General features: G+C 38.4%; 5 protein-coding genes and 4 long non-coding RNA genes across 25 annotated transcripts in view; 4 read left to right on the top strand and 5 right to left on the bottom strand.

Annotated features, from left to right (window-relative positions):
* Positions 1–12237: 12237 nt before the first annotated feature.
* xkr8.2 (XK related 8, tandem duplicate 2) lies at positions 12238–25066 on the top strand. The gene is made up of 3 exons (XM_001922774.8): positions 12238–14437; positions 15874–16067; positions 23975–25066. The coding sequence occupies exons 1-3, from the start codon at positions 14130–14132 to the stop codon at positions 24661–24663; spliced, it is 1191 nt and encodes a 396-aa protein (XP_001922809.3). The 5' UTR covers positions 12238–14129; the 3' UTR covers positions 24664–25066.
* A 5476-nt stretch (positions 25067–30542) lies between these two features.
* On the bottom strand, positions 30543–34637 carry LOC141379106 (uncharacterized). Of its 2 annotated transcripts, XR_012395092.1 has the most exons (4): positions 34491–34624; positions 33700–33756; positions 33197–33229; positions 30543–31352 (listed from the first exon to the last, which is right to left on the bottom strand). It is a non-coding gene; the product is annotated as an uncharacterized lncRNA (long non-coding RNA). The 2 variants fall into 2 exon arrangements; XR_012395093.1 differs by lacking the exon at positions 30543–31352 and having other exon boundaries at positions 32246–33226; positions 34491–34637.
* xkr8.1 (XK related 8, tandem duplicate 1) lies at positions 30723–61019 on the top strand. 3 transcript variants are annotated; one of them, XR_012395085.1, is made up of 4 exons: positions 30896–30987; positions 31185–31317; positions 34418–34605; positions 36079–37207. XR_012395085.1 is itself a non-coding variant. In XM_073931764.1 (4 exons), the coding sequence occupies exons 1-4, from the start codon at positions 31010–31012 to the stop codon at positions 60190–60192; spliced, it is 1167 nt and encodes a 388-aa protein (XP_073787865.1). In that variant the 5' UTR covers positions 30935–31009; the 3' UTR covers positions 60193–61019. The 3 variants fall into 3 exon arrangements, 2 of the variants coding, with proteins under 2 accessions (XP_003200650.2, XP_073787865.1); XM_073931764.1 differs by adding an exon at positions 60107–61019 and having other exon boundaries at positions 30935–31317; positions 36079–36663; XM_003200602.7 differs by having other exon boundaries at positions 30723–31317.
* Positions 61020–61258: 239 nt separating this feature from the next.
* Positions 61259–82138, top strand: xkr8.4 (XK related 8, tandem duplicate 4). Its single transcript, XM_005170099.6, has 3 exons — positions 61259–61633; positions 74495–74682; positions 80527–82138. The coding sequence occupies exons 1-3, from the start codon at positions 61326–61328 to the stop codon at positions 81222–81224; spliced, it is 1194 nt and encodes a 397-aa protein (XP_005170156.1). The 5' UTR covers positions 61259–61325; the 3' UTR covers positions 81225–82138.
* Positions 63691–66570, bottom strand: LOC141379101 (uncharacterized). The gene is made up of 5 exons (XR_012395083.1): positions 66425–66570; positions 65596–65711; positions 65461–65487; positions 65032–65162; positions 63691–64693 (listed from the first exon to the last, which is right to left on the bottom strand). It is a non-coding gene; the product is annotated as an uncharacterized lncRNA (long non-coding RNA).
* A 2184-nt stretch (positions 82139–84322) lies between the features above and the next one.
* LOC110438129 (uncharacterized) lies at positions 84323–96757 on the bottom strand. Its single transcript, XR_002456118.3, has 2 exons — positions 96605–96757; positions 84323–86184 (listed from the first exon to the last, which is right to left on the bottom strand). It is a non-coding gene; the product is annotated as an uncharacterized lncRNA (long non-coding RNA).
* On the top strand, positions 90044–93716 carry LOC137488520 (uncharacterized). 2 transcript variants are annotated; one of them, XR_012395081.1, is made up of 5 exons: positions 90044–90099; positions 91351–91456; positions 91579–91645; positions 93145–93329; positions 93494–93716. It is a non-coding gene; the product is annotated as an uncharacterized lncRNA (long non-coding RNA). The 2 variants fall into 2 exon arrangements; XR_011007589.2 differs by having other exon boundaries at positions 91579–91649; positions 93494–93714.
* Positions 96758–102752: 5995 nt separating the features above from the next.
* Positions 102753–127941, bottom strand: eya3 (EYA transcriptional coactivator and phosphatase 3). Of its 12 annotated transcripts, none has more exons than XM_073931046.1 (19): positions 127856–127941; positions 123172–123295; positions 122253–122302; positions 121654–121760; positions 121159–121242; positions 121014–121083; positions 119603–119807; positions 119329–119460; positions 119049–119128; positions 117670–117850; positions 117131–117300; positions 116933–117016; positions 114293–114382; positions 114156–114214; positions 113186–113346; positions 111811–111925; positions 109950–110071; positions 108555–108655; positions 102753–105459 (listed from the first exon to the last, which is right to left on the bottom strand). In XM_073931046.1, the coding sequence occupies exons 8-19, from the start codon at positions 119453–119455 to the stop codon at positions 105379–105381; spliced, it is 1371 nt and encodes a 456-aa protein (XP_073787147.1). In that variant the 5' UTR covers positions 119456–119460; positions 119603–119807; positions 121014–121083; positions 121159–121242; positions 121654–121760; positions 122253–122302; positions 123172–123295; positions 127856–127941; the 3' UTR covers positions 102753–105378.
* A 2535-nt stretch (positions 127942–130476) lies between these two features.
* si:ch211-195b13.1 overlaps positions 130477–144179 on the bottom strand; it is a 16856-nt gene continuing 3153 nt past the window's right edge. Inside the window, exons 1-12 of one of the 2 annotated variants that reach the window (NM_001077302.2) lie at positions 136671–136878; positions 135924–135999; positions 134817–134924; positions 134641–134698; positions 134474–134557; positions 134258–134389; positions 134047–134159; positions 133821–133944; positions 133400–133495; positions 133145–133300; positions 132968–133057; positions 130477–132189 (exon numbers count right to left, since the gene is read on the bottom strand). In NM_001077302.2, the coding sequence (NP_001070770.2) occupies positions 132025–132189; positions 132968–133057; positions 133145–133300; positions 133400–133495; positions 133821–133944; positions 134047–134159; positions 134258–134389; positions 134474–134557; positions 134641–134698; positions 134817–134924; positions 135924–135999; positions 136671–136740 (1272 nt within the window). In that variant the 5' untranslated portion in view covers positions 136741–136878 and the 3' untranslated portion in view covers positions 130477–132024. Of the gene's footprint in view, positions 132190–132967; positions 133058–133144; positions 133301–133399; positions 133496–133820; positions 133945–134046; positions 134160–134257; positions 134390–134473; positions 134558–134640; positions 134699–134816; positions 134925–135923; positions 136000–136670; positions 136879–144179 lie in introns of those variants that run through there. The other variant, XM_073931182.1, reaches the window with a different exon arrangement.

Genomic DNA, 144179 nt, shown 5'->3' with positions numbered 1-144179 from the left:
GCCACATTACACGAGAAGAAACTATTGAATCTTGTGTCGCGACGCCCATTTGTCGTTTACGATTCCCTGCGACACCCTACGTCAAGAAAATCGTGCCTAAATCTTGTAATCTGACCGGGGCTTTAAACTACATTTATGAAATTTATTTTGTTCATTACAGTATGTTACTAAAGACTTGTAGATATAATAATAATATTATTATACTACTCTAGATAATTTTATAAATAATTATTTAAATATTTCACTAGGGTTACATATACTTTTGTCTAATTTTTAGCATGGTGACACACATCAAGTGAGATTATGTCATACCGTGTATGTGTGTATCTCAATGAGGACATGACAACAGCTGTCAAAGAATTCGAGGTTTGTATACATTGACAGTCTGAATGTTGCCAGTATTTAACTGAAACCTAAAAGTATTAATGTTTTATTCATTTATTATTATTAAATTATCTAATATTTATTTGCTTGTTTATTTTAGGACAGCAACCCTGAAGTAGCAGAAGCAAGAATTTCTGAGATCAGTTTGGGGATTTTTGTGAAGGAAAAAGGAAGGTGCTGGTACTAAGGAATTCTCTTTGGGCTGATCTACGCTCTCAACTTTTGCTATCCTCAAGAAGGGATGCAGCAATTAACCGGTTTCACTATTAACTTTGCTTTAATTTGTCACTGCTGCAACTAAGGCCATACTCACACTAGGCACGAACCGGGCCAAAGCACGCTTGTCCCCTTTCCCGTCTCCCCAATGGCCCGCACTCATGCCACAATCGGGCCTCGGCACGCTTACGTCATCGCTGCTGAGCTGTTCAGTGAGAAGCGCTTTCACTCAGCAGCACAGTAGAGATTTCTCTAGTTATATCGTTTCAGTTGTTTGATATGCAGTGACATGCAGTAAAATATTTCGCCAAACAGTCCTTAGGGATGTGGTGACATGCAGTCAGATATTTCGCCGAACAGATCCGCCACTTTTTGCGCTCATAATCATAAAGCCCTCGTGCTGCAGGAATGAGGAGGTCTGCTGAAGGTGCGCAGCTGTCGTGCAGTGAGGGGTTTGCGTCTTTAATAAACTACGGCAGTTTGCATTCACTGAACAGTAAGAATGATTAATAAATCCATATGAAACAGTCCCTTAAAAGTCATGTCTCGCTTTCAGTTTCGGGCTTTGGTGTGTATTGCACTCACACCTCTTCCAACCGGCCCAGGGCTGGCCAAGTGAGCCGTGCTTGAGCCCGATTCAGCGCACTCACACTTCTCAAACGATCTGGGAAATGGGCCTGGGCACGGTACGGATGGCATAGTGTGAGTAGGCCCTAAACTGTGCACTAGTTTGTCACTGTGAATAATAACCACACACACTACATTATCTATGACTGAGGCTATTAACTAAGGCAAGCTCGTGCAAGTTCATTATTTCCACTGGAGGGATCACAGACTGTAAAATATAGGGAGGGACGCGCACACAATGCAGCACACTCACGCTTTTCAGGGGCACCTCGTTGGGATGACAGGGGGGCTTTTGTAGCTGGAATCTGAGGAAGAAGCAGTACATAAAAAGTACAAAGGTTTGCAAATTCATTTAGAGTTATTATTAATGGCACCGAATCCGCCGATAAGAGCGATCATGTAGTGAATGTTAATCCACCAGCCGAGATCAACCGAGTGATTTTAGAGAGGGCTCTAAAAGACTCGGAGTGGATCAGCTGTTTAATAGCCTGAATCTAGATGCGTTGCATTCACCTCACATTCAGTGCTAAATGTAAAATCTAACACTGTACACATTATCGCCAAAGAAGCACGCCTTTACTAAGTTAAAAAATTTAGGTTTATGAAAATCAGAGCATAACGAGACTGACCAAACCTAAACCAAAACTTTTTATGAGGTGCAGAAGTGAGACTTTTCCTCCTTTCTTTTGTTCATTCTTTCTGTTTATTAAATTCACCAGCATATAAAACAATAGTGCAATATAAACATTTCTTACTGCAATTTTAATTATTTTTTAATTTGGAATTATTGTGCAAATATCAACAAGTCATCACAGCATTAGTTAGATAGTTGTTTCTGTTTTTTGTTAGTCCTAATTGATGTTGTTTTCAAATACAATAAATCTGTTAATATATAAAAAGTTGCAGTAGTGTTTATTAATTTTTGGTGGGTGCTCCTAATTTTTTAAAAGTTGGGATCACTGGCAATTTCAAGCCCTGCATTAGACGAATACTGTTTTATATTATTTATTCTTATTTTCATTTATTTATAGTTCTGTCATTTATTTACAGTGTAAAATTATTTGTTTAAATGTCAAAAACATTCACTTATTTTAAGCACAAAGAAAGAAATTTACTATTGTTTTTTTTTTTTTATATATTATTTTAAGAGTTCACACTTAGATATTGTTTGACAACTGTTAGCAAGTTAGCAGGTTTGGGATGCTGCCCCGGGAGAGAACTCTGAGCTCGGAGATAGTTGAGCCCAGGGCTCCCGCCTGGTCCATAGAGCATGTGAGGGGAGTACGAGATCAGGTGGTTCGCGAGAGCTCCCCCTGTTAAAGGAGGAAAGGGTGGAAGGGGTGGATAGGGGGTTCCCCTTCGGGGGGAACTTCAGCACTATAAGTGGATTTGATGTTCTAAATCCACGTATGGGAGGATTCGTCTGAAAAGAGTATTGTCTGAAAGAGTCTGAAAGAGTATTGAACGGGCCAATAAAAGCAATGAATTGGCAGCGCAAGCTTGCGCAGGTGTGCTGCATCGCCAATTAACTGAGCATATAAGCACACCTGGCGCCAGCAAACGCTATCCTTTTCGCTTCAGAGACTTTTCTGATCGAGTTCATGAGGGTTCCTCCTGCTGATCTACAGCCACTTCGAGCAAACGATTGTCTCCCGGTCCAGAGCGAGTCCACGCAGCGGCAGACGGTCGAGCTGGGTTTCTCCCTTGCCTGGCGTCCCTTTGGGTCCGGTCCTCCAAGAGCGGTGCATATTGCTGCAAAGCATCCTAAAAGAGCAACACAGTCGTGCAGCACGTCCTTTTCAGGATGGCGCTCTGACTGTGCGTTTCTGGTTGCGGGGGTTTCCTGGCTCCGGATGATGGGCACGATCACTGCATTACATGTTTGGGGGTCCAGCATGTTAATGTGGTGCTCGGGGGCGGTTCATGTTGTCACTGCGATGCCATGACCGTTGCGCAGTTGAGATCACGGTTAGCTTTCGTAAGAGAGCGAGCCACCCCAGTCGCCTCCTGCTCTGCAGCGGGCGCTCGGGCAGATCTGAGGGCTCCAGCGAGAGATAATCCGCCGCCTAAGGGCTCGCGGACTTCTCGCTCCTCCAAGTGCTCCATCCAAGCTTCGGGTACTGGGAGTGATCCGTCTAATCAGATGGTAGCTCTCACGCTCGCTGACACCGGAGATCAGATGTCCTCCGCAGCATCGGAGGGTGGGCTTTCATTGTCCGACGATGATCCGGACCCGCTCGCCCCCTCTGGGCAAGCGAGCGCCGTCAAAACGGATCCTGAAGCGGACATGTTGGCCGTGCTTTCTCGGGCTGCTTCGGCCGTCGGGTTGGAGATGGTTCATCCCCCAGCCCCGCTGCCGGACCGACTAGATGGGTGTTACGTAGAGGACCAAAAGACAAAGCCTTTGAAGCCTCTCGTCCCCTTCTTCCCGGAAGTGCACAGTAGGCTCACGCAGTCCTGGAGGGCACCTTTCTCTGCCCGCACTGCGTCCGCCTCCGCCCTCACCACCCTGGATGGTGGAGCTGCCAGGGGATATGAGGCGATCCCGCAGGTGGAGCGCGCCATTGCGGTCAATCTTTGTCCGCGTGGCGCCCCCGCTTTGCGCGGTCCGCCCCGTCTCCCGTCCAAAGCCTGTAGGTTATCTGCCTCCCTCGGAGCTAGAGCTGCTGGCTGCGGGCCAGGCAGCTTCCGCCTTGCACGCGATGGCCACTTACCAGCGCTACCAAGCGCAGGCGCTGGCCGAGCTGCACGAGGGTGGGTCTAACCCAGGCTTGTTACACGAGCTGCGCACGGCGACCGACTATGCTCTCCGGACCACTAAGTCCGCCGCGTGCGCACTGGGGAAGACGATGTCCACACTTGTGGTCCAGGAACGCCACCTCTGGCTAAACCTGGCAGATATGCGCGATGTTGACAAAGTTCGCTTTCTTGACTCGCCCATATCCCAGGCTGGCCTGTTCGGCGACACCGTTGGTGAATTCACCCAGGAGTTCAAGGCAGTGAAGGAGCAGTCGGATGCGATGGGCAATGTCATCTATCGGTGGGGCCGTAAGCCCGCTCCATCCCCTGTTGAGCCATCCACCTCCGCTGCTCCTCGCCGAGGGTGCCCGCCAACGGCCGATGCCCCGCCCCCGATGCCTCGAGCACGCCGAAAGCCGGTAGCCCCTCCTGCCCAGGGCACCGCTAAGTCCGGTAAACGGACCGCGAAGCGTCCCTGAGACAGGCCATCCGGAGAAGAGGAGACTTGCTCTTTTCCCGCTGGAGGGCGGGGCCCATATTCCAACGGTACTTTTCAGTGCCACCAAAGTTTCGAACAAAGAGCATTTTCCCCTTCCCCGGATGTGACAGCTCAAGCCCTGCCAGTCTGGGACGCGCTGCCTCTCAGCTCGCAGGGTCTGCATGCTCCGCCAGCAGCTCTCGGGTGCTGGGGGGACGGTCTCCCTTCTCCCAGCCCCAAAGCTCCCTCTCCGGAGTCAGGGTGTGGAGCCTGAGCGAATCGCTCTCCTCCAGCTCTTCTGTGAGACCCTCGCACTCCCCGGATCAGCACACCCGCTCCGCGCTGCCCCTCCGCGGGTGCGTCAATGATTGCTGCGATGACGTCATTAGCGAGGGCTCTGCCTGCCTGGTTAGCGCGGGCCAGTCCCTCGCGGTGGCTCATACGCACAATCAGACTCGGCTACGAACTACAGTTCTCGAAACGGCCTCCCAAGTTCACGGGCGTGTATTTCACCAGGGTCAACCCTCTGTCCGCCCCTGTCTTGCGAGAGGAGATTGCTGCCCTCCTGGCGAAGGGTGCAATCGAGCCGGTACCTCCAGCCGAGATGGAGAGCGGGTTTTACAGCCCGTACTTCATCGTACCCAAAAAGAGCGGTGGGTCACGGCCAATCCTAGATCTGCGCATTTTGAATCGCTGCCTTCACAAGCTGTCGTTCAGAATGCTTACGCAGAGGCGCATCCTCCGATGCGTTCGTCCTCAGGATTGGTTTGCAGCCATAGACGTGAAGGACGAGTATTTTCATGTCTCCATTCTTCCACGCCACCGTCAGTTTCTGCGGTTTGCGTTCGAAGGTCGAGCATGGCAGTACAAGGTCCTCCCCTTCGGGCTCTCTCTGTCTCTGCGGGTCTTCACCAAACTCGCGGAGGGTGCCCTAGCGCCCCTGTGGCTCGCGGGCATCCGCGTACTCAATTATCTCGACGACTGGCTGATTTTAGCCCACTCTCGGGAGCAATTGACTGCGCACAGAGACGAGGTGCTCCGGCATCTCCGCCTATTGGGGTTGCAGGTCAACTGGGAAAAGAGCAAACTCGCCCTGGTGCAGAGGATCTCTTTTCTCGGAATGGAGCTGGACTCGGTCACCATGGTAGCGCGCCTCTCCGGAGAGCACGCTCGCCTGCTGCTGAACTGTCTGAGGGAGCTCGACAGCAAATTAGTGGTCCCACTGAAATATTTTCAGAGGCTCCTGGGGCATATGGCTTCTGCTGCGGTGGTAACGCCGCTCGGATTGCTCCATATGAGACCACTTCAGCACTGGCTTCAAGATTGAGTTCCAAGACGCGCATGGCATGCGGGCACACACCGAGTCTCTGTTACTGTGCTGTGTCGCCGCACCCTCAGCCCCTGGAATGACCCCTCGTTTCTGCAGGCCGGTGTGCCTCTGGGACAGGCATCCAGTCATGTTGTTGTCTCAACAGATGCTTCCAGCACAGGCTGGGGAGCCGTGTGTCGCGGGCATGCAGCTGCGAGCCTGTGGGTAGGTGCCCAGCTGCATTGGCATATCAATCGCCTAGAGCTGTTGGCAGTGTTCCAGTCATTCCTCTCTCGGCACGGCCCACAGCTGGCCTCGGGGCATACGCAAGTATGCGTTTCCCCCAGTGAGCCTGATCGCGCAGTTACTGTGCAAGGTCAGGGAGGACGAGGAACAGGTTCTGTTAGTTGCGCCCCTCTGGCCCTACCGGACCTGGATATCAGAGCTCTCCCTCCCCGCGACGGCCCTCCCATGGCACATCCCTTTGAGAGAGGACCTACTTTCTCAGGGACAAGGCACCGTCTTGCACCCTCGCCCCGATCTCTGGAACCTCCACGTGTGGTCCATAGACGCGAGGAAGACTTAGGTAACCTGCCGCCCGTGGTGGTCGATACCATCACTCAGGCTAGAGCCCCCTCTACGAGGCGGTGACTGGCGGCACCGTGGGAAAGCATAACCTCATCATCCGGTTCCTCAGAGGCGCTAGGCGAATTAATCCAACTTGCCCCCCTCTCACGCCCTCTTGGGATCTCGCCCTCGTTCTCACGAGCCTGCGATTTGATCCCTTCGAGCCACTCGATACAGTATCCTGAAGACAGCTCTGCTGGTCGCGTTGGCCTCCATTAAGAGGGTCGGGGACCTGGAGGCATTTTAGGTCAGTGACTCGTGCCTGGAATTCGGGCCGGATTTTTCTCACGTTATCCTGAGACCCCGTCCGGGTTATGTGCCCAAAGTTCCTACCACTCCCTTTAGACATCAGGTAGTAACCCTGCAAGCACTGCCCCCGGAGGAGGCAGACCCAGCCCTTTCCTTATTTTGTATAGCTCGCGCTCTGCGCATTTATGTGGACTGTACTCAGTACTTTAGATCTTCTGAGCAGCTCTTTGTCTGTTATAGTGGACGGCAGCAGGGAAGTGCCGTGTCTAAACAACGTTTATCCCACTGGATTGTGGAGGCCATTTCATGTGCTTATTTGAGCAGAGGTCAGTGCCCGGGAGTGCGTGCGCACTCTACTCGGAGCGTTGCATCCTCTTGGGCGTGTGCGCGCGGCGCTTCTTTAACAGACATTTGTAGAGCTGCGGGCTGGGCGACACCCAACACATTTGCAAGGTTTTATAATCTGCGAGTGGAGCCGGTTTCCTCAAGGGTGCTAGGGACCTTTGGTGATTGAGGAAACAACTCGGTGGGTGTTGTAGCACGCTTGCGGTGCCTTTTTTCCCTAACACGGAGAGATGTGCACCCTCCTGTCTGTCAGTAAAGTTCCCCATTCGGTGAGCCCTGCAGATTCCTCCGAGGCCCCCAGCACTGACTCAGCGGAGGAGTCACTCGTTGGCCCACTACGTTAGGTCTGCCCGCTGGTCAGCCCGCGTTTTTGGGTACAGGTGCCTGCTATGGCCGATCCCCGCTGGTGATCTCCATATGCTTTTCCGCCACAGTTAAGTTCCCCCCTCTGGGTGGATCCGTGCTTTCCCTATCCGCTAACCACCTTCTTATGCGCACTCCCCCTTCTCAGTGTTAGTCCATATGTATTCCAGTTGTTTCCCTATTGGGTGCGGATGGTCTCCGCAGCGTCCTCCCTACTGGGATGGCACGCTTCCCAACGTACTGTCGTATATTCCTAGAATTATCTAGACGCTAGCGACTCCCAAAAAAATATACCTATTCCGTAAAGCTTCTTTTGAAGTGGGGATAAGTTAGGGCCAAGGGCACGTTGGAGGACCGCGCCTCTCATGATTTGGGTGCGTCACGCTTGCCTGACTGCCCTCTCATGGTGGGTGTTGGTAAGGTGCAGTCATTATGGCGCTTTCAATGGGCTCCCATACGTGGATTTAGAACATCAAATCCACTTATTGTGCTGAAGTTCCCCCCGAAGGGGAACGTTCAAGGTTACTAAAGTAACACTTCGTTCCCCGAGGAGGGGAACGGAAGCACTATACTCCATCGCCATAATGACTGTCCCTTAGCTGTTAAAAGTCTCTTCAGCTTAAAAAGGATAGCGTTTGCTGGCGCTAGGTGTGCTTATATGCTCAGTTAATTGGCGATGTAGCACACCTGCGCAAGCTTGCGCTGCCAATTCATTGCTTTCATTGGCCCGTTCAATACTCTTTCAGACGAGCGGCTTCTGAACTGAATCCTCACATACGTGGATTTAGAACATCAAATCCACTTATAGTGCTTCCGTTCCCCTCCTCGGGGAATGAAGGGTTACTTTAGTAACCTCGAATGTTTCTTCGGAAAACCGAAGATAAGGGAGTAGTTCTAAGTAGGCTACTTATAGTGAGTTTGGATCAATCTGACTGGCTAGGTAATGTGTGTAGATGAGTGGCCAGCTGCAGTCAATCATATCACGTGCTCCTCTCGAAATTAGTTTGTGAAACTTCACTTTGTGCTGTATTAATTAGTTTTCATCTTATTTTCTAAACTAGCGAGGTTTGAAATTAATGAATGCATAATAATTGTGATAACCGTGAAACCGTGATTATTTCTCAGACTATAATCATACTGTGTATAATCATAGATGGCAGCAAGCTGTCCCTAAAGATTCAAGCACTTAAAATTAAAATTTTTCAGTGAATAGGACATTCACTGTTTGCCCACAGCAGGGGTGTCCAAACTCGGTCTTGGAGGGCCAGCGTCCTGCAGATTTTAGCTCCAACTTGCCTCAACACACCTGCACAGATGTTTTTAGAAAGCCTAGTTAGAGCTTGATTAGCCAGCCCAAGTGTGTCTGATTGGGGTTGGAACTAAACTTTGCAAGACACTGGTCCTCCAGGACTGAGTTTGAGCACCTCTGGCCTACAGGGTTCAAACAACTGGAATGACATTGAAAACTAGACAAGAATGCCCTAAAAGATATATTTCCACCGACTGATGACACTGATGCCAAGGTCTGCACTCTTGCTTTTTTTTCTTTGAAACTTTTAATACGGGATTTACCCACTGTACTTTTGCACCTTGGAGGCCAACGGAATACTTATTTTTCTTATGTGTTGAGACTGTGTTACATGTCCAGATCTTGGCTTCAAAATAGAGGTTTTTCATGTTTTTTATTATTATTCATTGTTTCATGTTCCTCTGAAGTTCTGATTTAGAGAGCTAAAATAGTTCAAGAAATGCTACTTAATCAACCACTCAAAGGTCTTAAAGGGACAGTTTACTCAAAAAATTAAAATATACTCACTATTTACTCCCACTCAATTGGTTCATAACCTTTAGGAGTTTTTTTCTTTTGAACACAAAAGAAGATATTTTGACATTACCTTCAGTTGTAAGAAAAGCAAATACTGTGAAAGTCATCTTATTTTGTGTTTAACAGAAATATGCAGGAATGCAGCATTCCCCTCTGCTGTAAGTAGGAGTGTTGCTGTTTTAGATGTTGAAAAGTGCAAAACTGTTATATGTATTACAAAAGTGATGCAAACTTCAGATGTGAAAAGTATTGAAATGATTGCTTTTAAATTTTATTTGATTAAATTGCATTTTGTGTTTAGATGTTATATCATTATTTTATTGTGATTTCATTGTTAAGGGTCATTGTTAATTGCTTTAACAAACATTTAGTGAGAGAAGGGATCATTTACTTTTGTGTTACAGATCAGTAGAGAGCATTGTTTGTCATGCTATGAGGTAACATGACAGTGCTACTTTGAAAATGTGAAATTATTAATGTTTGATGCTGAATTATGTTTCTTTGTTGATATTGTAGTTATTTGTTAAGCACTGCATTTCAGTAGGTTTTGGTCAGATTTTAAGTCATTGGATGTCAAACTCATGGAGCAATTACACAAAAAATGCAAAAAAATTGATTGTGTTAAGCATTTATTTAATATACCTGAGTACATAAAGGGTGACTAAATAAACGTTTTGTCTAGTCTATTTGAAAGAAAACTGATCACATCAGGTGCGTTTTTAGTCACAATTTCAGGGAAGAAAAAGGGAGCGCGCACGTTTTTTAAACAGTCACACGCATCACAACAGCCTTTGGCGCCCCTGGCCTTCTTCTTGACATCAGCGGACACTGACAGACGCAGGATTATTGTCGGCATGACACAGACCAACAATTTACTCGCATTACTGAGCAAACTCGGAGCACTTCTTATCTACTTTAGCTCTTTGCCACTGGTCCTTTACCACTGTTGTTTTCACATCAGGAAATGTACATATGAACAGAGTGCTCACTGAGAGGCGGGATCACGTTAGCTGTAATGAAGCGATATAGGAGAATCCTTACTTTTATATGGATTACATATAACGAGATGATTTGTTTTCGACTTGAATTGGTTATTGGACAAGTAGACATATCAAGCTTTATATCGATATCATAAATCATCATCTTTGTTGAGTATTTGCTGAGTTTCCTTTCATTTTAGTGACGTGTTTTTCTGACCACAGTCTGCACGCGTCTTCAGACACTTGTAATAACAATGTCTCGTGGGCATGGTCGCATTTAAACTAATGAGATCAGACTGATAAACTAGACATAGCGTTGGTTTCATACTGATTACTTTTTCAAGCAATGTTTGATCACACACACACACGGTTAACGTTAGGCCAATTAATAATCTGTTCAAAGAATGTTTCAAGAGTTCACACTTAGCTGATGATTGATTATAAGCAAGTTTGGCATGCTGTCACGGGAGAGAGCCACGGAAGCACGGGAAGAACATGCAAACTACACACAGAAACGACCACCGGCCTGTTAAGGAACTAGAACCGGTGACGTTCTTGCTGTGAGGCGACAGTGCTAGTCACTGGGCCACCGTGCTGCCCTATGGAGGGAAAGGTGAAAAGGTAGGGGTGGAAGGGGGGATTCTTCAAATTGAAGATGACTAGTGAAAAAACCCTGGCTCTTTATAGTGGGTAAGGAATGGCCTGATTGGTGGATCATGCATGCTAATGCAGAACCAGCCGTGTTCAATCATAATCATGTACTCCTCTCGAAATTAGTTTATAAAATAAACTTCACTTAAAGCGAAGTAACCAGTTCGGTAGCTCTTGAAAACAGCAAGACTGTCTGGTGCATGAGCATAACATTTTGTCTAGTCTATTTGAAAGAGAACTGATCACATCAGTTGCTTTTCCAGGCACAATTTCAGGCAAGAAAAAGGGAGTGCGCACGCGTTTTAAACAGTCACGCGCATCACAACAGCCTTTGGCGCAAGTTATCATCTCTCATTCTGCATTCACAGAAATGATTTAAAGAATAAACTTACAAAGGACACTTAGAAATGTAGCCTTGCAGGCATGTACCTTGTGATAGGGAGGAGCGCAGGAAAAAAGGTAGTATTTCACTGTAACCCCTGGCCTTCTTCTTGACATAAGCGGAGACTGACAGACGCAGGATTATTGTCGGCATGACACAGACCAACATTACTCGCATTAATGATCAAACTCGGAGCACTTCTTATCTACTTTAGCTCTTTGCCACTGGTCCTTTACCACTGTTGTTTTCACATCTGGAAATGTACATATGAACAGTGTGCTGACTGAGAGGCGGGATCACGTTAGCTGTAATGAGGCGATATAGAAGAATCCTTTCTTTTATACGGATTACATATAACGAGATCATTTGTTTTCGACTTCAATTGGTTATTGCACAAGTAGACATATCAAGCTTTATACAGATGTCATAAACCATCATCTATGTTGAGTATTTGCTGAGTTTCCTTTCATTTTAGTGACGTGTTTTTCTGACCACAGTCTGCAGTCTTCAGATGCTTGTAATAACAATGTCTCGTGGGCGTGGTCACATTAAAACTATAACATCAGACTGATAAACTAGACATAGCGTTGGTTTCATACTGATTACTTTATCAAGCAATGTTTGTTTTCAACATGCCTAGCTGCATTTAAAAATAGACACTCAAGCTTTCTAGGAATACATGTTTCGTGTAGGTGTGTTTTGTAGGTGGAGTTTTAGCGCATTTTACTGATGCGCTTCTAAAAGCAGTTCAGAGAGAAAGGAGAGAATACCTACTCTGTTAGTTTTCCTTGTTTTGCAAAAGCACACAAGATTGTTGTTGTGAGTGTACACAACAAAAAGTAGACACCTAACAGATTCGATTGATGTATTGATCTTATCTGTACAATCAAAACTGAAAGTCTAATTTAAGTTTATTTCAGCATATTTTATACCTTCCAATCCATCGCAGCATGAATCAACGTTTGTCCTTTCCTCATCATCCTTCTCATTATTTTTATTAAATTTAATTTTTGAAAATTTAACTTTAAATTGATTTTAACTAATGAATAAGTTAAAACATTGCTTAATATAAGAATGTTTAGTGCATTTGCCTGTCTCTTTAAAACTATTGTCAGGAGCCCCCAAACTAGGTCAGAAGTCACGGAGACCTTCAGTGGAACTGAGGGCTGAGGACTGGGAGCAACTGTTTCTTCTGTTATTTCTATGAGTTAATACTAAAATGGTCTAAAGTGATTTAGCTATTTTTACGGTTAATTCTTTTAAAGTGATTCTACTTTTTTTAAGATAGACTCTGTGTAGTATGGATTTAACTGCCTGAATGTACATAATACCGGTTTATAACCAGTTTTGAGAAAAAAAAAAAAAAAAACGGTTGAGAGTACACAGCCTTGGGGAAGAAACAGATTGTACTCTTAAGTGTGTGTGTTCTATTTGATTGTGGATCCTTTTCACAAGTCTGGAGTCAGCTCTAAATAGTCTAGGGGATGTCTGATGTTTATATGCATAAGATATTGTTCAGAATTGTGAGCACACATCCCACGTAGAATTTTTCCTAGTCTATCTGTGTTTTAACACACTTTATAGGTGTTATAACACATAAACGCCAGCTGACCCAGCCAAGACTCGAACCAGCAACTTTCTTGCTGTGAGGCGAACATGCTACCCACTGTGCCACCGTTGAGCCCATTTTGAAACAATAATTTAAAAAAAAAAATTTTTTTTGCCATAATGACAGTATGGCACTGTGATGGCGCAGTAGGTAGTGCTGTCACCTCACAGCAAGAAGGTCACTGGTTTGAGTCTCGGCTGGGTCAGTTGGCCTTACTGTTTGGAGTTTGCTTTTTCTCGCCATGTTTGCATGGGTGTTCTACGGGTGCTGTGGTTTTCCCCACAAGTCTAAAGACATGCAGTACAAGTGACTTATGCAAGCTAAAATTGTTTGTAGTGTATTTGTGTGAATGAGTGTGTATGGATGTTTCCCAGGGATGGGTCGCAGCTGGAAGGGCATCTGCTATGTGAAATATATGCTGGATAAGTTGGTGGTTCATTCCTCTATATTTTCAAGGAACTAGTATTCAGCTTTATGAGACATTTAAAGACTTAACTACTGGCAAATTATGTTAACTAGGCAAGTTATTGTAATCAGGCAAATCATTGTATAATGATGTTTTTTTCTGTAGATAATCAAAAAATATTGCTCAAGGGGGCTCATAATATTCACATTAAAATAAAAAAGGCCTGTAGTTCTAGTCAAAATAAAACCTTTCTCCAGATGAAAAAATATTATAGCAAATACTATAGAAAAATTCCTTGCACTGTTAAACATCACATGGGAAAAAATCACAGGAGACATTTTTTGACTTCAATAAGTGATATAATTGTAGATTTCGGTATTGTAGGTATTGGGAGTTTTATGCCCTCCATCTATAGGATTTCATGTGGAATTATAATTGCCACAGACACGGAAAAATCAAGACTATTAACAAGCTAAATTTAAACATTTAAAACTGTAAATGCGCAGAAAACAACAAAAAAAGTGCCAGATTTAACACATGAAGTTGATATTGTGCTGAATATTAGCTGTCTGACAAAGTGGCAGAATAGATGTACTTTTTGTAAAGGCTACTCATGTGCAAAATGTCAACTACAGGAATGCAATTTATCATGACATTTTTGTTTGTGTCTAAGAATCACTGCTTATTTTTTGGAACTTCTATAAGGTGATGTCCTCTGAGTATTTGCCTTTAGGTTGGAACACTTGAAATTTCATGCAAGCCTGTTCAAATGTTTAGGTTGCGTCAAACACCACATATCAACATATGGCTTATTCAAAAACAGGGAGGAGTTTAGGCATGGGTCCAAAGGTTACTTTCTGTTTCTGCTCTGTTCAAGTGTATAAAAACGGGAAGCCTGTTTACACTGTCACCATAAGGTTTCTTGCACTGAACTGAATCATGGAGGAGAGCTTCCCTTTTCATTACTCTTTATGGGAATATCTGTTTTCTTGGGTGGGATTGATATTTTTCCTGCTGGATATAGTAATGGACATCTTGACTGTTGTGTCACTTTATCAGCAGGAGAATTATGTGTCTATGGGGCTGATGATCTTTTTTCTACTGGGCTCCTCAGTGCTATTACAGATATTCAGTTGGGTCTGGTACTCTGACTCTCTGCATGAGCTTGAAACTAAGGTGGAGAAATTTGCAAAGAAAAAAAAATTGATCAAACCATTACACTTTCTACAGCTTGGTGTTTACCTCAGGTATGTGACAGATCTGCATTTCAGTTACAACGGTTTTGAAAAAAAGAAGCACACTATATCTTAATTGTAAAAATATATATTCCTGAACAAGAATTCCTGAAATGAATTTCAAAATACTTAAGATCATCTTCAATGGGGTATATGCACAGTAGTGTTTTTCAGCCAACGATAAGCTTATGATGAAAGGTTTATGTGACTATTTTCAAGTTCATAAGGTTCCTTTCACAGCACCAATGTTCTATTGTAATTTAAATGCAATCAATTAAATAGACAATTATTTAGTTGTTCAAGCGTAAAACGCAATGAAAGACATCAGAAGCAGCTGGCTAGCTCCAAAACAATGAAAAAACTGGGGTAAAATAAATATCCATATTTTTAAGACATGGCACAGAAAATGAAATATAATGTGGTGCTTCTTGTCCGGACTGATACTCACTCTAAATCATATCTCAGTCACAAAGTGAAGATCACTGATTTTTAAAGAAATCAGATCTTAAATGTGGTGAATTTGTAATGGCGTGACAGTTCACCAGAAGAGATTGAGCTGAAAATTAAAAGTCTGTGTGCATATAGCCCATTGAATAAGAATAATATGTGTACATCTGAATCTAAAAATAATTTAGAGTCGACTTAAATAATGTCATGTAAATTCTATATTAAAACTCGTAGGTCATGTATTTAAATCTGTTTATTTATTATTTCTCGGGATAGACTTAAAAAGTCTTAAACCTCTTAAGCAAATATTTAGGTATTTAAAAGTGTTAAATCTACAAAAATATTGTGTTGTAGGTCTTAAATCTTTTTTTAAACAGGTCTTATATTTCCATTGTTCATGTATAGCTGCCTAATCTAACCATTAACACAATCATCAACAATCCATCTGAATAAAACTTTTAACTTTTTATTTACAAATAGCATTTAGTTTCTTTTATTATAGTAATATTCGTTTAAATGTTATATATTTATTTATTGCTGAGGATACTGACCTGACCTATATGTATGTTTATTATTAAATTATTATTAAATTTATTAAATTATAATAATTTTTTGAATGGTCAAGTGAAGATCTTTTCCAACTGGAATACAAAAAAAAAAAAAAAAAACCTTTAGCATTTAGCCTTGTATTTAAATTTAATTCATAATGGTCTTAAAAATGTGTAAAAAAAAAAAAAAAAAAAAGTCTTAAATTTAGTGAGATCTACAGAAACCATGTTTTTGTACATTAAAAATATGTTTATGTTACATATAATATAGAATAACAATGCAGATAAAATTATTCAAGTATTTTACACACCCATAATTTCAAAAATACCCTAATAATAGTAACAGTTTGATATTATTAGTTTAAAAAAAAGTCCAGAAAGTAAACTTGTTTTAATGGGTTTAAATGGCATCATTGTTGGCTGTTGTAAAGTGCTCACTACCTTGTTTCACAGGTATACTGGGCTGATGGAGATCTCGACGACGCATTTTATTCGTCAGACTAATACTTTCACCGAGGGTGTAACTGTGTACTTGAGCCATGATCTTCAGATGCTTCGTCTATTTGAGGCGTTTTCTGAAAGTGCTCCGCAGCTAATACTCATGATGACTTTAACTCTACAAAGAGGAGAGTTTGAGATTTTTACAGGTCTGTTTCAAATCCAGATCTTTTTTTCATTAATGTAATATTATATACCACAAATATTTTAATGTCTTTGACAATTCAAACATGAGCTAAAAACACAGAGACAATTGGCTCCACAACCCAGCAGGTGGGAATGCGAGAAAAACTAGCTCTTCTCCTTTCCTTCATTTACATTTTAAGCATCCATGCAACCCCAGTTCACACACCCCCTCTACTGTACTCACACAGAATAGTCATTTTAAAGTGTGAATGTTCTATAATAATCCAAGTGACTTTATCTATCATGTTTGATATCATTTGAAGTGTCTCAGTGTGACTGGTACAATATGGTCCCATTCCCTCAGAAATAGACATAATCAAAACAATAGATATATAACTTCCGGTATCTTTTGAACCACTGTGAAGGGTGTGCCTTTCCTACATTTACATTTAGTCATTTAGTAGACACTTTTATCCAAAGCGACTTACAAATGAGGACAAGGAAGCAATTTACACAAGTACAAGAGCAACAATGAATAAGTGCTGTAGGCAAGTTTCAGGTGTGTAAAGTCTAAGAAGGAAAGCATTAGTAATGTATTATTATTTTTTTTTTGTAGTTAGTTGAGGAGTCAGAGAGGTAGTTGCATATTAGTAAGGAAAGTGGAGAATAAATAGTTGAGTTTTTAGTCGCTTTTTAAAGACAGCGAGTGACTCTGCCATTCTGATGCAGTTAGGGAGTTCATTCCACCAACTGGGCAGATTGAGCGGAGCGCTAGGGAAAGCGTTTTTCTTCCTGCTGGTAGAGAGTTGCAATAGTCCAGTCTGGCAAGAACAAGAGCTTGAACAAGGAGTTGAGCTGCATGTTCAGATAGGAAGGGTCGGATCTTTCTGATGTTGTAGAGTGCGAATCTGCACGATCGAGCAGTTTTAGAGGTGTGGTCAGAGAAGTTTAGTTGGTCATCAATCGTTACTATAGGCAGAAACTCTTCCACTAAATGCAAATGCCTTTTGTTCTTTGACACACCCCTTTCCTCAAGGGGTTTCTTGAATTTACTACTTAAGGGGAAGTTTCTAAATGTTCGGCACAATTCTATAACTAGATCAGCCCATAGTGTGGCGCTCTAATGCTCCATGCTATGTATATTTTGAAGTCAGGTATGCATTTTTTAATCTTTCATTTATCTTTGATCAGATATCAGATTTTTCATTATACCTTTTACAAGATGCTGTTTTATACACATTTCTAACAGGGGGTGGTTTTGTTGTACTGTGCCTTTAAGCCGAGTTCTGCCCGCCTACTGTTTCTACGTGCCTTCCCGTGTGCTTTAATCTCCTCCCTCGCCTGCGTCAGACAACAGACAGACTTAAAAGAAGAAGGTCTCACGTAGCGTTTGTGAGAAATACTACAGTAAGAACTAATCTTTACTAATCAGAATTTGTTGTGAAGTTGCATTGAGTCACACACAATATCGTTACAAAGTTCATGCACACACACACAGAGAGATACACACGCACACCATACCTGACACACACACACACACACACACACAGGCAGACAGACAGACAGAGCGCGCTTAGCACTGTTTTTGTACTCAAATGTGACAGGAAACAGGCTAACCTCCACTGCTGTGTGGATATCTGTTATGCTAATGTACAAAATAAACTTCCACAAACCAGGATTGAAGCGTCTTCTTTTATAATTGTTCTGACACGCGGCTGTGCTGATGACGTAAATCGCTGTAATTAATTACACACGTGCACTGTTTTAAAACAATTTAAACATGTGAAACTTACTCTTAGTCACATTTGATGATGATTGCTGATCCTAGCGAACAGAACAGGGGTCCGTTCTTCGTACCTCGCTTAAATGATCTAAGATTATTTGGCAGATCCTGGATCTTTTAATCTCGATAACTGATCTCTCGCTAATTTGGTTCTTCAAACAAGTTCGCGAATCACATTAGAATGTCTGGATAAACTGATCTGAGATCGCTGTGTGTGTTGTGAAGGACAGATCTATCGATCCTCGAAATCATGATCAGCAATGCAGCGATTGGCTGATGGCACAGCAGCGTAATGACATCATCTGATTAATATTCAATTATCCATGTGAGCAAAATTACATCAAATTAGCAGTAAACGGTTTGTTAAATATGACACGCGATAACCTTCCACATTTTTTGTGAGCTGCAGGCTTTACACTTTCATGTGTCAAGAGTATTCATCATGTATTTCAATGCAAATCAGTGTATTTAGTTTCACATTTAGAAAATATTTCCTTTATTATAGTAGCCGTTTTTTTAATCGGTGTAAAGAATGACTGGATGTTTACAAAAGCATTTTAATATTGGTAAAGTCGTCTGGAACTTTTGTGAAGCATCAAAACACTGGCATATTAACTATCAAAACATGTTAATGACTGCATAAATGTATTATTGCTTTAAAAAAAAGTCACATATTGTGCATTTCTATTATACACAATTTGTACTAAAGCGATCTAAAAAGTTCATATAAATAAGTTTTCTCTTTGCACCACCAGGTGAGTCTTTGTACTTTCATTTCGAGGGTGCAGATTGCATAAGTTTTATTAATATGTATAACTTTATTTATTTTATTAATAACTATAACTTTATATATATAGTTAAAAAATATGTACCATTTTCCCAAGTATATAACTACTACTGTAAGAAAATATCAGAATTCGGAACATACTTTCTGTATTATCTTTGCTTGAACTGAGCCGATCTAATCCTGTTTATTTGAATTGAACCTGTTCCCGATCAGGTTTGACCTAGCAGAACTGTTGCTATGACAACAACTCTCGGATCAGCTTTGAAGAACGAAACGATCCTGAATCGTGTCAAATCGTCAATATCCAAATCCAGCTAACTGAGTAATCCACGTACGAAGAACTGACCCCAGAGCTTTTATTCCCGGTTGCTTTGCGTATGTCTGCCTGGTCTTGTTGACATATACACGTGAGTACCGGAACATGTTAATGAACGCAGCTGTCAATCAATTCGGTGGGCGGGGGGAACGCACTCCTACGTAAAGTTGCGGTCGGTCTGAAAACCTCTCTAATTGGTCCACCGTTTTTATTTTGTTAAATTGAAAAAAAAAAGGACTGGGTGTGTTTATATCACCCCAATATGATGGTCTATATACTATATATACACATATGTTTGTCCCAACCATACTTTCATGCCTTCTTCATTTCAGGGGGCTTTTTCAGTTTATTTATAACAATTTGTTTTTGTAAAATGTTATTATTGTTAGCAGTATTATTTATTATAAAAAACAAGCTTAGATTTGTCCACCTGTCAGGTTTTATTTAGACCATATGGGGCATAGCATGTATATTAGGAAATAACTTTTTTGAACCCACTACGTTATTAATGTTCATTTATTCGTTTGCTGGAAATTAGAACAGAATTCAGAAATAGTTTTGAAACAAATCTTTGCGCTTAACAATCAAATTAATTATTTATAGGCTAATGGATGTCTGTACGTACAAGAAGTTTCCCTATCCACGAGAGTGAAAGCGAAAGTAAACAATGAGGAGGCTCATCTCTCATTCTCGTTGTTTTCTCTTAGATGTTTTCTCTCTAGTGAAGTGTTCAGTTTTTTCCACTCAAAAAGTACGACATGTAAATAACAAATGCGCTATGTTACGACGCAACTGACTCTTAAAGGGAATGGGAGATGGGGCTCTGATTGGTTTATTTTCAAAACACACCTATAACTCATTAAGAAAGTAATTTCAACACTTTTAGACCATGCGCCACGGCGCAAAGCGGATTTTTCCATCCCTATATTAGCAAAAGTGAATTCTGACAAACCCTTAATGCGTTTGTGCCCTTCGCTTTGCACTTTGCGTATGGATCGTCAAAATAGAGCCCTTAATGTTATTATCTCTAGTAGATTACATTAAATCCATAACACCACAAGCCACTGTAGAGGTTAGTAATGGACTAAAACATAGTAGACGGAGCAGCGTGGCACGCTATACGATGTTCTTAGAGCTCAAACTAACACATTGGCATTAATTCAAGTATACTTAGACTGTTAAAGGCCAATAATGGGTTTTCTATTTAGAACAACAAAGTAATGTTGAGACCAATCAAATGTGGGTAGGCCTTCATCTCTAAACTTATAATACTACTTACATCATATGGTGATTACTCAAAGTTACTAATAAATTAAATTGGTTCTATAGTAATGATCAGAGGTGGGTAGAGTATCCAAAATCTGTACTCAAGTAAGAGTACAAGTACTTGCCGAAAATTTTACTCAAGTATAAATAAAAGTAACAATCGTAAAAGTAAGAGTAAGAGTAAAAAATTACCTTATGAAAAAATTACTTAAGTAATTAGTTACTTAGTTACTTTTAATTATATATATACATATATATATATATATATATATATATATATATATATATATATATATATATATATATATATATATATATATATATATATAGGTTGATGCGGTGGCGCAGTAGGTAGTGCTGTCGCCTCACAGCAAGAAGGTTGCTGGTTTGAGCCTCAACTGGGTCAGTTGGCGTGTCCGTGAGTGTGTGTGTGAATGTGTGTTTGGATGTTTCCCAGAGATGGGTTACGGCTGGAAGGGCATCTTCTGGATAAAAACTTGCAGGATAAGTTTGCGGTTCATTCTGCTGTGGCGACCCCGGAATAATAAAGGGACTAGGCTGACAAGAAAATGAATTAATGAATGAATGAATGATTATATACATATACATATATATATATATATATATATATATATATATATATATATATATATATATATATAAACATATAAACACCATTTTATGATTTTATGTTAAAAATAACGTTTAAATGTTATATGTTTAATGATTAACAGCCTGACTGAGTAATATTCATTCATTTTCTTTTATCGGCTTAGTCCCTTGTTAATCCGGGGTCGCCACAGCGGAATGAATCGCCAACTTATCCAGCACATTTTTACGCAGAGGATGCCCTTCCAGTCGCAACCCATGTCTGGGAATATGAATGACTAAAATTTACTGGGATAATCTGTTATTCCATTAAACAGCTACTTGGTTATCTCAAAGCAGACCCGTAGCCAGCCTTTTATAAGGGGTCTTTTTCTCAAAATGTTGAACTTTTTGCAGTTATTCACCTAATTTACAATGTATGAGATTTAAATACTGTATTTTAGTGACATTTTAAGCACTATTTTAGCTGGATTAGCCTGTTAGGTCATCATTATAATGACACATTTAATGTACCAAAATATTTTCTAAAGATTTAGAATAAAGAAAGATAATTAAATACTTATTTTTAAAATACAAATGTATTAGATCAAAAATCATTAGAAAAAATAGGAATCTGTTAAGGTTTTAAATTAAAAACTGTAGCTTTAGCCTACAACCTGGCCAGAACATTTAACTGTCCTCAGTCAGAATTTGACTATTTAAATAATAAAAAAATAAAACATAATAATAATAAAATAGCTTCACATTTTTTTCTAGCCTCTCTTGTAAAAAAGTACATTTGATTTGATTGAAAATTCATGGATAACAAAAATAGCCGAATTAGTTTTCAAATTAATTTTAATATAGCATTTTGCTTGGTCTTAAAGCCTTTTTTAGAGTATTAATTTTACTATTTACGATGACATAGCAGTCAAAATAAGACAAATGAGCACATGTATGGGACAAATTCTGGATCTTTGTCATTGAGGGGTGAGTTTTTCCAACCACCCGAACCCCTCTGGCTATGGGCCTGCATAGTTACCATGAATAAGGTTCAAATTGGAATAATTTTGACACTTACCACCACTTTTTTTCAGCTTGGAGCTGGAATTTATGTATATGCTGTTATGTCAGTTGATGTACAGCATGCATCGCATTGTCAGACTATTCTTGTTGACGGCTTGGAGTGAAAACAGACTGAACTTGAGGCCGGGTGACCTGGTCCGATAAAATCACTACACAGACAGCATGATCGTCCTTCTCGGAACCGCAAATGGCCATGGCGTGGCTGCAATATAACTCGCACGTCTCCCTCGTCAGCCATCATTCAACACACAGGCGCAAAACATATGGATCTTTTTTTATTATCATTTGACAGTAATGGAGGAACGCCGCGAAATGTAACGAAGTAAGAGTACTGATTTTTCTCTAATAATTTACTTGAGTAAAAGTACTCATATTTAAATGTACTCAAAAAGTACACTTTACCCAACAATTTTACTCAAGTGAATGTAACGAAGTAAATGTAACTCGTTACTACCCACCTCTGGTAATGATTATGGTATGATTAAACAGTTTTGCTTTGATTTATTAGATAGCAGATCTATTGTCATGGTCAGGTGAGGGGGAAAAGGAGCGAGGACCTAATTGCAGATAATTAAGGATTTATTATAAAATACAAATAAAACAAAAAAGCAAAAGCAAACTACCCCGAGGGGGAAAACATGAATAAAAGGCAAAAACAAACTTGATCTAGTCCCACCCTCCTTGTTAACCCATTATTAGTTAATTATGTTCATCTGTTTGTGTGTTAATTTAGTCCTCCATATAATCCCCTTATGTCTGTTGTTCTGTGCCAGTTTGTCGTCAATATTTCTGTCTTGTTGTTTCCAGTCCTGCTTTGTCCTGCCAGCCCTGTACAATAAACGGTAGAGCGCATGACACAGAGAGACAACACAAGCCATGTGCTCACATAAAACGAGACTAGAACAGGCAGCCAATGAGAGCTCATTAACTGCATGTCCATGACATCACAAGCACGCGGTACATGTAAACATATATCACGTGCTAAACAACACCAACAGAAGACTGAACGCAAGACACGAGCACAATGAATAAAAGCACTCACCGTGCACTCACACACGCAGCATGCATGTTTCATTCCAGCGTCGACCAAAACCGAAACCAACTGGACTGAGACGCTGGGAATAAAACACCACGCTGCAGACAGACAAAAACACAAACATGAGTACAAGAGCACGCGCGTCCGAGGCAGGCAGAGCCTGCGCGGCCGCATCAAGCGGGAGCGCGCATGCCCTGCGCACACCCACGATGGCGCACGCACACACAGAGACACACCCAATGACAGAAACAGGACAAGACAGGGCCAGTGTCCAGATTCGGCCACCAAAACAAGAATTCACAAGACTAGAGTGGCAGAACCCTGACATCTATGGGGACCACACAAAAAATATTCTAATCTGAAGAAGCAGGGTTCAGCCTTTTTAGAATTATGGTGAGTCACCTCTGTTTAATGACCAAGACTGACATGCTTAAGCTTAAGAGATTGTATACTCGGCCGGTACAAGACCCGGGATGTTATAGGAATCCAAATAAACGAGAATAATATAAAATAATCAATGGAACAGAATATTCAATCATAATCTAAAGTAATATTAAAAGAAACATAATAATCTTATCAATGTTTTATAAGTGATGTCAGATAAAACGAGGATGAATATATTAATAGTCTAAACCACCTCAAACTAAAATTGGAGTCAGATTTGAGTTAAAATTAAAGTAAATCAACATTGTGCACTAGAAAGACCGAACATGCAGAGAACTTCTGTCCACCAGTAGACAATGTCTTTGGACTAACTGGCTGGACCCCACATCCTCAGGTGTTTATCCTCAGATTGAGATTAAAAAAAAATTTAAAGACTGTTGAACACCAGCAGCCATTGACATCTACAGACACCTAAAAATACAATGGATATTCATTCTGTACCTATATGTTCAGCAGAAGAAAGAAAGTCAGATGGGTTTGGATCAGGTAGAGGCTGAGTAAATGATGACAGAAATTAAATCTCTTGTGAATTATCTCTTTAACTGCTTTACTTGTGAATTCAGAAGAATGGCCCACTTGCTTGTGTGATATTGTTAATAACCTGCAATGGTCTTTTCATCTCAGGTTTGAAACTCCTCTCATCAGTGGCCTCAATTGCCAGTACTGTTACCACGTACCACCGCGGCATGCGTGCTTTTCTTGAAGATAAACACAAGATGAGATGGACCTCGACTGCTTTCTACTTCCTGTGGAACTTTCTGCTGATGATTCCCCGTGTGGCCGCTCTGGCGCTCTTCTCCAGTGTATTTCCGTGCTACATCACTGCTCATTTTCTATCTTCGTGGATGGTGCTGGTTTTGGTGGCCTGGAGCCAGAAAACAGATCTAATGAAAAGACATTGGGAATGGCTTTACAGAGCTACTGTTGGACTCATCTGGTACTTCAGCTGGTTTAACGTGTCTGAAGGAAGTATAAAATTAAAGAGTGTCGTTTATTATAGTCTCATGGGTTTGGACACGATTATGCTACTGGGCTTCTGGTGCTGGAAGGTGGTTGAGTATGCAGACTGTTGGAGTATGTTAAATCCTTATATAGTGGTTCCAACACTACTGGGTTTGTATGTGATTGGAATTCTAGTGGAAATAATATACTACAGATGGTTTCATCCTACCTGTGACAAAAACAAAATAGCTGAACCCATTACAGCAATTTCAGACAATGCAGGGTCGCCTGCAATTACAGATGAAGGTCCTTCTCCACCTGTCACTGGAGCTGTCAAGAGAAGCAGGACTTTGGCTGCTAATTTCTTCTAGTTAAACATTTTATTTCCCTTCACACATCTTTCCAACATCACTCATTCTTTTCCCAAATCTATAATAATGTATAACACAGAAAATTCCTTTTTTTTTATAATTTTTTTTTTTTTATTACAAAAAACATTTAGCTAAAAAAGTATTTTAGATCATTTAAACATGATGGTCTCACCTTTGTGTTTTTTAAATACCATGTACTTGTATAAAAAAAGATGAACTATTATGTTGTTTTGCAAAACATTTTGTTATTGTTGTTTAGATATGATATGGTTAGTGTTAGAACAGATTTGGAGAATTATGTGTATTTGCTTCAGCAGTGTAGTTACAGATGTATTCCAGATCTTGAGCCAAGTGTGCCATTGTCAAAACCTTAAACACAATAAACATTTCACATAAAAATTCAGATTATGGACCTCTTGTTGTCCAGCTTTATGATCATGAGTTGTTACTGAAAGTTCACAATTTGAGCTAACACAACTTTGTCAAAAGCATGTTTGTCACATTCAGGGGTAACATTATTCACACTTTTTTTTTCAACACAACTCAAAATATTTTCAAAAGTTGTCATAATAAATGATTCAATGCATAACACCCCAATAAATTGATGCTCATACTTTGAGCTGCCGCTTTGGATTGTAAACTGCAAACCAGCCTTTTAATGCAATTTAATTGTCCTATCATTTTAAAAGTAAAGCGTTAGAACTATTAACAATACTTAACAATAATTGGTTTAGTATCAACTTTTTACAAAATAGTACAAAATTTTTTTTTTTACAAAAATAGTTTAACTAGAATATGGAGGTAACTTTTACCTCACCTCATAATTACACTGCATAAAAGCTTATATTGTGTATTTCTGACTGTTTCTTAGCAATTGCGGAGCTAGAACTTTTTAAATGTCAAAAAAATCAAATTAACAGTAAACGGTTTGTTAAATATGACACGCAATAGTTTGTTGTGAGCTGCAGGCTTTCCACTTTCATGTGTCAAGTGTATTCATCATGTATTTCAATGCAAATCAGTGTATTTAGTTCTACATTTAGAAAAGATTTTCTTAATTATAGTAGCCGTTTTTTTTTCGGTGTAAAAAATAACTGGTTGTTTACAAAAGCATTTTAATATTGGTAAAGGCGTCTGCAACTTTTGTGAAGCATCAAATCACTGGCATATTAACAATGAAAACATGTTTATGACTGCTGTAATGTAATATTGCTTTTAAAAAAGTCACATATTGTGCATTTCTATTACACACAATTTGTACTAAAGCGATCTAAAAAGTTCATATAAATAAGTTTTCTCTTTGCACCACCAGGTGAGTCTTTGTACTTTCATTTCGAGGGTGCAGATTGCATAAGTTTTATTAATATGTATAACTTAATTTATTTCATTAATGACTATAACTTTATATATATATAGTTAAAAAATATGTACCAATTTCCCAAGTGTATATAACTACTACTGTAAGAAAATATCAGAATTCGGAACATACTTTCTGTATTATCTTTGCTTGAACTAAGCCAATCTAATCCTGTTTATATGAATTGAACCTGCTCCCGATCAGGTTTGACCTAGCAGAACTGTTGCCATGACAACAACTCTCGGATCAGCTTTGAAGAACGAAACGATCCTGGATCGTGTCAAATCGTCAATATCCAAACCCAGCTAACTGAGTAATCCACGTACGAAGAACGGATCCCTGGGCTTAACGCAGCTCTTACTGTTTATTTTGAGTACGTCACACTATAATGACGAAAGTGGGCTTGGGTACGGATGCTTAAAACGCAGCGTGAGAGTGGGCCCTTGGAGGAGAGGATGCAATAGTGCATCCGCCTGGTTCAGGGCAACTGTACATAGTGTGAGTACGTCCTGAGTCTCTGAGCTTTTGCATCTGAGTCTTATATGCTGCAACGTACTTTATCCATTTATAACTCTTGGATTTATCTTTGAATAATTGATGTTGTACATTTCTGAATTGGCATTTTATTATTTGATTTGTAATTGGCATGATACACTTACATTTGGAAAATATAGTGTTATGTTTTGATTCATTCTGAATTCTCCTAAAATCTTTTATACCCAGTAGATTAGGTGGAGTCTGCGCTACCATCATTATAGATTGTTAAGGCGCATTTGACTGTATGGAGCACTTTGGCACGGCAGCATAAAGACCTTTTAATCATTAAATCACTAATATTAGCAAGTTGTATGCAAATGACTAAATTAACCTGTTAGCCAGCACTCAATTTTGGGGATTTACATCTACCTAAATTTAAATGCTGTGATGTACAGCAATGATTGCATGTGTGTGTTATTACATGATATGTACGCCATATCTAATAAGCGTTTTCTGTAAAACACGCATTTTGCAAATACATTCTTTTTAAGCTTTTCATTAAAAAACAACTAGCTGCAATGGGTGCTTAGGGAATGTAGCTTTAAACTGATGTAGAGTTTTTCAAGATTACTCTTGTCCTTTTGGGTGTGATCTATTCATAAACATTGACATGTGGAAAAAAACAGTGCCTCAGTGCGACCTCGTCGGGGCGCTGTGGCTACTCTTAGTACGAGTGAGCAAGAGGCAACCAGACTATTATTTGAGTATTAGGCTGCATTTACACTGCAGATCTTGATGGTCAATTCTGATTTTGTGACTGTATCTGTTTTTTTTTTTTGATGACCTGCTTACATCATCTTTTAAAAGTGACTCGTATCCAATTGTCTGCATTTACACAGCAGATGGCAAAGGTGCAATGACCAGGAATAAAAGAGCGGGTGCTGACTAACAGCTGATAATTAAAGAGTGCTCTTCTCTATTCCTGCATGTAGTCTATTCACAGCTTTTGACAAGCTCTTTTACCATAGTTTATGACAGAAAGGTTCTCATTTGTCTATCTTCTTTTGATGTATAGGCTTTTTTAAACCTTCAGGCATCTCAATCTAATGTCCATGGTGTGATTTATGCATGTGATAAATGCACTAGTTTTATATTGGTTAAGTGGCAGACATTGCTCTCTCCCACTCTCGGCATGCTTAAACACCTGTGCTATATCACAATATAAGCTGTCCTTTAGTATGAGATTTAAAGGGCCATGAAACCCCCTCGTTTCAGCAGGGTGTTTTCACACCTCTACTCTGGAAAAAGTCAGAAAAGTGGGCGTGTCCAGCTCTGTTTAGGGGGGAGTGTCGGAGGAACTAAAGTGGGAGGGTGTGGGAGTGTCTATTTGGGCACACGTGAGTTTCAGTCAAAATACTCACACACAGGAGAAAGAGATGGTGTTTAACCTACATGGACATCTGCAGTGGAATTATTTGCCAAATTATTAAATGGTGGACTTTAACTGCAGTTTGGCTCTTTCATTCAGGGAATTCATTCATGCCCCTCGCGACAAACGAGATATTTGATTCGAGGATCTGCTCTAAGCGTGTATTTTTCATGCAATGTTTGATACCGCACGGCGAATGAGAGAAAAAAAAACCTCAGCATTTTCCGGAAACTTAGATGTACACGGCAGGTAGCGTCAGAAAGCCGCGTGTGTTATTCCGGTCACAAAATGCGGTTAAAACCCCTCCACGAGGTTAAAGTTTGGTTGTGGTCCTAACATGTTACGGTGCAATAGTTAACTTAGTTCGATACGAACAAACTGAATAAACAAAGAGCACTAGTCGCTCACTTACCAAATCTGTAGAGACAGGATAATCCACAGCAACTAGAGCCGCGTCTTTATGAAGAGAATACTACAAGCGAATCCGATCTCAGCGTTTGCAGATGAGAACAGCTCTCAGGTAAACAATAATCCTCCTTAGACACGTGAGTTATTGTTGTCGAGCGTCGCGTACACTGTTAATCCACACGTGAGTCTGAGCTCTCACAGAGAGAAAAAGAAAACGAAACTTAACGGCAGCAAACTATAAAAGCAACACTTCACGCTTGTTTTGCCAACACAACGTGGCGTCTATGTCGTGTAAACACAGTAATGAATATTAATGAAGTTGCACAATAGAGCGCGCTGATTGGTTTGAACCAAGCCTTACTCATGCATTAATGCATCACACTGTAAGACGTAATAAGACACACTCTGGCACAGACGCCCAGTCTGCACGCTGGAATACAGGCTATTATGTCATGACCGTGACGCAGCTTCAAAAATTCGTTTCAAACAGGAAGTACGAATTTGCTTGAATTAACGCAAAAACAACCAATTTACACTTTTTAGTGAAATATAGGTGTCTTAATAGTGTTTTTAGCAGTGTGGGACACATATATGACTGTTAACAGCTCAAAAAATGTGTTTTGGTGTTTCGTGACCCTTTAAGGTTTGGGATTCTGCTGAAGTCTGTTCTGAAATGAAAGTGTCAGACGTCATTCAATACGGTTTTTAATGTGGCGCGACTCACATTGACAGGTGAAATCCGATCTATCTGCTTACACTTCAGACACGAGAACACAGATCCGATTCATATCGGATAAATATCCACATATAAACAAGGCCTAAATCTGATTTGAGTAAATCACAATCCATGTGATTTGTTCCTGCTTACACGTACATGGACCATATCCGATCTGTGCCACATGGGAGAAAAAAAAACTGTATTGAATCACTTGAACAGTGCGGTGTAAATGCGGCCTAAGTTAGCCTTGCATCCTCTGATAAACTTCAGAGTGTCAAGAGAATGTCTGTGAGAAGAATGCATCCATGGGACATAGAACATAAGCGGCGTTTGGTCCCTAAAGAATGTATAACTGAAGTGCATGGGATCAGTTGTAAATCAAAACTCTAAATTAAGTCATAAATGACCATGCTGTTAGTTTCGTCACTGGGCTAATAGATGGACTTTTACATTAGCAAGCAGGCCCGGATTGGCTAATTGGGAGGACCGGGAGAATTTCCAGTGGGCCGGTCCGTTTTTTGGCCACGAGGGCCGGTGTCACTAGCTTCAGAATCTGTTGATCTCAGCAGTCACACTTTTTAAATTAATTTATTTATTTACTTGACCACTGTCTTCTTATTCATTATTTTGCCACAGCTCTGCTTTTTTATATATATAACCAGCCTGCAGGTTAATAATGATATAAGTCACCTGTCACTGTACAACCGTTGTGGTCCAGTGGTTAGCACGTTATATTACAACGTCGCCGACCCAGGTTTGGTCTGAGTATGTTATTATTTTCATTTTTATTGTTGAGACATATAACACTATTTGGGTTGTTGAACATTTGAAGTTCTAAAGCAGCTGTTTTCTCAAAAAAAGACGTGATAATGTAATTAGAAACTAAATTGGAAATGACCTTATTTTAATATAGTCAGAGGCTTGAAACTCCAGGGCTGAAAAGGAGTCCCACTCCAGCCCTGTTAGCAAGTATTTTGCTAATATTTAAAATGATAAAGAAAACAGATTTCCAATCACAAAGGCTATTAGCAAAAAAAAAAAAATAATAATAATAATAATAAAAAATAGCAATTTATGCCCTTTACTCTATATATTTTTTAAAATAGTATTAAAATAACATTCATTACAAGTTGATTTCAAAAAAGCACCTAAATAGTTTTGCAATTTGTGATTTTTTTCCCCCAGTTGAATAAAATAAGATTTCCTAAAAATAAGGGAAAAATCTTGTTTTGTCTTATTTTCGTGAACCCAATCTCGTCTCTGGTCTTGTGGAGTAAGCGTCTCGTCACACCCCAATTTCTAGTGTTACAAAAGTAAGAAAGAAATATGAGTGGCAGTTGAGGTAAAATTGCTTGTGATCATGTTCCCTCATGTCTGATGCCAGAGGGGAATGTTATGGTTTAAGTTGACAGTATGGTGACATAATTCAAATAAACAATACTGTAGTTAGTACTGCGGTGTACATGATAAAGTGACGTTTTATGCAAAATCAAACTTTTAAATCTGATTTTATTAATGTAAACTATGTAATTACTACAGTGATTGTCATACAACTAACTGTAAGCTAAATCATTGACAATATTCATTATTCATTGAATTTTACAATGCTTATGCAAAGGCCATTTTACAAAGAGACAGAATAAATGTAAGTTTTATGCTTTTTATGGTTTTGGGGACAATTGCAAACATTGCAGAAATGCCATATACCTGTGGAGTTTTATTTTAAGCTGAGAATAACCACTTGATCCCTTTATAAAATAATATTGAGAGTGATGGATTTTTAAATTAATAAAGATTATAAAATATTTTGTCTTTTTACTGCATGTGAGTTTCGCAATAATGCATTCTGATGACTGATCATTCACAAACTTGGCATGGGAGGAGTTTGTGTGTGTAAAGTTACTTTAAAGGAGTATTACATTGCCATGTTGTAAGGTTTGTGCAACTTTACAGAATCATGGAGAAGAGCTTGCCTTTTCATTACCCTTTACAGGATTACCTGTTTACTTGGATTGGACTGTTTTTCTCTTTGCTTGATATAGCAATGGATATCTGGACAGTTGTGTCACTTTATCGAAGTGAGGCTTATGTGTTTATGGGGCTGATGATCTTCTTTTTACTGGGCTCCTCAGTGTTGTTACAGGTATTCAGTTGGCTCTGGTACTCTGATTCTCTGGATGAGCTTGAAACTGAGGTGGAGAAATTTGCAGAGAGACATGACTTGATCAAACCACTTCACTTTCTGCAGCTTGGGGTCTACCTCAGGTATGTGACAGGTCTGATTTATCGGTTGAATACTTCTGTGATGAAAAAGCGCAGCATATCTTGTAAAAAAACACTACAGAAGCAATATTAGTGTAAACATGTCATATTTGTGATAGAGATAAAGTGAGGAAACAAAAAAGCTGATTTTAGGTTTTAAATAACAACTAAAAACTGCTCAGTGGAGGGAAATATCACCCACTTGGCTGGGCATAACTGGGCAAGACTAGACATGGCTAGATAAGACAAGGCAGGGCAAGAAGCTCCAAACACAAGAGAGAAAAGGCCCCCAAAAACAAGAAGAGTAATAGGATCTGCCAAAAACTGACATGTTCACAACAAAAGATAAAGTCATAAGAGTTCACAGCCTGAGCAAACTAGCAATTGTGGACTGTTAAAGGAGTGTTACAAACATGTACCCAAACCAACTAGACTGAACTCCAAACGGGGAAAACCAAACATCGCACAACAACACAAAGTAAACACACAAAAAACAACAACAACAAATCAAGACAGGTTCAGACTGTAAACAAAACAAAACAAAATCTGTCAAAGAAATGGATAATGTCCTGGCAAAAATTGCCAATACATTTTCTGTTATGAATTAACCTTGTTTGAAAAACGTTCTTGATTAACAGATGGTGTTAAATTATTGATTGGTTGCCTACTTGACCAATAATATTTGGCTCCAGATTTGCACATGCAAGCAGAGATACGCAGTCTCAGGCATGCAGTTCCAGACACATGCACTCAATTGAGCTAGTAACGTTACTGTGAGGTTTAGGGTTAGAGGCGGTTTTAGGTGTATGCTTTAAAAGTATGCACGCAATCTTGTATGATCATGCGAGCTTGCATGTGGACCCGGTCTGCAGTCAGACCCTTTTCTGACAGACTGACAACACATTTAAATTTTTTTTTTATTCTTTTTTTTAATTTGTATTTGATAGACAGTTCAAGTCAAAATGATTAGCCCCCTTTGATTTTTTAATCTTTTTTTTTAATATTTACCAAATGATGTTTAACAGAGCAAGGAAATGTTCTCAATATGCCTGATAATATTTTTTCTTCTGGAGAAAGTCTTGTTTTATTTTGGCTAAAGGCAGGCCAAGCTTTTTAAGGTCAAAATTATTAGCCCTTTTAAGATATATTTTTATATGTTTTTCATTAAACAATAACTTGACTAATTATCTTAACCTGCCTGGTTAACATAATTAACCTAGTTAAGCCTTTAAATGTCACTTTAAATTGTATAATAGTGTCTTGAAAAATATTTAGTAAAATATTATTTACTGCCATCATGGCAAAGATAAAATAAATCAGTTATTAGAAATGAGTTATTAAGACTATTATGTTTAGAAATGTGTTGAGAAAATCTTCTCTTTGTTAAACAGAAATTGGGAAAAATAAATAAATAAACAGGGGGGGCTAATAATTCAGGGGGGCTAATAATCCCGACTACTGTATATGAAGAAAATGTACTGATAATTTTCTGTCATTAATTTATCTATTTTTTAACTCATTGTTTTGCACAATAATGCGATAACATGGATGCAATTGAAATAGGGAGCATCAGGACATCAACATGATGTCATATTGATGTTGTACCCCAACGTAGTGGGAACATTGGATTTTGTTTGGAAATGAAAATTAGGCTGACTTCAATGTCCAATGTCCAACCTAAAATCAACCAAATATCAACATCTAATCATGTTACAGCTTAACGTTGTGTGAACGTTACCACTATGCCATCTATCAGATGTTGGATTTTGGTCACTTTCCAACACAATCTTAAATCAAACAATTATCAACGTAAATTGATGTTGTAATTGAACGCTGGCTAGACATTGAATTGTGCCACCTGATGTCATTATCTCAATCTTACCTAAAATTAACGTCTTATGATGTTAAGTGCCTGCTGGGAGAAGAGAAAGTCAGTGTCATTAGGACAGCTAAAAGAGCAAAGGGGAACCATTATGGCACACAAAAAAGGCCCTTCAGTACATTTATTTATTTATTTATTTTTACAGGGGTAATGCATAATCCTGTCGCACTACTGCACTTGGCTTTGGTTTTATTGTACAAAAAAAAAAAATTAAATGGGTATCTGAAATATTTTATTGCATATTTCTAAAAATAAAGATGATTTTGTGTTCAAAAAATGTTTTATTTAAATTTTTTGTTAATAAATTGGTTTTAAAAAATTTTCTTATTACATGTTTTAATTATTTTATTAAAAACCGTCATACAGTATCTACAATTTGGCAGAGGTTAATATTTTAGAAATTATAAGATGTGTTGAAAAAATGCATTGAGTGTGGTAACTAGTGACATTTAGAGGTTTTTTCTTTCTTGATGGGGAAGTTAATGGTATAAAAGATACTTCACCCAGACTCTGACATAATTTACTACACGTCATTTCAAAGTTGCAAGTCTTGTTTTTCTCTGAAACACAAGTGAAGATGTTTTAATAAAACTTTGGAGACATTTGTCTCTATGCACATAAGACATTTACAATCCAAAATGTCAATAAAGAAACTGAAAACATAATCCAATAAAGACAGACAAACAGAAATGTTGTATTAATCCCCAGAGGGAAATTAAGTTCATTATTGCAGCTCTATTAAAACATTTTTAAAATTCCTGTGATGCTCTGTAGAGCCCCTAGGTAAAATAAATTTCTGACTGAATGTACTCTTGTATTTACCAGGACCTTGTAAAGTGAGTAAAATGTGTGGCCACAAGCTAAGACAACTTCCTTCTTTCAAACACTACAGTCAGAGAATCCAATTCAACCCCCACAACCGAAACAGCCTTTCGAAAATGTTTGTTCATTCTATCGTCATCAGCTGCCTTTAATCTGCCTCCCCAACAAACATTATCAAAAAAATGGTGACCATCGACTCTGATAAAACATAAGCTCAGTCAGTTTAGTCTTACAACTAAAATCCTTAACCTCTTAGCAATTATGTTAAACCATTGTATATTTTAATTTTGTTTTTAAAGCAAACTTGCAATAAATGTGAATGAGAACTAGTGAATAAGAACTTGTGTGAACATGTTGAATTAAATGTTGCTAAAGTAAACTTGAGTGTTTTCCCCACAGATATGCTGGAGTGATTGAAATTTCCACAAAACGTTTTCTTCACCAGAAAGATATTTTCAAAGAGAGTGCGTACCTGAACCTTGACTTTAAGATGCTACGCCTATTTGAGACATTTGCTGAAAGGACTCCACAACTCATACTCATGATGTCTTTAATTCTACAAAGAGGAAAGCTTCAGCTTTTTACAGGTCTGTCTCAAACCCACACAATTGTTTCTTTCACATCACATTTCCTTTAGGTTTCTGAAAATGTGCATTGAGTCACATCCTCTTTTACACACCCTCTGACTTAAAAACACATTCAAATGTGCATGGCAGCAGAAACTATTTGCAGAGCCCCTGCCCAGGCCCATACTCACAGCAGCTGTTAGATGCAGGATAAGTGAGGATCTAGATCTAGAGGGTGGAGATATAGCCTCCAATCCTCCTTGCATTAATACTAATAATGCCAATGTTCATAAAGTAATTTGGGATTTAAAAGAAACAATCATTTTAAAACAAATAATTTTTTTTTGGCTGATGAAACTGTCAAATGCTATAGAAACAGTAGCACAGTCACCCTTGTGTTAAAACTTATAACAGAGTGTCTATTTACAACTAGTGTAAATAGCTCAGCTTGTTGGCAGAAGATTTTTAAATTAATGCTAACCACGATCACTCTGACCAAGGTTAAAGAAGGGATGAATATTTGAAATGTGCATGCTCGGAATCATGGGAGACATTAGCATATGGAGTAAAGAATCAGATTTATGAGAGGTATGCATTCCCCTAAGTTGGAGAAGGGTCTGAGATTGCATCACTGAGTGATGCAATCTCAGCTTGCATCATAAAGGCTGCATCCAGATACTATTGCTCAGTTTTGCAAATGTATAGGTAAATATGTTTCTAACTTTACTGCATTTTTATTATAATTACGTTTAAGTATGTTTCAATAGCTGTAGATGTTACAAGTGCTGGATGCATGGTGACTTTATTTCACTTTTTTGTGCATTCTTTGAACCCAGATTTAATGAGTATGTTTTTTCCAACTATTTGAGAGTCTTCTAGAATGGCGCATGATAGGTTTTGTATGTTAATAATTCAGCGTGATTCATTGCAAAATACTGTTATGCAATGCATTAAAAAAAAAAAAAAAAACTGTTACTACATAACCCTCGTTCCCAGAGGAAGGAACAGAAATGCTACTGTAGATGAAATCAGATGACAAGTAGCCTCCTGCCACCTAAAACACACTTACAACTGCTTACGGCCTTACTCCAGCCAAACCATTATGCCCACTTTATGGGATATGTCACATATTTTGCTCACAGTCTATGTATAGTTAGCCAAAATGGTTTCCAAACAAAGTTTTCGCATTTGCTGGTTCTATCAGCTTTTAATTAAATAATGTGTATTTACGACAGTATTCATGATACTTATAGCAGCCAATTGCATTTATCTTCCACATGCCATGAACAAAAAAATCACACAGTGTTGGTTTAAGTATAGTTTTGAAATACTGTCCATCCCCGGCACCATGTGTAGGCAGTGCCTAATGAGTCATTGAATAATTCACCCAAACCATTTACATGTTATGATTAAATGCATCACTCACTTTTTCAAAAGAACTGCATTCTTGCTTATGTAATCTTGTTTACTAACTATGCTGTTTCATCATTTCAGGTTTAAAATTTCTCACATCAGCTGCTTCAATTGCCAGTTCTCTTGCCATGTACCACAACGGCATTCGGATTTGTTTTGATGTAAAATGCTGGACCGCCACTGCTGTCTATTTGCTGTGGAACTTTCTGCTGATCTTTCCCCGTGTGGCCGCTCTGGCACTCTTCTGCAGTGTATTCCCGTGCCACATCGTTGCTCATTTTCTATCTTTGTGGATGGTGCTGGTGTTTGTGGCCTGGAGACAGAAAACAGATTTCATGGAAAGCAGCGGCTGGCAATGGCTTTTCAAAGCTACAGTTGGACTCATCTGGTATTTCAGCTGGTTTAATATCTCAAAAAGTAATACAAAGTTAAAGCATGCCATTTATTGTAGCTTCTTGCTGTTAGACATGATGATGCTTCTGGGCTTCTGGAGTTGGAAGGTGACCGAGTATGCAGGCTGCTGGACCTCTTTAAACCCTGCTGTAGTTATCCCAACACTACTAGGATTGTATATCATTGGAAATCTAGTGATGATGATGAACTACAAATGGTTTTATACTAGCTACAAACAGAAAACAGATGAACTCAGTAAAAAAATCAAAGAAGGTACATTTAAAAAAGCAATGCCATTAGGTTATAGCATTGAGACAGAAACTGTAGATGAAGTTCCTGGAGTTCTCCTTCGAAGTAAAATCATGGCAGCAGATTTCTGCTTTTAGTTCTTAATTCAATTGTACAAACCCTTCCCTATATCCAGTTTTGTTACTGTAAAATTTATAAACTGTTATAGACAATATACCTATTTTCATAATGGATTACTATCTTAGGAATAAAGCTGCAAAACCTGTCAGAGGGGAAGCATCTTTTTAAAAGGTACACTTTTATACCTTACAGGTGCACATTAGTATATAAAAGGTACAATGTGGTACTTTTAATGTACAATTTTATACATTTAGGGTACTATGAGGTACCCTTTTCTAAAGTCACAGGTTTGTACCTTTATTTCTGTGAGTGTTTGTGAGAATTGTTTACAAGACAAACACTATTTAGATGGCTGTGAAGGAGTGGTATCCTGATCAATGGCAATTTTTATATATTGTCTGCCTGTATCCTTTCTGTGATTTGATAATAATAAAGTTTTGAATCAATGGTTTTGCTGAATGTCTGTGTTTCTCTATAGATTGCATGACTCAATGCTACAGATCATACCTTCTCTTTAAATAGCCTTATGGATGACTTGTGTCTGACTGCATGCTATAACAACCCACTGTACATTATGATGGACAGATAAATTTCACTATACAATGAAATGACCATGAAATATTGGCAAATATCCTTAAATGTAAATAAAACTGTTTAAAATGTTGCATCTGCGCCAGGCTTTTCTTCGGCCTTCAGACATTTTTCAGGCAGAGGCTTACTGCTGATGACAGTACTGTTTAATACCGGCTAAACCAGGCTTTAAATTTGGTGAAATACAGGGAAAAAAAACAGCCTGGCATGATGAAGATAAGAAGGTAGTGTTGGAAAAGGTTAAAAATAGTATCTCTTCAGAGTGATACAGTTTTAACCCATTTAAGTCTACCAGCAACTATAGTTGCCGAAGTTCATATTTGCCATTTTCCTTTAAGTAAAGGAGTTGAAACAACACAATTCTTAATTTTTTAGGACAATTTCTATGTGCGATCCGCTTAAATTAGTAAAAACTTTTACGTTAAATTAACTGATTTGTGTTTGGACAACATGAAGCAATTGTGAGGAGCCCAGCATTTTTTTTAAATATGTCTTGTTGAAATATGCATGGGTGTCCCTGGAAAAGAAGGAAGCATAGTGTGCTCAAAATCTCTATGTACAGTTTAGCGTTAATGGTGCCATCACAAAAACGCAATTTACCATTGTCAAGAGCACTGACACAATCCCATAACAAGGTATCACAGACCTTGGCATTTAGACTTGCTGCTGGTAAAAGTCTGTATGTGTGACCCACGTGGTAATATCGCTTATACTGTCGATCAATGACGATTTTTGATGCAGTGCTGCCTGATGATCAGGAATCACAGTTGTTCAACTTAAGCTTGCACCTATGTTCTTTACGCACTGAAACTCCTCCAGATTCCTTGAATCGTTTAATTATGTTATGCACATATAAAGGTGAAATATCCAAATGTTTTCTAATTCTATCTTTCTTTGAGAAATGTAAGAAACTGCTGATCCTCAGCCCATATTTAAAATGATCTTTTCTGGATGCTTTTTGTACCAAATCATAATTACAATCACCTGAAATCCTGTTTCAAATCACATTATTATTTAACCAATTTACCTGATTACAGTCCTGAATTGCTCCTGTATCAATGTTTTTGGAATGAGTTACAAGAACCAAAAAATTAAAATAAAATAAATAAATAAAAACTAATAATTAAAAAAAAAAAAAAAAACAATAAAAATCAGGAGGAACATATTAAATAAGGTTTGTTTTATTTGTTTGTTGTATATCTGCAATAAAATACAAGGCAGAGTAAATTTAGAAAGCACTACTTATTTATTTGCGTTTTCCATACTGTCCCCTTTTTATCTGACTGAGAGTTGTACAATTTTCTAGGAAAAAAAAAAATTAAACACCTGGGGACAATGAATGCAAAACATGTTCATATAAGAATATTAACAAGGCTACATGCATGAAACCATTGAGAAAAAAAAATTGGGCACAAATGGGTTAACAAAGAGAAGATATTTAGTTTCACAATATTTAAAATATATGTATTTCAAAACACTTACACAAACACACTGTAACGTTCGCAAAGAGTGACAAAGTGAAATAGAGTATCATTTTCTCTATGCATTTTTGGTCTTTTGTAAGTATTTGTGAGAATTTAGACAATGAGTACTTTTGATTTAGAAACATTTGTTGCTAATCCGACATTGGAAGTTTTTGAGTGATGTAAGAAAGACGATTTGTTGCAGATAGGTGAACACTATCGCATTCCTGTTGTGAGGCAATCTCTAAAGCGCCTTATGAAAGACAAGGTTTTAAGCACTTGATTGAACACTAAATTTTTATTTTACCTGATGCGGATGGCGATAAGGCTGGTGCAGAGGCTGAAGAACACAGTCCTGATAATTTAGTGGATGCGGAGGAGACGGGTGAGTATGCCGAGGTGGAGACCGAGGCAAAGACAGGCTTGCCTCCCTTCCATTCTTTTTCCCCGACTTCAGTTGAGTCTGGGGGTGATGCGAGGCTAAAGGTCCGCCTGGCTCGCATGCAGATTGAAGCTCAAGAGCGAGCTGAGACGCGCCATGCCGAGATGAAGTTGCACCTGGATATCCGTAAATTGGAAATCGAGTTAGACTTGATGAAGGTTGGTTCTGGCCGATCTGTGCCGTTAAATCCTGTAAGTCCTGCTGCTAATGATAATTTTTTGAGTGATGTTTCGTCCAGTGCTTTTGATATTAGTAAGCATATTGCTTTAGTGTCTCACTTCAGAGAATCCGAAGAGGATTCCTATTTTGCTGTTTTTGAGCGTGTGGCTGCCGCACTTCATTGGCCTAAAGAAGTTTGGTGTCTTTTGCTACAGTGTAAATTAGTCGGAAAGGCCCAGGAAGTTTGTTTTGCCTTAACTTTGGAGGAGAGTTTGAAATATGATTCAGTTAAGAGCGATGTTCTCCGCGCATATGAGTTGGTGCCTGAAGCGTATCAACAACGTTTTAGAAACCAAAAGAAAAATGCACAGCAAACATTCGTAGAATTTGCCCGTGACAAGGGAGTTCTTTTTGATAAATGGTTGGCTGCTAACAATGTGAGAGATTTTAATGCGCTGCAAGAATTGATGCTTTAGGAGAATTTTAAAAATTGCCTGCCTGAGAGAATTGTCACATATCTTAATAAACAGAAAGTCATGACTTTGTCACAAGCCGCAACTCTTTCGGATGAGTATGTGTTAACGCACAAGAGCGTGTTTTCTGTACCCCGACCTGACAAGACATTGAGTTCATTCACGGCTCAAAATTCTGCAGGTCCAAAAAGTAGTTCACCAACGAATAAAGAGATTAGAGAGTGTTATTACTGCCACAAAATCGGACATTTAATTTCCGAATGTTTAGTGCTTAATCGAAAAAATCAGCAAGGACAAATGAAACCAGCAGCTTTTGTGAAAACTTTGTCTGGACTTGACTTAAGTGAAAATAAAATTGACGCTGGCTTTAAGGCATTTTTAATGAAGGGACTGATTTCTGTAAACGGAAATACTGAAGAGCTGAAATAAATTAAAATCTTGAGGGACACAGGCGCACTTGACTCGTTTTTAATTTCTGATGCACTTCCTTTATCTGATCAGACTTACTGTGGATCTAACATTCTAGTTCAGGGAATTGAGATGGGTGTTTTAACGGTACCTTTGCATCGAAATCACCTGTAGTGTGATTTGATTGGTTTGATTGGTTTTGTCAAAGTTGGTGTGAGTCCTTCCTTTCCTGTCCAAGGTGTTGCATTTATTCTCTGAAATGACTTGGCCGGGGATAAAGTTTCATCTTTGCCTGAAGTGAGATGCGCCCGAATGTGATCTTTTATCCGAACCTATTTCGCACGAACAAATTAAAAATGCACAACGAGAGGATGAGTCCTTAACAAAATGTTTTTCTGCAGCTGACAAAGAATTTAAAGAAACGAAAAACAACTTGAGTGAATACGTGATTGAGAACGGATTTTTGTTGCGTAAATGGCGTCCTAGCAGAGATGTAGAGAATGAATGGGAGGTTGTTTGTCAGATTTTTCTACCAACAATTTATCGAGAACAAGTGCTAAATCTGGCCCACGATCACCCTTTATCTGATCATTTAGGTGTGACAAAAACTTACAAGCGCATTCTTAAACATTTCTTCTGGCCTGGCTTAAAGAAGGATGTTGTTTCTCACTGTCGCACTTGTCATGTTTGTCAGGTCACTGACAAATCAAAAGATTCCACCAGCACCACTTGTTCCGATCCCTATTGTTGGCGAACCATTTGAGCACGTCATTTTGGATTGTATTGGTCCCCTTCCAAAGACGTAAGCAGGTAATCCGTTTTTATTAACAATTATGTGCTCTGCAACCCGCTTTCCAGAGGCCATTCCGCTTAGGAAAGTCACTGCACCTGTTGTGATCAAAGCAATGATAAATTTTTTTTCTACTTTTGGGTTACCAAAAATCGTACAAACAGATCAAGGTACGAATTTTCTGTCAAAAGTGTTCAGGCAAGTTTTAACTTCATTAGGCATTAAGCACCGAACATGAAGCGTGTATCATCCTGAGAGTCAGGGAGCCATCAAACGTTTTCATTAAACATTAAAATCCATGTTGAGAAAATATTGCATGAGCTCAGAAAAAGACTAGGATGAAGGAATACCATTAATGCTGTTTGCAATTCGTGAATCAACTCAGGAGTCATTAGGTTTTTTTCCGGCAGATTTAACATTCGGCCACGTCTTTCGCTGGCCTCTTAAAGTGCTGAAAGATGGGATGTTAAATGAAAAATCAAAAGGAGTAAATATTTTTATTTTGTTAGCCGTTTTAGAGAACGTTTGCACAATGTATGCTTTCTTGCACGTGAGTTACTGTCCGTAGCTCAGGAGGACATGAAAGGATGGTATGACAGGAAAGCTGTTGTCCGTGACATTAAACCTGGTGATGAAGTTTTAGTACTGCTACCGGTACCTGGTTCAGCATTGTCTGCTTGTTTTTCTGGCCCCTATAAGGTGTCAAAAAAACTGAGTGAAACTGACTTTGTGATAAATACACCTGATCGAAAAAGAAAATTTTGCACCAGTCACATTAACATGCTCAAGTTTTATTACCCTAGGAAAGTGTCTGATAATTTCGAAAAGGAACAACTTGCTGCTGTTTCCTCTGAACCCTTAGTTGCGGCTGTCACGTTTCGTAATGACTTGACGATGTGTGGTAGACTTTTGAATTCGGAGATTCTTGATAATTTGCCAGATTATTTTAATACTTTGTCAGAAACACAGAGACGTGATATGATCAAACTGTTGCAAGAATATCTGATGCTGTTTAGTGATGTGCTGACTCAAACTAACGTGCTACAGCATGATATTCAAGTGACATGCGATCATCCTATTAAGCAACATGCTTATAGAATAAATAATGTAAAACGTTCTGTGATGAAAGACGAAGTTGATTATCTGTTAAAAAATAATCTAGCAGAGTTTAGTCACAGTCCATGGAGCTCTCCATGTCTTCTTGTGCTAAAAGCTGACGGTACATTCCGTTTTTGCATGGATTATTGTAAGGTAAATTCTGTAACAGTGCCAGATAGTTATCCATTGCCCGCTTTTTAGGAATAGCGGGTTATTACAGGAGTTTCTGTCATAATTTCTCGACTGTTGTTTGTCCCTTGACTAGCTTGTTAAGTCCTAAAGCTGATTTTGTATGGTCTGATGCATGCCAACAGGCTTTTGAGAATATTAAGTTGTTGCTTACTTGTCCGCCTGTTCTTGCCGCACCTGACTTCTCACGTCCATTTAAAATAGAAGTTGATGCTAGTTCTTTGGGTGCTGGCGCTGTGCTTGTCCAAGAGGATGATGTTGGCTTTGATCACCCAATCTGTTACTTTTCACGTAAGTTTAATAGACACCACGTAATTATTCCACCATTGAGAAGGAAGCTTTGGCTTTGATTTTAGCGTTGCAGTTCTTTGAGGTTTACGTGGGTTCATCAGTTTTGCCTGTTAAAGTATACACTGACCACAATCCTCTAGTGTTTCTGTCCAGAATGTACAATCACAATCAACGCCTTATGCGTTGGTCGTTGATTGTACAAAATTTTAACTTAAACATAAAGCATAAAAAAGGATCTGAAAATGTCATTGCTGACACTTTATCTAGGGCTTAATGTTGCTTTATGTTTAGTCTTAAGAGGGTGAGTGTATTGTTCCCTTGCAGAACGTATTTTGTATAAGTGTGTACGTTTGTTTGTATTTGGTTGTGTCGTTTCATGCATGTGTTACAGGTACGAACTGCATTGGAGGATCCGCATTTCATGCTGATGACGTTGGCCGCTGGGTTTGTGCCACCAATCGCTGGTTGGCGTAGAGTTTAAAAGCCGAGCCCAAACTGCAATGGCGATCTCTCTCTCTCTCTCTTTCCTTCTCGCCACTTCTCGCTCTTATTCTTTCTGTGGGTCTCTGTGAGGACAGTCTCTCTGTCATGAATCAAGACAAGGAGGATCCAAATGCGATTGTTTTAATGAACAGAGGACACACGAAAGTTCAAACAAAAGAGAGCCACTGACCACAACGATGACATCAAACAGACAGCGGATGATACTGGGAGACAACAGTCAGGAACAAGGACAAACAAGGACAACAACGGACTGATAACCAGCACATACCACAGGAGGAGTTTTATAGCCAGCCAAATGAGGTTCAGCTGGAGGATGATAAGTCAGCTGATGACATCAGCTGATCCTAGCACGCTGTCAACACAAAAGGTAAACAAACACACACCCTCACACATGACAACACACAAGGCATGATACATAACATACAGGAGGAACACACAGATCCATAAACCGTGACAGTACCCTCTCTCCTAAGAGCGCCTCTTGGCGCTCCCAGAAGAGTTTACCTGGCGATTGTAATCATCGATGAGAGAATGATCCAATATGTCCCTTGCAGGAACCCAACTCCTCTCCTCTGGACCGTAACCCTCCCAGTCCACCAAGTACTGGAATCCTCGTCCCCTCCGTCTCGAGTCCAGAATGCGCTTAACCGAATAAACCGTCTCCCCTTCTACGAGACGCGGCGGGGGGGGGAACCGGAGTGGGCGGATTAATGGCCGTATGAAAAACGGGCTTCAATTTAGAGACATGAAAAACGGGATGAATTCTCCTGTACGCTGGAGGAAGTTTGAGGCGGACTGCCACCGGACTAATGATCTTGGTGACAGAAAACGGGCCAATGAATTAAGGTGCAAGTTTGTTACATACGGTGCGGAGAGGAATATTTTTAGATGAAAGCCACACTTTTTGACCGACAACGTAAACGGGAGGCTTAGACCGGTGGCGATCGGCTTTAGCCTTGGTGCGCAAACCTACTTGAAGGAGGGTCTGTCTGGCCCTATTCCAAGTACGTCGACACCTCTGGACAAAGGCGTGGGCAGAGGGAACCGCGACTTCGGATTCCAGACTGGGAAAAGCAGGTGGCTGGTACCCTAAACTACACTCAAATGGAGAGAGGCCCGTGGCAGACACTGGTAATGAGTTATGTGCGTACTCAACCCATGAGAGCTGCTGGCTCCAGGAGGATGGATTCTGAGAGACTAAACATCGTAACATGCGTTCAAGATCTTGGTTGGCTCTCTCCGTTTGACCGTTACTCTGAGGATGGAAACCAGAAGAAAGACTAACAGTCGCCCCCATTAAATGACAAAACTCTCTCCAAAATTTAGAGATGAACTGAGGCCCCCTGTCAGAAACCACATCCGTTGGGAGGCCATGAATACGAAAGACATGGTCAATGACAGCAGCCGCTGTCTCTCTGGCTGATGGTAATTTGGGCAGAGGAATAAAGTGAGTGGCTTTCGAAAACCGGTCCACTACGGTCAAAATCACCGTATTCCCGTTGGAGGGGGGAAGACCCGTAACGAAATCTAGCGCAATATGGGACCAGGGTCTCGATGGCACTGACAGCGGCTGAAGAAGTCCAGCGAGGGGGCGATTGGAAGTCTTAGAAACAGCACAAACTGAGCAAGCCAACACAAAATTCCTTATGTCACGAGCCATAACTGGCCACCAGAATCGTTGTTTGATTAGATACAAGGTACGACTCACCCCTGGATGACAGGCCAACTTGGAAGAGTGACCCCAATGGATGACGTCAGACCGTAATTCCTCTGGCACAAATAAACGACTCGGTGGGCATCCAGGCGGAGGCGTTACCCCTTCTAAGGCCATGCGGACCCTCGACTCGATCTCCCAGGTGACAGCAGAGATAAAAAGTCTGCGTGGCACGATGGTCTCAGGAGATGATGCGCGCTCAGAGTGATCAAAAATTCGAGAAAGTGCATCAGGTTTAACATTCTTGGAACCTGGTCGGTACGAGATGGAAAAATCGAAACGTCCGAAAAATAAAGCCCACCGCGCCTGCCTAGAGTTCAATCTTTTGGCGGATTGGATGTACTCCAGATTTTTATGATCGGTCCAAACGATAAAGGGAACCCCCGAACCCTCTAGCCAATGACGCCACTCTTCCAATGCAAGCTTGACGGCCAACAGCTCTCGATTACCAATATCATAATTTTGTTCAGCATTGTTGAGACAATGAGAAAAACACGCGCAGGGATGCATCTTGCCGTCCGAGGAAGAGCGCTGGGACAGGATAGCACCGACCCCCACCTCTGATGCGTCAACCTCCACCACGAACTGCCGTGATGGATCAGGGGCAATAAGAATAGGTGCTGAAACAAAGCAGCTTTTCAGACGATCAAACGCAACTTGCGCTGCATTGGACCACCTGAACGGAGTCTTGAGGGAGGTTAAGGCAGTCAGAGGTGCGGCGAGCTGGCTGAAGTTGCGAATGAAACGCCGGTAAAAATTGGCAAAACCAAGAAACCTCTGCAGGGCCTTGCGGGAATCTGGGGTTGGCCAATCTACCACAACCTGAACTTTCTCTGGATCCATGCGCATCCCCTCGACTGACACGATATGTCCCAGAAAAGGAACAGACTGTGCATGAAAAACGCATTTCTCCGCCTTGACATAAAGCCCATTCTCTAGCAGCCTCTGAAGCACTCGCCTGACGTGTTGAACGTGTTCCTGGAGAGAATGAGAAAATATCAGTATGTCATCCAGGTAAACATAAATAAACTGATCTAGCATATCTCTCAACACGTCATTCACGAGTGCTTGGAAGACTGCAGGGGCGTTGGACAGACCGAAAGGAAGAACACAATATTCAAAGTGCCCCCTGGGGGTATTAAAGGCAGTCTTCCATTCATCGCCTTCTCGAATGCGGACCAAATGGTAAGCGTTGCGGAGGTCTAATTTCGTGAAAAAGGATGCCCCCTGCAGACGTTCGAAGGCAGAAGACATCAGCGGCAAAGGATATGTATTCTTTACCGTGATAGCGTTCAGCCCTCTGTAGGTCTATACAAGGACGGAGGGAGCCATCTTTCTTTTTCACGAAAAAAACCCCCGCCCCTGCTGGTGATGAAGAAGGGCGGATGATCTTGGCTGCTAGAGAATCAGAAATATATTTCTCCATGGCCTCCCTCTCTGGAACAGAGAGCGAATAAAGTTTGCCTTTAGGCGGAGACGTACCTGGCAATAACTCTATAGCACAGTCATAGGGACGATGTGGAGGCAGAGAAGCAGCTCGAGACTTACTGAACACTCTCTTCAGGTCGAGGTACTCCTTGGGCACGTTTGACAGATCCATGTGTTCTTCCTGAAAAACAGAACGAGACACAGAAGAACAGGCAGACAACAAACACGTAGCATGACAGCTCTCACTCCAAGATATTACAGATTCCTGTTTCCAGTTAATATGTGGATTGTGTATTACCAGCCAAGGATGCCCAAGGACTACTGGAGTGACAGGAGCTTCTGTTAAAAAAAAAAGAATAATTTCAGAGTGGTTACCAGAGGTGATCAGTCTTATTGGACCAGTTGAATGAGTAATGGACGGAAGAGAAGAACCATTAAGAGCATGAACAGATATAGGTTGGGAGAGAGAAATCACAGGAAGTCTGAGTTTTTTTACTAAAGCAGAGTCAATAAAATTTCCCTCCGCCCCAGAGTCAATAATTGCTTGAGTACTAAAATTGCCAGATGACCACTCCAACATAACATTCAAAAGAGTAGCTGCAAGGGAAGATTTGTTCAAAGATACTCCACCCGTCAGTAAACTCTTTTCTACTGACGGGCTCTGGCTTTTACCCTGAATCGCGATGTGATCAACACCACCGCTGTGAAACACCAGGTCCTCGCTGCGGCGTCTGCGCTTTTCCTCCAGCGACAGCCTAGAGCGGCCCATCTGCATGCCTTCGGGATCCGCGAGGGGCATGGCCTCCTGCCCCGGAACTACCGTGACAGCCGGAAAAGGTGATCTCACCAGAGTGTGCGTGCGTCGCGTGTTTCTCTCCCTGAGCTGAAGACGAGAATCCACACGAATGGCCAGATCAATGAGTCCGTCGAGGGTCTTAGGAAGATCCAGGGTGAATATTTTATCCTTTATCTGGTCTGCCAGCCCATGGAGAAAGACGTCCCACTGCGCCTGCGCGTTCCATTCGCTCTCGGCCGCCAGGGTGCGGAACTCAATGGAGTAGTCAGCGACACTCCGTTGCCCCTGCTGCAACTCTGTTAGCGCCCGTGCCGCCTCTCTGCCCGCCAAACCTCGATCGAATACCTTTTTAAGCTCTGTCGAAAAGGTGTCAAATGAAGAGCAGCATGGGAGTTTCCTCTCCCACACAGCAGTTCCCCACTGCGCCGCTCTCCCGGTGAGAAGCGTGATGACAAACGCCACTTTCGATTCCTCCGTGGAAAACGAGGAAGGCTGCAGGGAAAAGTACAATGAGCACTTCGCTAAAAAGGCTCGACAAAACTCAGGCTCTCCGGAGTAGAACGCTGGAGGTGGAAGGCGAGGCTCGGAAAATCCAGCTGTTCGCTCAGGAACCGGCATAGATGGACTAAGGTTAGCTGCAACAGGCTGCTGAAGACCGACAGCATGAAGACGTTGCAACCGTGTTGTGAGATCAGAGATCTGAGTGACCAGCGCCTGGACAGCGCGACTGATGGTGACCATCTGATCATCATGTCTGTTCATGCGTGTGGTAGCGTGTGCAACAACTTCAGCCAGGCCGGAGATACTCGCTGGATCCATGTTTGATCAGTCCGTTCTGTCACGAATCAAGACAAGGAGGATCCAAATGCGAGTGTTTTAATGAACAGAGGACACACGAAAGTTCAAACAAAAGAGAGCCACTGACCACAACGATGACATCAAACAGACAGCGGATGATACTGGGAGACAACAGTCAGGAACAAGGACAAACAAGGACAACAACGGACTGATAACCAGCACATACCACAGGAGGAATTTTATAGCCAGCCAAATGAGGTTCAGCTGGAGGATGATAAGTCAGCTGATGACATCAGCTGATCCTAGCACGCTGTCAACACAAAAGGTAAACAAACACACACCCTCACACATGACAACACACAAGGCATGATACATAACATACAGGAGGAACACACAGATCCATAAACCGTGACACTCTCTTGCGAGGGCTAGTCTGAGAGAATGTGTTTTTTGTTTGTTTAATGCTCTTGTCTAAAGTTTGCGATTTAATAATGCAATATATTTGCCTGTAAACTTGTCCAGTTAACTGACATGTTTGAGTGATGCCTTGGAGAGGTGTAGGAGTGAGTAAGTTGCGCAATATACATATACAACACTCAGATGCATATTTTGTATTATTTCACTAGGTTCAGGAGAATGTGCTGTTTTCTGTATGTTTTGTTTTTAGTTAGAGTTTTAGTTTTAGTTTGTTTTTAGTTAAGACGTTTGGTACGTTGAAGATTTTTCTTTTCATGCTTTTCTTTTCATATTTAGTTTAGTTTGGTGAAAACAGTTACTGAGTTTTGTTATATTAATTTCTTTGATTTAAGCACATTCAACTGCTTCCTCTCCCCCCAGGTAATTCATTATTTAACCATTGTAAATAGTTTTCTTTCACTGTATAATATATTTTCACTGGTTTCATTGGATGTATGGGCAATAAATAATTGCAGTGATATTTGGTTTTCAGTTTCTTTCTTTCTCCATCCGCTTGTCACACACATTAAACTATTGTATGTTATGTCATCTACTCCTAGTTTAATATTAACATCTAAAAGGACGTAACACACACACACACACACACACACACACACACACACACACACACACACAACGTGAGAGGAGATTACTTTCTGTTTCAACTCTTTAACATCACGGTTAAAAAGGAGTATCATGTTCATGCTGTAAGGTTTATCAAACTGGACAGAATCATGGAGGAGAGCTCCACTTTTCATTACTCTTTGTGGGATTACCTGTTTTCTCTGGTGGGATTGTTTCTTTTTTCTGTTGGATATAGTAATGGACATCCGAACTGTTGTGTCACTTTATCAGGAGGAAGCTTAGGTAACGCTTTCTTTTACAACCCGCAAAGTACCGCGTAAGTACAGTGAAATTACAGTGTACTTTTCTGTACGTACTGTGTAAGTATAATGAACGTATGTGTAGGTATAAGGGAACAAACCGTAATGCTTGGTTAAAAAGGGGGTAACAACCAGATGTTCATCACGAAAATTGCCGCGTAAGTACAGTGAAATAACGGTGTACTTTTCTGTACGTATAGTGTAAGTATAAATAACGTTTACGTAGGTATAAGGGAACAAACTGTAATGCTTGGGTAATAAGGGGGTAACAACCAGATATTCAGCATGAAAAGTACCGCGTAAGTACAGTGAAATAACGTTGTACTTATCTTTAAATTGCAGAAGAACAAACCATAATGTTTGCGTAATAGGGGAGTAACAGCAAGATATTCATCATGCAAAGAAGTATATTAAGTTTACGATGCACTTTTCTTCAAGTATTGTATACATATAAAGAATTATGCAAGGATGGTAACAACCTATTGCTATCTGCAAATGTACTGTACATGTGTAACCCAGGTTACTGTAGTCCTTATCAAGCCCGTTAACCAAATAAATAAATAAGAACAATAACTGGAGTACATGTAAAATAATTTTATTTGTATTTTGTAAGTCACAATGTTATCAAAAAGAAAAAAAGAAACATTATATAATCGTAGAATGCAGATAAAATTAAATGCATCTATTTAACTGCGAGTGAAAAAAATACTAGCTCCGCCTCCCGGAATGACGTCATCTGCGCGCGTTGAGTTGAGAGAGAGAGAGGCAGAGTCACAGCGTGAGAGAGGAGTGAAACGAGAGAAACGTGAACAGCTGAAGCGAGCTCGCGGCCCGCGTCGTGTATAGCTGTAAAATTTGAGAAATTAGAAGTAAAACAAGCAGTTGAAACTTGATTTAGGTGCTGTAATATACTACTGTCCGTACTCAAACCCCCAATCGCGTTTGGACCAAGGACAGGAATCGTCTGAAGCACAGATCTGATTAGGCTGTTTTTTTTTTTTTGGTTCATAAGTGATTTTTTCTTCAACTATAACTACTATATTTCTTGGTGAGTGAATTTTATATTATTGTATTTCACTAAAAGTGATTGTTATAAGTCATTTATGGTGTAAATGGTTCATAAATATAGTCTGAATGTATGTTAAATGGTTAAAATGCACATTAATGTGAATCTAAGTGTGGATTAAGAGCAAAATCTGCTGTTTAAATGTTTTTGGGAAGTGTATTAGTGTTACAAACGGACATCTGCAGTTGTCCATGTGCTCTTTTAGCATGTGCAAATGGCTCACATGTGTTTTGCTAACCGTGTGCTTAAACTAGCATGCTAACAAAATGTGAGTGCATCTATTAAGATGTTTTTTCAGTTTAATAGCTATATACAAATACGAAATTGCAATTGTAGTGAAGATAATGGGGTTTAATATGAGAGTTGATACTTTATTGTACATTTATCCTATTTTATTTAAATTGGTTAAGTTTATGTGAGAACTGATTGTATGCACTGATTTATATTCTTTGTTGAAAGGTGAATGGAAATTAATGGTGCCTTTCCACCTTGTCTTTTCAAAGTTGGGTTTTTTTTTGTGTGTCCTTTTCCTCTGTTTTTGTTTTTCCATCTTCTCTGTTCGTGATCCTGACACCTGGCATTTGGAGTGTGGAGTTCTAGAAGTCCAAAGTATTCTTGTTTCTGCCATCTTGGAGGACATTCGCTGTTGGTGGAAACTGGCGAGCCGCCCGGTTTTATGGAACCAATATTTCGTGTTGCCCAATTCATCTGATTGGTAGGAAATTCCATCGTCTATCGGACACAGGAACGACTGGAAGCCAGAGTCATATTTAGTTCTATTTTTCTGGAACTGAGCTACTAATCAGTGTTAAAACAAAACACTGCAACGGGTGCATTATAAACAATTGAGTTTATTGAACTGAACTTGAACATTTCGCAACCAAAGAGGTGATCAATCATATTTGTTTGATGGACTAGTGAATCATTTTGCCGAATCACTTTGGTATCTGACAAGAAATTCTTTTCTGGGTTCAATTTTCTAGCCGTTTTTTTCCTAATTGAAGTGTTTCAATTATTACTATGGTCTTACTTACCTGAGGAGTGCTGAAGTTGTATATATTTACCTTTTACATTTTGTTTTTGTGAAGAAAACACTTGACATAGTGTGAAAAGCCTTTATTTTATTTATTACTTTATATTTGGGGAAATATACATTTCAAAGTCCAAATTTGAGAATAATTAGTTTGTTATTTGATTTAATTTATTTCATTTCTCACTAATATTTACAATATAAATCATATATATTTTGATACAAAAATTCCTGTCTTGTGTCATCATTTCCCTTGTCTTGCTGCAAAGTTGGCTCCAGAGCGAACTTAAACTTCTGATAACTTGGTCCAAAGTTGATAGTATAATATTGTAATCTCCTTGGTTTCTATATATTGCGGGTTACAGTAAAGTTGGCGAGCCAGCCAGGAGTCTAATTATTGCAGCAAGGGTGTCAAACGACAAGAAAAAGGGAATTGTATCAGTAGCAAACCGTTTTAAAAATTTGAGCTGTCATAATGGATGTCGTAAGACGAGAAAATATAACTGTAGCGAACTCTCTCATAGTAAGCGGTCTAACGTTAACTGAGTTAGATAATGAGCTGGAAGCATATTTGCTGAGATACGGCTCTATCCGTCGCAACGTGATAATTGATGACCCAGCATCAGACTTTCACAAGCTGCTAATTGTGGAGTTTAATGAAAACTCTGCGTTTCAAACTTTGCATCCCCATTTGCCCCTGACTTTGGGAAGTCTTTCTGATCCAAGCATTACCTTTCGGGTACGCGCTTTAGCCACTGTGTGTGACCCACCTGTCGTTAGCACTGCCACTGAAGGGTACCTTGAGCAATTGAAGGCCATAGCCAAAGAGAGTGGAAGGCATTTCCAAACCGTGTTGCAGGAGGAGTTAGAGAAACTTAAAGAAACTCATTCAGAAGACCAAACTCTAGCAGAATCTCAAAAGATAGAGGTTGCTGACACACAGTCTAGAGATAACACTCTGATTTCTGAGTCACCTAGTGTAGCAGAGATAGACCCCCAAGATTCCGAATCCAAAAACCCAACCAAGAATAGAATCATTTATGTGTCCCCGCCTTCACCCGAAACTACCGCTGATGATAACCTTACAACAGTTTTTCCTTCCTCTTCGACAAACATAATGGGCGATGCCCAGGTTCAAAGAATGGTAGTTGAGCATGTAGTAAAAACGAGTGATGCCATGATGTCTCAGCAGACATCCATTCGTCTTAGGGTCTTTTCAGGGAAGAGTCCCCGCCCCCCTAACGAACCTGATTATGACACCTGGCGTGCCAGTGTTGACTATTTGCTTAATGACCCATCTATTTCAGACCTGCATAGAACACGTAAAATCCTGGACAGTCTCTTACCTCCAGCTGCAGATGTAGTTAAACATGTGCGTCCCCCAGCCCTTCCTGCTGTCTATCTTGAGTTGCTGGAGTCCGTTTATGGTTCTGTTGAAGATGGAGACGAACTGTTAGCAAAACTAATGGGTACTTTTCAGAATCAAAATGAAAAATCATCCGACTATCTCCATCGCCTTCAAGTCCTGTTAAGCGCAGTAATCAGGCGAGGTGGTATAAAAGAGAGTGAACGTGACCGTTATCTTTTAAAACAGTTCTGTAGAGGGTGCTGGGATAGCCGCCTCATTGTTGATCTTCAGCTTGAGAAAAAAGAGGGCCAGTTACTTACCTTCGCTGAATTAACCATACTAATTCGAACTCAGGAAGACAAAAATGCTTCTAAGGAGGAGCGTATGAGGAAACACTTTGGGATGACAAAGCCAGCAAATGTTTACCCAAAGACACGAGCTATCTCAAACCAAGTGTCAGCTTGTGCATGCGACGTGTCTAGCACTTATAGTTCCGAAGCAGGATCTTTAAAGAAACAAGTCGCAGAAATTCAAGCTCAAGTTGCCACTTTAAAACAGTCTCCTGATAAAAAGAGTATTAAAAGTCAATCAGAAAGGGCTGAGTTAATTGCTTTAAAGAGGACTGTTGAAGACCTTTGCGTTCAGGTGGCTGCTGTAAAAGCATCTGTTGCTGAGGGACTAAAAGGGAACAATCCAGAGCAATCAGAAATTGCCAGATTGCAGCGACAGGTAGCAGAGCTACAAGCACAAGGTATTGTACAAAAAGCATATCAAGCTCCTCATATGCAGAGATCCACTGGAACTGAAATTGGCAGAGCTCTCAAGAAAGAGCCTTTAAGAACTAACAGACCTAGGCCAGGGTACTGTTTTCGATGCGGAGATGATGGGCATTTGGCAGTCAACTGTGAAAACCCTGCAAATCCTCCAAAAGTTGAGGAAAAGCGGCTCAAGCTGAGAGAGCAGCAGCATCAGTGGGATATCCTACATGGAAGACCCGCCCAGTTTTTAAACTAGGTGAGGTCTCTATAGCGGGGCATATGGAGGCCAAACTTTATAAAAGCCGCCCTGGATGTTATAAACAGATACCCGAGCTCAGTCAAACCACTGTGTCTTTCAAACATTTACCCAAAGGTCTGGTAGGAACCAAATGTACAGCCCAAGTCACCATTGGGGGGATGGAGGTAAACTGCCTTTTAGACACGGGGTCGCAGGTCACCACAATACCCCATTCATTTTACAAAGCACATTTATCTGATTTCCCTTTGGAGCCCTTGAAAAATCTACTGGAGGTAGAAGGAGCTAGTGGACAGGCTGTGCCATATTTAGGGTACATCGAACTTACCTTGAAATTCCCCAAAGAATTCATCGGGGCGGAGGTTGAGGTTCCTACATTAGCTTTAGTTGTTCCAGATTTAACCAGTTTTTCCCAAATTTTAGTTGGAACAAACTCGTTAGATGTGCTTTATGGTAAATGTGCTCAAGATTGTGCAGCTGATGTCAAGTCTAGTTTTCCTGGCTATCAAGCTGTGCTTAAAGTGTTGGAAGCTAGATGGAGGCAGGCCAGCAGTGAAACCCTTGGTTATGTAAAATTCAAGGGAAACTCCCCTGAGATAGTACCTGCAGGAGGAAGGGTGGTGTTAGAGGGTCAAGCCCATTTTAATGGTCCCCACACAGAAAAACTGGTAACACTCGAACCATCCTCCGTTCCTTTGCCCAATGGTCTTCTTATTGCTAGTTGCTTGCACACATCACCGAATAAACGTCTTTCCAAGCTGTCAGTTCTGTTAAGAAACACCACGCAAACTGACATAGCAGTTCCTCCTAAAGTCATGTTAGCCGAGATTCATGCTATTCAAAGTGTCCTGAACCAGCATCATCAGAGTTCAGATGCTAAAGCTGAAGAGTCAATACCCACCTGTGCCAACTTAACATTTGACTTTGGCGACTCTCTGCCCACGACCTGGAAAGAAAGGATAACAAAACTGTTAAACTCTATGCCGGAAGTTTTCTCCCTGCATGATTTGGATTTTGGTTACACAAAGAAGGTCAAGCACCAAATAAAGTTAAACGACGAGACACCATTCAAACAAAGGGCCAGGCCCATACATCCCCAAGACATAGACGCTGTGAGGAGGCACCTCCAAGAGTTGCTAGTTACTGGTGTTATCCGGGAGTCTGATTCTCCATTTGCTTCACCCATAGTTGTTGTCCGGAAAAAGGATGGCTCAGTGCGGCTATGTGTTGACTTCCGGAAGCTAAATGCACAGACAATAAAAGACGCCTATGCGTTACCAAATTTAGAGGAGGCTTTCTCCATACTGACGGGCTCAAAATGGTTTTCTGTGCTCGATCTGAAGTCTGGGTTTTATCAAATAGAGATGGAGGAAGTTGATAAGGCCAAGACTGCATTTGTCTGTCCACTTGGCTTCTGGGAGTTCAACCGTATGCCGCAGGGAATTACAAATGCCCCTAGCACCTTTCAAAGGATTATGGAACGGTGCATGGGAGATCTAAATCGGAAGCAAGTCCTTGTCTTTATTGATGACCTCATTGTTTTTTCTGATACTTTAGAGGAACATGAGTCCCGGTTGTTGCAAGTCCTAAACCGACTTAAGGAGTATGGATTGAAATTGTCACCTGAGAAGTGCCGGTTCTTCCAAACCTCAGTGAAGTACCTTGGCCACATTGTTTCTCACAATGGGGTGGAAACAGACCCTGCAAAGGTAGAAGCTTTAAAGACCTGGCCAAGGCCAAGAAACCTAAAAGAGCTAAGGTCCTTTTTAAGCTTCGCTGGATATTACAGGAGGCTTGTGCGTGACTTTTCAAAGATAGTTAAACCGTTAACTGACCTTACTGCAGGATATCCTCCTCTTAGAAAGAGTTGTAACACGAAGCAGAAAGATTGTGAATATTTCAATCCCAAAGCGGAATTTGACACTCGATGGACTACAGACTGTCAGGATGCATTTGACTCCATAATCGACAATCTCACATCTGCACCTATATTGGGCTTTGCAAACCCCAAACATCCCTATGTGCTACACACCGATGCAAGTACCACGGGGCTCGGTGCAGCTTTGTACCAAGAACAAGAGGGGCAGCTGCGAGTCATAGCTTATGCTAGTAGAGGGTTGACTAAAGGTGAGAGCAGGTACCCTGCACATAAACTTGAATTTTTAGCGCTAAAATGGGCTGTAACTTCCAAGTTTAATGACTACCTTTACGGTGCAGAATTTACTGTTGTGACAGATAGCAACCCTTTAACATATATATTAACTTCGGCAAAACTTGACGCTACTAGTTACCGCTGGTTGTCCAGTCTATCGACTTATAATTTTAAGCTGCAGTACAGGGCAGGGAGTCAAAACCAAGATGCAGATGGTCTCTCTCGAAGGCCACATGGTGAGCTGGTGGATGACCTAACCTCACTAAAAGAGAAGGAAAGGATTAGGCAATTCACTTTGCACCATCTTATGGAGTCAGAAGATGAGTCACCTGTTGTGATGGCAGAAGTAGTGAAAGCAATCTGCGAAAAGCATCAAGTAGTTGGGTCACCCCAAGGACTCCATTGTATCCCTTCGGTTACTTTGGTTGAGTCTCTTACCCACTGTGTGGATGTCCTTCCATACGAGTTCCAGCATGAGGATGAACATGGTCTCCCAAGTCTCCCTCATCTCTCACAAGCTGCTTTGGCAGAGTTGCAGAGAAAGGATCCAGAGTTGAAAATTGTCATTGAAAGAGTGGAAAGTGGGGTTAAGCCTTGTAAGTTAAGGGGACTATCTTCTGCTGTGAGCTTATGGTTAAAGGAATAGAAGCGTCTTGAGTTGAGGAGTAATGTTCTGTACAGAAAGAAGCAGGAACATGGAGCTTCATCATACCAGTTGGCTTTACCTACCTCACTTAGAAACACCGTATTACAGAGTCTCCATGATGACATGGGTCATCTTGGTATTGAACGAACACTGGATCTTGTGAGGACAAGATTCTTTTGGCCGAAAATGTCTCATGCAGTGGTACAGAAGGTAAAAACCTGTGAACGCTGTGTTCGGAGGAAAACACCTCCTGAAAAAGCAGCTCCTTTGGTTAATATTCAAACAAGTAGGCCCCTTGAGTTGGTGTGCATTGATTTCCTATCCTTAGAGCCGGACCAAAGCAACACTAAGAATATTCTGGTCATCACTGACCATTTTACAAAGTATGCTATGGCCATACCTACTCGAAACCAAACTGCCCAAACAGTTGCAAAAGTCTTTGGGACCACTTCTTAATACACTATGGGTTTCCCGAGAAGCTGCATAGTGACCAAGGAGCCGACTTTGAGTCACGTACTGTCAAGGAGCTGTGTAAGGTTGCAGGAATACACAAGGTCAGAACAACCCCATACCATCCTAGGGGGAATCCAGTGGAACGATTTAATCGTACACTGCTCCAAATGCTTGGAACACTGGAAAATAAGAGGAAATCTAGGTGGAAGGAGTATGTAAAACCCCTAGTGCATGCCTATAATTGCACCAGGCATGACACAACTGGATATACTCCCTACGAGCTCATGTTTGGGCGACAACCTCGTCTTCCTGTTGACTTGGCATTCGGGTTGCCAGTGGACACTCCCAACAAGTCTCACTCACAGTATGTGGAAAACTTGAAGAATCGTTTACGTGAAAGTTACGAGATGGCTACCAAAAATGCTGGAAAGATTGCAGAACGTAACAAGCAAAGGTTTGACAAGCATGTAGTTGCCTTAACTCTGGAAGAAGGTGACCGAGTTCTAGTGAGGAATGTGCGTTTGCGAGGCAAACATAAATTAGCTGACAAATGGGAGCAAAATGTTCATGTTGTTGTCAAGAAAGCACATAACCTACCGGTGTATACTGTCAAACCAGAAGGAAAGGATGATCACAATCTCCCATATGATCTGATGATAGTACTTTGTTTGATAGTAATGTATAGTGTCTGTATGGTATCTGTAAATGTTTAGTGTGTGAAATTGTTGGACAACCACTACACACACATTAAACAGAAAAATAAACATGTCTATATCTTACTAAAAGCCTTTATGTCTGTTCATATATTTTATATAAATGCAGAGCAGCAAGACCCATGGGATTTCATCAGCCACACACCATCAGAGTCCTCAGTGGAAGCTGAGAAGAGCAGAGGAGGAAGCCAAGCAAGAGATGCCAGAAAAAAAGGGGGAAGAAAATAATGTGTTATTTTGCTGTTTGAGTATATATAGGCAGGCGCAGTGGGTAGCACAATCGCCTCACAGCAAGAAGGTTGCTGGTTCGAGCCTCGGCTGGGTCAGTGCGCATTTCTGTGTGGTGTTTGCATGTTCTCCCCATGTTAGCTTGGGTTTCCTCCGGGTGCTCCCACAAGTCCAAAAATATGTGGTGACATTGGGTAAGCTAAAATTGTCCGTAGTGTATGTGTGTGAATGAGTGTTTATGGATGTTTCCCAGTGATGGGTTGCAGCTGGGTGGCAACACAGTGGCACAGTAGGTAGTGCTGTTTCCTCACATCAAGAAGGTTGCTGGTTCGAGCCTCGGCTGGGTCCGTTGGCGTTTCTGCGTGGAGTTCTCCCTGCATTCGTGTGGGTTTCCTCCAGGTGCTCCGGTTTCCCTCACTGTCCCAAAGACATACAGTACAGGTGAATTGGGTCGACTAAATTGTCTGGAGTGAATGCGTGTGAATGGGTGTGTATGGATGTTTCCCAGAGATGGGTTGCAGCTGGAAGGGCATCCACTGCGTAAAACATATGCTGGATAAGTTGGTGGTTCATTCCACTGTGGCGACCCCAGATTAACAAAAGGACAAAGCCGAAGAGAAAATGAATGAGTATAGGCAATGATAGACAAGACAATGTTTGATTAATATGGAGTGTTTTAAAATGCTTATTTATTAAAATAAAGGTTACAAAGTAAAGAAGAAATGTATTGTGTGTTTGTATATTTATTTTACTGCCTTTAAAATTTTACATTGTAAACTAAAGGGAACAAGGGGGGGAACAAATGTTGTATTTACCCTTTAACTACAGGTAACAAGCGAGTAACAAAGCTTCACTTTAATTTACAAGCCTCAAATGTGGTATTTACCCTGTAAGTACAGGAAACAAGGAGGGAACAAATACTGTATTTACCCTTTAACTACAGGGAACAAAGAGGGAAGAAGCTGAACTTTAACACACTAGTGTATACTTGAACACTAAGAACAGAGTAAACTACAGCAGCAGTTTTTATTGATTGAAGACCAAACTACTACATTTTTTTATAAAGCATCAGCTATACGTTCACTGAAATGCAACAGTTAGCCCCCAGTTTTAATCTGCATTGAACCCTGACGGTAGGCCTATGTCATGCAAAGTTATTTGTTGATAGTGAGTTATGGAGACATTGATGCTTTGGTGAGATCGACGAGTAAACATAAGGTAAGTAGTGTATGGAAATATTTTATATTGAATTGCAGATTTAAAATACATACAGTATACAATAAGGGTTCATAATTTCACAGGTTGTAAACCTTTTATTCATTAAACACCCCATATAAAACCCAAACACTGAATAAGAGTACTAATGTACTCATGCAGGTGCATGTACAGTACATTTGCAGATGGCAATAGGTTGTTACCATCCTTGCATAATTCTTTATATGTATACAATACTTGAAGAAAAGTGCATCGTAAACTTAATATACTTCTTTGCATGATGAATATCTTGCTGTTACTCCCCTATTACGCAAACATTATGGTTTGTTCTTTTGCAATTTAAAGATAAGTACAACGTTATTTTACTGTACTTACGCGGTACTTTTCATGCTGAATATCTGGTTGTTACCCCCTTTTTACCCAAGCATTACGGTTTGTTCCCTTATACCTACACATACGTTCATTATACTTACACAGTACGTACAGAAAAGTACACTGTAATTTCACTGTACTTACGCGGTACTTTGCGGGTTGTAAAAGAAAGCGTTACCGAAGCTTATGTGTTTATGGGGCTGATGATTTTCTTTCTACTGGGCTCCTCAGTGTTATTACATGCTGGACCGCCTCTGCTGTCTATTTGCTGTGGAACTTTCTGCTGATCATTCCCCGTGTGGCCGCTCTGGCACTCTTCTGCAGTGTATTCCTGTGCTACATCATTGCTCATTTTCTATCTTTGTGGATGGTGCTGGTTTTTGTGGCCAAAAAGCATGCTTTTTATTGTAGCTTCTTGCTGTTAGACATGATGATGCTTCTGGGCTTCTGGAGCTGGAAGGTGACTGAGCATGCAGGCTGCTGGACCTCTTTAAACCCTGCTGTAGTTATCCCAGCACTGCTAGGATTATATGTCATTGCAATTTTGGGGGTGATGATGAACTACAAATGGTTTTATACTAGCTACAAACAGAAAATAGATGAACTCGATAAAACAATCTTTGAAGGAACATTTAAGAAAGGGATTGACTTAGGCTTTAGCACTAAAGCAGAAACAAAAACTGTAGATAAAGTTCCTGGAGTTCTTCTATGAAGTAGAACCATAGCTGCAGATTTCTACTTTTAGTTTTAAATTTAACTTCACAAACACTTCCCTATATCCAGTTGTGTTCCCCTAAAATTCATACACGGTTATATGTAATGTATTTATTCCTATGATGGATTACTATCTCAGGAATAAAGCTGCAAAACCTGCCAGAAGGGCAGCATCGCTATGAAAGGTACACTTTTGTACCTTACAGGTCCCCATTAGTATCTTTAAGGAACAATTTTGTATCTTTAGTGCACACTTTTTTTTACGTTTGGGGTACTATAAAGTACACATTTGTACTTTTTAGGTATTCATTTGTAACCAAATTTAAAGGCATACTTTTACAAAATGACAGGTTTGCACTTTATTTCTGAAAGTGTAGTTGTCAGAACTGTCTACAGGACAAACACTATTTAAATGGTTGTGAAGGAGTCAATAGATGCGCATACCGTATCTGCATATATCTACTCTGTGATAATAATAAAATAAACTTTTATAAAGAAAAACTTTAATAATAAAGTTTTGAATCGGTGTTTCTCCTCTGTTGACTGCATAACTCCATGCTACATATGATCATTCTTCTCCAAATAGCCTTATGGATGATCTGTTGTGTCTGACTGCATGCTATTAAAACGAGCTGTACATTATGATGGACAGATATATTTCTCTGTAAAGTCTATGAAATATTGGCAAAAATATCAATAAATGTGTTGAAAATGTTGCCTCTGCGTTGTGCTTCTCTTCAGACATTTTTCAGATAGAATCTTGCTGCCATTTGATTGGATGACAAAAGTCCAATATTGTGGACACCAGGCTTTTGTGAAATTCAGAAAAAAAAAAAAAAAAAAAAAAAACATAACCCAACATGTGATTCAAAAGGGTTTTAAAGGGTTAAAATAGAATCTCTTCAGAGTTAGAAAAAATATTTTGGTATTTCATTGCTTGTGAGTTTTACAATACTTACTGTATTCTGTCATGACTAATCATTTAACACACACACACACACACACACACACACACACACACTTGGGAGGAGTTTATGTGTGTCAGATTACTTTCTGTTTCAACTCTTTAACATCACGGTTAAAAAGGAGTATCAAGTTTATGCTATAAGGCTTATCAAACTGGACAGAATCATGGAGGCGAGCTCCACTTTTCATTACTCTTTTGTGTATTACCTGTTTACTTGGATTGGACTGTTTCTTTTCCTGCTGGATATAGTAATGGACATCCGAACTGTTGTGTCACTTTATCAGGAGGAAGCTTATGTGTTTATGGGGCTGATGATCTTCTTTCTAGTGGGCTCCTCAGTGTTATTACAGGTATTCAGTTGGATCTGGTACTCTGATTCTCTGGATGAGCTTGAAACTGAGGTGGAGAAATTTACAAAGGAAAAAAAATTGATCAAACCATTTCACTTTCTGCAGCTTGGGGTCTACCTCAGGTAAGTGACAGATCTGCTTATCAGTTGAATACTTCTGTGATTAAGAAACATAATGCAATTTATGGCCCCACTTTATATTAAGTGGCCTTATGGGTTGGTTTAAGGGTGAGTTAAGGTGTAAGGGATGGTCAACAGTCTAATAACAAATGTAATTACAGATGTAACTACATCCAGGTATTTATTCAATCATAAAAACAATGTAAAATTTGTATTTACACAATAAATACATTGTAACAAATGATTACTTTCAGTGTAGGTACATATTAGTTAAGGCCACCTAATATAAAATAGGACCCAAATTATTAATTGAATTGAAAGTAACATTGAAAAATAATGTAAATCATAAGGATTTGATTGTTTTAAAATTTGTGATTGACATTAACCTCTACAATATATACAAACAAACCATGAGCAGCAACATGAGAGACAAAAAGAGCATACTAGAATCCATAAAAAATAAGTGTAAACTTAATGTAATTGTCAGATTAGTGATAGTGATAAGGTGAGGACTCCAAAATGGAGAAAAGTGGGTTTAAAACAAACATCCAAAAACTTCTCAGAGTGTGAAAAATGTCCACTTGGTGAGACTACACCTAGTTAGACATGTCAAGACAAGCCAAGAAAAAAAGTTCAAACGCAAAGAAGAACAACAAAACAAAAACATGAATATGATCCAGCCAAAAAAAAAAAAAAAAAACATGGTCACAACAAAGACAAAGTCTAGGGAGCTCACAGTCTGAGTAAACTAGCAATTGTGGACTGTCAGTTAAAAACAAAATGAGTGTTAGAGATCTATCACGAAACCAAGAGTAAACTAAACAAGACCCTAAACAAGGAACACCAACCATTGCACAACAACACAATGTCAACACACACTAAACAAACACCACACATATATAGACTAACAATGTAAAGCAAACAATGCATAATGTCCTGGCAAAAAAATAAATACATTTTCTTGTAAAAATCCATGTGAAAATTGTACAGATTGTGTCTAATAATTAAAATATATATTTATAGTGCATCCCAAAAGTATTCATAGCACTTTTTCCACATTTTTTGTGTTACAGCCTTATTCCAAAATGTATTCAATTAATTTATTTCCTAAAAATTCTACATACCCCATAATGACAATGTGAAAAAATTTTTTTTTTGAAATTTTTGCAAAATTATTAAAAATAAAAAAGCTTGAAAAATCACATCAATTTCACCTGTGGTAAATCCAGTTGATTGGACATGATTTGAAAAGGCATACACCTGTCTATATAAGGTCCCAGGGTTGACAGTGGATGTCAAAGAACAAACTAAGCGTGAGGACAAAGTGCACAGTGGCCTCTATCATTCATAAGTGGAAGATGTTTGGAACCACCAGGACTCTTACTAGAGCTGCCCGGCCATCTAAGCTGAGGGATCAAGGAGAAGGGCCTTAGTCAGGGAGGGGATCAACAACCCGATGGTCACTCTGAGCTCCAGTGTTGTTCTGTGGAGAGAGGAGAACCTTACAGAAGGACAACCATCTGTGCAGCAATCCACCAATCAGGCCTGTATGGTAGAATGGTCAGAGGGAATCCACTCCCCGCCTGGAATTTGCCAAAAGGCATCTGAAGGACTCTCAGACCATAAGAAACTAAATTCTCTGGTCTGATGAGACTAAAATTGAACTCTTTAGAGTGAATGCCAGGTGTACATTTAGAGAAAAGCAGACAGTGCTCATCACCAGGCTAATACCATCCCTACAGTGAAGCATGATGGTGGCAGCATCATGCTGTGGGGATGTTTTTCAGCTGCAGGAACTGGAGCACTAGTCAGGATAGAGGGAAAGATGAATGCAGCAACGTGCTAAATGAATGAAAACCTGCTTCACAGTGCTCTTTACCTCAGACTGAGGTGACGGTTCATCTTACATCACACTGTTAGACATTTCAAAGGGTTTTTACAGTAACTTACTGGCAACACTGTTGTAAACCTTTTAATTTAGTCCTAAATATTTTATAATATAATTATATTAATATTATTTTAATACTATTGACATAAAAAAGACACAATTACAAAATATTAACAAAATAAACACTCTTTATTTAAAACATTGGAGATGCTTAAAACATTTAAGAAAAAATGTGTAAAAACATTACATTTCAATCATTTAAAATATTTTATTTTAAGAAAAAAAAAACATTGAAAACGACAAAGCACATAAACACACATGTACAAAACTAATTTAAGTGTCTGACCTGCATATTGTTGAAAGAAAAAAACCCAATTGTACTAAGTACTACTGACATTAAACCAGACACAATTACAAAATATTCCATTCTTTAAAACATAAAAATGCTTAAAGCATTTAAGGAAAATGTGTGAAAATTACATTAAGCATTAAAATCAACAGATTAAAAATAAATAAATCACAAAAAGCACTAGAACACACATGTACATTAATAAATTAAATGTCTGAATTGCATATTGTTGGAAAAATAAATATCTGTAACTATTAGCCGACTCAGAAACAACCCAACTTTAAAATATTACAAATTCTGGTGTCAAATGCTCAACAAGGTCTGAATTCACGTTCAAATGCAATTCATCTTTATTTCTATTGCACTTTTACAATGTAGATCAATGATGTCAAAGCAGCTTAACATAGAAGTTCTTGTAAATTGAAGCTGCTTCAGTCCAGTTTTCAGAATTGAAGCAGTAAATGTCACTGCTGAAAGTCCAAACACCGAATAGCAAATCCACTGATCCACCGATCCACCAAACGAAGCCAAGCGATCCAGTGGCGACAGTGGCATGGAACAAACTTCACCAACTGACGAAAGTGTAGAATAAAAGCCCTTGAGTGAAACTAGGCTCAGTTGGGCACGACCAGTTCTCCTCTAGCCAAACTTGTGCAAGGCCGCAGTCTAGGCACTGGAGGCTTGAAAGGTCACCAGCGGGTGGTCAGGCTGGCCCATTGGATCAATGCTGAAACTCATTGATCACGTGTGTCTTTCAGGAATCACTCCTCCATGACCACCACAGCATTTGGTCAGGATTTGGCCCAGTCCAGGATTATGAAGAACTCTGGATAAGAAGAAACAGACTAACCTAAGCATAGAAGAAGCTTGTTTAAAAAAAATCATAAACTGGTTAGTTATTTAGAAGCATGGCAGCTGGGTTGGACTAGTTTTCAGCTGGTACTGAACAACTGGCTCCTGCTCATAACCTGCTCATTACCATGTTTAAAATAGAACTAACCAGAATGTCCTGTTTATTTTTTCCCCAACAAGGTTTTACAAAAACATTGTAGCATTTGTGATCATGGGGTGATTCACTGCAGGACAGATTAGACAATTTGTTTTATGTATTCCTAATAAACTAAAACAGACTGAATACTGATACAACTATTGAGAGTGTCTCACCTAATCCAAGTTCTCAGTTAGCTGGTGAAAGAATGATAACACTCTGTTGTTCATGGTTGTCATTCTCTTCATTACTTCTCCTGCCTTCTTCTGGCTTACTCTGGTTGTTGCTGTGCATTTTGTTTCATCCTCTGGAATTATTTATACAAAAAAAAAATTAAAAATTAGGCAACATGAAATGGGGAAAAAGACATTTAATACATAGACAAATGTATGTATCCCAATACTAATTATTGTATTACGAAATGTCTGATCCATGACAGACCTCAATCTGCTCAAAATATTATAATAAAAGATGAAAAAAAACCCTACTAAATGGTTTAATAAATAAAACAAATCTTTTATTTAGCTAGCAACTAAACATGTGACACATTTTGTGTTAAAAGTAACGTTACTATATTGAGAAACAAATAGATGTACAGTACTTACTGTTATATGAGGTTCAGTTTGCACAGTCTGGCTCCCAGTATTTTACATTGAGACCATAAAAAAGCCAAAAATACAGATAAGAATACCATGCTACAATACACAACTACCACACAACTTTTTTTTAAATTTGTTTACCTTGGTTGCTTACTGGTCTTGCTTATCTTTAAGCATAAGGCTGTGCTGATCAAGATGTTCCTCCGAAATGCTGTTTTCTTCTTCAGACAAAACCTGCTGCTGTGCCAGTGCCATATCTAAACAGAAAAAAATATATAATAGTAACAATTATGTTAAACCAAATGTCAAGAGTTGTGATAAAAAAATAATAATAATAATTAGCAAACAATAAATAGCAAAAAGGTGGTTATTGGCATAATGTATAGAGGTAAAGTTGGTTTTATATTTGCAGCTTCAGACTTCCCCCTTAATAATTTAATTTAATTTAATTAATTAAATAATTTAATATTATTTGCAAACTCTAAATAACGAAATCATATTAGCAGCCAATGACTATCAAAGTACAACATTGCTAACGGTCAAATAAACAGTGTTAATGTTGATTTCAAGTCATACTGGCATGCTAATTCTGATCGAATATTCAAAGTAACATGGTAAAAAGTATAGAGACTTCTAAATGAACGAATGTGCGAATAAAAAACCAACTTTACCTCTATGCATATTGTATAGATAATTGAGAATGTTATTTTCTCAAGCTGACATTATACTCTAAACCAGAGAAAAATAAGTTCACAACAGCTAATATATATATATATATATATATATATATATATATATATATATATATATATATATATATATATATATATATATATAGTATAATAAATCAATATAAGTTAAACGTTGCACGTTAAAATGAGTTTGAGTCCAATTCGGTGTAAACTTAGCTCAGTTTAGCTAACGTAACCAGATCGCTTCAGCCAATGTAGTCGAGCAAACAAATGCTAACCAAGTTATAGAGGTGCTCAAATCAATGTCGAGTATTGTCAGCACAGACAGATGCGCTTTTATCTGGATTAATTGCTGGTCTTTCATTCATATTCTTCTGGGGGAAAATACTCTCTGCCGGACCGTTGTCTCGTGCTAAGTGTCCTCCAAAACTGTCTGCATATCTCTGGTTCCCTCCTCAACCAAAATCCGCTGCAACACCGGTTCCTATGTAAATAAATAAAAAGATATGAAGCGAACAATGGCTAATAGTCATAAACAGTCTTATTTAAAGTAATAGTAGTGTTAATGTAATAAATTAAATAAAGGTAACATCTTAATAAATGATATATTTCTCAAATGGGCGAAATAACTCCAAGCCAGAGAAAATAATATAAGCCAACTTTATACATTACTTTGTTCTATTATCGCCCACAAAACATTCTGTAAAATGAAACACTGCCTCAGCTTACCAGATTAAAGTTTGTTAAATCCAGCATGTTCGTCAGGCACGCTAATAAATTGTCCTCCAGAATATCTCCAGGTTCCTCAGGCAAAATGTGAATTTGCAGTATTATACTGGGTGAAATACAGTAAATAACTGTGTAATTTACAGAAATGTCTAACAGTGCATGACAATGACGCAAAGCACACTGCCAACATATAAATAGAGTGGCTTCACAACAACTCTGTGAATGTTTTTGAAAGGCCCAGCCAGAGCCCAGACCTAAATCCTATTAAACATCTCTGGAGAAATCTGAAAATGGCTGTACACCGTCGCTTTTCATCCAACCTGATTTAGCTTGAGAGGTACTGCAAAGAGGAATGAGCAACAATTCCTAAAGACAGATGTGCCAAGCTTGTGGCATCATATTAAAAAAGACCTGAGGCTGTAATTGCGGCCAAAGGTGCATCAACAACATTGAGCAAAGGCTGTGAATACTTATGTGCATGCGATTTTTATAGGTTTTTTATTTCTAATAAATTTGCAACAATTTACAAAATCTTTTTTCTATAGGTGGGCATAGATAAATTTTATTTATTTAGATTAAAATGCCTCATTTAAAGTCTGCCGAAGATATTCAGAATATGTATGCTTCCCAAATAGTAAGTATTTGAGAACAGGTTACTCAAGCCAGGTGGTGCATTAGACCAGGGGCTCATCTCCTGTTTTCAAAGTGCATTGAGAAACTGCTCTACTATGATAATTGATGATGAAAATAAATGATTTTCAATAATATGCACTTGTGTTTACTAACTGTTTATTCAGTTAAACAAATTTTGAATTGTAGGCCTACTTAAGCTCGAAACAGCGATTTTTAATTACCTTAATCTGACTAAAGCCATAACTGTATTAAACAAAAATGGAATTAAGACATGTGGAGTATGCATATATTAGTGGCATTATTGAAGTAAATATCGCTACCAGTAAACCCTCTTATGTAGGACTTTTTGCCATATTTTCTGACAAGATCCACACACGTAGCTGTCAGTAAAGGACTACACACACACACACACACACACACACACCGCGAAGTGCTGACGTTTTTTTTTTTTTCCATTTCTTCACCGGTCAGGTATACATCTGCGCTAAAATATCAAGGTGAAAGTCATCAAAGCTTGCGTAGAATAGACTCAGCCATATGTGTAGTACCTGAAATCTGCAGGAATGTGGCTCTCCAGGAACAGGGTTGGCCACCCATGGATTATTCAAAATGTCCATAATGTCTCTGTATAATCCAAATCAATCAAGCAGTTTAGTCTCACACTTAAAATGATTAACCTGTAGAAACCAATGAGCTTCACTCTTGCCTGTCATGCAAAGATGTTTCAGCATTCAAAAGATTTGTTTAGTTGCATGTTTCAGAAAATAAATCTTTTTGACTTTAAAGCACAATGAAACGCTGATATATTTGTGTTTGGTTCAAAAACAAACTAATAACAAATATGATTGAGAACGTTCGAGGTTACTAAAGTAACCCTTCGTTCCCCGAGGAGGGGAACGGAAGCACTATAAGTGGATTTGATTGTAAAATCCACGCATTGGGAGGTTCGGTTCAGAAGCTACTCGTCTGAAAGAGTATTGAACGGGCCAATTAAGAATGAATTGGCAGCGCAAGCCTGCGCAGGTGAGCGGCATAAGCAATCAACTGAGTATATAAGCTCACCTGGCGCCAGCAGACGCTATCCTTTTTAAGCTGAAGAGACTTTCAACAGCTAAGGGACAGTCATTATGGCGACGGAGTATAGTGCTTCCGTTCCCCTCCTCGGGGAACGAAGGGTTACTTTAGTAACCTCGAACGTTCCCCTTCGGGGGGAACTTCAGCACTATAAGTGGATTTGATTGTAAAATCCACGCATTGGGAGCCCATTGAAAGCGCCATAATGTCTGCACCTTACCAACACCCCCGATGAGGAGATAGTCAAGCAAGCGTGACGCACCCACATCATGGGGGGCGCGGTCCTCCAACGTGTCCCTGGCCCTAATTTATCCTACTTCAACAGAAGTTTTACGGATTTATATATATTTTTTGGGAAGTCATGAGCATCTAGATAATTCTAGGAAAATACGACAGTACGTTGGGAAGCGTGCAATCCCGATAGGGAGGACGCTGCGGAGGCCATCCGTTACCCAAGGGGGGATAGATGGCAGAATTTACATATGGACTAGCCCTAAAAAGGGGGAGTACGCATAGCAAAAGAGTGGTTAGCGGGGAGGGAAGACACGGGTCCGCCCAGGGGGGGGGACTTAACTGTGGCTGAATAAGCATATGGGATCGCCTAGTGGGGACCACACATAGCAGGCACCTTTACCCAAAACGCGGGCTGACCAGCGGGCAGACCTACAACGTAGTGGGCCAGCAAGTGACTCCTCCGCTGAGTCAGTGCTGGGGGCCACGGAGGAATCTGCAGGGCTCACCTGACGGGGAACTTTACTGACAGATAAAAAGGCGCACGTATCTCCGTGTTAGGGAAAATGGCGCAGCAAGCGTGTTTCAACACCCTACCGAATTGTTTCCTCAATCACCAAGGGTTACCTAATACCCTTGAGGAAACCGGCTCCACTCGCAGATTGTAAAACCTTGCAAATGTGTTGGGTGTCACCCAGCCCGCAGCTCTACAGATGTCTGTTAGAGGGGCGCCGCGTGCGCGCGCTCGAGAGGATGCGAAGCTCCGAGTGGAGTGCGCACGCGCTCTCGGGGGACGCGGCTCATCTCGGCTCTGATAGTGAAAGAAAGGCATCCACAATCTAGTGGGAACTTATTTCGGTACGGCACTTCCCTGCTGCCGACCGCTATAACAGACGAAGAGCTGCTCAGATGATCTAAACTCTGAGTGCGGTCCGGATAATACGCAAAACGCGAACTGGACAATAAATAAGGGCTGGGTCTGCCTCCTCCGAGGGCAGCGCTTGCAGGCTCACTACCTCGTAATAAAACGGAGTGGTAGGAACCTTGGGCACATATCGCGGGCGGGGTCTCAGGACGTGAGAGAAGCCAGCCCAATTACAGGCACGAGTCACTGACCGAAAAATGCCTCCGGGTCCCCGACCCTCTAATCGATATCAACGCGACCAGCAGAGCTGTCTTCAGGGACAGAAATATACTGAGTCGAGGATCGAAGGGATCTGACGCGGCTTGTGTAGCGAGGGCGAGATCCTAAGAGGGCATGAGAGGGGGCGGGGTGGATTAATTCGCTTAACGCCCCTGAGGAACCGGATGATGAGGTTATGCGTTCCCACGGTGCTGCCAGCCACCGCGTTATGAGAGCGGAGATGGCAGCCACGTAACCTTGAGTGTGGAGGGCGACAGCCTGCTCTCCAACTTCTCTCGGCGTAAAGAAAGCACAACGCTGATCTGGCAAATTACGGGGGTCTTCTCAGCGAGAGACACACCATTCAGTGAATAGACTTCACGTCAGGGCATAGGCGCGCTCGGGGAGGGGGCTCTAGCCCGAGTGACGGTATTAGCCACCGCAATCGGAGGTTACCTAAGTCTTCCTCGCGTCTAAAAATCTCCAAAGATCGGCGAGGGTGCCAGGTGGTGCCCTGTCCCTGAGAGAGTAGGTGCTCTCTCGAAGGGACTGCCAGGGGAGGGCTATCGCGAGGGAGAGCTCTGACATCCAGGTCCGGTTGAGCCAGAGGGGCGCAACCAGCAACCTGTTCCTCGTCCTCCCTGACCATGCACAGTAACTGCGCGAGCAGGCTCACTGGGGGAAACGCGTATTGCGCGTGCCCCGAGGCCAGCTGTAAGCCAGTGCATCCGTGCCGAGAGCACTCGGTCAGGGAAAGAACAACTGGCAATGAGCGATCTCGGGGGAAGCAACAGATCGATCTGGGCTTCCCCGAATCGCGTCCATATCAGCTGAACAGACTCGGGGTGGAGTCTCCATTCTCCAGGACGCAAGGCTGCCGTGTGAGCGCATCGGCTGCACGGTTGAGCTTGCCTGAATATGAATGGCGTGCAGCGATTTCAGCCGCGGATGACTCCAGAGGAGCAGACGGCGGGCGAGCTGAGACATGCGGCGAGAGCGCATACCCCCTATTCGGCTGATATACGCCACCGCCGCCGTACTGTCCGTCCTGACCAGCACGTGTTGCCGCTCCAACACCGGAAAAAAACGGTGGAGAGCGAGGAACACTGCCAACAGCTCCAGGCGATATGCCAATGCAACTGGTTACCTTTCCACAGGTCCGCAGCCGCATGCCCGCAACGCACAGCCCCCCAGCCCGTGTTGGAAGCGTCTGCTGAAACGACAACAAGACTGGACGCCTGTTCTAGAGACACCCAGGCCTGTAGGAACGAGGGGTTGCTCCAAGGGCTGAGGGCGCGGCGACACAGCGCAGTAACAGAGACTCGGTGTGCGCGCGCGTGCCATGCGCGTCTGGGGACTCGATCGTGAAGCCAGTGCTGAAGTGGTCTCATATAGAATAATCCGAGCGGCATGAAGCGGCTGCGGATGCCATATGCCCCAGGAGCCTCTGAAATAGTTTCAGTGGGACCACTATTTTACTGTCGAGCTCTCTCAGACAGTACAGCATCAGCTGAGCGCGCTCTCCGGAGAGGCGCGCTGCCATGGTGACCGAGTCCAGCTCCAGCCCGAGAGAAGAGATCCTCTGCACGGGGGCGAGTTTGCTCTTTTCTCGGTTGACCTGAAACCCCCACAGGTGGAAGTGCCAGAGCACTTTGTCTCTGTGCATAATCAACTCTGTGCATAATCAAAAGAGAGGGCAAATTCAGCCAGTCGTAAAGAAATTGAGTATGCAGATGCCCGCGAGCCGAAGGGGCGCTGAGGCACCCTCCACGGGCTTGGTGAGGACCCGCGGAGACAGAGAGAGCCCGAAGGGGAGGGCTTTGTATTGCCAAGCTCGACCTTCAAACGCAAACCGCAGAAACTGTCGTCGGCGAGGAAGAGTGGAGACATGGAAATACGCGTCCATCAGGTCTAATGCTGCAGACCAACCCAGAGGACGAACGCACCGGAGGATGCGCTTCTGCGTGAGCATTCTGAACGGCAGCTTGTGCAGGCAGCGGTTCAAAACGCGCAGATCTAGGATTGGCCGTGACCCACCGCTCTTTTTGGGCACGATGAAGCGTGGGCTGTAAAACCCGCTCTCCATCTCGGCTGGAGGGAGCGGCTCGATTGCATCCTTCGCCAGGAGGACAGCAATCTCCTCTCGCAAGACAGGGGCGGACAGGGGGCTGACCCTGGTGAATACACACCCGTGACTTGGGGGGCCGTTTCGCGAACTGAATCGCATAGCCGAGTCTGATTGTGCGTATGAGCCACCGCGAAGAGCTGGCCCGCGCTAACCAGGCAGGCAGAGCTCTCGCTAATGGACTCATCGCTACAATCGCTGACGTACCAGCAGTGGGGCAGCGCGGAGTGAGTGTGCTGATCCGGGAAGCTCGCGGGTCCCACGGAAAAGCTGGAGGTGAGATATTTGCTCTCACTCCAAACCCGAGCTCCGGAGGGGAGGCTCGAGGGGTGGGAGAAAGGAGACCGTCCTCCCAGCGCTCGTGAGCCACTGGCGAAACGCACCGAATCTGCAAGCTAGAAAGCATAGCGTCCCAGACTGGCAGATTTCGGGCTGTCACATCTGGGGAAGTGAAAAGTGCCCTTTCATAATGTTTTCATGGCAGTAAAAAGTGCCGTTGGAAATGGGGCCCCGCCCTCCAGCGGGGAAAGAGCAAGTTCCCTCTTCTCCAGATGGCCTGTCCCAGGGGCGCTTCGCGGTCCGTTGCCGGACTTAGCGGCGTTCTGGGCAGGGGGGCTGCCTGCTTCCGAGGTGTCCGACGCGCTCGCTTCGCCTGAGACGTGTGCGGGGGCGGAGCAGCTCTCGTAGGCGGGCGCCTTCGGCGAGGAGCAGGTATGAATGGCACGGCGGGCGGAGCGGGCTACGGACCGCCGATAAGACATCACCCACCAACTGCTCTCTCACCGCCTTGAATTCCTGGGTGAATTCACAGACAGTGTCGCCGAACCTGGCTGGGGATATGGGGAAGTCAAGAAAGCGGACTTTGTCGACTTTGCGCATATCAGCCAGGGGTGGCGCTCCTGGACCACTAATGTGGACATCGTCCTCCCCAACGCACACGCAGCGGACTCAGTAGTCCGAAGAGCTAAGTCGGCGGCGGTGCGAAGCTCGTAAGCCTGGGTTGGACCCACCCTCGTGCAGCTCGGCCAGCGCCTGCGCTTGGTAGCGCTGGTAGGTGGCTATCGCATGCAAGGCGGAAGCAGCCTGGCCCGCAGCTATGTAAGCTCTAGCTCCGAGGGAGGTAGATAACTTACAGGCTTTGGATGGGAGACGAGGCGAACCCGCCAAGAAGAGGCGCCGCGCGGATTTACCGCCATCGCGCACTCAACCTGAGGAATCGCCACATACCCCCTGGCTGTTTCACCGTCAAGAGTGGTTAGGGTGGAGGAACACGCAGCACAAGCAGAAAAAAGTGCTTTACAAGACCGCGTGAGCCTACTGTGCACCTCCGGGAAGAAGGGAACGCCCCTCTAGTCGGTCCGGCCGCGGAGCTGGGGGATAAACCATCTCCAACCCACGGCCGAAGCAGCCCGGGAAAGCACGGCTAACATGTCCGTTTCAGGATCCGTAGTGACAGCGCTCACCAGCCCGAAGGGGGCGAGCGGGTCTGGATCATCGGACAATGAAAGCCCACCCTCCAATGCCGCGGTGGACATCTGGTCTCCGGTGTCATCGGGCGTAAGGGCTACCATCTGTTAGACGGATCGCTTCCCCCGCCCGAAGCTTGGATGGAGCGCTTAGAGGAGCGGGAGGTCCGCGGGCCCGTGGGCGACGGATTATCTCTCGCTGAAACCCTCAGATCTGCCCGAGTGCCCGCTGCAGAGCAGGGGACAACTGGGGTGGTTCGCCCTTTTGCAAAGGCTAACCGCGATCTTGCGCAACAGTCATGGCATCGCAATGACGACATGAACTGCCCGCGAGCAGCGCATTAACATGCTGGACCCCCAGACATGTAACACAGTGCCCGCGCCCATCATCCGAGGACAGGAAACCACCGCATCCAGAAACGCACAGTCGGAGCGCCGTCCTGATAAGGACGTGCTGCACGACTGTGTTGCTCTTTCTGTGAAGTTTGCAACTTTATACGCACCGCTCTGGAGGACCGGACCCAAAGAACGCCAGGCAAGGGAGAAACACAGCTCGACCGTCTGCCACTGCGTGTACACACTCTGGACCGGGAGAATGCTCTCGTTCGCTCAGAATCGCTGGTCACAGCAGGAGGAACCCTCATCGACTCGATCAGAAAGTCTCTGAAGCGAAAAGGATAGCGTCTGCTGGCGCCAGGTGAGCTTATATACTCAGTTGATTGCTTATGCCGCTCACCTGCGCAGGCTTGCGCTGCCAATTCATTCTTAATTGGCCCGTTCAATACTCTTTCAGACGAGTAGCTTCTGAACCGAACCTCCCAATGCGTGGATTTTACAATCAAATCCACTTATAGTGCTGAAGTTCCCCCCGAAGGGGAACTGGTGTGAAAACGACCTCACTGCTGGTTAAAAATTTGAATTGTTTTTAAATGTTCCTGAAGTTAACCCAAGATTTTATTTTTCACAGATATGCTGGAGTGATTGAAATGTCCACAAAACTTTTTCTTCAGCAAAGAAGAATTTTCAAAGAGAGTACGTTCCTGAACCTTGACTTTCAGTTGCTTGGTCTATTTGAGACATTTACTGAAAGTGCTCCACAACTCATTCTCATGGCGACTTTAATGCTACAAAGAGGAGAGCTTCAGCTTTTCTCAGGTCTGTTTCATAATACTTTCATATTTTCTCTAGGTTTCTGAATCTTTTAAAGTGTCCCGATTATGCATTAATCCCAGCTCACACTACCATTTTTATTAATTTGAAACTGTAGCATGTCAGACTGCATGAATATGGCTCCTATGTCACACTGTAAGATCTCAGATGTCATAATGTTTGAATGATGACAATAAAACCACGCCAAACACTGAAGAAAACTCACCCAGATATTGACGTCATCCATCTATGACACTTTCACTATCCTGTGTTCTGAAATGATACATCACAGCATAAACAATATGTAGCTGTAAATTAGCTCACAGTGTGCCTCAATAATAAAACCAGGTAAAAAAAAAAAACAAAACAAAACAAAACAAAAAAACAGTTTGACATTTCCCCATTTTGGATTGAAGTTGTTGCGCGGACTGCACCATCAGATTCAGGGTTCCTAAAGGTTCTTGGATTGCTGCTCGTCGCACACAGCTGGAGTGCCAGGAAAAAAACAAGTAAAAAATAATAGCTGTTTAATTACAGCAATTTATCATAGAATAACGAACATTAAAATTTAAATTGCTGGTAAATTTCTGTAATTTAGCTGCTGAAAAAAATGTAAAATTATGGATTATTTTTTACAGTGCAGCTGTTGTCACTTTGCAGGAAAGTGTGTGAAATCATTTAAAACACTACGGTTACTTAAGTAACCCTCGTTCCCCTAGGTGGTGAACAGAAATGCTATGTGGAAAAACCTTCCACAATTAAGGGGTTTTCGTCAGAAACCAATCATCTGAAAGGGAGGAACCATACGCCTTGCCGCTCTGAGGAACCGGATGATGAGGTTATGCCTCCCCACGGTGCCTCCGTCTACGCATCATGATAAGCGGAAATAGCGGCCACGTAGACCTTCAGTGTGGAGGGCGACAGCCTTCGCTCCAGGCTGTCCTGAAAGAAAGAAAGGACAACACTGATCTGGCACGGTTGGGGGTCTTCTCCGCGAGAAGCGCACCACTCAGTCTATAGACTCCATTTCAGGGCGTAGGCATGCCTCGTAGAGGGTCCTCTAGCCTGAGTGACGGTATTAAACACCGCCATCGGTAGGTTACCTAAGTCTTCCTCACGTCTATGGACCACACGTGGAGGTTCCACAGATTTGGGCGAGGGTGCCCGATGGTGCCCTGTCCCTGAGAGAGTAGGTGCTCTCTCAAAGGGACCCTCCAGGGGGGGGGGGGGGGCGCAACTAACAAGACCTGCTCCTCGTCCTCCCTGGGTTTGCACAGTAACTGCGCGAGCAGGCTCATTGGGGAAAATGCAAGTTTGCGCGTGCCCCGAGGCCAGCTGTGGGGCAGTGCCCATGACAGCTGAACAGACTCGGGGTGTCGCCATTCTCCCGGGGGCACTCTGGCCCGTAGGAAGAGGAGTTCCTCCAGGGGGTGGGGGCGCGTTGACACAGCGCAGTGGAGTCACTCGGTGTGTGCCCGCGTGCCATGCGCGTCTGGGGACCCGATCGTGAAGCCAATGCCGTGGTGGTCTCATATGGAGCAATTCGAGCAGCGAGGTCGCGGCCACGGATGCCATATGCCCCAGGAGCCTCTGAAAGATTGACGCTTCCAATTCATTTGGCATTTCATTGGCCCGATTTTATTCTCTTTCAGATGATTGGTTTCTGACGAAAACCCCATAATTGTGGATGGTTTTTCCACATAACATTGGAGTTGCCCATCCGAAGGGGAACTACCAGAACTATATCGGAGTGAAAATCTGATAACATTGCTCATTAAGCAGCTGTTGGTGAAGATATCAAAGATATCATTGTGCTGAAACGTTTATGTCTTTAAATCACCCTAAGAATGTAAAAATAAAAACAGTACAAAGCAATTACTTGATGCGCGTGAATCATTACCTTTTTGAAGATATCATACCAACTATCAAAGATCACAGATTTTAGTTTAGGATTTCAGGAATCTTTTAAGATTTCCCAAATTTTCACAAGACAATGAAATCTTGGCTGAAATCCCACAGTGTGAGCAGGGCTTTGAAAAAGATTTATATTTTGGTTTTGGGAGTCTCTAACAACAGGTTGACATATATGCAAAGTCACAAGTGTTGCACACTGCATAAAAAGGTCATTTTCAAAAATCCATGTTAGGGGCACTTTAAAATGTGAATTGAGTCTCATAATTATTTACACTATTGAACACTAAGACATGCTCCATTGTGCGTTTCCCAAAAGCAGCGATGGTTACAAGCTCTTTTGTTATTAAATGAATAATTCACCCAGAAATTAAACTTTTTTTTTTTGGTGAACTAGCCAAAAAAATTATGTATAGATGATATACTGAAGAATGCTTTGGAATCTTGAATTCTTTTTGTTTTTTGGTGAAATATCCCTTTAACAGTGTGCAATGAAACCTGCGAACATACTTGGCTACCAATAGCCGCATTTCCACTATCGGGCCAGTGCGAGCCAGGGCTTTTATCGGGCCAGGCTGGGCCAATCGCCTGGGAGGTTGAGCAGTGAGGCTGAAATCTTGTCGCGTTTCCACTGTCGGGCTAGTAGCTCGCAGCGCGTCACGTAAACCCAGAACATCCCCCGAATCCCACGTCACTAAATCCGCCCACTTCAGCAGGAATCAGGCAGATAAAGCACACCACATCATCACGAAACTAAAAAAAATCAGGACAACCAAAACAAACAGATCACACGTTACTGTACAGCAGTACAATGTATGTCTATACACACATACCTGTGTTCTCATTCATCATATTCGTTTACTCGCCGACCAACTGTTGGCATCGAAATCCAGTGGTCTCGCCACTAACGAAGGGACCCAGCGCAGGGAGCGCACACATCCATAATATAAAACCACATATATAAAATTCTCCGCTAATAACTCGAAAATGTATTTTATAACATCCTTAGTTAGACAAACGCTGTCCAACATTCATCCCAAATGCTCAGGAGAGAACTGAAACATGAACTTTTCCCTTCAGGCTTTATGACACTTAATAGGTGATTCCCTTTATTTTAAGATGTTGCTTATTATATGTTATGTACAGTCCATAGGTACAACTATTTATTAATTTTAAGGAAAGGATCTGGGTTTCAGTCGACAGGATGGTTTACGACCACTGGCTCCACGAAGTCTGGCCTCCGTGACACCTTTCGTTATCCAGAGAGATGGATCTAGAGACTTCAAAGACATTCCGATCTCCCCCCCCCCCTCCTTACAAACACACACACACACACACACACACACACACACACACATCCCTACACAAACAAGGACATTAGTCCAAAAAGAAATTGGACTGAGAAATCAGGGACCAGCACAAAACTAAAATGTTATGTTTGTAAACTTTGTATCTCATTTCTGACCTTTCTTACCTGTACAACCCCTCCTATAACCCGTATGCCTGGTTCCTTTAGGCCTTTTTAGAGCATAAATAATGTAAGGGTGTGGGAATTACGTTGATGTATTTTTAAGACCCCCCATGCTTGGTGTCGTTGGAATGTCTTTGACATTTTACAACACATGATGCATAGAGCATGATAATAACTGGCATGCATTCTTTAATGCCCTGAAAGAAAGACCATCCTCAGGCTGCAGGCGGACACTAAAATTTGCAGAGACAAAGGAAGTTTCTCGCTCAAACTTTGCCCTGAAATCATTGGTCGAGCATGTTGAGAGGGCAGTGCAACAGAGCTCACGCTTAAAAGCTAGTGTTTGTGGAACTGTGTGTGTTAATGGTGTGTGTGGAACTGAAACTGATTTTGTCACTCTTTATCTGAAATCTCTATTTCCGTGCTTTGCTATTTCTCTCTGTTTGTTACATGTTCTATAGATCTATATAGCCTATCTCCACGTGGTTTACCTTTGCTCTTTGTTTGATGTATGTTCGTGCGTTTGTTCGTTTTCTGTCTGACTAGTCAATAAATCCCATTATAATCAAATGAATTGTATTGTTTGCCTCACAGACAGATTCCCCTGCCTAGCTGTTATAAGTTGATTAAAACTTATGAATGATTAATCTATATCTCAAGAAGTAGTAATAATTCCCTTTTCTAAATGAAAAGTTCATTACCGTGTCTGCTCAGAAGAACGGCAGCTCTGATTATGTTTGTTTGGTCAAATTAACAATAAATTAATCCAGAATGTTGATGATTAATAATAATTCGTTATTGTTGATAATTAATATTCATAATCTGAGAGTCCGCTCAGTCACCCGGACAGGATAATATACAATCATATGTTTGTTTGACCAAATTGACTAAAGCTTAAGCCGCAATATTAATAATTAAGAATAAACCGTTATTGTTGATTATTAATATTCATAAAATTAGCTAATTTCTGTTACATATATCTTAAGTAAAGGAAAGTGTTAAGTGTTTTAGCACATAATAAAATATAGCCTATATTTCGTTGCGCTCAGCAGCTATGCACTAATAAAGCTCTTTATGTAATTAAAATTTTTTTTTTTTAATTTTACCACGTCATATAAAAACATACACACTTGTTTGAGGACACAGAACACATTTTGAACTTGTTTTCCCTGATGTGTCTGTAAAGTGCGGCGCAGCTGGAAGACAGAAAAAAGGTCGCCTAGTTTCTGCTTTCACTCACCCCGAAAATGCTCTGTTTTCATGATTTGATTAATATCATCGTATCCAAATACTTTATAAATAATATTTAAAACATTCTCCGGTGTTTATTGTTTTTGGAAAATATCTAAAATCTTTTTTTAGAGAGGCTTTTGAAAAAGAAAAGTTTAATATGGCTTTAAAACAGTTTGATATAGTACCTAATTGTTATAGCTAGCTTTTGTTAGTTTTATATTGGTTTATTTATTTAATGTGATTTTATTATATCTGATATTTGTAATTCTTTAAATTATTTCAATATAGCTTAGGCTATTTTATCTAGATATGACACTATTGTTTTGAGCCTACAAAAGTGGACACGAAATTTGTAAAGTTTAATGTCTTTCTGTTGTATTTATATAGTGTATTATCTGCAAAATAAAAAAAAAAAACAATAAAAAAGAAAAGAAAAAAGCCGCTCGCGGCATCAACAGAGCTATGAAGGGAGCGCTCTTTTCCTCGGTCTCACACACACTTACAGGCATCTAAATGCGCACAAACACACCTTTTAAACTTGACAAAAACTCTCGAAAACCTTAACTGGCTGCTGTGTCTTTAATATGGTGTCAAGATTATTATGCATTATTGAAACATCAAGGAGGATGCAGCAAAGAAAAGTCACTTATAAATTAAAACTACTTTATTATTTTATGCAACAGCCTTATGTTTAAAAGAGAAACATAAGGGTGATCATACGCAAAAAGACCCCAGCCTATAATTTGTTCCAGATGTTTTCTTTCCTTTAATTATTTATTTGTTTATGTGTTTGGCGCATGTACTTGTGTGCAATCGGAAAACTGTGCCCGCCTCTCCTTTCACTCCGCCCTGAAGCCCAAGCTGGCCCTCTTTGGCCCAAGGTATTTTGCGTGCTGAAAAAGGCCGGCCGCTGGCCCCAAGAAAGCCCCGATTTGGCCTTATTACGCCCCGGAAATGACAGTGGAAACGCGACTGGCCTTGGCTCGCTCGCTTTAGGCACGATAGTGGAAACGGTGCTAATGTTTTTTTTTTTGGAAATGCACCCCAGATCGAATCTTTTGAAACGATGAGTTATTAGGCAGAGACATACTCTGACCGGATCATTTATAAATCAGTGATTAGTGATTGTAAACAAGAGTGTCTGATGTGTTTACTAAAATCAACTGTAATTGCATTTTCTTTCATTGTTGCTCATGTAGTATTGTTTACTAACAAGCACAATTTTACTATTTCAGGATTAAAATTCCTCGCATCAGCTGCTTCAATTGCCTTTACCCTTGCCATGTACCACAACGGCATCCGTGCTAATTTTGATGTAAAATGCTGGACCGCCTCTGCTATCTATTTGCTGTGGAACATTCTATTGATCATTACCCGTGTGGCTGTTCTGGCACTCTTCTGCAGTGTATTCCCGTGCCACATCGTTGCTCATTTTCTATCTTTGTGGATGGTGCTGGTGTTTGTGGCCTGGAGACAGAAAACAGATTTCATGGAAAGCAGCGGCTGGCAATGGCTTTTCAAAGCTACAGTTGGACTCATCTGGTATTTCAGCTGGTTTAATATCTCAGAAAGTAATACAAATTTAAACCATGCTGTTTATTGTATCTTCTTGCTGTTAGACATGATGATGCTTTTGGGCTTCTGGAGCTGGAAGGTGACTGAGTATGCAGGCTCCTGGACCTCTTTAAACCCTACTGTAATTATCCCAACAATACTAGGATTGTATATCATTGGAAATCTAGTGATGATGATGAACTACAAATGGTTTTATACTAGCTACAAACAGAAAATAGAAGAACTCAGTAATAAAATCAAAGAAGGTAAAATTAAAAAAGTAAGACCATTAGGTTATAGGGCTGAGACAGAAACTGTAGATAAAGTTCCTGGAGTTCTCCTGCGAAGTAGAACCATGGCTGCAGATTTCTACTTTTAGTTTTAAAATCAACTTTACAAACACTTCCTATTTCCTGTTGTGTTTCCCCCACCATTCTTAAACTGTTATATACAATGTACTTATTCTCATAGGTATTACTGCACTCTAAAGGTCGAAAATAATTACTGATAGTGAATATCTCAGAATTGACTAAATTTTTTACTTTAAAAAATGTTGTCACACCAGCCAAAATTTAGTCGCCCTTACTAAGAATTATGTGCACCGTTACAAGTTTTAACAGATTTATTGCATTTGAAATCAACACTAATCAAAACTAACAAAAAACAAACAAACAAAATTGGCATGTGCCCACTGGCCCTGCACGCAACACTTGACACAACTGAGTTAACAGGTGGTGTCGCAGTTGATATTGATATATAACTTATCATTTGGACACATCATCTTAATAGTAATAATGGTCTTTTTATGAGCTGCAATATGTGTACGTTGTGGTGAAATTTTACATATAGCTGGCACTTGCACAGCTAACAGCATCCTGGCGATTAAATAAAGGATTAAATAGAACCGCTCGTGCTTAAAATGTATAGATTTAGTGGCAAACACTGTTACAATACCTGATCACTATTCTGATCGCCTATCACTAATTAGATGTGCCATTATTGGTAACTTTAGGTGGTTTCTAAAACAAAATCTGTCAGTGTTGTTTTCATTTTCTCAATTTCGTTCTCAGCACTTTACATTTTCACGGCTGTTGCTCTAGAGCAGTGCGCTAATCAGAAGAGCTTTGTGGTTGTCATTTTAGTTGCCTTAACCATTCATGCTAATGCAGTCTGCTAATATTCTTTTATGTACAATGCACATTATGAACATTTTTTTCCCTACCTGCTGCTTCCCTTCTGTGGAATTTTAATGTACGAGATTATTGTATGTAATAAAAGTGAAACTAGAATTTTTCATGACTGTCAGTGACCACCTGAGGGCGCTGTTGTTCACGGACTCTGAGATTTAGCTACAGCGCCCAAAAGACTACAAGTCCATACATACCACGCGCATTACACCCGGTCCACGTCATATATAATATATATATATATATATATATATATATATATATATATATATATATATATATATATATATATATATATAGTCCACGTACACTGATTGGCCATCAGCTGTTCCTGTTTCCTTTTAATTTCCTGGACTGTTTCCTGGGGTTGTTTGTCTTTCTTGTCTCCGTATTCCAGTCTAGTATTTCAGTATTTAGACTTCCAGTCAAGTCTAGTATTTCGAGTTTTCATTCCTGAGCCCTGTCTCTGTTTTGTGTTTCTTGTTTTGTTGTTTATTTGTACTTTGCACTTTGGACACCTTGTTTTTCTGTTTGATGCACATTGTAAATAAACTGCACTTGGATCCGCACCTTTTTTGTTCCCGTTTGATCTTACTAACGTGACAGAATTTAAGTGAATTGAGTGTTTGAATTTTGCTTGGTTATTGTGGCCCAAAATAAATGATTTTGCCCAGTAAAGAACTTGTGTTGTGTTTGAAAACTGCCCTTATTTGGAATGGATACAATAGCGATATGACCATGAGCTTTAAAACATGTTTTTGGCAAGCCAGGCTCATTCACAATCTTGATTAAAGTACCGTTTTAATAATTTTAAACCAATCGAGCTGCATTACCAAACGCACCGAACGCACTTCCATTTTACATCATTTCATGCAGTCGTAATTCATACAATAGAAAGTCTTAAAGAACGCAAACAGTTCAGCAGCACTGAGTAGAATAATTGGGAGACAGAGGTGGACTTAGTGATTTGGAGGCCCTAAGCAATTCCAGGCATGGCCCTATATAGCATTAAAACGCAAAACATTTTCTTTCCATATAGACATTTTTCTCTGTAGATACTTTGTTTTTTAAATAAGCCGCATGTGAACCTTCCTATTGTCTTTGGGGTCAACTTGGCCCCAGTTAGTGTTAAAGTTTGTACAAATATTGTTGAAATTGTTTGTTTGCTCCAAATTGAATCACTTTTCCTAATTTAATGGGGAAAACTTGGTAAACATGAAATTATTTTCTCAATGCCCTGTACACATTTTGTAACATCTGTGTCCTTTAGGGTCAGTTTGACCAAGGTCTTTTTTTCAGAACAAAACATAAGAAGTATTAAAAAAATCACACATATTTATTTTGGGTGATATTGAGGTCACTATTGACCCTATTCTAAAATGCGAAAGTGCGCCTGTTTTCGCGATTGTCTTAGAACCTCCGATTCAGTCGCCTATGGGAGAACTGACAAGGAATAATAAATGGCAAAAAATGGTCAAACTACTTGCTCTACAAACAAATGTTTGCATGACTATACAGACCAAGTAGAATAATATAACAAGGAAATATCAGTTTGCAACATCAAACAGCGAAACGAGCAGTTTTTAATGTTTAAAAATGAATGGAAGTGAATGAGACCGGAAGTCTCGTGCCAAAAAGATTAAAATGGCAGCGCCCGCTCGTCTGCGGAGAATAAGGTCAATAGCATGCAATGATTTTATAATATTCACTAAATTTTAAAATATGAAGTATTATGTTTGTAGGGGGAATGCTATGTAAAAATTACATATTTAATGCTTTGTTTATTCTCCACAAATAAACATGTAGCAAATTATAATAATAATGTAGATTAACTTGCACGCATATCCACATTAATAATCTGTGACAAATTATAATGTAGATTAAAGCATATCTACACCATTGTTACTGTAGTAAATTAGCTCAAGGTTATTATTCCCGCGCCTTTCCCGCCGTTATAATGTTGCGAGTTATGATTCAGATTTCAAGGCTCGCGTACCTTCTGGAACATTATATAGCGGACTAGCTTAGCGGGAGGAAGATTCAGTTGAATGGGGCTTCAAATGAATCGACTCTTTTGATCCGAACAAACAAATCGTTCAGCGATGCTATCAACATAAAGTTTGAGCAGGGTAGCAAGATCAGAGTTTAAGTTTTACATTAATATGTTGCACTCATATTAAAATAAAATGTCAACAATCGAATTGTACAGCGAGTAAGCTTTTCGGAAAGTCCAAACTTGAACAGTATAAGAGGATGCTTAGCCTAGTGTAAGAAAATAGATGAGAACGTCTTGAAGAAAAAAATAAGTTTTATTCCAGAAAAGTAGTGTCAAAGTGGAGACAACACTTCGGATTCATCGGAGTTGGAACTGAATCCCGATCATCCTCGGTTTAAACATCTTATACTGTTTCTTCCCGCTTAACATGTTAATAAGCTTTCACTTCAAATGTAAATTAAAAATAGCAATCCCAGACCTTTCGGTATACCCGCTTAACATGTTAATAAGCTTTTGCTTTGAATGTAAATTGAGAACAACAATAAAAGTGATACTCTTCCGTTCCCAGACCTTGAGTAGACTTTCAGGTGAGAATACCAACTGTTATGATAAATGAGTTTAATCAAAATTCCTTTTGGTCAGCAGATGGTTCTTGATGGCTCGCTGCCGCTCCCATGCTATAAGAAGTAAATTATCATTCCAAAGACATTATTTAAATGCTTAAATGATTTACTTGAGGAACTCTCCTCTCTGTGATAATTAAGCTCTTTGTTAAGAAAGGAGCATGGAAGACTTGTGAAATAAAGTAGAAGTTGGGTCGAGGCAGACTTAGTTTCTTACAGTCCCCTCTGATGCTCTTTGGCCTAGAAAAGAAGCATCAAATCTACTCTTTCACACAAATTACACCAAACTTTCTTGGCAGGTGCCAGTGGCGGCGACGCCCTGCCTTAGGTTGTTCCCCACTGGCCTTGGAAAATCTTACCCGTCTTTGGGTCGACGCCTCATGCACACTGGATTGAGCTCTATTTCATTTTGAGCTAAATTATCACCGTTTTTGTTTAAACACACTTGTTTGTTAAATTGAGATCTAGGGTTTGGAAGCTGTCATCAAGAATCATCATCACCACCAAAGGGATCGTCCAACATTGATCACTGAATTATCTGTGATTTGGCGCTTTCTACCATAACACACATACAGAATAACAAAATGCATTGACACATAATTAGAAAGACACAAACGTACATAAAGCAATTTTAAAAGTTACATTCTAAACTAAACTAGAGTATGCAATAACCAAATCTCCACCATACATTCGTCTAATCAAAATCTTGTCCTGTATAAAAATGAAGTATTATTAATTGGACAAAAGGTCTGGTTATTGTGTATAAAGACAGAGAATTGATCCACGGTTGTTGTAATACATGTTTTCTTGTCAGAAACTATTACTCTAAGGAAATTATCATGGACTTGGTTGATTTCACACGATTCATAGTTTGCCTAAGGTGTTCCACACAATGGTTGTTTTTCCAAAGCATTCTGCTCACAGAATAATTTATTTATTTTTTTTTTTTTACAATAATGGAGAGGGCAGATGCAATCTTGTAGATAGCTTGCACCGTTTCTTTTTCCTTTAGTCCCTCTTGTAGATATGCATCTGTTTGCAAAGCCAGTTTCTCAGCAAGAGTTTTAAGTTTGAGTTCTTTTTTGTTAAAGTTCTTTAGTGCTGATCCAGTTTGATATGCCTAAACCTGTTCCAGTGGCTCCTAGTATGTTGTCAACCAATCCTAACAGTTTTTGTCCAGATGATATTTTCTCTAAGTAATTAGTTTGGGGTTCTCTTGACAGTTGTCTTGTGGTTGAGCTGGTAGCTACAGCTCCTTGGCATATCAGGAACGCTGTTGTCAAAAGATCTTTGTACATTTCTTTCATTCTTTCTCTTTGGCATCGCTCATCCAGATCTGGGGACCATGCTGTCAGCTTTAATAGGACTGGAACATGGATCCATTGAATATTGTTGACCAGTACTCCTTTATATGGTTAAGTTACTCTGCCAGAGGGAGGTGCTGGTTGCATTTCTGGGCATTCTTGCATCATCACTGTCATTGGTAGAACCACTGTGAGGATCCATCACCACATCGCTTCTGGTTTAAGAATCCTGCCACGCATATGCAGAAATACAAAAAAATTATTTACCCCCCCCCACCCCGCATAACACATCAAATCATATATACATGAAAACAAGTAGAAAAAAACAAACAATAAAGATACAAGTTATGCATACGCTGTTATTTCCTATACAGGCTCTATAGGATTGTCTTCTGAATGTTTGTAGGGTTTCATTTGATCAATGTGGAACCATTTCTTCATGCGTTTTCTATTGTTTGTCCTATGGCAGAGCTTGTAGACTGCATCTCCACATTTATCAATTACTGTGTATGGTCCCAACCAATTAGAGGTCCATGGACCCTCATGTTGGTAGTTCTTTACCATGACCTCATCACCAAGCTCAAATTTATGCATATGCACGCTTTGGTCATAATACATCTTGTTGTATTTTTGACTGAGTCCTATTTGTTGAGCAGCGTGGTGGTGTATGGCAGGTAGAGAACTACACAGATTATTTAAATAGGTTTCAGTTGTCCACCCTTCAATCATAGGTTTGGGGAGTTCAAAGAAAAAGTGTTCCGGTAGTCTCATTTTCCTTCCTGTCATTAATTCATAGGGGCTGTAACCTGTGCTTTTATGAACTGTTCCCCTGACTGACATTAATATACATGGAAGGTTTTGAGCCCAATTGGGGCCATTTTCCAACACCATTTTTTTCAAGGCTGTCTTCAAAGTTCTGTTTAATCTTTCTACCCCTCGTGAAGATTGTGGGTGTTGTGCTATGTGAAGTCGATGTTTTATTCCCAGCATTTGTGCAAGATCTGTATGAATTTTTCCTGTGAAATGAGTGCCTCTATCACTTTCCAAACTCAGAGGAAGGCCAAATCTACAGAAAATTTGTTCCCAAAGTATTCGTGCTGTGGCAGAATCTGTATCAGATTTAATCGGAAATGCCTCAATCCACTTACTAAATGTGTCAGCTACCACTAATATATATCAGTATCCACCTTTTGCTGTAGGTAGAGGGCCAATATAGTCAATCTGAAGGTTTGTCCAGGGCCCTTCAGCAAGGCACGTAGGTCTTAATGAGCCTTTCTTTTTAAACCCTGATGGGTTCATTTGGGCGCACATTAAACAATTTGCACAGTAACTTTTTACATCTTTATCCATGCTTGGCCACCAGAACAAATTGACTATTCTGTCTTTTACTTTGGTTACACCTAAATGTCCCCCCTGATTGTGGATATGATACAAAATATCATTTCGCAATTTAGCAGGTGGAACCCACACTACAGTTTCACCATTTCTGTACGTTAAGATGTCATCATGTACAATTAGCTGTGTATCATGTTGCGCAAATGGACCATCAGTAATCTTTTGTTCACTTTTTTTCAATCTGATTGCTTCTGTGATTTGAGGGTCAATCTGTTGAGCACTTTTCAGGTCTACTGGCTCTTTAATGTTTATGGTGGCAATTGATTCTTGTTCTGCGGTACCAGAAAATTTTACCCCTTCTACAGCAGCTTTCTTTGCTAACTCATCAACAATTAAATTTCCATCGCCATGTTTGTCTGTCCCTTTCTTCTGATGTGCTTTAACTTTCAACAGTGCAATCTTATTAGTGTTATTCTTTGCAGCTAACCACAAAGCTTTGATTGGTCCACAGTGAATCAGAGGCTGGCCATCAGCACTAGTAAAACCTCTCTTCTGCCAAATGGGTAGATATTCTGTAAGAGAATTAACTACAAATGCAGAATCTGAATAGATATTCAAATCTGAATTTGGAATTACCGCTAGTGTCTGTAACACTGCTGTCACTTCTGCTTTCTGAGCTGAAAAATGGGGTGGGCATTTATACAAAAAGTTCCCTTTTTCAGAATGGATTGCAAAACCTGTATGATACTGCCCATCTTGCCAATATCTAGAACCATCAACATACACATCCACAGCTCCTACATTTGCTTTTACCTCAAAGACACTTTCAAGGGGGCGAATGTGCTCGTCTTGACATGTGTGTGGGATACCTTCATACAGAAGTGTTCTAGGAAGCATTGAATTAGGCTTGTATACAGTTTTCAAATTTTTAGACCCTAAGTCTAGTGTCCACCTGCCTAGTCTTGCACTGGATACTCCCTTTACCTTACCATTTAAAAGGAGCTGTAGGGGTGTGTGCGGAGTATACAATGTAACTTCATTGAAACCATAAATGTATTCAAAATGTGACATTGCCCAGTGGACTGACAAAAGGTGTCTTGTACAAGAGTCAAAAGATTTTTCAACTGGGGAGAGTACTCGAGAAGCATAAGCAATGGGGCGCAAATTTCCCTGTACTTCTTGAAGGAGGACACCTGAAAGAGCCTCCTCTGTTGCAGCTGTCTGTAACATAAATGGTTGTGTTCTATCTGGATTGCGTAATGCTGGAGCTTCTATCAATGCTACCTTCAATTTTTTAAAGGCTGTCTGATGATCAGGACCCCATTCTAAAGAATCTGTCTTTTTCTTCTTTTTTCCAGAAAGAAGAGTGTTCAATGGTTTTGCAATATCAGCCTTCAATGAATTCTCTACAAAAGCCCACTAAACCTAAAAATGACCTCAAAGCTGTTACTGAAACTGGAACTGGGAGTCTCTGAATAATTTCCACTTTATGTGGATCAGGTGTACGCCCACCTTCACTTATTTTGATTCCTAGATAGGTGACTTCTGACTGGAGTAACTGAGCTTTTTTTGGATTCAGTTTTAGTCCAGCTTCTTTCAGCAATTGAAGTAATTCTTCAAGTAGAGTGAGATGTTCTTCCCTGGTAGCTGTTTGTAACAGCAAATCATCTACATACTGAATCAGACATTCAGGCTTAGAGAGTCGCTCTAGTATTTTAGCTAAACTCTGATGAAACAGAGTAGGTGAGTTCACAAAACCTTGTGGCAGAACATTCCATGTGAACTGCGTGTTTCTGAACTTAAAAGCAAACTTATACTGGCATTCTGGATGTAATGGAATTGACCAAAAACCATTAGACACATCAAGAGCTGAATAATAGCTTGCTTCAGGTAGGAGAGATGCTAACACGTCTGGAGTGGAAGCTACTACAGGTGCACACGTCTGTGTACATTTGTTAAGTTCTCTGTAGTCTATGCACAATCTCCATGAATCATCTGGTTTGCGGACAGGCCAAATTGGGGCTAATGATGGAGAAAGGCATGGTCTGATAACACCCTGTTCTAATAGAGAATCCACAGTTCGCTGTATATATGGATTTGCTTCATCTGGGTATTTATACTGCCTGAGTGAGGGTGGATCCCTCCCTTCAATCTTTACTTCCATCAGAGTAGTATCAATTCGGCCACAATCATCCCAGATAGCAGGCAGTAATCGGCCCGAGCTCGGCTGCCCTCCGGCGCCTCCGGCTCCGACTCGGCATCGGCGAGTGTTATCCGGGCCGAGTGCGGCCCGCAGCTCGCTCGCGCACATGCGGTTGTGATGCGGCTGTAAAGCACTGGCCCGATTCCGGTCAACCATATGGCAACCGATTAAGGCTGATGGCAACCGATTAAGTTCTTATTTTATCTAGTAATCTGTTAGCTCCACGTTTAATGATAATTTGAGAAAATATTCATGGTACGATAGCAAAAAAAAAAAAAAAAAGAATATTTAGTGTGGATGGTCGCAATGTTTAGACGCAAACAAAACAATATTATTTATAAATAGATTATACATGTCATCTAGAGAAAAACTATGTAAAATTCGCTTATTTTTGAGATAGCACGCTCCTGTGCTGACTGTTTTTGTTTTAAAGCAGAAGTTGGTTTCATAATAAACACATGTGTGACTAAACTCATGATCCACACTCCAATCCAGACGGTGGCGGTAATGCTCCAAAAAGCTGGTTGTCAACCACCATGGCACGAAGATCACAAGAAGAAAAAGTTTGGTTTTTTTAAAGACTTCACGTAGATTCCGGTCAGAAAGGTAAGCTTTTTACTGCTTGTGTACTGTATAATTAGCGAATTTAGAGCTTAAAACATTTCCACGGTGTTTGGTTGTAACAGCGTTTAGTAATTTAAAACAGTTTGATACGAAATGTAACTTGCTTTAAGAAACACGACTGGAGCTAATGTATGCTAACGCTAACAGTTACAAACACGTCTGAAAGTTCCCTTTCCTTTTACACAATGTTAGATTGTAACGTGTGTAGTAACTGAAAACTATTTTAATTATTTTAAAGAAACATGAAATGAATTTGTGTGTATGCTAACTTTGCGTTAAAGAAAGTTTCTGTAGACGAATCCATTAACTAACATGGCAAAACGTGTTTTTTTCCTGATTTAACATTATAAAGTACCGTGGATGTTGAAAAAATCATTGTACAGGCGTTTACTTATCCAACAGTATTAATTCTGTGATTGTGTAAATAAAAACTAATCGTTTTGGATTAATAAAATATTATTGTTTATCTTGTTTATGCAGTTAGTCACGAAAAGTGATCGAAACTCGACTGTTTACTATTCTCTTTAAATTATCCAAGAGAAATATATTACTATGCACTTTAATTCATATGTGTTAGCCTATGTGAATCAATTATATATTTTGTTCAAGCTGTAATGGTCAGTTAATGTAAAACTGAACGTCTTAAAGCAGATTTTGATGTTTTTTTTTGTTTGTTTTTTATGTTATTGACAGTGATAAATTCTGATTTAAATGAATGGGTAACAATATTTGTTGGTTAAGTCTTATTGTTCTTGTTTAACAAAGGTTAGTGAGATCATTTTGCAGTACATCACGACCAAAGAAGTCAATGGCACACTCTTATGAACATGTGAATAGGCATGTTATAGTTGTGTGCTAAAAGTCCATTATAAGCTGTAAACTGCTGATACATTTTCAACATAGATTGAGCTTTTCAGACATTACATTACTAATTGCTTCACAAACAGCTGAAATGGTTTATTGTTATTGGCTATCATCATCAAACATTTTTCACAATGGTAGGTTAATCTTCATGGGTACAGAATAATGCATGTGCTTGGCCATCTTACAAATCTACGTCTCAGATTCATAAGGCTGTCACTCTGCATGAATCTCCGAATAAATCTTGTGCAACCTTCTGTGTACTGATTATTTACACTATAGGTATTATATGCATTAATTAACTTTGATAGTATTTCAGGATTTGAACTTTTCTTTACGGGAGGTTAACAACAATGTTATGTTTTATTATAGATGCATATGAGGAAGCTCGACTAAAACATCCACATGCAACTGTGATTTCTGACTGGTAGACAGATGAGGACAATGATTGCCTGTCATACATCTCAAGACAGAACAGGTTTGTTTGCAATTATTTTAAACACATACTGTCAACATTGTCATTGATCTATTACAACCTGTGAGTTTTGCCCTGGCACTATACTAAAGTGATGTTTTGTTTTGTAAATGTATCTGATCAAGGGACAGTATAGACGCATCTATACCGTGATGAAGAAAAATTACTTGGAACAAAGAGGCTGGATAAAAGGCAGGTATGAAGATTTCAGAAATCAATGCAGCACCACAAGTACCATCACCATCAATGACTATGGCAGAAATCTTAAGACCACCATGAAGATGCACAGATACTGTACATTTCAGTACACCAGGCGTGTCCAAACTACGGCCCGCGGGCCATCTGCAGCCCGCTAGGCTTTTTATAAATATCAATAGAATCTGGCCCGCTATACAAAAATGAACGTAATTCAATAAATAACCACCGGGTGTCGCTATTACATGCATTCAATTAAGCAGCAGTTCTTGTTATGATCTATCTATCTATCTATCTATCTATCTATCTATCTATCTATCTATCTATCTATCTATCTATCTATCTATCTGTCTGTCTGTCTGTCTGTCTGTCTGTCTGTCTGTCTGTCTGTCTGTCTGTCTGTCTGTCTGTCTGTCTGTCTGTCTGTCTGTCTGTCTGTCTGTCTGTCTGTCTGTCTACACACAGTTGAAGTCTGAATTATTAGCCCCTCATTGATTTATTTCTTCTTTTTTAAATATTTCCCAAATGATGTTGGAGAAAGACTTATGTTTTATTTCGGCTAGAATAAAAAGCGGTTAAAATTTTTTTATGAACCATTTTAAGGTCAAAATTATTAGCCCCTTAAGTCTTCAGAACAAACCATTGTTATAAAATAACTTGCCTAATTACCTTGACTAGTTAACTTGATTAACCTAGTTAAGCCTTTAAATGTCACTTTAAGCTGTATAGAAGTGTCTTAAAAATATCTAGACAAATATTATTTACTGTCATCATGGCAAAGATAAAATAAATCAGTTATTAGAAATGAGTTACTAAAACTAATATGTTTAGACATGTGTGGAAAAAAATGTTTAACTCTCCGTTAAACAGAAATTGGGGAAAAAATAAACGGTGGCTAATAATTTAGGGGGGCTAACAATTCTGACTTCAACTGCATTTATATATATATATATATATATATATATATATATATATATATATATATATATATATATATGTATATATGTATATGTGTGTGTGTGTGTGTGTGTGTGTATATATATATATATATATATATATATATATATATATATATATATATATATATATATATATATATATATATATATATATATATATAAATATATATATATATATGTGTGTGTGTGTGTGTGTGTGTGTGTCTGTGTGATGTATGTAAAATTTGGCCCGCGACAACGTTTGTTTTTTTGCATCTGGCCCTCGGCCCAAAAAGTTTGGACACTCCTGCAGTACACCTATGAACATTTACAGTCTTTGTTCTAGTGCAGTTTGAGATCAAGACATAACTTATTGCATCTCGTGATGTCTTTGTAAGAATTGAAGACATCACTAAATTTGTTAAGGTTTAATGCAGCTAGAAAGTAAAGATCAACTAGAGAATATCAGCAGTGTCTAACCCACTGTTGTATTTACAGAAGTTGTATTAGAATAAGCTACAGGTTGATTTATACTAATCTGTTATTTTTCTTTTTTAGCACGACTGACTGAAGTTTTAAAATCATGCAACGTCATAAAGCAGCAGCTGGGCCTGATTCTCACAAAACCAAAACAGACGTGATGAAATTCCAGATGTAAACACATTTGACCTTCCTTTGGCCAATTTGATTTGGAAAAGCTTGAAAATCAACTAAAGGAGCAGCCCGAACAAATGAAGAAACTGGTAAGTTCAAGCTCTTGCTAATTTCAAAGTGTTTTAAGTTTATTTGTTTTTTTTTATTGTTTTTTTTTTGCTTCGTAGGTAGCCTACTTTTTTCCTAATTTTTTCTTTTTTTTTTACATTAGTACTTGTTCACTACTAATTATCTGTTTATCTTTTAATCACAGATGGAGTGAGGACAAATGTCCATACCACGCCACTGATAAAGAAGTGGAAAAATGCATTACAAGGTAGCTACAACTTGCCCCTGACAGGGATGGAGGAAGAAAGAAGAGAAAGCTAATGTGTCAAATGTCTACATCACTATTTTGTTTTATTTTTTAAACAACATTTTAAGTGTATTAGGATGTTCCCTGATACTTGAACAATTTGTTTCTTTCATTTGCATTAATATATATAAATATATATATATATATACATATATATATATATATATATATATGTGTGTATGTGTGTGTGTATATATGTATGGTATGTAGGTATGTATGTGTGTGCGCCAAATTGTGAAGAAACATCTTGATACATTTTTAATAAACGTAATACAAATAAAATTATAAATATAAAATTGCACAAGACGTGTATATATATATGAAATGTATAATCATCTCACTCATGTCTTGCTGTTTGTGCAATTGATTTTGTTCAAGTTTATTTAAAAATAAGTTTGACTTTATACTTCTGCAATTATTTATTTATATATATATATATATATATATATATATATATATATATATATATATATATATATATATATATATATATATATATATATATATATTTGTTTGTTTGTTTATTATTATTTTAATGTTTTATTAAAAAATGTTTCAAGAGGTTTCTTCAGAGTTCTGCAGTACTTTTTACAAGTTTGACTTGGATATTTTACGGATTGTCATTGGTATTTTTAAGATGTTTCTTGCTATATCTTAAATTGGTTTCTATATTTAGGTTTATATAAAATTTACCTGTTTGTACAAATTTTTAATTCAAGTCTATTGGGAAAATAGGGTTGTTTTAAAAACATCTGTGTTTGTGTGTAATTTTTAGATTTTTTGTTTAAATCTTTCTGTGTGTCTTTAATGTGTTGTTTTATTGTTGTTTTTATATTGATATTCTTGTGCACTACAAAATTATTTATAAAATTTTAGTACTATTTTTTTCTTGCAATCAATAAACGTTTAACATTATTTTGTCATTTGTTTGATTATTTTCGTTACAGAATGTGTATGCAGTTTGCACTTTATTCAAAGGTTAAACACAGTGCTTACACTTTGTGTTTACATTATAGCCTGTGTTTGCTGTTGTATAAATTCAAATGGTTGTAATACCATATATTAAGTACCAATGTAATACCAAAAGGTTTTATAAGGTGTATAAATACGGAGTCGCGCCAGCTCCGGGCCGCAGCGCACATTACCCTCGCGCCGATTCCGGCGCGGATGCGCAGCGTCGGCTCGCTTACGGCCGCCGCATCTGGCCCGCTTGATTCGGGCCGGAATCGGGCAGTGAGTCCACAGGCATCCGGCCCGAGTCCGGCAGCCGGAGTTGGGCCGAGGGGTAAGTCAGCGGCAGGCGACAATCTAGCCGGAACTGGCCCGAGTGTATTTTGCTATCTGGGATGTTTAGATTTAGCAAACACACCTTTGTTTTTGTTCAGTAATTCTGACAGATCAGAATCTTCCACTGAAAGCAATGTATCTAAGTCATAATCCTCTGACTTCTTAATTGCATGTACAGCATGTACATCAGAAATTTCAATAACCTTATCTTCAGTCTGAGAATTACGCCAGATACAATTGTTGCCATAGTCAATAACATAACCACGTTTGGTCATAATATCTGAACCTAGGATGCTGCGACCATCACCCGTTCTACTGAGCCAAGCTTTGTCTTTAAAATCATCTTTGCCAATTTGAAAGGATATGTTATCTGTTTGAGATGCTAGTGAAATTGTTCCATCAAAACCTTCTAATGTTACTGTATTTTCATTTTTCAGTGGGGGATTATCTGAATGAAGAACTGTTAAAGAAGCACCAGAATCCACTAACCAATCATTGCATCGGCCTCCAACAGCAATATTAACGATTGGTCTACCATAATTATCTCTTTTCAGCGCAGCACAGTTGTAGTAGCATGGACTGGTGCCATAGGGAATCTAGCTGTGCATTCAGAATATTGAGAGCTAATTGACTCAGAATCTCTTTCACAGCTCTCATCTTCCTGCAGGTCTAATGCATTACACTGCATGATCCCTAACTGTGTACTATTGCTGTGTTTGTTAGTTGAGCCATTCTTTATCAAAAACTGACAAGCAGCATTTGCTTCCTCCAAATCATTGAATAAGGATTCTACGGAGGACTTAAGCAAGTTATTGTTAGTTTGTAGACGAGTGATTTCATTCTGCATCCTAATCTTTTCTTCTTTCCACATTGTTTCACTTGCATAGTGGCTTTTAGTAGCTATTACTCCCAGACTGAGTTGCTCATTTTCAGCCTCTAGCTCCTCTACTCTCCGTCTAGTAACTTTGTATGATGCAAGCAAAGCTTGCAGCGCATTAGCAATTTTTCCTTTTTTGTTCTTAGGCATTTTAGGGTAATTCTCAAATTTAGAAATGGCCCATTCATATGGTTTCCCAGTATTTTTTTCTATTCCATCAAACAGTCCCTGAGGGCCATGCTTCGCAATGTATTTAACAATCAATTCTTCCATTTTTTTAATTCTTATTGAATTAAAGTAACTCTGACCGTAAGTTATATATAACTTTTTAGCCCACAAATCCTCAAGCTCAGAAATAAGCTATTTTAGACATAAAACAGTGCCACAGTACGTCGGGCAAACCCACTGCTTCGGGTAACTTTAACTGTTTTAAACTTCACAAAGTCACGGTATGTCTGACTCACTACACTATAAACAACTGATCTAATAAAACTTTGTTACCACTGTACATCGGGTTAATTCAATTACTTTAGAATTCACACAGAATTATATTAAATTATCAACAAGTTTCAGTTACTTTAGAAACTTTTCTCAACAAGCACTTTGCTTCAGTTACTTTAAAAACAATGATTCAAATACAGCTCTGCCACAGTACGTCGGGTTAATTCAATTACGCTAGAATTTAAAACAGAGTTGTACAGAATAGGCTTGTTTAATAACTCCTCCTACTAGTACTGAACAAACTATATTTTCTTCTGTCCTTAATACTTCTTTTCTAGAATCTTTTAAACGAGGGGATTATCTTGATAAAACAAGCAAAATAAAAAAAAAAACACTTTTCTTACCTCATTTGTTTTAGGAAAAACCCCGCGCTGCCTGGCTCGCCAATGTGAGAAAATAGATGAGAACGTCTTGAAGAAAAAACTAAGTTTTATTCCAGAAAAGTAGTGTCAAAGTGGAGACAACACTTCGGATTCATCGGAGTTGGAACTGAATCCCGATCATCCTCGGTTTAAACATCTTATACTGTTTCTTCCAGCTTAACATGTTAATAAGCTTTCACTTCAAATGTAAATTAAGAACAACAATAAAAGTGATTTTCTTCCGTTCCCAGACCTTGAGTAGACTTTCAGGTGAGAATACCAACTGTTATGATAAATGAGTTTAAACAAAATTCCTTTTGGTCAGCAGATGGTTCTTGATGGCTCGCTGCCGCTCCCATGCTATAAGAAGTAAATTATCATTCCAAAGACATTATTTACATGCTTAAATGATTTACTTGAGGAACTCTCCTCTCTGTGATAATTAAGCTCTTTGTTAAGAAAGGAGCATGGAAGACTTGTGAAATAAAGTAGAAGTTGGTTCGAGGCAGACTTAGTTTCTTACACTAGGTACAGTTAAACATTATATGCAAGGGTATTAAAACCAAAAATATTAATACAAGAGAGAGGGAAACTTTGCAAAACATATGATTAAACATATAGAGAGTAAAGTTTATATGAAAACATCAGTGTTAAACAAGCAGTTTAAAGAGTCCTTTGTAAGCCGTTCCTGTGTTTAATGCCGCATGGCACATTCCTTTGGGTCGTAAATACCTTGGTATCAGGTTTCGAGTCTTCTCTGGGCAAAGTTGGCTCGGTTGTGGAATAAAAAGCAAAATAATTATGTGTCTGGTTGGCCATATTCATTACAACTAATTCCCACAAGAGCATTGATATTTCCCATGTTTTGTTTTGTCTTTGTGGGAGGTAATAGCATAACTCTAAATGTTTTAAAGGAGCAAAGCTATAAAAGCATACACAAAAGCTTTCCACACTATTTCTCTTTGTGCTCTGTGGGCTCTCTCTTTAAGCTGTCTCAATTATAAATGACCTCTAAGCAAAGGTTTTCTGTCAGTGTGATTTTGTCTCAGGTTTTTGACAGTGAAAGTGACAGAGGAGAATGTGACTGAGACAGAATAATCTTGAGGTAGACCCTGATTATGAGGCATCCTCCTCAGATGAGAATGACACTCGTGTTGACCTTCCTGTTGTCTCTCAACCACCAGCAGACACATTACCTTCCAAAAATGAAAAACTATTATGGTTCCGCTTCCCACTTAAACGACAGGGTAGACTGAATGCTGCTAATCAAAATGGTTTCAGGGCCCACCAGATATGCTGTCAGTCATGTTCAAGACATGAAATCAGCATTTCAGCTTTTCATTACACCATCAATTAAAAATAATATACATGAAATGGCAAACTTAGAAGGGGGGAAAGGTCTATGGGGACAACTGGAAAAACTTTAATGTGACTGATTTGTAAGCCTACATCGGGTTGCTCATTTTGGCAGGAGTGTACAAGTCCAAAGGAGATGCAAAAGCAAGCCATTGGAATACTGACACTGGAAGGTCAATGTTTTCAGTCACCATGTCTCTGAAGACATTCCATGTTTTCTCCCGTATCATATGCCTTGATGACAAAGAAACAAGGCAGGAAAGATGAGAGCATGCAAAACTCACAGCAATACGGGATGTATGAGACAAGTGGGTCCAGCGGTTGCCAATTCTTAATAATCCAGGCCCCCACACCACTGTGGATGAATATCGGCCATTCCAGCCTGATCTCACAAGAAAACTTAAGTATTTTACGTTTTGGCTATTTAGTGGCTAATTCGTACAAATTTATACGAGTTCAGTCGTACGAAATTGTCCGATTTTAAAAAGGAGGAATGGCGCCTAACCCCACCCCTAAACCCAACTTTCATTGGGGGATGAGCAAATCGTACTAAAATGTACGAATTAGATCGTACGAATTCGCCACCAAATGAAAAATTTACGAATTGCTGTGAGATTGTTTTGGCCATTCCGTGGCCGCTGTCTCTTTAGACAACATGCCCAGCAAACCATGTTTTTTTTTTTTTGGTGTCAAATTGACCACATACATAATTGTGTTCCAGTCCTTGCTAAAAGAAATTGTAATTATTTTCATATGTTAGAAATAACAAAAAATATATAACAATAAAAAGTACAAGGTCCCACTTTATATTAAGTGTCCTTAACGACTATTTACTTACATCAAAAAATAAATACAATGTACTTCCTGTGTTTATAATGTATTTGAGAACACTTGTGGTGCTTTTGAGCTGGGATAGAGGTTGGGTTATGGACAGGTTTGGTGGCATGGGTAGGTTTAAGGGTGGGTTAAGGTGTAAAGGATGGTCAACAGTGTATTTACAAATGTAATTACAAAAGTTAATTACAGATGTAATTACATACTTTTATTTAATCAAACATAAGTACACAGTAAATACATGTATTTACACAATAAGTACATTGTAACAAACTATTAATTCCTATGTAAGTACATATTAGTTAAGGCCACGTAATATAAAGTGGGACCAAGTACAAAACTAATAAAATAACAAATATATACAGTTGAAGTCAGAATTATTAGCCCTGCTTTGAATTATTGTTATTTTTAATTACATTTCCCAAATGGTGTTTAACAGAGCAAGGAAATTTTCACAGTATGTCTGATAATATTTTTTGGTCACACTTTACAATAAGGTTCATTAGTTAATGTTAAGTAATGCATTGACTAACATGAACAAACATTGAACAATACATTTACTATTGTATTTGTTCATGTTAGTTAACGTTAGTTAATGAAAATACAGTTGTTCATTGTTAGTTCATGTTCACTCATGATGCATTAACTAATGTTAACAAGCATGGACTTGACTGTTAATAATGCATTAATAAATGTTCAATTATGATTAATAAATGTTGTACAAGAGTTGTTCATAATTAGTTCATGTTAGTAAATGCATTAACTAATGAACCTTAATGTGAAGTGTTACCATTTTTTCTTCTTGTGAAAGTCTTATTTGTTTTATTTTGGTATAAGAACAAAAGCAGTTTAACATTTTTTAAAAACCATTTCAGGGACAAAATCAATTGGACTCTTTAAGCTAATTTTTTTTTTTTCGATAGTCTACAGAACAAACCATCATTATACAATAACTTGCCTAATTACGCCAACCTGCCTAGTTAACCTAATTAACCTAGTTAAGCCTTTAAATGTCACTTTTAGCTGTATAGAAGCGTCTTGAAAAATATCTAGTCAAATGTTATTTACTGTCATCATGGCAAAGATAAAATAAATCAGTTATTAGAAATGAGTTATTAAAACTATTGTTTAGAAATGTGTCAAAAAAATCTTCTCTCCGTTAAACAGAAATTGGGGAAAAAATTAAACAGGGGGGCTAATAATTCTGACTTCAACTGTAGATACTTTTCCCATTTTAAGTGTAATGTCAGAGTGTTGTTAAGTAGTCAACAAAGACATTAATGGCCTGACACTAACCTTTTGGCAAATAAATAAATAAATAAATAAATAAATAAATAAATAAATTCAAATCCAGGAGGTTTTACCTTGCTGGGCTTAAATTTACCCCAGAGGAAAAAAGGTGTTAGCAGATTTTAAGGTAACAGGATGGTTAAAATATATATTTAAGCAGAATCTTTATCTTCTTAGTTTAAAATTAAACAAGAAATTCACAAATAAAAACAAGTTCACAAACTTAGCCATGTTATTTAGCCATATTTGTGATTATATATTAACATTTGTATGTGCAGTATGGTATGAACAGTCTACTATTCATGGGGCCCCTCAGTTTTGAAAAGAAGTATAACATTAAAATTGTAACGGTTATGTGCAGATTTTACAACATAGAAAATTAATAAAAGAGATATATGATTAATATAGGCTTCTTAGAATTGGTTGGGCCCCCCTAATTCCCTTGGGCCCAAATCGGCTGCTTACCTCTCTTAATGGTTAAGTCCACCCCTGTCAGGAGATGCAACTGGGCCCGCTTAAATAATATAGCATTTTCTCACGGAAAAAACAAATATTAAGTTCACTATCTGTGCAAATCAGCCAGTTTCAGTAGTGAAGTTCATGCAAAGTGCAACATATACATTTCAAACACCAGTACAAAGCACTTTGTTGCACTTTGTCAAAAAATATCAATATTTTTATACATATCCACACATAATCTTACTTTCGCTTTGCTTTTTCACGCGCTTTATTCTCTTGAAGATAATGCAGTGACTGAACTCATTTCAATACCATTGATTCAATTAATTGTATAAGACGATGGTGTAAATGGCTGTCGATTGACGTGTTGTTTGTTTTCCATTTAAATCTCTTAAATTATTGTATGTGATCTCGATTATTGGACTTTGTAACTGACAAGGGAAAAACGTCAAAAACATATAGCCTACACACTAGATGTCTTACAGGTGACGCGGTGGTGCAGTGGGTAGCACGATCACCTCACAGCAAGAAGTTTGCTAGTTCGAGCCTCGGCTGTGTCTGTTGACTTTTCTGTGTGGAGTTTGCATGTTCTCCCTGTGCTGGTGTGGGTTTCCTCCAGGTGCTCCGGTTTCCCCCACAAGTCCAAAAACATGTCCTTTAGGAGAATTGGGTAAGCTTAAATTGGCCTTAGCGCATGTGTGTGATTGAGTATGTATAGGTGTTTTCCTATGATGGGTTGCAGCTAGAAGGGCATCGGCTGCGTAAAACATATGCCGGATAAGTTGGCGGTTCATTCCAGTGTTGCGACTCCAGATTAATTCAGTTAAAAAGAAAATGAATGAACAAGATGTCTTAAACTGTTACCGTTTACTGTTGTGCTTAACAGTAGGGCAATACAATATTGAAAATTCAGGATTCAATAATGAATATTGAATAAATATTGAGATTTCAACATTTCAGTGAGCAGGTCGACGCACACACAGAGTGCAATGGTAAAGCACGCTACATGCCATTTGTGTGCATAAATTAAAACATTTCATATGCGAAATAAATGCTGAAAATTCTTTAGCCAAAAATGGTAATGTATTAACTATCTACCACTTAGGCTAATATGCAAAGATTGTTTATATTAGTTATTAGAAAAATAATAATGTCCATATTGGCCCTGGTTCATTAAATAATAATTAATAATATTACTAGTGGTGGGCCATTATCGGCATTAACGCAAGACTCTTATCATGCAATAGAAAAAAAAACAAAAAAAAAACAAATCGGCGTTAATCTATTCTCAAAGTTGGGTTGGGTGCTGGGTCTATTCTACGCAAGCTATGATGACTTACACCTTGATATTTTAACGTAGATGTATACCAGAGAGCCGTCTGATAAAAAAAGTGCCCAAATCAAATCAGCAGGATGCCCTTCTGGATCTTTCACTAACTTCAAAGACACTACTGACTATGTTTACATGGACATCTGTCATTTGTATTAATAGACAACAGTATAATTAAGGTGTTTACGTGAAGTGCTTTCATGTAAAGTTTCCTGTAATTTTGAGTGACTTTAACTGCAATTCGGCAGTTTCACTTTAACTCATGGAAGGGTGTGTGTGTGTGTGTGTGTGTGTGTGTGTGTGTGTGTGTGTGTGTGTGTGTATATATATATATATATATATATATATATATATATATATATATATATATATATATATATATATATATATATATATATATATATATATATAGTTATTATTTAAAGTTATTGTTTAACCATGGTTTGTTCTGTAGATTATCAGAAAAAAAATTAGCTTAAATAAGTCTAATAATTTTGTCCCAAAAATGTTTTTTTAAAAAACGAATAACTGCTTTTATTCTAGCCGGAATAAAAGAAATAAGACTTTCTCCAGAAGAAAAAAATATTGTCAGACATACTGTGAAAATTTCCCTGCTCTGTTAAAAATTATTTGGAGAATATTTAAAAAAGAAAAATATATATAAAAAAGGGCCAATAATTCTGACATCAACTGTATATATAATTTGTTTTTATTTACAATGTTTTCCACTTGTTCTACCTCTATGGTATATGGTAATGTCCACAGTTCTTCTTCAGGAACAGTGAAATATAGCAAATCTGTTACAACTAAAATGAAAATACCTTTAGGGATTTTGAAGTCAGAAATAAACGAAAAAGCAGGTAGGCCAGCCTCAAAGTGTTTAATGAACTTCACTTACACAAAACCATAAACAGTGTAGGTACAGATATTTGCATCTTTAGCCAGTTTCAGTTGGAATATGCCAGATGTTTCTCTACTTTACTAAAAAGCTCAAATGTAATTCCAGGTCTAGATCAAGCACTTCTTATTCTCTGGCAAAAAGCTGTTACATCCTTTGATTGTCTATGCATTAGTAATGAATCCCAAGATCTCCTGATGATACAGTCAAGTATCTTCAGTTAGGTGTAAATAATAGACACTATACAGGGACTACATCATTTCTTTCCTGAAAAATACAGGAAGCGAAGTTGGAAAAAAGCACCAGAAGTGAATGAAAACCAGCATATGATTGGCTGGGCTATCGAGAGGAAAAAAAAAAAGATTTAAGCAGAGACAAAATTCAGCGCACATCAAAAGTACCAAACTTAAAAATGAGGGCTAACGGCACAGGCCTACGAGTCAGTCAAAGCTAACACTTCACCAGAAAAACAAACACCACAAACATATGTCTGTCATTTTGCATATGTTTGTCATATTTCAGTAATTCCCTTTACGATAATACACTTACTGAATGGCGATTATAGTTAAAAGGCACAATATAAATATGTACAGGAAAAGAAACACAGACACACACATCTATGCAAACAAACGAAGAGTACACATTCTTAATTGTCAAAGCTGCTTGAGTAAAACTGCTTTTTCTTCAGGCTCAGTAATGTTCAGTCAAAATCTCACATAGGTGGGAATTTCACACCCGAAAACCAGCTCATAAAACCACCTTCAACCAAAACTGAAACCATCCTTTATCACTGACCAGAAATGTATTGCACACTTATCAGATTTTCTCCCAAACGCATACAAACAAAAGAAACGGGTCACAGCCTGGGGTCCTGCAGCTTCAAATAAAAGGGTAATTATGGATATAAGCAAGACGTATGTTATGAATTACCACTCATCTCAGGGTACAATAATGCAAGTTAGTTCATATGGCTCATGATTGCATTATTTAACATTTCTATTAGGGCAAAACATTCCCGGAGCCCACGTTTAGCTGAAAACAAAACCTTAATCTGAATTTTAATGAAATGACGCAACTGAATTTTTAATTGGCCCAGTTCAGACTCAAATAATTTCATTTTTGTATGTGGTTTTTACTTTTGAATCAAAAGGAAGAGTGTAGGAAGTTTTAGCTATTTTAGAGTCTTGAAATGCACGGTTGATTTTGGAGCTATACAGCGAAGGGGGAAAACAGCTTGTAAAAGGAGAAGAGGACAATGAACTTTCTATTTAACATCTTTTGTGTTTGTAATGAAACATCTTGAGTTTGTAATGAAAGTCATGTAAATTACCATTTTCATTTCTGGATAATTTATTCTTACGAGAAAAAAAAGGAATAAAATGTAGATAAGGTAATATGGCTTCCATTTGGTACTCAATAAATGTGCCTAATTTGGAGCAGAATTGATGACGTGCACAATAAAATAAAATGCATACAGCCTCCTGGAACAGAGCATTTCAGAAATGTCATATAAAGATAGAGATTAAATGAAACTGAATCTATGCTAAACCCTGCAGATACCATCTGAAAACAAATATTAAACAGGCCACGACTGTCATCCATCTAAAAAAGGATGGTTTACCCAAAAAAACAAAAAAAAACATGTATGATTAATTCACCTTCAGGCCATCCAAGATGTAGATGACTTTTTTTCTTTTAACAAAACTTTAAAGGCAAATATCACTAACATCAACAAATATAATTACTACCTATGATATTTAAGGACTTATTAAGCTCTGAGCAAGAATCTGAATATTACTTCTAACATTGCAGAGCCAATGGACTAGGTAATGTTGTAAATCATGTTCATTTTCTTGCACAGACCTCTCTATGTATCATCAGAAGCCACAGGGTTTTTTGGAATTCTTTGTAGTCATTATTTTAAGGATGGTTTTGGCTAGAAAAACTTCAATAATGCTCAACTGAACAAAATTTAAAAATGTGTAAACCTTGGATGGACTTCGAAAAAGTTGAATTACATTTTGGGGTGGACTGTCCTTTTAAGAACAGAAATAAGCATTGGTCTGAGCCTTCTAATGAATGCAACCTGCTATTTCAGATATAAGAACAAAAATCCTGACCTTTGGAATGAGTGCAAATCAAAATGACCCCAAATTTCTCTCTAGCCCATTAAAAAGAAAAAGAATGCTAAATAAAAAATGAAAAAGACAGAGCTTCAACAAACTGCCAAGTTTCTGTGCCAGTGCAGACCTTTGGTCATGAGTTGTTCCTTTGGTGAATCCAGTTACGTTGAAGATGGTACAGCTACATCCAATTTCCGAGAGAAAGATGCAGTGAGAATGGGAGACAGTGTTTTCCTTGTGTATGCTTGTGTGGCGTCCCAGTGCAAGGTTCAGCTTAAGGGGGAGGATAGCTGCCATTGGGGGAATAGAGGCCTTGTGAGATTCAGTCACAGATTTTCTTGAGTTCTTGTCTGTGACTGCTAGCGTCCAGAGATGACCTCAGCTTCTCCACGGCTGTGGTGGTTAAGGTGAATGGGGTTGCTGACGGATGCAACTGGAAAGATCCAGGTCTCACTTCCAGCTACATCTATAAAAAGTCCAGTTCCAGAGCTTGATGAAGAGAAATCAGGTCTCCATGAGAAGAGATTCGCCAAAATGGCATGTTGTGCTGGAGAATGATGGAACACATCGATTAGATCGCAATTTGAGAGAACAGGCCAACAAAAATGTGTTAAATGCAAAACAAGACAATAAGAAGTATTTGTTAAGCCCTGGATTACGCATATTCAACTGAGAGAGTCATTAACATCAAATGCCCAATTTTGTGTTTATTTTTAAAAAACACAAGCGAAGATATTATCAATCAAATCTGCCACTAACATCAATTTAAAACTGTAAAGCTTTTAACTAGATTTATTGTACATTTTTATTCACATACAAAACTGATCAACAAACTGTGTTTACAGTATTCAAATTACATTCCATCTTCATCATGAAAGCTCAGACTTACTTAATTCCTTCTTTATTCTGATTCTGTTGTGAGTGTCACTCCTGGTTTTTCTCAATTAAGTATGGCTTACCTTTTTATTTGCGAATAAAAGCTTAAATCAAATCAGTTCATTGTCTCTCCCAAGAAGACTGGCATTTGTTTTTAATTGATAATTTTACAAAAATGTTAAAGCTTCGGAAATCACTCTTCTTAAATAGAATCATTTTCATATAGGTTCCAAAGATTACCTTGTGGGTTGGAATGACATTTTCAAAAAGGTGCCAGAATGCCATCAAAATGAACTTTAGCCATTCCAACAAGTTCTCTTGCAACTTTATTTGGATTAATAAATGCCCTCTGTTGCCAGACAGCTGACAGAACCCATCAATCAATTTTTCTGTTTAATAGATGTCTAACAGACATCTAAACTTAGACAGCTTGGCTAAAACAAGGCTAAACTTCAGCTGTCAGTGAAAATGTAATAGACATTTAAGAATAGCTAAAAACAAGACTAGTTTATTTGATGACAAGTCTAGTTTTGGCATAATCTTAGACATCTATTAGATTTTCACTGACAGCCAGAATTTACTTTGTTTTAGCCGAGATGACTATTAGACGTCTATTAGGCATATTTTAAAAACAAAAAACGGAATTCCAAACTTTTCTTTTATTGCTATTTTTTTATTTTTATTTTTTTGTGTGTCTCCAGGTTGGGACATCTGGCTCACTGTTTTTTCTCACCAGAAGGGGCCCCACCTTGATTTAACAGAGGTGGAATTTACATTAATGTTTTAATTTCTTTATTTAATTTTAAAGCACAAGTGTCAAATTTAGTTTCTGTAGGGCTGCAGCTCTGCACAGTTTAGTTCCAACCAGGAAAAAGGAACAGTTCACCTAAAGTTGTGAAACAAGTTGTTTCTTTTTCTGTTAAACACAAAATAAGAAATATAGAAGAATGCTGGAAACTGTTAGATATTGACTTCCATTGTAAAAAAAAAAATAAATAAAATTGTAAAAGTATGGAAGATAACAGCTATCACTTGAACACTTTTAAATATCTTCTTTTGTAATGTTCTTCCGTTAATGTGTCACACATTAACGTTTAAAACAAATTTTGGGCAGGTAAATTTAATATTTTTAGGTGCATTATCGCTTTAGATTACTTTGTAGTTGTAGTCTTATTCCTCAATATTTCATCAAATTTGATAAGGGAAACAAAAAATATTACAGTTTGTCTGAATGGACAAACCAGTTTATCTGGATGAATCCAAAATTATGTATTTGAAAATCTTTCAATTCTTTTTTTCTCTCAAAAAAAATAAATAAATAAATAAAATAAATAAATAAATAAATAAATAAATAAATAAATAAATAAATAAATAAATATATATATATATATATATATATATATATATATATATATATATATATATATATATATATATATATATATATATATATATATGAGACTTAAATAGTTTCATTCACACTTTTGAATTTGATATTTATACACATTAGATGGTATAAGGTTTCACAACAATAAAGACAATCATATTAAAGAGAATTTGGCACATTTCTCATTATTATTCTGCCTTGAATGTGTGAGTTATCTGCTATAAAAAAATCCCACTGTTACTTTATAAAACATAAATCTATGGTTTGCATCAAAAAAATGAAGCATTGCAGTAAGAAATGTTTATTTTGCACTATTATTTTATATGTTGGTCAATTTAATAAACAGAAAGAATGGACAAAGTCTCACTTCTGCACCTCTTTAAAAGTTTTGGTTTGGGTTTGGTCATTGTAAATGCTCGTTATGCTGTAATTTTCATCTCTCTTTGTTTGTGAAAAAAGCCGGTGAGTCAGCCAGCCCATATAAGCGGGGCAGAGCAGGATTCTCACGATGACCACCAGCGCAATACTGTTTTTATGCACTTTGTGTACAGTGTTAGATTTTACATTTAGCGGACATTTGTGCTGAACACGTGGTGAATGCAACGCATCTAGATTCAGGCCATTAAACAGCTGATCCGCTCAGAGTCTTTCAGCGCTCTTTCCAAAATCACTCGGTTGATCTTGGCTGGAGGATTAACATTTGATACATTATTGCTTTTATTGGCGACATTATTAATAACTCTAAGTGTGTTTGCAAACCTGTGTACTTTTCATGTACTGCTACTTCCTCAGACTTCAGCCACAAAAGCCCCGTCATCCCAATGAGGTGCCCCTGAAAAGCGTGAGCGAGCAGTGTCGCGTGTGCATGGAAATAATGTACTTGCACGAGCTTGCCTTAGTTAATAGCCTCAGTCATAGATAATCTAGTGTGCGTGGTTATTAGTCTCAGTGACAAACTAACGCACAGTTTAGTTGCAGCAGTTTTGTTCTGTGCAGAAACGCGGTGTTGAGGAGCCTTTACGATTAATTAACCGTGACGAATTAAAGAGCGGTTAACAGTGAAACCAGTTAATCGTTGCATTACTACTTGAGACCTGTACCTGAGAGGTGGTCAGCAGGTTTACCATGTTTTTAACAATGGGTTACAAAACTGTAATAAAGGGCATTGTTTCACTAAATGAAGAATATAAAATGTATGGTGTCAAAAAAAATAAATAAATAGATAAAAATAAAAAAATAAAAATCACAAGAATGAACTACTTTTTTCAAAGCATTAAAACAGAAACTAGTTCATTTAAAATGTAGTAATACTTTACGCAGGTAATATATTGCAATGAGATCATAAAAATAGTTCAGATGCCGATATTTTGACATTGTACCTGTTTTGCTGCAAACTCTTCATCACGGCCGTCGCCTATAACAACATAGGTTACTTTCTTCCCAAAGCGAGAGATGATGCGTTCAAAACAGCTCTCTTTTCCTGTTAATTAAAGGTTCAGTCATCATTACTCTGACAAACACCATCCATACAACTATACAATCACTTAGATATTGAAGTCTTTTCAGTTTGACACTTACAGTTCAGCAAAAATGAACAATACCATACTTTATTAACCCTCATGTTGTTCAAAACCATATGGAACAAAATGTGTTTTTAAAAAAATATCCAGACCACTTTCCTACATAATGAAAGTGTAGCACAAAATAATACTGCAAGTTTTCAACAGCAATATCTACTACTTCTTTTAGTTATCAAGTTAATCAACTGGAGGGGTTGTCAAATTTGACAGTTGAATGTTTTTAATGCTTTTTGTTATCATCAGAATTTTGAAGCTTAAAGCAACACTCCATATATTTTTAAAAAGAGGCTGAAGACAAGCATCAAGTGTTTATTGATTGTATCAGTCAAATGTCAGTCTATATGCAGCCTCTGAAAACAGCGTATTCTCATGTGCTGCATAATATCATTCCACTTGATAAAGCCAAAGCCACTGGCCTATAGATATAATTTTTCCGTATTCTTTGGTCTTATTACACAATGTAACTACAGATGACTAAGGAGATCCAGAAGGGATGTGATGGTGGGGAAAAAAATAGGTGGGAGAAAAAAAACTGAATGGGGGAACAAAAAAAATAATTAAAGTTTTTGCGTTCCCTCGCAAAGTTCCACAAACACTTACTGTTCACTTTAAATTTAAAAAAATGTAGGTAATTTGTATTTACATTCAAGAGTGAACCCAGAGAACACAGTTATATCAAATTATAATGTATTTAATTATACTAGATTTCCATTCAACTAAACTGTATTCAGTCTCTCAAATGTACAAATCTAATGTTCGTAAAACTCACACTGTACAACAAAATGAACAAATATCCTATATCTAGATGTATGCTAATATATATATATATATATATATATATATATATATATATATATATATATATATATATATGTGTGTGTGTGTGTGTGTGTGTGTGTGTGTGTGTGTGTGTGTGTGTGTGTTTACAGAGCTTTCAACCACTGCAAGACATATCCATTATGCACATCACTAATGAAAGAAGTTGCTTTTATACTCTGGGTTCATGCTTGACTGTACATAAAAATATAAAGTGAACAGGAAGTGTTTGTGAAACAACAGTTTTGCAAGAGAAATAGAAAAAGAAAAATAGTTATTTTCCTCCGACCCAATTTTTTTTTTTCTTTACATTCTGCTTGTCTGAACTGTCTGGCTTTGGAATGACTGAATGCCATAATGTTTGCATATTGATTTTACCTATTTTAGTGGCGCTGTAGATGTTCTCGATGGGAAAAACGTCACCCAGGCCATATAGAAGCACTTTAGCTAAAGCAGGAACCAACTGAGTGGTGGTGACCAAAACATTCATACATCTGCCCCTGTGAACATACACCACATAATTAGCCTATTGATAGTGTTTTCACACCATTTAAGTTAAATCAAACACATTGCATATAACGTGCTGGTGCTGGACAACATGCCAAACAGGTTTCTTAAAGTTTGAAGCCACGGGTATCTGAAGATTCATCTTAAAATTTCAAGTAAAATCAGCAGAAACTTATATGAATGAGAGTTGATTAATTCACTAGAGTTTTAAAGGGGAAATCAAGGATTCAGTCAAGTTTACATTATTTTGCACATTCGATTCCACTTTTAAGGGCAGTGCCCTAGGTCTAAAATCTATTGTAAAACATGGCGTTTTCTTCTAAATGGTTACATTAATCAGGTTTGCCTAATATATTTTTATTAAAGAGGAATACAATGTACAAAATAGTGTAAACTTGCCTGAGCGCTTCATTTCACCTTTAAGAATAATAATACTTGATTATTCAGGAAGTATACATTAAATTAACCAAACGATCATAAAGCAACTTGGCAAGAAGTGTAACAACATACACTGGCAAAAAAATTAAACAAACTTTTGCTTTGACAGTGATAATGTTTCCATCACACATTATGTACACCCTGTAGCCCCAACGCCTAGAAATTACCTCGTTGTTAAATTTCCACATTCAAGAAATATATTTAATTTGTAAAACGACACAAGAAATTTTTGTTTTTTTGGGGGGGAAATAATTAGATTTTTTATTTTTATTTTTTTACAAATTTAAATGGATTGAACATAAAACAATTAGGTTAACTTAATAAATTTGTGTTGGGACAACATGAAGGAGTTGTGTGGAAGTTTCAGTTTAACATTTTTTTCCATAAAATATTCTGTTTTTTGTACTGCTTTCCTTTTTACCTATACATTTGAATATAATTTATTTGCAGGTTATTGTGGTTTAAATTTACTTTACGGGATAAATAATATTTATCTATTATTTTTACTAAAAAAAATTTCAGAATATACAGTAAATATTATGTCAAAAGCAAGATGGTAAATTAACATTAATTGAAAATGCTAATAATCTGTATTTGCTACAAAAAACTGTCGATCACTTGTACAGATTGTTGTTTTTAACGAATGCCATGTTCTAATTACAACACTGATATGACCATTTTAACGAGAATGTTTGATGCAGACCAATTTCTTTCAGCCTGAAAATCTTTGGAGTAAACATGTCTCAAAGAAATAGTTCACCAAAAATTTAAATTTCTCACGATTTACTCACCATCAAGTCATTTGAAACGCTTTAAGTTTCTATTTTATGCTAAACGAAAAAAATATGTTCTGAAAAAAAAAACAGAAAACTGGTAACCACTGACTTCCAAACTATTACTTATACTTTCCACTATGGAAGTGAGTGGTTACCAGTTTCCAGCTTTCTTTAGATATCTTATTTTAGGTTTTTTATATGTGAAAGACGAGTAAAAAAATGACAGAATTTGTAGTTTTGGTTGAACTTCCTCTTTAAATGCCAACAAGAACCCTTCAGCATGTCCTTTCAAAATTTGAGAACATGAGAAAGGCTGAGAAAAGCTAATGTACAGTATAGCAACTATGCTTTGATTGTGATCCAGGCTGCTAAATATTTTTGTTTAAGGCTAGAGTTCAAATCCTTTACCTTGTATCTGCAAAAAATAATTAATAAGTTTGCTTGTCAAAGCTTTAAGGAAAAAAAGGTTGGAAAGCACTGCTCCAAATACATGGTCTGAGAATAGAGACAGATCTCACCTTGACTGAATAAGCAATAGAGATTTGAGAGCGGTGCTCAGCCAGGCATCTGTGACTGTCTCGATCTCTGAACGCAGTCTGAGCAGCAGATCTCTCTTCATTGGACTCAACAGACCTACAAGAACAGCAGGAGATGGTGACTATTAAAGATAATATTGGACCTGATCTGTAAAACAAGTTAAATTGATGTAACCCTTAACAACAACAGGTTATAAATCACACCTCTGAAAAATAAAACATTAAATTATAAGATATAAGGAATCAAAACTAGATTAGAATAATTCTTAAATGTTGCAAAAATTTTAGAAAGTGGAGAAAAATGTTGTTGCATGTCTGACCATGATAATGAAATAAAATGTCAAAAGGTGAACAGGCTTTCTTATACACTCCGTTTAACTCAATATAATTCATTCTTGAATGATACTTTAGCAGGTGTAGACATTCTAGATTTACAGCCCTACTCTTAGCTTGTAGTGATGTATATTTTTTATTAAAAACCTAGTATAATGATGAGGAAAACAATATTATAATAATAAAAAGAATTAAATTACTTCAATTAATCATAAACAACTTAAAATAACAAAATTAAAGGAATTATATTTTATACAAATTACTTCATTCTTCAGATCTTCAATACTTCATCAAATATTTTACCGGTATGCTGTCCTAGAAACTTTTCTTATTGTCATCAATATTAAAAATATTCAAGACCCTTAATAATTTAGTTGAAACTAATACTTACTTTTATGATATTTTGATAAGCATATCACTATTTATTTTTAAAAAATGGTGTTTATTTCATCAAAATGTCAATTTTTATACATTTAATGTGTCCTCACTGACCTCAAGTATACATTTCTTAAATTTGTTTGAAAAATAATACACAAACAAAAAGGAAATAAACAATATCAAGCCATGTAACTGCGAAACCAAAGTGAACAAGAAATAAAACAGAGGACACAGTTTATACTACACTCTCACACTTCTACTGCCTCTGAGTGCAATCATTTTGTTGTTTTGCGTTTAAGCTAAAGCATTCTATAAAAGTTAACCAGTTATTCTACACGTACCTCTGTCAGACCCATCATGAAGCATACGAGGCTGTCATTAACTTCATTCTAGTATACTTGATTTGTGACCAACCAAATATGTAAAGTATGTTAGCAAGAGTAACAGAGAACTGCAATTTAACACAACAACAACAACAGTGACACCTAGTGGAAAAATGCACTGTGCTTCTAAACAGACATAAGATGAACTATCATGAAAATTAATTTCTGTCCAGAAACTCTGTGTAAAGTAAAAAAGTGAAGTAAAGTAAAGTAAGTAAAGTAAAAGTAAAGTAAAGTAAATAAAAGTAAAGTAAAGTAATTACCTCCTACGTTCCCTTTGTATCCATTGTAGATCTCTTTAAGTCTGCGATATCTGAAAGCCAGTTTCCGCATCCACTCCACTCCTCCCTGTACCGCTGCAGTTGAACCCGGACCACTACCTGCACTAGGTCCACTGAATCCATCGCTGGAGAAGTTGTAGTTGCTAAAAATGTCCAAAATGGCCAATATTAGATGTAAATCACAGAGAAAAAAAAAATAAAAATTACAAAAAGTAACTAATACACAGCCACAATCAAAAGTAAATATTTGAATAAAACAGACCTGTTTCTGCAAGTAGATATATATTTTTTACTTTTATTTATTTAGATAAGATCCTTGATGTTATTTTTGTTTATTATATTACATATATTTTTATTTCTCCCCGTGTTCGCATGGACTTCCTCAACAGTAAAAAGACATGCAGTATAGGTGAATTGAATAAGCTAAATTGGCTGTAGTGTATGTGTTTGAATGCAAGAGTGTATGGGTGTTTCCCAGTGTTAGATTTTGGCTGGAAGGGCATCCGCCATGTAAAATATTATGCTAGATAAGTTAAAAAAAGGTGAAAAAGAAAATAAATGAATAAATGAATATATTTTTATTTATTAATATAGGCCTAAAGACATAACATACAAACTATACATTTAAATAAATGTTTTGCTGTTTAATATTCAGTCACAAACACAAGTCCACATTACAATCTGTTTAGGTATATTCAGGCCTACTTTAGTGTTCTTTAGTTTATTATATTAAACTTAAACAGTAAAGCAAATTTAATTTTTATGACTGGATTCCGTATTTTAGCATCATGAAAATCAGAGCCCGACATTTGGTCCAGCAACACAACTATTTCAAAGCATTCAAAGCACAAATCAAATTTAAAATTTCTACATACGCATGTGGCTAAAGCTAGACAGAAATAATGTTATGGTCACTTAAAGAACTGTAATTATAAGTTTTGACCATGTTTACCTCAAATCCTGTCCATTGTCATCCGAGGCAACATCATCAACATGGACTTGATCGCATTCCTGTGTTGACACAAGACCTAAATGTTATTTACATGAACGTAACAGAGCACACGGACACATTTCTTATTCTCCACTCACCTCCAGATCATTGAAGAAGAGATGCGTGTCTGCAAGCTCAAAGATCAACTCCTCCATCTGAAGACCCAAATTGAGAACTGTTGCTGGGTCCTGAAAAGAAACAGAAATAGAAATTTGAGAAGAAAAAAGAAAAAAAAAAGTATCTGTTGCATGAACTTTTGTAAATCAGAATGAACTGAATGATGGCAGATCTGTTTACATGTACTCTAAACATTGTAATCTGGTTCAAACATTTGCTTAGCTGCGTTTTATATACAGTAGATTGTGATTAAACTTTTGCACATGCAATCTACAGTACATGTGACATCATATCACACTTGTAGAGAGCGAGACAGCATAGATGTGATACAAACAAAGCTAACTGTTATTTTTACCCTGTTGGCATACACATTCATAAATCAGCAATATTATTATTATTATTATTTTTTTTAGAAGGTTTACTAACATCTTTACAAACAAAGAAATACACAAGCAGCTTTACCACATCCTGTGTGGCTTTTTCACACTATTGCAATGCCTATTCTTCTGCCATTAACCTGCCATCTCTGGATGAAGATATGGAGTTAAAATTGATGGGAATGATCTGTTATGAAGGAGCTCTTAATATAGAACATGAATTTTGCACTGTGTAATATGTGATGTTATGTCCCGCAGACGATTCCTAATATGACTGAGAAGTTAATCAGATTTAAGTTTTTAGATTAGGGATGCTCAAAATAATCGATTAACCTTAAACCGAAAGGGTGCATTTGTGACCGATTAATGCTATCAGTTAAACGATTAAAACTATTATTTTATATATTTTTAGTTTGGCTGCATAAGGGGCCGATTGAATGCGCCTTTGCGTTAAGAGGGGCATCTTTTGCACGCAGCTCATCCCAGAGCAGCAGTTTGTGTTGTCAAGACAACTACAGAGAACTTTTAAAGAGCTTGGTTTCCGCTACATTTATTCTTCCATGGCAGGGAACAAAATGCATCCCGCCACGGCTACATACCCATTCAAAACATTCAGTTATTGTTGTTGTTGTTTTTAATAGCGGATTATAATCGCATCAAAACGTATTAAAAGGTAAGTGGATTATAACAGCGCAAACTTTTTTGTAACCGTATAGTGCTGTGCGCTATTGTTTAATCCTTTGGGGTTACGTGCTGACTGACTGACTGACTGACAGGTGCGCGATGCGTGAGGTCAGCAAACACGCAGAAGCTTTCAGTTAAGATGAACAAAGTTTCTATAGTTATACTTTATTTATAGTTAAAGTATGACTCTGCATATAATCACTCTATCATGCTGGAGTTTCTAGCCGTTTCGCTTTACTTCAGGACGCATTAATGCCGCTCTGAAGGTCTAATCGCTGTTTTAAGTTATCCAGAGCTGTATGAATGTACAAATCTTGAATATTATAATATTATTAAATATTACAATTTCATCAACATATACAGCAACACTTTTGCACAATCGATACCCAGCTGATTCAGTCGTTTCATAAGAGGACCGCGCTTCTTCTCTTCTTTTTTCCTTGTCAACATATAAAGGCAGATGCGCCTCGCGTTTTTGGAATGAAAAAAGCACGTTAGCTGTGGCCGGCCACTTGTTCAACTGCAAGACATAGTTAACTTGCGGGACGATAACTTATAACCCGTGCCTACAGACACATTTGCCAAAGAAGCAAAATGGAAGAAGAATATTGCTTGAAACAGACGTGTTGATGCCAAAAAAAGCGCTGATGTTGACCTGGATCTGCATCATAAACGCAACAAATAGGCTTTACCTTTTATTTTACAGCTTATAAAGCATGTATGCACATTAATGCAATATCATATTTAAACAACAAAACTGTTTACAAAAAGTCAACATATGCGCGCGTGTTGTTGTCTTTTCATCACGCAGCGCGCGCACTTGAGCCGCGATGGAGAGAAAGGAAATCACGTCAAGACATAATCTTTAAAATAATGATTTCTATTAAAAATGTAAAAAGGTTTTGTGATTATAATAATAACAGCGGGGCATTAAATAAATGCATATTTTCCGTGGAGCGAGTGGTTTGAAGAAGTCTGCTATTTTATTTGACAGAAGACAAAAATATGATTGGAAAAAAACAGCCTATGCCGGTTATTAAAAATAATCAGTCAGTGTTTTCGATTTGTAATATAAATTAATTATTTAAGTGGAAAATAATTTAGGGCAGTCCTATTTATTTTATTCATTTTATTTAGTTTATTCTGTTCTTCTGTGCTAAACACTGCAGGTGCTTGAAAATGCTCTGTTGTATTGTTCTATTATTAATATGCTAGCATATAAAAATAAATCAGTATTTTATGCAATATTTAATGTGTCGGACACAAAATAATTTGTCAATTTATTTTAATATAAAATTAATAGTAATCTGACCAGTTAACCGTTAATAACCGATTAATGAGCGGCGGTTGTCGGTTAGCAAAATTAACCGAAATGAGCATCCCTAGTTTAGATAGAACAGATCAGATAGAAAAGGAACAAACCAGCTTTTCCAATCTATTTCCAGATCTAGCTCATTCAGTTCAATTAATGTGTTTACATAAACATTTGATTATGACAAACAGAATATTTGGATGCATGTAAAACGCAGCCTGTATGTTTGTAATAGCAAACTACTGTACCTTTCCAAACTTCTGTGCAAATGAGCCAGTGAGAAGCGAGTGGAAAATGATGATGGTTTCATCCAGATCCCACAAGAAGACACGCTGAGAACAAAATATTTATGTTTATTTTAAGATTCACTATTACAGTACTCTTCATTTAGTACAGTGTTAAACAAGCTTATAAACAGATTAAACCTATACAGGTTACTTTAGTACCTCAAGGTCATTGTCTGTAGACTGGGAACCGTCAGATTTTTTGGCTTTGCCTTTAGCTTTGCCAGCAGGGGTTTTGCGGTTTTGCTCGTCTTGGTCTCGTGCTCCTGTGGGAAGGGCCATGCCAGCGGGCAGAGCCACACCGGTTGGGAGCGTCACACCTGGGGAAGCATCTGATGAAATGAGACAAAACATAAAATGAATAAAGAACCAGAAGAAAGAGGGGCATTCACAAATGACAATCATAGTGCAGTGCACAGGGGTGTTTGATAAACAAACAAAAAAAATAATTTCAATACTTTTATTTGATATTATTAAACAATATAATTACTATATAATTTTGACAAGCTGACAGTTATGACAACTATGATTAAATAATAATAACAGCTAATCTGAGCTTCAAGGAGCCATTTCAAAAATGACACCACACACATAACTTTCCTATAGCTAAAATCACATATCATTTATACCGCTTCATATAAGCACTGGAGTTTAGAATAAGTTAAAATAATTAATCTAAAGTTGAAGAGAAAATAAGTCACCTGTAGTGTTGGGCAGGTTTGCAGAGGCACTGCCTTCTGTCTTAATGGCAGGATATCCAGGTGCCACCACCCCTGCTCCATCTCTATCAGTGCTAGGCAGCCCAGCAGACATGTAACTGGGAGGAGGAACGTAGTACTGGGAAAACTGATTTTGACCAACAGAGTTGTAACTTGTAAACTCCTAAAAAATTGAAGGCAAACATGAGGCCAGTGTTAGAAACTATCACTGCAGGCTTTTTGCAAGTTAAAACCATTTTTAACAAAGTGTTTTTTGAACACCATAATAAAAGTTTAAGTAATCTTGTCCAATGAAACACAGATACTATCACATGCCTAGCCTGCACAGTGTTCCCACTCGAAACCAAATGTCAAATTTCCAGACTTTTACTGACTAAAAGGCTGACTTTCCATGCCCTATAACGAATAACAAAACAGGCAGCTGTTAATCAGTCCCTCAAGAATTTAGCAATTCTATGATCGCTGAATTTAATGCAAAATTTGACTTGGGAACGCTATAAAGAATTACTTTCATGCCATCTGCATTGTTTATATTAAATAACATTACATTTTCAACATTTATTTTATTGACGGCTTTGATGCTTTTCCAATGCTCCTGTTGAAGAGATTTGAATGAATTTATGTATGAAATCTTAAAGTAGGCTTTAAACTGTTTTTAGTGTTCTCTTTATATAAACTACAATCAATCACTCTTGAGGTCAAAAAAGTAATGAAGTGTAAATGTATGTATACATTCACACCATTACAACACACGAAATACAACCAAACATTTCATTGCTGAATAACAAATGTAAAAATAATAAAATTGGCAGTGAAAAAAAACCAGGCTATGACCATAGCAACAGGCAAAACAAATCTAAGAACGCGTTCAGATAAAAAAGCATGGTACAGGGAAAAACATTTTGATTAATGGAAAGTATTCCATTCCAGGGTTTAGTCCAGTGTGAAACCTCAGCAAATGAATGCCCAGGATTCATTTTTAATCTATCTAAACTTTGAGCAGTGTGAAATCTGAAGTAAGATATCCTAAGATTTAAATATCGCTTGATCATTCTACATCTCCAGGCAAGGTTTTACCTGCAAAGACAATTACAAGGCAGCCATCTCCATCACATTGTGTATAACCTGTGCCTTTTGACAAAAACCAGGCAGGCAGTCACTACTACTGACAGACGCCCAAGTGATGCTCAAGCCCTGGTCATGCATTTAATTACTTTTATATTAGCCTTTTTAAATCAGACCATGTTTAACTTGATTAGATTATAAGAATAATGCTCAATGCGTGTATTTCAAACAGCGAAATCTTAATTGCTGGGATACAAACACAACCATATATTACTGACTTTAAATTAAGGACCCACCTGATGTGTGCCAGCAGCTGTGGTCACTGCGGTTGATGGGGGGATGTTAGTGTACACACTGGATGTAGTAAAACAGGAACCTGAATGGGGAAAAATAATTATAGAGGATACCAAAGAACCAAAACATCGGCATTAAAATTCAGGATGATAATGAAATGTTATATGAGCGTTAATGGCAGTGGACAGCCTATACCAATCAGCGCTTCTGTATTGATAAGGCTGTAAGATTTGGAGAGTGTGTAGAGACACACACAGTGACAGATAGCAGTAGCAGGCTTGCCTTGGCTGGGGTAGGAGTAGTGGATCTGGTTGGGTTGGGTTGAGGTATAGGCTGAGCTGAAGCTGAGAAATCCCGTCTGACCAACAGAGGGCGCCTCGGGCAGCTCGGTCTTTAAGCCTGGCCACATGGCGCCTGAGGCCGTGCATGGATAGATGGCAAAGGGAGAGGGCAAAGAGTGGAGGAGAGAAGGGATGCAGAGACGAAAGGGCTGATTAGAGGGGCGGTTAGGAACAGGATGTAATGCAGATGTGAACTGATCTGACAGCTGGCGTACAGTGTGAATGCAGGGTGAGGGTTTAAGTGGAATGAGTTTGGGTGAAGTGTTTCTGATGAATTAAAGCACAGACGGCAACTGGGTGAAGCACAGACCAAATGGTGGCAGTCCGTATGTCTGGCCGGACTGAGGAAAGGCGCTGTACATTGATGACTGGCCCAGGGAGGGGAAAGCCACTTGACTGGCATATGCGGTGACAGCGGTGCTGAAGAATAATGGAGGAGAGTTACAACACTTAAGAGCAAAATGACAATTTCATCAGGTTGGCATTAACTAGGTTTATTACCTACGTAAAAGGGATTTGAAGTTGTTAATAATCATACTGTCAAGATGAATTCAACACTAATTTACTAGTAATAAACCATGCTCTTGTTTTTACTAATGATTCGTTTATGAAATAATAAAAACCAAATGTCTTAAATAAATTGTTCATTGACATGCATTTTTACCAGTTGCTTGAATTACTGGTTAAGTGTTACTACCTATCATCAGTGTCCAGTTACTTTCAAAAGGTGATTTAGTCTATATTGGCCGCAACTGTGGCCAATGATGTTTATATTTCTTTATCTATATTATTATACATCTATTAATAGTTATATCTGTGATCGTTTGAATGTTTGTAACTCAAATAACAACACTATGTGGTTAAAAATCTAAATACTGAAGCAGTTTCATAACCGTACTGAACTGTTCTCTACAGTTCAAATGCAGATTTGAATGTATAATGTGATCATATTTATCAAATGTTTGTGAATTAATTTTATTTGTGAATTGTTGTGATTGAGGAACAAGATTAGGTGGGTGTTTGAATAAATATTGTAATCTTTAGCGATTAGCTGTGCATATAGATATTATTTTTCTTTAGAATACAATTTATGTACATACTGGTTAGAACATACAAATAATTAAATACTTAACGATTATCCAGCTTTTTGCGAATGTGACCATTGATTTTTAAATTACGGCTTTTACTTATTTTACTTTTTACTTATAGTTTTAGGAATTTGTATTTAAAAGAACTGAAACAAATCATTCTCATTCTATTTATAATAATAATAATAATAATAATAATATTGCTCTACAAACAATCAATTGACATAGTAAAAACTATTAGGTTGTTTTGGTTTGTGCTCTACTTTTATCCGCCATGAAATTATCCCTCATTTTGTGTATTCAGATTATTTTCTCTTTATATTTCATACAGAACAGTGATATTTATTATACAGTACATCTGTAAAATTGCTGCAGAAAGTCTTGTTTTGAGTAAATTGTAAAATCTAATTAGATGCCTTTTAATATTTGATGGATTAACTGTAAATAAAATAATAATATAGGCAAAAAGTTGGATCAAACACTTGATCTGGTGCATTTTAAAGACATCATACCATTTAAAATAACTTTCAGTACTTACTTGCTTCCTTGGTACATCTGTGAGGTATATTCAGTTGATGTGGTTGTGGCGAGGTCTTTACACGTCACTGCTGTTGACAATAAGGAGGTTTTGGTACAACAGTATCATATTTTATGTCTCAGCATAACAGAGAAAGGGTCATTACCGTTGTGAGTATATGCATTTTCTGTGACGCAGCCCTGGGATCTTGATATCGTCTCTTGATTAGACTGGTCTGGAGCCCCAGGAACTTTCAAAGAAATTGAAGGGTACTGTTATACTAACAAGTTCCAAATAAAAAGGACAACAGACTGTTTAAAATCTTTCTGAAATAACTTTGAAATAACTGCAAATGAAACTGTGAACTTCATTCATAGTAACTAATTCATTTTACAAAGAAATTCTAAATGCAATAATAATAATAAATATAAATGTTAAAAAAATAATATAAAATATGTTTTAAATGGAGTTTTTACTTTGAACCATTTATATGAAAAATATATGAAGTGCATCAACAATACCTAATAAATAGTATTGTTTACAATAGAAATTAATAGTGAAAAAAGGTGTCAGAAGTCATTGTATTCTTACTGCCAAACATACACATGGTTCTTTTACAACACAATTCAAAAATGAAGTATCAATGCAGAAACCTGCTTACTAGAGTGCAAGTGTGTGACAGAGGATGGAGGGTAGGAGTTGACGTTTGACTGTGTTGAGGATTCATCCCGGTTTGGGGAGTCACTGCTGTCATTAGCAACGACGCTACTGCAAAACAAAGACTTTTACAACCTTGTCCTGTTGTTCTCTTGAATATATAACACAACACAACAATAATCAGTGATCACAATGGTGCCATGTTTCACCAGCACAACTGTATGCAAGTCATGGAATGAAGTTTGAAAATAAGGACGTACAAACGTCTTGCGTGTGAGTAGCTATTGGAGTGACTGGAGCACTTCTTAGGCCAAATATTTTCAGATATTTTGTAAAAGGCAATTAATGGCAAGACTAAAATTTGGCAGTTATCCAAAAGGAAGTCACTTTTACTCTAACAAGACACTCTTTGTACTTTACTTCTGCCCTATTATTGTTTAGTTTTTTTTTAACCTTGCTGAAGGGCAAGATATGAACAGAGCACTGATTGTTGCCATTAAGAATGACATCATCTCAATCTACAGCCCTACCAACAACTAGCAATAAAAGTGCATTCTAAAAAATATTTAAAAATGAACCCCACTCTCAAACAAAATTGCTTACCGTGAATCACCCTCCTGACTCACTTCTGGATCATGCCGAGCTTTTTTTGTCTATTCAATAAAAACAACAAAAACATTACATTTATTACACTACATAAAGCTAGATAGCTGCATTTGATCATGATTTTTCTATTGCAGCATCTTATGCATGACACTTTTAAAACCGTGAGTTAATTTGATTGATTTTTTTTTTTTTTTTGCAGATTTCATTTACCAATACTGATCAGTGAACTTAGTTTAAAGATCATGAAGGATCAAGCATGCTTGGTTGATATCCAAGAGCCAATTAGATTCATTCTGAAGTGCACATTTGAGCTTTTGCAAAATCAATGTCGTTTTTAGTTTATTACATAAACCAAACGTGTCTTTTTGCATAACTTAGATTAAGCTTAAATTGTTTGGACTGATGTCTATCCCTATTATTTAAAACTTAATAGTGCAAGCATAACAGATTATTAATGGAGGGACAGTAAAATCTCACATATTTCATTAAAATATATTTGTAATTCAAAAATGAACAAAACCATTTGCAATGGCAAGAGGATGACTAAATGATCCAATTCCATTTTAATCTAATACTACAACAAATAACATTTATAGCACAAATTTAAATCCTTATGTTGTATAAGTCACATATGCTATTACCAAGCACTTAATACAAACTGCATACTCTGAGCACATTTTAAATCACTTATAAGCATATTCATTTAGTTAAAACTTGTAAACATCACCTTTTAATTTTTCAAACTGCAAGACTACATACAAGTGAACCACAAAATAAGCTTTTAAAATACACCAAACACTTTTTTATTCATTGTTGAATAAGTAGAATATCAACTACATAATATATTAACTGTATTAAATAATAATATATAACTATATATGTTAGCTAAGCGTTTTTTGAGAGTCAGTTTACTCACAGGTAACTCGGGCACCTCCTGTGATTCGTCCATGCCGTTGAGAGAGGACGTCTTCACCGTCCGCTCAGGGAAATCTGTGCCGTCAGTCTCAGCAGTTGCCGCTGATTCTGCTTTGGCCAAAGCCCTAAATGAAAGACACAATTATAACACGTCGAGACATCTTTATATATGCAGACTGAGGTTGATCCTTGACATGTGCGTGATGACGATGCTGAGCATTATGGGAAAATCAGGGGGGAAAAGTGGGCCTTGCGGGTCCTAATACCACAGTCACCCTGGTGGCAGGTGAGCTCATGCCTGGCAGGTGATGCACGTGAGGCTCCTCCACAAAAGCACCAGATGTTTCCTCCATACCCTCCCACTTTCCAGCGCACATGACTGGATTATATGATCGTGTCTCCTTACATGTATACTAACCTACATTTGGTGAAAACTAGGAAGCTTGTATTCTTTCCTGATTAGATCAAAGGCATTAGGTGTTTCTCCGCAAGCTGTCACATCCACAGGGTGGGTGAGGATAAGATCTAACCTAATTTTATTCATCAAATGCCTTCTTTTAACTGCATTTATATAATTGGAAAATGAATAAAAGTGTGGAAGCAGGTCAAACGCTTGCTTACACTTGAGCCAAATTAGCAGACGCTTCATTACTGTGAAACTACAGTGTTTAATGAATCACGTGTAGCCCTGAACAACACTTATGCAATGTCCAGCTCAATGTCCCAGGAACGTGCTTTGGATAAAAAAAAAAAAAAACAGACTTCAGGTTTTCTAAAACTAATCTTTAAAAGGATACCTCAACTAAAAATTTAAATTCTTTTTATTCATCCCCATATGTCAGTGGGGGTCAAAACTGAAATTATTATTTTTTGCAAATACAACGAAAGATAGTGTACAAAACAATGGAAAATACAGAGAAATACAAAAAGATAAAAGTAGGGTCCTGTGATTCCTGCAGTGTTCCAGGAGTTAATAATGAATTTATTAGACATATTTAACATATATGACACAAATGTCTCAGATTTTGACAAGTTTGATCAAAACAAAGGCAGTAGTACTCTGAATTAGTAGGTTCTTTAAAGATGAAGTCTGAATGTTATGCATGTGTCTGTGAATGATTTGTTTAGAACAAAGAAATATAGGAGCAATTCCAGCATTATGGATGTGGCATTTGAGGTAAAAACTCAAAACTTATAAATCAGAGAAAGTATATGTTAATATTATATTGAAAAATCTGTTTATGAGCAATTCCAGCGTTAAAGATGTAACATTTGCAGTAAAAACTCAAAACATAAGCTCACATAGAAAGTATGTTAACATTTTATTGAAACATCTGATTATATATTCCAGAAAAACTGACCATGGAGTTATGGGAGCAAAAGAAATCTATCTTGTCTGCCGATTTTCTCTGCTCGTGCACAAAACTTCTTGCATGCTCCCTCAAATATACGCTGCCCAAGCGCAGTTCTTATTGTGCGCTCTCAAACAAACGCTGCTGAAAAGTGATTTAGTGCATTTTTGTAACAAGTATGTCTCCAACATTTATTAGATTTGCTAGGAATATTTATGAATGTCTCCAAAAGACCTACAGAGCGGTATTAATGCGTCCTGAAGTAAAGTGTAACGGCTATATGCCGTGTTTGCTGGCCTAACGCATCACGCACCTGTCAGTCAGTCAGTCAGTCAGCATGTAACCTTAAAAGTTCAAACAAATAACGCACAGCACTACTACGGTTACAGAAAAGTTTGTGCTGTTATAATCCATAATGATGCTCTAAATAGAGCGGAGTAACAACTTCTTCAGAAAAACCGCTGTAACTTATTTGTGCAAATTATTTTAACACGCAGACACATTTTTAAAAAATCCAATATGAGTTTTGGTTAAAACATGTCTTTGTTTTCCATGTTAATTTAAATAAATGTAAACAGCACATACAAGGCCTATGATTCCTTTACAAATATTATTGAGAAAAATCCATATTCTATTCTAAAACATAAAACCACTTACAAAAAGCTAACACGTATTCTAATCTCATATATAAATCATCACTTTAATGGTTTTGATTTGAATTGGTATTAAAAAATTAAAAATATATCATTTTAAGTAGTCTATTTAAGCAGTCTAGTAGCCAACTTTTACAACTTTAACACATTCAAACCACTGCAGAAATGTTCTAGCATAGGCCCAATACAGTTCACATACATTTCATATTAAATAGCTTATGCTATTATAAATTAAAACCATATGTCATCTATACCTTTCGTCATGAGCCACGGCTCTGACAGTAACAACATAAATTATTTCGAAGTAGACTAAGAGGGGAGCACAATTGTCAATATGAAGATCGCCAAGCTGAACAGTAGAAAAATACTTTAAAAGGAAATTAAAATAAGAGAGATGACTTTAATGTTCTTTTTTTATTATTTTAAACCATTCTGAGTTTAAATATTGCACTTTTGAAAGGAATAGGGCAGAGGGACTAACTGGGAATAGAACACAGCCAAGAACTATGCTTCTAAAGCTGCGGTCACACTAGAGTTTGTGTGAGCGAAAATATGTCGTATGGTGCTGCGAAAAGGGGCGGGATTAAACAATATTATTAGACAATAAAAAAAAGTGAGCGATTGCTCCATGTTTTAAATTTCTGTCCAGAGAGGTCATGTTTTGATCCTCGATTGGTCTCATGCAGTCATGTGATACGATTTTGCAGGTCATAGTTCACCAAGCTTGAACTTTGCACCGCAGCAACCTGCGAAACTTGACGCATGACCTTGCGTGTCCGATTTGACGATTTCGCATGAGTATGAATGGAAGTCTATGGGGAGACAAGTCCAGTGTTACCGCAGCTTAACTACAGCTCTAGAGGTGTTGTTGCACAGTTTGCGAATGTTCGTTGGAAAGATGGATTTGGGGGACATCAAATTACAAACGCAACTTGCAACCAAGGATGTTTTCTTTCACTACATGAAAGGTAACGTTCAACAACGTACATTTTTTATTTATGTTGCTATTATAGTGCAAATAAAACAGCTTTTAAATTATTTTCTTTATGTTTATTTTGCAGAGTGTAAAACACTATTAGTCAGTTTTGCACTGTATCAAAATTTTGTCAATGTTTGGCAAACCGGCAATACTTACTATTTGGCAAATTCTTTAATTTTGGATTTATACACCATAAATATCATTTGACAAATTTGCTTATGTTATTTTCTTTTAAGTTACTTTAAACTCTTAAGCTAAACGCACTGATTTAATTTGTAGAAAAACACATTTCAGATTAATAATAAACAAATGTAAACACGTTAAACATAACTAGACGACTTTAAGCTTGCCTCATGTGAACCCATATCAGATGAACTAGGTTGAACCCCAGATAATATGGGTTAGAGTCAGATCTTTGCTTTAACCTTGGAGCATGTTTGGTTTTTGTATAACAAAAAAAAAAAAAAAAAAAAAAAAAAAACAGAGTCAAGTGAAAGTGTGCACCATAGCTTTAAATATGACAGGTTAACTAAATCTCACTAGCTCTATACGCTTCTAAAACCCACCCTTTTCCCGAAGATCTACCTTCAGCAGATTTTAGTTGCAACCCATATCAAAAACACCTGCCTGTAAAGCAGTCCGGGTCCTAATTAGTTTAAATGTGATTTATCAGGGCTGGAGCTGAACTCTGCAGGAAGGTAGATCTCCAGGAAAAGGGTTGAGCACTCCTGCACTAAAACAACAACAAACACATTTGACTTGTTGGAAGTCATTAAACAAACATTAGAGCTTTCATACAAACACATTCATTTAAAGTCAAAGCTTTGTGATTATGTAAACTTTATGTATAGATTTATTACACCAAGATGGACATTTTGGCCAGTACTGATACTACTTAATTGTTAACACCTATGAACATTATAAATGTATTTACCTTCACTGTGTATCACTGTGTATCACTGTTTGTGTGTGGGTGGATGAATGTACTTAAATCTTTAGAACCCAAACAAATAATGTTCATAATATAAATAATATTTTTACATTAAGAGATCATGTGCATTTCGCAATTTACAATTATTTAAATACCCATTTAATTTAGTTTTAAAAACATCCACATCATATTAAAAAAATATAGGTCAGTGGAGCTCGACTGCAGGAGTTGCTGTATAAAACGTGCGAACAGAACACTAACGTTACCATCAAAACGAAACAGCAGCAGAGGCATCACAAAGGGAGACTGAACCTCAGATACTGGAGGACGGCTGAGCGGTGAAGGTGAGGACCTCACATCTGCTCTCAGACTCCCTTTTTTGTAGTATTTCATCACAAAGACAACGTTTTGCTTATATGACGCCAAAAAGTGCTGCCTAGATAGGATGGTCGGTATGGTTTGAGACACGACCAGTGTTTCTCTCCAAAACTGTGGGTGGTAAATAAGCAACGCGGTTTAATATAAGACACGCATTGAATGTAATCATATTTGTAAACAAACATAACGGCGTCGATATATATAATACGAAGTAGGAGAAAACTGTTTCCCAGTGGTTGTAGGGTAGGGTTAGCGTTTAGCACAGTTTGAGCAGTTAGCCAACGTGTGTTATTTAGCTCGCGGCTTGCTGACCTTAGCATTTCATACTAAACTGCTCATTAAAACGCTGAAATGCACAGGGTGCCGCAAGCGAATGGGAAAGAAAGTCTTACCATTTCACCAAGCACTACTTTCGAGGAAACTTTATGATCCCTTGAAGTGAAATTCCCTCGGTGGGGCGCCGTTTGTTGTTAGGGACAACTATTTGGCAGGAAGTCGCTAAAAGTTCGGAACGCGCATGTGCAGCGCAGAATCCGACCGGCGCTCGCCATTCGCCAATGCTTTGTTATTAACGTTACTGCATGGTTGACTGCTGCTGAGTACTCTGAGTGAAGCAACACAACTAATTATTTGTTCAAATTTACAGACAATCTATCTTAGAGATTGTTGTATGGCTTATCACTTTTTTTAAAATTAACGTTTATAACTAGTAGGTTTGTAGCTACCATTGCTATGAAGATATTAATATAAACGACAGTCAAGTGACTGAAAATACTGACCAATTAAAAACTGCAACTTCAAATTTTAAGTCATCTCATTAAGCTGAAGAAAATGTGGAGCCATATATTTTTAATATAACAAGATTATTTAAAACAATAGTAGATATGACTGTGTGTTATTCACATAGGTATATATTGTGGGATATATTGATACATAATAATTACAATGAGGTACAGCATTGTGTTTTTGACCAATCCATTACAAAGGATTCTTTAAAAAAACTAGGTCAAGAACAGAACCCTGAGGAATCCCAAAGAGGACAAGGACAAATAAACTCACCACAGCAACTGTTCTTTCTTGCACCACTTTACGCAAGGCCAGAATTCCTAGTTCTCACCCCACTGACCTAAGCGGTCAAGGAGATCACATGATCCACCATAGGGTCATAAGCCAGATCAAGATGTGCTAAAATAGCATTTCTTGTAATCTACGATCCTCAACAAATCATTTGCCACATTTAGAACAGCAGTTTCCATGCAGTGTTTGATCTGAAACCTAAAAAAAAATCTTAAAACTGAAGAGTGTTGCTGAGAAATATTCTTCTCCAGTATTTTGCCTATATTGGTTGAATTATTTAACAATATTGGGAGAATAATTAAAGAATAAAATTTTGTGAACAGTAGTAAACTGAATTAAGATGTTGGATTATTTTCAATTCTAACTAGGTGGATAAAGGTAAGCTTGATCATACTGGGGATCTACATGAGAATAGATCTTCATCTTTGATGGTCATCACAGGAATATTCCAACAAATGATTTCAACAAACTGTATAAAAACTAACAAACTGTATTGCAATTTTTTAAAACTCTTTTTGAATGTAAATGTATTTGGTGTCTTTTTGCTTTTACACAGTGGCACGGTGGCTCAGTGGTTACCACTGTAACCTCACAGAAAGAAGGTTGCCTGTTCGAGTTCTGGCTGGGCCAGTTGGCATTTCTGTGTGGAGTTTGCATGTTCTCCCCGTGTTCACATGGGTTTACTCCGGGTTCCCCCACATTCCAAGTATATGTGAATTGAATGAACTAAATTAGCCGTAGTGTGAATGTGAGTGTGTGAGTGTGTGTGTGTGTGTGTGTGTCTGTGTGTCTGTGTGTGTGTCTGTATGAATGTGTCCCAGTAATGGGTTGTGGCTGGTAGGGCATACTTTGTGTTAACTAATGCTGGAATAGTTTTCGGCCTTAATTCTTCTCTTGGTTTTTTAAATCACTAAATTGTTTGGCTCCTCACCTGTCAGACCTGTTGACTGAACATCAGCCTAGTCAGTCTCTTTGGTCATCAAACTAGAGACTATTATGTATCCCTAAGTCGACGCTGAAATGCTGGGGTAATCATGCTTTCGCAGTAGCTGGTTCTATCTTGTGGAGTGCTCTGCCCCTCTGTATTAGATCTGTATAATCTCTGACTGTTTTTAAATCTAGGTTGAAAACTTACCTCTTTGATTTGGCATTTTATCAGTGAGAATTGTTTGTTTTACTCTAATAATTATCAGTGAAAATTGTTTGTTTTAGCTATAATTTTATATCTTTCTCTGTGTGATTTGTATTGTGCAGCACATTGGTCAACCTTTGGTTGTGTTTAATAGTGCTATATATAAAAAAAAATGACATTCCCATTGACTTTCTGCCGTGGCGACCTCTAAAAAATTAGAGACTGAGGTAAAAAAAAATGAAGGAATGAATGCTATTAACACAACAGACAGGAACTCCATGACCAGCAACCCAACAACGTCTGCTACTGTCACATTTACTTTTGGTTTACATTTAGTTTTCACAGACTACTATATTGTATATTATTGTTTCTGTATATTATTTTTGTTGTCAAGGTTTTTTATTCACAAGACTACTAAATTGTATATTATTTATTTCTGTGTATTCTTTTTTTGGTTGTCATGTTTTTTTATTCACATTGTCTTTCACTGTCACAGATACCTTGTATTTCATTGATTCTCTTTATCTGCTCCTTGTTTAGTACACTATTTATAGCTACTATTTATTGTTTAAATGGCTTTTTCTGTTCTGATTGCTTTCTGTTTGGTTTGCTGTGTCTTCCAGTGTTTTTAGTTTGTGTTTATTAGAACACTGCTGCACATAAATCATGCATTAACTACTATTTTCATGCATCAAGTTGCATGACGCCTTCATATATGTATGAGGAAATTCATGACACACATTTTCAGAATATCAAAACAGCCAATGATTTGCAATAGAATAAGTACACCGAAAAACACACAGATTTATTATTAAATATTTATTAGCATTCATATAGATCATTGTCCAACATTTCATCATTCTATGAATTTAACACTCTGATCATTAGAGGTAATATATGTGACATGTAAATAAATATACATGGAAAAATATAAAACCATATATGTGAATGACTTCCGAAAATGGAAGAAAATAAACTTTATCCATATTGCCATGTTCGTAGTTATCTAAAGAACGACGTATAGCACATTATTGGTCCAATGATATGAAATATATTACAGTTAAAATAGGGATGCTTTTCATGAGGGCATCCAAACCTCTCTCCTTCATTAAGCCGATACCGCTCATTCGTCCCAATGATGACAAATTGTTCACATCGTACCCAAGTCATCATTTCTATTGCACAGCACTCCATATCCCTGTCCAACCCACAATGATACAGACAGGAATGATAGACACATGTGGAAATGTATCACAACATACATAAATTAGCTGAACAGGCACAATTTGAACAAAATAAAGACACGGTTCCTTCTGGGCTACTATATATATAACGTCTGTACATGATGCAAATGGTTTCAGTACAATCTAATCAACATGCTGTTTTTGCAGTGTACAACAGTCGCTTCAGATAACAACAATGTATAAAATATACATCCATCTCACTACCTGTATGACAAAAAGAACATGACTTTCCAAGAAACACAGTGTCTGGCATATTTTGTAAAAGTGCTGGCATTGGAGAAAAGAAAAGGAAAGAAAGTACTTGTAAGACAAAACATTCATTTTAGGAGGAACACAGGATGTCTTCTACTGATTCAGACAAATAGTCACAGATAAAATCCTTTTGGTTGCGTTATCTAAACTAGTTTGTCTTCTAATATAAACCTAATGTCTTACTACCGTTCACAAAGTTTTTAGAAGAGTTCATTCAAACCACACTAAAATGATAAATAATGCAGTTATTAAATTAACATTTGTCAATAGGAGGAAGATATTAAACATATGCTCTAAAAATGTATTGATATTTGAGTCGGACAGCCTGTGTATCCTGTGATGGGGGTTGATGACATAACAACCCCCTTTTTTAATGACTATCCATATATTTTGTACTTTTCTTGATCCTTCACCTTCACTGTGCAACGATGCATGAAAAATACAATTAAACAAAACATCATTCAATGACAAGTTGATCAAATGTAACGATCACAGAAGGCATTTCGCCCAATAGCTGGTGCCATCTTCATAACTCGGGCAAACCATTGTCTGTTTTATAGAAATTTGCTTGTATGTTTCCCCCACAAATAATCTCTCAGGCACTTCTAAGCTCTTTCTTCGATGAGCTCAGGTCCTCTGCATCCGTTGGCACACAATTCACGTTTTCTGGAAGTTTTTATTGTAGTCTCTTTCCTACAGTGTTCCGCATTCATCTCAGACATGCACGAGTGTCCATTTGTGCTGTGAGGTCGTACATGAAAATAAATTGGAAGAGCTAAGTGTCCCATCATGTGGTCCTACTTCTGTCACATTGCTTCTACTGATGCTGGAATGGAAGGTGTCTTGGAAGGTGCCATTACTGGAAGGCATCAGATGGAGGACCGTAGGAAAAACCAGGGAACGCTCCGGCTGCTTCTCGGACGCTGCTGGTCACGTGTAGGTTATCGGTGTTGCATAGAGAGGTCGACACAGGAAGGTGGGTGAACTCTGGATCAAAGTGCCGGAGGTCAGTAGGACCAGTCTGTAGATAAAATAAAGATCACTTATTACATATACAATTAGAACGATTAATCTCAGTGTTACCATTGTATTGAAAATGATTAAACTAAAGTAAACTTTAAGGCAAGACACTACAGAGAAAACATGTAAAACATTTAGAGATTGTGAGGTATTTGTTCTAGCATTTTTTCAGACATGAGGAAATGAAATTAGTGTTAACTTTATAGTTTTTATGTATTTGTATCTGTGGTTTTGAATACTCTACATGTAGAGAAATACTAACAATTTTTATCTTAAAACGTAGATGTTTCCCACTTGCAGTTTTGAGTTTTTATCTCATAATTTTTACTTATCAAAAATTATTATTTCCCGCAGGATTTTATGATTTATGGAGTTAAAAAAGAAATCGAAAATATTTTTCAGAAAGACAAAATGAAGTTGAAAGAAGTTGGAATCTGGTAAATTAATGAAATGACACTTCCATAAATCCAAGTTTGCGTATTTAAGCATATCATTTGAATTACATGAAAATAAACAATATAGTAAAACAGTATGCTATGACTGTAAAAAAACTGATAAATTAACTAAGAAATGTATTATTATGGGGATATGTGGTATTATTTACATTTGTCTGTTACGCCTTGCCTTAATCTCATTCCTGTTCTAGTTTGTTGTTCATTCATTTAAAACACATTTGTAAAATTTGCAATTAAAATATAGTAATTTTAAAAGTAATAGTGATTAATACACTTGATTTACAATAATAATCAAGTATTCAACAATGTCAAATGTTAACTTACCACTGTAGGAATGAATGGAGGCACAATCCTTTTGGCCATGAGATCGTCCCAGTTGATGGGAGAGAAGAAGCTGTGAAACTTCAATTCCAACTACAAATAAACAAAACTTTGTATTAGAATCTCAGTCTCAGTGAAGCAAACCATATAGAGGTGGCACTGCTGTGATGTTCCACTTACAAAATCATCCTTGGACCCCAGTCTCTTGGTACGGTCTTTGTGCAGCAAGCCCTCTAGCAGGTCACGGCCAGCATTGGACACATTAGGCTTCAGAACAAGAGGCTTGTGTAGAATGTTGTTGTACATCTCGGCTGTGTTGCGACTGTAGAATGGAGGCTAAAAAAACATAGACACAGTGATTAATTCACATGAATTCACACTTTGCTATAGCTGATGTTATCACTGTTCTGGCAAAAGACGTATAAGTCTACTCACCAGTCCATACAGCATCTCAAACAGTACTGATCCCAGACACCACCAGTCTACTGTACGATCATAGGCCTGTTTCTGGAGTACTTCGGGTGCTAGGTACTGTGGAAAAAAATGAGGAAGAGATTTCAAAAACACTGAAAAACTGAAATATTATATATAGTAACATATTTAGTGACTATACATTATTATGAGTTTCAATTTTAAGATTAAAAATTATAATCAAGCACAATAAAAGATCATTAAATAAATTAGATAAATATAATTAAAAGTACTTTCAAACTACATTATTAAAATAATAAGAAAATAAACATTAAAGTGTAAAGGGACTTTGAAGTTGCCTTTTTATTAGTAGCTCACTAGCAGGGCACATTCAGCACAATCAACTTCAGTCTATAAGTGTTTTTCATGAATGGGAATGGCTTACCTCAGGAGTTCCACAAAATGTTGTGGTTGTGCCGTTGGGATCCAGTCCCTCTTTGCATAGACCGAAATCTGTCAGCACAATGTGGCCCTGAGAGTCCAAGAGGATGTTCTCTGGCTTCAAGTCTCTGTGATAAAGATAGAAATCATGGTTACAATTCATAATAAACCAAAATGAGGGTGCACTTCAACAACTTCTCCACTAGGGGTCACTGCTGGCAATCACATACCTGTAAACTATGTGCAGTGAGTGGAGGTAACCAAGTGCACTAGCGATTTCAGCAGCATAAAACCTCGCTCTGGGCTCCAAAAACACTCTCTCACGCTGGAGGTGGTAAAACAGCTGTTGGAGATAAACATATCATGAGTTCATGAATGCAGTCAGAGGTGGGAGTGATCTCTTTTGGGCTATTTAAGAGTGTGAATGGATTGTATACTAACCTCGCCTCCATTGACGTAGTCTAGCACGAAATACAGTTTGTCTGTGGTTTGGAAAGAGTAGTGCAGACCCACCAGGAATGGATGTTTGATATTTTTCATTAGTACACTCCTTTCTGCCATGATATGCTTTTGCTGAAAAACAGTTTTGAGTTTGAATGTTATAATATTTGTCAGAAAATGTTTCCACATCAATGTGAGCATTGCATTAGCTCTTACCTCTTTCTTTTTCATAATGATTTTCTTCTGAAGCACCTTCACAGCATAGTAGAGTTCGTTTTCCTTGTGCCGCGCAAGCAGAACCTGTGGCATAAGATGCCATTAGCACTCTTGATTATAACATTGAATGTTGACATCTTCACTGTAAGAATAATACTTATACACACCTTCCCAAAGCTCCCCTTGCCGATGATCTTTAAGTAGTCAAAATCTGAGGGTTTGATCCTGTTAAGGAAATTAAATAACATTAGTAATGTAAACACCAAGCGGCCTTAATGGCTGAAATCCAAAATAACAAACAAAAGCTTGAAAATCAAAGGAGGGAAGAAAAAAATGAACGTACTGAGTCTCCTCAGCCAAAGAGCTCCTAGGATGGGTCAAACACAGAAGATTCTCATCCAGTTCCTCATTCTGGTTCTCATCAATTTTTAGAAAGGAACCAACATCAGCACTAAGAAAAAGAAAAAGAAAACAATTCCGCATTGTCAGTTATGCAGAAAATCTATGTGGTCATTTTGAAGATTGTGAGTAACTAACAGGTTTCCCCAATGTCTTTGATAGTGTTTTTCCCTGTAATATGGAAGTGGGACCAGCATTTGTGTGGTTACTAGCATGTCTTTTGGAAAAACATGTATGCAAGTTGGAACTACTTGACGGAGAGTAATATTCTCATTTTTTGGCTGAACTATCCCTTTAACAATTATGTAATCCAGAACATTCCTTAAAAGTATTATTTTCTGTAATAGCTTTGCAGGCAGATAGATGGCAGTATTGTTATAAGTTTTTGAGGGGCCATTTGTTGTGAAATCAAAATTTCTGAGTTTTTGACCTTACATCAGTGCATGGCTATTCAATTATATAACACTAGCAAACTAAATATCAAATCTATTATACACTTTTGAAATAGTTTGCAACCATGAAACACTTCATACTGTCAATTCATTCAGAAAAACACTAGAATCTTCCAACACAAGTGGAGCATATGGAGGGTGACGCTGTGAGAATTTTTCCATTAGTCCGACCTGAATGACTCTAATGGGCCAAGCTTAATTGAATTAGTCCCTTATCCTAGTCTAGGGGACATTAAGGATTTTCTCAAAGGTGCTTACTGCAGCCAAGAGGCGGCCCAAACAGCTGCTTTTCGTGGAGCACTATTCTGGTGCTTGGCTTTATCTTGCCGGTACAGATTAACCTATACAATTAGCCATCGGAATGTACAGCCAAACTCAGATGATGGGATTACATCCTCTAGTACAGTCACCTCAATGAAGGTGTATATAAATAAACAACAGGCCACACTGCTGCCTTGGTGAATGAATGCTTGAAATGAACTAAACTGCTTTCTTAATGCATGTAATTTACTCTAATTCTAATGAAACTCTAATGAGAATTTTTCAGATCACACAATTGCATTTCACCATGTGTGTATTATGAAATATTATATACTTACTGTTGACAGATGGGAGGGTTGGAGACAAGCCTTTGGATGAAGTCGTTCAAGCCCATCTTCCTTTCTTTAATAAAAGCTAAAATGGAAAGAAAAAAAAACATTTACGTCAGAAGGAAATCCACAGCTGACGTCACTAACACCTTGCGTTTGAACTGAATACATCTACCATATGAGAGGGGAAACCCTTCAAAACCCTGAAGGTTATCGACAAAATAAACATTTGAACGTTGCGTCTTTGCCGGAAATCGTGTTTTTAATACATGTTGTGATTTAGCGTGCGCGTGAAGGTTGGTTGATGTAAAGAACAGTGTCAGTGTTACACAACAGACCGCAGTGCTCATTATGGCTCTACAAAGAACCGCTGTATATCAAAAACGACAATTGATCATTTCAATCTCTCTCACCGACCAGTTATTGAAACATTACACTAAAATCAAACAAACCAAATAAAAAAGTAATATTTATAATTAATAAAACACATTATTATTGTTATTATTAAAATTCGACTAGCTAAATAGGCTAATCATAGAATAATATCTTTTAAATTTAATCATCATAATCGTCATCATCATAATAATACAATAAAATGCACAAAAAAGACTAAAAATTTATACACACTCAAAAAAAAAAAAAAAAAAAAAAAAAAAACAACCACTCCTTTATAGACATTTCTCTCGTTACATTTCTAAAATATTGCATTCTTTTCCCAAACGCATAACCAAATAATCGCAATCTGTAGAGACATACCGGCAAGAACAGACACGATTCCTCTCATCTTGCAGTATGTCAAATCACATCCAGCCTGAGTAACTGCCATCACTTATTTAAGAAGTATAAATCCACAGGAGGAGTGTATTCCTTCAGAGCGCGCTGATCTCCCGTTCTAAACCGCTTGTTGAAGCGCACTACTGGACTGAGATGCCAGGCTGTCGGGTGGTCAGCGCTACTGTCTTCCACCTCCAGCGCTGGACTGGTACTTTTATACGGAACACGTGGTTGTGGAGGCGAGGCTCTGACATCACTTGAGTAACTGAGGAGACTTGCCAAATGTGATGTCACGGAATCCCGAGATCCTACGCTTCGGCCGATAGAGGGCGATGCAACGGAAGCGCGTCCATTCAAGTCAGGTTAGATTAAACGCTCGGCCGCTTTCTATCAATGGAAAATTACTACACAGCTGGCTCATAATCTCATCATAGCGAAACAGATTAACTCGTAATCCCAATCAGTAATGATGAGGAACGCGTGAAATGGTGAAAAATGAGAAATGTGTTTGGGAAAATGACTGTGCACGCGAGATTAATGTTCCTGCTGATGGAATGGTTGAACAGATGTGCAAAAAAATAAATAAATCAGCAGCATGCAGATGACGATGACGCATGTTATTAATCTGGGCAAGATTGGTAATCTGGTAAATCTGTTTTGCTAGATTCTCTTCTGTGAATAAATCTGACCAGGTCAAGGGTTTGTGGAAGGCAGTGACATTTACGTAAATGTACTCTGAGCCACATCATTTATTTCAGCCTGTTCTCCAGATGTGGTCCACTGACCCTGTAAATTATATAAGTGTGTCATAATGCAGCATTGCCTCTTTCTCAGTTATAGAATTGGTATGTTGGAAGAACTGCGATGAGAGGGGCCATTGTGCACACGCACTCACACAATACAGAATATAAAAACCAGTCATCATCACTTGCATTTTCACTTTTGCAGTACTATTTCATATTTCTTCTAGAATGCATAACCCGATCTATCTGTAAATCTGGTCCACACATGCATAATTAATCTGTTATTCTTTCTTTTTACACATAGAGGTTAATAGTTTTAAAATAGCCCTGCCAATGCCACCATTTATCACTAGTTATTTCTGTAGATGAGGAGTCTTCCCAAAGTGCACAAGCAGAATCTGTGGGCATGACATTAAGATTTACATGCTTTGTACAGTCTCTAACCAAACAGATCAGAGTTAAGAGGAATCGTGGAAGAGTTAAGACGTAAATCAGCTGGAGCTGCAGGTTTCAAATGACAGAAATGATGTGGAAGTTGTTAAGTGTAAGGTCATCTAGTTCAGTGGAATACCGGATAGTGGTGCTTATCAGTTTCTACTGTATGAGGGATTACTTTCCAGTCATAATCAGATCATTTTTTTTTTCATTTTAGCTTAGCAGTTATGCATTTCTATATTTATATATATATATCAGATTTATTTATATGTTTTATACATTTAATTATTTTTTACTTATTCTATGATGAGTAAAATACTGTTTACTTAACATTGATGATGTCTATTTATTTAATTAATTAATTAATTAATTCATTCATTCATTCATGACAGTCAAAACCATAAGCTTACTAAAATGACACTTAGGCTTGTACACGAATCTGGATACATTTGAAAATGCCAAAAAACATGAAACATCCTAAGCGATTTCAGTTTCTTTTCTAAAGTTGGCTTTCCGACCTGAAAAACCCTTTCTTAGCATTTATTCATGAAGATGTAAGATCCTTTGAATCAATTTACAGCAGACATTTCCATTTTTTCTTTTAATGTTTTTTTATTTTTATTTTTTAAAAGGACCAACAGTGTGAGGTGGAGTTGTTCCTGCAAATAACGCAGGATTATGATGTTTCAAAAACAAGCAAGAATATAAACTGGGAGACATGCCAAAACAACAGCTCTGATTAAACATTCTATGTCCTCTCAAAAGCAATCTAGGGCATGTACAATCTGACATTAGTCTTTAACAATGCTATCAAAACAGAGAGCATCCAAAACAACCGCTGTACATTATATTCTACTATTTTAACATTTTTAGATGTATTAAATTTGTAAAAAAGTTAAACTTATGCGCAAAGCTGTAATGCCACATAAAACATTTGCAAGCAATGTTTCAATCTGTTGAGAACAAAACTGTCACTTCCTGATAAACTGGCTACAAATATAAAAAAAAAGGAAAAAAAAGGAATTTGCCGCTGTAGGAGACGTTACTATGTGCAAATTACTTGCTCCTCAAAAAAGAAAACACAATGAACGCACTGTGGCTTTTGGAGGCACAAGACTTCTTTAGGAGTACACTTTAATGACGAACCACTTAGATGACGGACTTTGGCTAAGGTATTTTTATCACCTGATTTGTAAAAACAAAATCACATGACTTTTTTCTTGATCCTTATAGAGCAGTTTTTTTCTGTAAACATATTTCTATTTTAGGTTATGCACATTTTTTCTTGTCAGATAAAAAGTTTATCCCTCTCAGTTGTAAGGTTTTTAAACACATTTTAAAAATGTTTGCACATCTTGGCGTTTCCATTTAGCATTTTCCCAAAATATTAAGTTTTAAACAAAAATACACAGGTCCGGACATGAGTTAAAAAACACTTAAAATACTATGTGAGATTTGCACTTAAAGGGGACCCAGTATGCCTCTTTTTACAAGATATAAAATAAGTCTCTGTGTACAAGAATTTTCAAACTGAGTCTTAATTGAGCCATTTTGGTGACTGTCATTTTAAATATAATTGAGATTGTGCTTGTTTCAAAAGACAGCAGAAGAAACCTGGTCAGCACTCCAGGAACAAGTTTGGTGATCCCTGTCCTATGCCAATGAGGGAGAGATTGTTACTAATGGGTAGGGCTTTCCCTCTCTGATGACATGTACAAAGGTAGAAAGTCAATCAAAATGTTTCTGCAGACTGTTTTTTTGAAGTGTGATTTTAAAAATAATAGAAAATGTTGAGTGTTGCCACACAACTGCATTTAAAGCCCTTATAAAAGGGATTTTTTGCATAATAGGTCCCCTTTAAAATATATTGTAATATTTTTTGTTTGTAGACTCTTGTTTTGTCTTTGTTTAGTTCCTTTTGTATCTGGTCTGGTTCCTCATTTATCCATATATTTATGCCATAAGGTTGGGTCTTTCCCTTTGTCCTGTATATTATCTTTACATTTGTATAACAGATGTTGATTCCTGTCTTTATGTTTCAATACATGAAATAAAACAGCTGTATTTGATTCCCTCTGTTTCATAACCTGCATTTGTTTCCACATAACCGTGTTACTGTAACAGTATCTCATATGCCAAGCGTACAGGTGGTCTTTCCGCCGCTCACCGAAGGACCTCTGAATGAGTCATTCTGTCACAGTTGTCACAGATCCAATTATTACTATTTATTTCCTGTTACTATACTTGCCGCTCGAACCGAGAGTGTATGCATTTGCATAAAAGGACGAGTGCCATTCTGTTAGAAAGCGTCTGGTGGGCAGGAAGTGAATCATCTGAAGAGAAAAGGAGTTCAGTCTCAGCTCTTGCACCTCCTCTCACCGCTCAGGGACGATTGCCTTTCCGGATCGCCATGATGTATCAAGCGCCAGCCTCCCACAATGCCCACACACTCATGTAAATCACCTCGCTTTCCTTCTAGCTGCCATTAGCCTTGTTGGATGCATAGTCTTGATAACTTATATCACAATTCTGCGTTTTATGTATTTACTCTCTCACAGCTTTCTTTATTTCTGTTTTTGAGGTTGTTCTTTTGTTTGTTATTTTAAAATAATAGTATTTCAGAGAGTTAATTAATTAAAACCAATTCAAAACCCAAACAGTCAATAATAATTAGGGGCATTGTAAAAGCACAATATATGTATGATTTTTTATTATTAAAATATCCATAAAATACTAGAACAGTGTTATATATTTTGCTAACTTATAGACTTTATTCCATAAAAGGAACAGAACATACTGTTAACTGACGGCAGTAAATTGGTTGTTGCTAGAACAGAAATGGTTGTGGCCAGAAGTTAACGAGAAATATTTATTCATTCATTCTCTTTTCTTTCCAGCGCATATTTTACGCAGTGGATGCCCTTCCAGCCGCAACCCACACTCAGAAACCCATACACACTCATACACTACGGACAATTTAGCTTTCCCAATTCACCTGTACCACATGTCTTTGGACTTGTGGGGGAAACTGGAGCACGCGGAGGAAACGCGAACACAGGGAAAACATGCAAACTCCACACAGAAACCAACTGACTCATCCGAGGCTCGAACCAGTGACCTTCTTGCTGTGAGGCAACCGTGCTACCCACTGCGCCACCGCATCGCCAAAATTATTGATGTTATTTATTACATTTCCCATTTATTTGTTTTTTATTGATGCCTACCCCTACGCCAAACCTAAACCTAACAGTAGTTGTGCTAAATATTATCTATGTTATTTATTAAATGACCCAATAAATTTTATTTTTTCTATTTTATCTATCTTTTATCTATTTTACTCTAAATCCAACCATCACAGTACTGTAAAATTATTAATTATTGTTAATTGATGTACGTATCCGCAGCTGTTTCCTAGATTTTGTACAAATTGTTTTTTTATAAGCTTGGGTTATTTTACTCCACTAAGTCACAGTGAATTCTATCATTAATCTTTGCAGTGCTGCATTCTAAACAAACAATGTTATGTAAAGAGAGCAACCAGAATTTTTTACAGTATGTCAGGAGTTGTTGGTGCAGCATTGAAACCAGACATTAACAAAGTCTTCTTTGTTAATGTACATTTAAAAGAAAAATAATTAACAACAGCATAAGGCAAAGATTCAGATCAAATTGAAACTATTCTCCTCATTTTTCACGAGTAATGTTGTCTATGTTGTAAAAGCTAGGAGCTGTGCAATGGGTATGGAGTCTCTGCAGGTGGATGTTCTTTAAATTGTATCAATTTCTAAACTCTTGTAGCTAAATACACTCATTATTATTGACTTGACTGTTATATAATGTTAGTATGATTTGCAAAAAATTTAGCAGCAAAAACAGGGTTATATATATATATATATATATATATATATATATATATATATATATATATATATATATATATATATATATATATATTCTATTTAACGGAGAGATGTTTTTAAGACACTAGCATTCAGCTTAAAGAGCAATTTAAAGGCTTAACTAGGTTAATTAAGTTAGCTTGTCAGGTTATGGTAATTAGGCAAGTTATTGTATAGCAAGTTATTGAATATTAGACAAGTTATTGTTTATTAGGCAAGTTATTGTATATATATTGTATAATATGGTTTGTTCTGTAGACTATCGAAAAAGCTAAAAAGAGGGGCTAATAATTATGACCTCATTTAAAAAAAAAAATAAAATCTGCTTTTTTATTCTAGTTGAAATAAAACAAAAAAGACTTTCTCCAAAAGAAAAAAAATTATTATCAGACATACTGTACTGTGGAAATTTCTTTGCTCTGTTTAACATTATTTAGATTTTTTTTAAAGTAATACATTTAAGAGGGGCTAATAATTCTGACTGTATATATACATGTAGAAATTAATATGTATGTATGTATGTATGTATGTTGTGACCTTGTGACAACTTGCGTTTCATCGAAACCATTCCCTTATATTTTTTTCATGCTCTGCATACTTTCACAGAGGCACAAACCATGACGCATGAGTATTGAATGAATGAAATGATTGAACTGCTCTGTGGCTTTTGAATAGGTCCATGGAATCTGCATTTGTACAAATCTGATCAGATTTATGCAGATTATTGAGCCTGTCATTTTATTAAGTAAATGTCTTTAATTTGTATAATTTCACATAGTAAAATCTTTATACTATTAGATAATTGGTCGACTTGTGTATACCATATAATTTATTTTAATAGACATATTATTTGAGAGACCTTTATCTTTAAAGTAAAGAAAGTTTAAATGTTAAAAAGTCTTTATTAAATTAATTTATATTTGTCACCTGTATACGTAATCCAATCAATCCACATCCAATTGCGGATTTATTTATTTATTTAATTACTTACTTATTTATTTATTTATTTATTTATTTTTTCATACTAAATTTTGCGCAGAAATTGTGTTTTGGTACTTTGTTTTGTTTCACTATGTTGTAATTATTGACTCTTGAGCTTCATTAAGGCACACATATTTACAATGTGTACAATATTATAAAATAATGACGTAAAATGCTATATTTTACAGGTTACTTAAGCTTTTCCTGTAATAATTACTTCAATTGATTCAGATTTAATTATTGTAAATTATGATTTACAGGAGTAACATTCATTAATAACACATTTACCGACAGTGTTTCAGAGTGACGAGAATATTAATCAACGCTTTTATTTAGGAATCCGCATAATCTGTAGCTTATAGAAACAAATTAAGTTAAGGTAGGACAAGAAATGGACACCACATAACAAAAGCGGCACCTTATCTCTGCATTATGCATTCTTTCAGATAAACCTGCTGCACCTGAGATACATTCCTAAAGCAAAAACCCTAAGTTTTGAATGTTTGCCAAAAGCAATTTTCAGTAAAAGCAGGAAATGAGTATTTAAGATCATTTGTGGTTTATTTAGGGTTATTTGGACTGGACTGATCAAGTATCACACAATATGGGGACAAATACATTAAAATTAAAATGAGTAATTTATTTCTGCAACATTAATTTGTTCCCTTGTTTAATTAAATCAAAACAATTAATTTTGAAACATGTTTAAGCTTTTCTCCTCCGAAAAAAACGACTAAACATTATAACCATTATAACCATTATATACTCCTAATTGAGCCTCTGCTATAACAAAGAATTCCCACAGAAAATTCACTGAAAGCATAACCAGTTTGCCTTCTAATGTAACAATGTATCCCTGTTTTCAAGCGAAACAGGATATTTAACAAGGCAAGCAATCCAACCTGTTCTTTGGAATATACCCAAGTAGGCCTGTGCGTGTTTAGCATTTAAGGTGAATGTAAAAGTGAAAGAGAGTGTCTTGTTCACTCAGGTGACAGATGAAACAAACAGTGAGCCGGTGAGATCAAAGCCTAGACAACTGGATCCGACTAAAGTGGATTATGTCTGGTGTGATGGATGAATAAATGGATGCGGCTGGAAAAGCTGATCTGCAGAGGACAATATGTGTCATGTTAATAATTTAAACTGTTTCCTTTTTGCTAAATAGTTTTCAGGTTAAAAAGAAGGAACTCATATGGGGTATACAGAAAATAAGATGTGTATTTTTAGTTTTGTACACATTTGTAATGAATGTGTTTGTTCTACATGCACAATGTCTGCTTAAAATAAAATGACTGATTAATTTGTAGTTTTGTGGGAAAAAAAATTATCCATGCAAGCTAATCCGCAGATAAAAATGTGTTGCTTTTGGTAATTTTTTTGACAAAAACTACAAGGTTTGTTCCCCTCATAAATGGACTCTCTTTTTGATT

This window comes from Danio rerio, chromosome 19, assembly GCF_049306965.1.
Source record: "Danio rerio strain Tuebingen ecotype United States chromosome 19, GRCz12tu, whole genome shotgun sequence".
In the NCBI taxonomy this organism is placed as follows: Eukaryota; Metazoa; Chordata; class Actinopteri; order Cypriniformes; family Danionidae; genus Danio; species Danio rerio.
Note: the sequence above shows the minus strand (reverse complement) of the source record. Positions and strands in the feature narration are given on the sequence as shown.

Excerpts from the sequence above, each read along its gene's own strand:
- xkr8.2 (XM_001922774.8), top strand. The coding sequence starts at position 14,130 with ATGGAGGAGAGCTTCCCTTTTCATTACTCTTTATGGGAATATCTGTTT. Across the intron at positions 14,438-15,873 it reads CAGCTTGGTGTTTACCTCAG|GTATACTGGGCTGATGGAGA; the intron begins GTATGTGACAGA and ends CTTGTTTCACAG. Across the intron at positions 16,068-23,974 it reads AGAGTTTGAGATTTTTACAG|GTTTGAAACTCCTCTCATCA; the intron begins GTCTGTTTCAAA and ends TTTTCATCTCAG.
- eya3 (XM_005170065.5), bottom strand. The coding sequence starts at position 123,204 with ATGGACGAATCACAGGAGGTGCCCGAGTTACCT. Across the intron at positions 117,851-119,048 it reads CAGCTGCTGGCACACATCAG|GAGTTTACAAGTTACAACTC; the intron begins GTGGGTCCTTAA and ends TCAATTTTTTAG. Across the intron at positions 114,383-116,932 it reads TTGCACAGAAGTTTGGAAAG|GACCCAGCAACAGTTCTCAA; the intron begins GTACAGTAGTTT and ends GTTTCTTTTCAG.
- xkr8.4 (XM_005170099.6), top strand. The coding sequence starts at position 61,326 with ATGGAGGCGAGCTCCACTTTTCATTACTCTTTTGTGTATTACCTGTTT. Across the intron at positions 61,634-74,494 it reads CAGCTTGGGGTCTACCTCAG|ATATGCTGGAGTGATTGAAA; the intron begins GTAAGTGACAGA and ends TATTTTTCACAG. Across the intron at positions 74,683-80,526 it reads AGAGCTTCAGCTTTTCTCAG|GATTAAAATTCCTCGCATCA; the intron begins GTCTGTTTCATA and ends TTACTATTTCAG.
- xkr8.1 (XM_003200602.7), top strand. The coding sequence starts at position 31,010 with ATGGAGAAGAGCTTGCCTTTTCATTACCCTTTACAGGATTACCTGTTT. Across the intron at positions 31,318-34,417 it reads CAGCTTGGGGTCTACCTCAG|ATATGCTGGAGTGATTGAAA; the intron begins GTATGTGACAGG and ends TTTTCCCCACAG. Across the intron at positions 34,606-36,078 it reads AAAGCTTCAGCTTTTTACAG|GTTTAAAATTTCTCACATCA; the intron begins GTCTGTCTCAAA and ends TCATCATTTCAG.